This window comes from Mytilus californianus, unplaced genomic scaffold, assembly GCF_021869535.1.
Source record: "Mytilus californianus isolate M0D057914Y unplaced genomic scaffold, xbMytCali1.0.p SCAF_1, whole genome shotgun sequence".
Taxonomy (NCBI): Eukaryota; Metazoa; Mollusca; class Bivalvia; order Mytilida; family Mytilidae; genus Mytilus; species Mytilus californianus.
In genome coordinates this window covers 90,297,327-90,441,505 of record NW_026262581.1, presented here as the reverse complement: position 1 = coordinate 90,441,505, position 144,179 = coordinate 90,297,327, and the positions used below count along the sequence as shown (strand labels likewise).

Genomic DNA, 144,179 nt, shown 5'->3' with positions numbered 1-144,179 from the left:
TCACTTGGTATTTCACACTAAATATTTCATATAAAATTTCATTTAAATAGATTATTTAGGGGACATTTCTGATTTGATTTTATGCAACTTGGTACCAACAGCAGAATAATTATTTGTTTATTTTCATTTTCTTCTGAGATAAAAATAAATATTATTGTCTATTATAAACAATCTTGCTATATATTTATATTTCAACCAAATTAAACTGTAAAAAATAGTATATATGTGTTCACATCAGGAGAAAATAAAAACAACTGATGACAGAGCTATGACAAAACAAACAAATACTGTTTATATACAATTCAGCGTTTTTCAACACATTATTTGTAAAAATACAACCATAAATGCCTCCAATAAACGTGTTTTTATATGAAATATATAGCCCAAAAATGTAGGTGACGAAATCTTTTTGGCCATGTACTGTAGCGGCGTTTCCGCTTATAATAGAAGAAATCTCAATATTTTTTAAATACATCGTTTACCTTTCTATAAGATCTATATTTCTGTCTCTTGTGACAGCTCCACGTAACGTTAGTTCTGGAACAGACCAGGTGATGTCATCATCGGATGCCATTGTTTACGTTGTAAATACAGATGCAAGCGTTTTACGTGATTGAAGCGTTCAAGTAACCACTTATGGAACCGCAGCGCCGCCACGCGTGAAAAGTCGTGAATGATTCCTATTGTAAGTAAAACTTAAAAGAGTGTACTAACCTTTGAGCTGAATGGCATCTACTGATTTAATTTCACAGCTTTGTCAACCAAATCCAACTAATTTGAAACAACGGAAGTGACACTGCTGATATAAGTTCTCCTCAAATCTTATAGTGAATTAGATATTTACACAAGAGGCAAAAAGAAGTACTACTTTCTATGTAGTGTCAACAAAACATGTGAGACTGATTTATAGAAGCAAACTGTGTATTGTGTACTTGTCTTCAAATAAAATTGAGAATGGAAATGGGAAATGTGTCAAAGAGACAACAACCCGACCAAAGAGCAGAAAACAGCCCAAGGCCACCAATGGGTCTTCAACACAGCAAAGAAAATCCCACACCCGGAGGCGGGCTTCAGCCGGCCCCTAAACCAAAATGTGTACTAGTTCTGTGAAAATGGACGTCACACTAAAACACATGTACGAAACATATAAATGTACTACAATTTCAAAAAAATACAAGACTAACAAAGGCCAGAGGCTCCTGACTTGGGACAGGCGCAAAAATGCGGCGGGGTTAAACATGTTTTGTGAGATCTCAACCCTCCCCGATACCTCTAGCCAATGTAGAATAAACAAACACACAGCAATACACACAGTAAAACTCAGATTTAAAGAGTCCGATGTCAGAATAGGTAACAGAAGAAACTAAGGAAAATGACAATGATACATAAATTAACAAAGGACTACTAGCAGTTACTGACATCCCAGGTCCAAGCCTCAATTAAACTGATTGAAATATTATGTCTTAATCATATGAAAATCAAGTACAATCCCTCCCGTTAGGTATTTAGTATCATACCGTCATAAAACATATGAAAAGAACATAACCCGTATCATGCCAACAACTGATTTTAGAATTAATGTGTTTATTGCCGATGCAAAGACCATATGAGTGAATCAATATTAATTCCAAAATATACCATCTTTAATTACCTAACAACAGTATCGTAACTATATCCCTTCTGAATAAGTCTGTTTAAAGGTTTGGTAAGTTTTTGAGGTGAATGACGATATTTTTGTGCTGTGTATAGAATACTACCATAAAAGATGTGATGTGAAATACCTGAACTTATAAGATGTCTGCATGATGATTTATATTTACGAATGATGTCCTTGTACCGATGATAACATTTAGTAAATGTTTTGACTAGTTTGTGATATCGAAAACCCTGGTGTAATAATTTTTAGTAATACAGAGATTTCTTTCGTTAAAATCAAATGAGATGTTACATACACGAATCGAACAAGTTGAGATAAATAAACACGATAAGATGGTGACAAGGGAACCAAAATGGATAATTAACAATAGGAAATGAAAAATCATCTCTTTTATCGCAAATTTTGATATTAAGCTTTCCGTTAAAGATTTAGTTACCATTAAGTTGTCGCTTGATGTGTACATTTCAGTTCTCTGCAGTCTATGATTATGATAAATAACTCTCAGCATACAATTTAACTTGGATTGGACGGTCTTACGTTTTAACTTGTTGAATAGACTTCCTGAAAATCGTAATTTGTTACATGAAGAAACGCAGAAATACATATACTGTTTTATTCTATTGTTGGGGGACAACGCAAGTTATCATACTCACCGGCATGTACTATATTGTCTACTTAATAGTTATTATAACAATCTTAATATGTAAATAAAATTTATTCAATTAGGTTTGTTGATATATTATATAGTACACAATGATTCACTAGTCAAAGCTTTCGACCAATAAATCGACATATTACAAAGAACTAGGGTTGATAAATGCCAAAGAGCTAGGGCCAACTTGCACTGATCTTTTCACAGTACCACAGCTTGATGCGTTTCCTTCAAGGTTCTATAAACATTGTGGTTTATTTCTAAAGATATGTCAAGACTATCAATGCTTAAAGATAGATACAATATTCAAATATGACATACATGTGGTAAATTTGGAATATTTTAATCCGAAATATGCAAGGAGAGTACAAAACCAAAAACATCCTATATTGAGAACTTATGTTATATATTGCCTTTCAGATACAAATTAATTCGTTTTTGGTAAAATATGTACTATGATGCAATTTTAACAAAAAATATGTAAAATAAAGGCGAAAGATACCAAATGGACATTTAAATTCATTAGTCGAAAATTAACTGACAATACCATGGCTAAAAAAGAAAGACAGACATCAGTACACAAATCACAACATAGAAAACTGAAGACTGAGCAACACGAACCCGACAAAAAACTTGGTGTGTTCTCGGGTGCTCCGAAAGGGTACGCAGATTCTTCTTCACATATGGCACCAGTCGTGTTGCTCATGTTAGTACTAACCCGGTGATAAGTCTAATTCGGTAGGTTACATTCGGGGAAAAGGGGACGAGATTTTTGTACCGATAATTGGAACATATGAATCGTCGTCTGTGAAACAGGTATTCCATAACGGTCAGCCAACTCGTGATGGCGTCCGTAAAATTAAAGAATGGATGTTTTCAACTTCACCTCTTAGAACTCACAAGCCCTGGAATATCGTATCAACTTGGAGATATATACTACGTATTCAGGCGCTGCTGGAATGTTGCTACATAGAAATGAAAAGTTCACAATTGGGGAGCTGAGATCATCTCTTTTGTCGTAAAGTTTTGTTTTCAATTTCTAGGATGAAATTTGAAAAAAGGCAGGACAGGAGTTTTGAGTTAAAAAAATAGGCAGGATGAGCAACTTGGCAAAAAAAAAAAAGGCAGGATGACAATTTATGTAAAAAAAGTCAGGATAAACTAATAAAAAAAAAGGCAGGACCGACTAGAGTGAAAAATAAAAAGGCAGGACAGAGATTACAACTACAAAAAAAGGCAGGACAAAATTTTTCTTCCTAGCCCCCCCCCCCCCCCCCCCCATAAAAATCAAATGGTGGCTCCCTAATGTTCGGGTGTTTGGTAAAACGTTATATATCAATTGAAATAAACAATTAGTCTATTGTTCAGTGGTTGTCGTTTGTTGGTGTGATTCAAAGTTGTTTCTCGTTTCTTATATAGATCATGTATATTACCATCTTTGACAAATATATTTTTCGAGCTGTCAATCAACGAGGAAACAGCTGATTTGAGTTATCTCCCATGTCATTCAACCACCATTTCCGGATTGACAGATGTAAACATTGGGAAATCAAGTGTTCATGTGTTCCTAAGACAGGGATTCTTACACCAATCCTAAAGAAAGAAAAAGACAAAACATTACCATCTAGCTATAGAGGAATAACTGTGACTAAAACCTTTGCAAAAATATTACAAAGTATACTGAAGGATAGAGTTGACTCTGTATTTAATAACATACAAAACTCCTTGCAAAGAGGCTTTACAGAAGGAGTGTCATCACTATGCGCAGCTTTCCTCACATCAGAAGCAATCGAAGAAAGTAAGAAATTAAAGATACTGATGATTTTAATAACTCTTGGTGCAGAAAAAGCATTTGACAAACTAAACCATGAAATACTATTCAACAAGTTGTACCATTATGGAATAAAAGGAAAACTCTGGATACTACTGAGAAACTTGTATAAAGGCATGAGCAATAAGGTTAAATGGGAAGGTCAATGTACAGAAGATGTAATGGTGTTACAAGGAATTCAACAAGGTGCAAAACTATCTACAACGCTATATAAATGCTACAACAACGTCATACTGGATAGCATTTTAAAAAGTGGACTTGGAGCATGTATTAGTGATATACAAGTCCCTGCACCCACATGTGCCGATGACATTGCTGTCCTGGCAAATAGTACTGCAGACGCACAAGGAATATTAGACATAGTACAGCACCATACAAGCAGAGATCTAGTTAAAATCAATCCAACTAAATCTGAAGCTGTTTTATATAATGCAAAAGGCTCAAACATAACAACACTGCAATTCGAAGACGATGACATCAATATAACCAATGAAACCAAACATCTAGGTATCAAAAGAAACGAGCAAAACCGGGCAAATATCTCTGAAAGAATAAGAACCGGCAGGGCAACAATATACAGCCTTCTCGGAGCCGGTTTACATGTCAGAAGGGGATTCTCACTCATGGTCGCATACAAGCTATGGAGAACATATGCAGTACCAAGAAGCATCTACGGACTTGAGGTGATGAACTTACTTGCAAAAGAAAAGGATATGCTAGAACTGGCAGAGAGAAAAATCCTCCGACAAATTCAAGGGCTTCCAAATAATACAGCAAATATGGCTGTCTATACCCTGGTAGGAGCAGAACCTATCGCCTTCACATTAGACAAAAATCTACTTACCTTCTTCATAAATATTGTTCGAAATTCAGGAACCATAGAATGTGAAATTCTGCGTCGACAAGTAGCATTCTCAGACCAAAGAGGAAAAGACTTTATCAACAGAGTGGAAAAAACTCTATCAAAATACAATTTGAAATCTAGTAGTTACTACATAGAAAAACCACTTAAGAAAATCGAATGGAAAAGACTAGTAGGAATAAAGATCAAGGAATACTGGAAAAATGAATGTCATTATGAAAAAATGGAAAAAACATCACTTAAATACATAGAAATACAGAACAATCCATTAAATGAAGCACACAATATATGGAAAAGCGTAAAAACCAATAGTAAAGATGTAAAGGCAGGAGAAATAAAAGCAAGAATAAGTACTCAAACGTACATATTACAAGCCAAAAGAGCTAAGTTCGATCCGAAAGTTAACCCGATATGTACAATCTGTGAACAGGAAAATGAAGATCTAGAACATTTTATTCTACGCTGCAAAGAATTGGAGCAAATAAGATCTAAATATTGCTCAAAAATCGAACAGACAATGGATGAAATTGATACCTCAACATACAAGAAGATCATACAAGAAGGGAATTTACTGCAGCTCATAATGGACTGTACTAGCAAGGACATAAACTGTTACTCAACTGTGTATGAAAACATTGAAACTCTGGCTAGAAATATGTGCTACGAGATGCACATGCTGCGCAAAAAAAAGGATAAAAAACTTGAACACAAGTACAGTATAAGTATAAATAAACTTTTTTTAAAATAAAATAGTTCCCTACTTTACCATCTTACTATTTTATGACTTATTAGGACCTAAATTAAATAACATTTTTGGCAAAGTTTTAAGGTACCCAGTTACCTTTAAAGAATAATGATAAGATCCGAAATAAGGTAATTTTAAACTGTGAAGGAAAACTTATGTATATATGATGAATTGTTCTAAACCCCAACCCTTTTACATAAGTCTTATAAAATAACCTTCTCATTATAAAATTCTGATGTACGTATAGCATCTTTAACTAACAATTATAAGAAAGTTTAATTTAAGACCACTTAAATTCTAAATTCTTAGTTGTAAATATATCCAGTTCTTACTTAACTTATTCTTACACCTCAGCACATTATGAATATTATTTTTAAAATCTTATGATGACAATCCTATGAATTAGTTATAATATTAATTATTTAGTAATTATTATTGCCTAAATTCAGTCATCTGTACATAATTAAATGTTTCCTTATGTTCTAAGGTGTATATATACACCTGGAAAAAAGTATTGCAACACCTGATTTTTTTCCATTAGACAAATTTCAAACCTTACGTGTACCATTTTTTTTCTAAAATATGGTTAAATGTTCATAATTTTGGGGTGAATTGGGTCTTTTTAAAGCTGATAGACATGTTAAACACTTAAAAATTCAAATCTAATTATACAAAATTTTATTTTTAAAAAGACATCATTTTTTAGCACAAATGCACTGTTCACAACTATTGGTCTACGCGATTCCAATTCCATCGGACAACTTCGAGTTGATGTCAAACACACCCGGGCTACATGCTGGCCAGGGCAATGTCTCCACTGACTCGTCGTGAACATACGCTGTTACAGCCCGCGATCGATGCGGTCGTGCATTATCGTCCATGAAAATGGGCCTTGTCCTCAACGGGTGATTGTCAAAATGAGGCACTACACTTGCCTAAAGGATTTCCTGCTGGTATCTTTGCCCATTAAGGTTACCACGAACAGTTTTCAGGTCCAACTTGCAGTCATAAGACACGCATTCCCACACCATAACGGAACCTCCACCGAAAGCGACTGTATCAACAATGTTCCTTTCGGCATATGCGGTATTTGGCTGCCGCCAAACACGAACTCGGCCATCCGTGAAATGCAACAAAAATATGCTTTCGTCGGGCCAATGCACCCTTCTCCAAGATACCAAATTCCAGCGACGACGAGCTCGACACCACCGTAATCGTTCAGCTTTGTGTCTAGGCGTTAACAATGGCCTTTTCACGGGCCTTCGGGAACGGTATCCTGCCCTTTTGAGTCGATTTCTCAAAGTTCTTGAGGAGAGTGCACGATGTGGAAACCACTGTCTTTTCAATACTGTACTGTTAATGAAGGGGTTTCTTCGAATAACTCGGCTAAGAGCTCTGTTTTCACGATCGGAAGTTACTGAGGGTCTTCCAGATCTGGGAAGGTCCTTCACAGAATTGGTATTTTGATGTTTTCTTACAATTCTGCTGATGGTTGAATGGTGGTAGCCCACGTGTCGGGCAATCTGCCTTAACGACATTCCAGCTTCTCGCATGCCAATAATTTGCCATCTAACATCAGTAGAAAGTTCAGGAGGACCCATTTCATCAACTGTTGATAAGTTTTTCACAAACAAGCTAACATACAGCATACATTTTGACCCGTACCTTAAACTTGACTTTTGAAAGTTTTAAGTGACGACCACGCACGGACAGCTAATGGGGAAATGCATGGGCGAAAAACAATTTATTTAAGGTCAATAAGTAGGAAAGGTGTACTCTATCAGATACATAAAAATGAAAATAAAAAAATTGAAATTTCAGTTTTTTATTTCATTTTATATTTGGTGTTGCAATACTTTTTTCCAGGTGTATATAGTTGCTACAATTATACCCTATGGGTAGTGCTCCACAATTAATGGAGGAATATACAAGAAACTGTGAACAAGACAACTTGCACGAAGATGTCTTTGAAGAGCTAAAGAAATTTCGGAGCAGTAACATCTGGAACTTAATGTGTAGGTATTTGAATATCAACAGCCTTCGTTATAAAATTGAACCCAATCGCATTAAAGACTTACTACATCGAAATCTAGTAGATATTCTCTTTTTATCAGAAACTAAAATTGATGAATCTTTTCCCAATCTCAGTTTTGTGTCGATAATTTTACAATGTGGCGTGCTGATAGAAATCAACACGGTGGAGGTCTCATTGCATATGTCAGGTCTTATCTTGCAGCTGATAGAAAAATTCAACTAGAATTCTCAGATGTTGAATCAATTGGTATAAAGGTAGCAATTGGAAACAAAAAATGGTTCTTTTGTGGGATATATAAACCTCCTAGTATGTCAGATGACCATTTCAATTCAGACTGTACCAAAACTATAGACAAAATTATATCCAAATATGACGATTATATTTTTATTGGTTACTTTAATTATGACATGCTTAACTGTGAAAAGAGTGCAATGATAAGAGAAATCTGTGATATTTCTAATTTAAAGAATATCATTAAGAAAGCTACATGTTTTACGAAAATTGCTTAAGCAACCCTTTTAGATTTGATTAAAATGAATCATGACTGTGATTTTAAAAAGATATGTAATTTTGGTACTGGAATTAGTGATGTGCACAACTGTATATCGGTGCAGCTAAATTGTGATTTACCAAAAATTTTACCAAAAAAGAAGATATGCAGAAGTTTACGAATTTTGATGCTTCAAATTTTTTAAATGATTTAGAGAATCAGCTTTTTAATATATCTGAATTTGATAATGTAAATGCAGCATAATTTTATGATAATTTTAGTGAAAGTTTCATTGAGGTAGCTGACAAACATGCACCTTTGAAGGAAAGAAAAATATTTCCAAATCAGGTACCATATATGAATGCAGAGCTTAAAAGTGCCATTTATAAGAAAAAAATGTTGTATAATAAATTCAAAAATTCAGTGGTAGTAAGAACTGGGAAGTATAAAGGCGTCAACGCAACTATGTTACAAAACTAAAAAATAAATCTATTAACCAATATTTTGTGGATAGGTGTGCTGGAGGCCCGAAATCTAAGGACTTCTAGGCAAACAGTTAAAACTTTTCTTACAAACAAAGGTAATGTACACCAAAAGGAAACTGTCCTTTCTGAAAATAATGTTTTAATTACAAAACAAGAGGAGGACTGTGTGAGATATTTAATGACTATTTTGTAAATGTTGCAAAGAATATAGGAAGCAGTCAAATAAAGGTTGATGATGATTACCTGAGTATTTTGGGCATTAAAGATAATCTTCCAGATCTTGATCAAAACAGTTTTACCTTTTCCCCTATAGATCAAGACTTTGATGAGAAACGTATACGTAAAATTAATGTTAAAAAAGCCACTGGAATAGATTGTATTTCACCTAAATTACTACATTTTGCTAAACCTGCTATTGTAAAACCTCTTACAGATATTGATAATTTATCATTATCATCATCAACCTTCCCTGACCGTTAAGGAAGCTCAAGTTGCACCTATTCACAAAAAAGGGGTAAAAGTGTATAAGAAAAAGGAAATTATAGACCGGTAAGTGTATTACCGGCCATTTCTAAATTTTTTGAAAATGCCATAGAAGTACAATTAGTACAGTGCTTTGATAATATCTTCAATTCATTTTTGGCAGCTTTTAGATCAGGTTTTGGATGTCAGTCAGCTTTATTAAGAGTGATTGAAGATTGGAAATTATCCTTAGACCAAAATAAATACCTTGCAGCTATTCTTATGGACTTGTCAAAAGCTTTTGACTGTCTCCCCCATGACTTACTGCTACTGAAACTAAAAGCGTATATTCTCTTTAAATCCTGAGAAATGTCAATCTATCTCTCTTGGCAAAACAACACATGATAAAAAGATTGTGTTTGATTTGAATGGTATTTCTATATCATGTGAGGATAAGGTAAAACTACTTGGAGTTACAATTGATTTTAAATTAAACTTCAATTTACATATTTCAAACATTTGTAAAAAGGCTGAAAGGCAATTCAATGTTTTGGAAAGAATTGGGAAACACCTAAACAAACTGAGTAAACTTACAATTTATTACTCATTTATAATGTCAAACTTTAGTTACTGCCCTTTGACTTGGCATTTCTGTGGGGAACAAAATACCAGAAAAATAGAAAAAATACAAGAACGAGCGCTTCGCTTTATTTATGAAGACCATCAGAACTCATACGAAACACTCCTGCAGATTTCAAACCTTCCATCACTAAAAACTCGTAGAATGCGCTCGATTGCCTTGGAGACCTTTAAAATGATTAATAAAAAATGTCCATTATTTATTCAAGATCTAGTTGTTATAATTCATATAATTTCAGGTATGGGAACACTGCTGAGGTAACTAGACCTAGAACCTCAAGTTATGGTAAATGATCTTTTAGATTTGAGGCAGCACAAGTTTGGAACTCCCTTCCCAATGAGGCTAGAATTATGACCTCTTTTGACCAATTTAGGAATTACAGGTGGTCGAAAATGCAACTGCAGTTCATGCCGTTTCCATCCAGTGCTGTCTCATAGCTGAAATTTCTTTCTTTCTTTTTATTATAGCCTTTTGCTCTGCTTTTTATGCATTTATTATATATACCTGCTATTAAATGCCAGTGCTTAATAATTTATTTATATATTGATTTTATGCTTTTTAGTCTGTTAGTATTTTCATGAGAGATATTCAAGGGATTTGCTGGTTCCCCCATTCAATGCACATAGAGGAGCTTGCCGCATGAGCATTGACTCTGGAGGCTCAAAAATCAAAATTAATTTGCTTTCATTATATTTGCATGCTTTTTCATTTTTATTTATTAGTATTTGCATGATGCTGCATGGTTTTGTATGTGATAGTCGGTTAAAGAGCTCACCAGAGCTCATGTTTTGTCTGTTATTATGTATATATATGCTGACTCTAAATAAAATTTACTTACTTACTTTACTTACTTACTTACCGTTGGTTTTCCTGTTTGAATTGTTTTACACTAGTCATTGTGGGCCCTCTATAGCTTGCTGTTCTGTGTAAGCCAAGGTTTCGTGTTGAAAGTTGTACTTTGATTTATAATTGTTAACTTTTTATACATTGTGACTTGGATGGAGAGTTGTCTCATTGGCACTCATGCCACTTCTTATTTATAATTAAGAGGTTTCCCGAATGTAAAAACAAGAATTATAAAAGTTTTAGAGTTAACAATGTTTAAACAAACTTATACAAGAAATATATAACAACAAAAGTCGTTTATTGGTACGATTAAAACAAAGTCAACACAAAATTTTGGGGGAAACAAGTTCCATTTTAGGGAACCGACAATTCGTCACAATATACATGTCCAGAATTACTGAATTTTCATTGATCATTTCTCATTTATTGATATACTGTTTTATTTATGGAGATTATCCCACGTGTTTGTGCCTCAGAAAAATCTATAGATGTTGTGTTGACTTCAGAAAGAAGCTTCCCAAGAAGAATGAAAATCCGTCACCGTATTCATTCAACTTTGCATTCTATATAACCTACTTAACCTGCACTTGAAATAAAGGACAACACTGATAAGTTAAGTCTGCTTCATATCTTGGCTTACATCTAGTGATAGTATGTTGAACACTTATCTTAACTAAAATAGAGATTATTTCAATTTTTCCATTGTGAATTTTCATTTTTTGTATAGCAACATTTCAACAGCATCTTCATAATTATACTCTTATAAAGTACAAACATATTTTCAAGATGTTACGGTATTTCAGGGATTGCGTTTCCTATGATGATTTCTCCGATATAGGAATGCTCTTGCAAAGAAGCTGTGGAACTTTCTTTTCGAAAGTTTTACGGAAGCCTTCGTGATTTGGTTGATGTTGGTTGTTATGGAATATCTGTCACAGATGACCAAGGATTTAACGCACTCATCGAAGCCATAATCCTGTACTCTTTGCATCGATAATTACATCACCGGATGCTACTTATGTCCGAAATTTTCTACTTGTCTAACGTATGGAACGCCATAACTGCCTTATATTGATGATCAGCATTATATGCAGTGGTCACAACATTATATGCAGTGCTCACACCATTATATATAGTGCTCACACCATTATATGCAGTGCTCACAAAATTATATGCAGTGCTCACAACATTATACGCAGTGGTGCAAACATTATATGCAGTTATCGGGACATTATATGCAGTGTTCACAACATTATATGCAGTGGTCACAACATTATACGTTAATGCCAAGCAAACAAATTGAAACAGTTATTAAAGTCATGTTATCAGTAAGGCAGTATACAATACATGTATTTAAAACTGATTGAAATAAGGAAATTAAGGAGTATGATCAATTTACCACACATTTATTCCACACCAGGGCATTTTTAACTTATTTTGATGATCAGTTTCATCATATTCACAACTTAATATGTATATACTTTAAGTATTTAATAAATTGCTTCGCCGAGCGCAGCTGGATACGACCGTAGAGGTCCAACCCTGAACCGTTGGGACAAAAATGGACACAAATTAACATTCACGCTTGATACAGGTCTGAATTTGGATTGTAATTAAATATTTGACACATAATAGGTTTCTGACACAGATTAACTGTAGTCAAAGAACTTAGAATTGGTTATATAATTTGAATTTATACTTATTTTTTTGCTTTTGCACTACACTGTTGCGAATTGCCCCACCCCCCTCCCAAAAATAAAAAAAAATACCCCCCCTTTTTTTTGATTTTGTGCAATACACTATGCTGTTGCATATTGACCCCAACCCGAAAAAGAAAAGAAAAATGTATCCCCCACTTTTTTTTCAAAAAAAAATATATGAAGAAATTTTCTTTTTAATATCTGAAATCTGATATGGGAAATATAGATTCTACCACTGCATCGAGTGTGATACGATATTTATCCACTCGTGACAGTTAAATTTTCAAATTTAAAACGCGAGGCTCGCCGAGCGTTTTAAATATTTAAAATTTAACTAACGAGAGTGGATAAATATCGTATTACACGAGATTTGGTGGTGGAATCTGTTTTTCTAATGATTTTCTAACAATATGCAGGCAAAGTTATTCCTTCTTTTCGAATGATCTGCAAAAATATGTGTTCTTTCTATGTGACGTCATCAGACATGGTCGCCTTTTTTCATGCCGTCACAATAGGAAATTCAGAGGAAGCAAGAAAATTCGACGTCATAATCGGATTTTAACCAATGATGAACTGAGATCAAACACGTTGATTAAATTTTTTTATACAATGGGTGGAGAAAGGGATAAATTGACGAAGAATTAATGAAATATTTTTCTCAAACCGGTCAGGAAATGTGAAAATAGCACAAAAATTAGAGAAAAAAATTCTTTACACATAATTTTAAAGTAGTGTAAGGGAGGTCATCAAACATTATGTTTGGATTACCTCAATATATTTGGATTACATTCCTTACACTGGTTTCAAATTGTCTTAATTGGCCATTAACCAAGAAACCCTTGTTTTTCCCTCTTTTTTGCCTCTAATTCCTAAACGGTTTGAGTCATAACCCCTCCCCCAAGCCAATCCTAACCATCCCGTTGTGGTATGGAACCTTGTGGTATAATTTCAGAGAGATCCATACACTTAAACACAAGTTAATGTCTGGAAACTACAAAAATGTTTATTTGGGCCCCCTTTTTTTTTGGCCCCTAATTCCTAAACAGATGAGACCATAACCCCCAAAATCACTCCCAACCTTTCTTTAGTGGTTATGAACCTTGTGTTAAAATTTTATTGATTTCTATGTACTTATACAAAAGTTATTATCCGGAAACCATCTGTCTTCGGATGACGCTGACGACGACGACGAAAATTTTGCGGTCGTATTAAAACATATATATTTATACACATATATAATTGTGCATTTCTGATCATTTAACTCTTAATAAATATCTTCAGATTACTCGGGACTGCAATTTAGATATGTAATGACCCAGTATTTTTCAAGGAGAACCAAATATCTGTCAGAAGTATACTGTTCATTGTATTTTTTTTTATTAATATTGGTCAGCGATGTTATTCGAAATAGATTTTTACTTAAACATATACGATTTTCAATCTTATTTTAAAAGGCATGGCACAGCAATATTTAGTACAAAATAACTATTTTTAAGTATATAATTCGGACTATGCTATACATAATAAAAGTCAAATAAGTTTCGACAATTTTCCAATTTTACCCCGTGAGTGATCCATATACAGGAGAAAGAAGCCCCACAGAAACAATCAAGATCCATCGTCAAAAATAACTTTCCAGATAACGAAAAATATTCAGATATGAAATTTTCAACCTCTTACATTGATCCTAACATGGGATATGGAAAAAAAATTGTTAGCAAAAATAACAGAAATCCCAAGACTATAGACAAGCTTTTATGTGAGAAGAATTAGAACGCCAATAACAAAACTAGTAGTTCTCCATTAATATAATTATATTACAATTATATACTAGTACTGACATAATAACGAGTGTCGTTTTTTTTTGTGCTTCTGATATGGTTAAAAAATTTTTGTGCGGACCTTCAATAAAATCAAAGAAGTGCTCAGTAACAAATAGCATTCCTCTTTTATGTGTTGTTGCTATCATCTGGACCTTAACACAAATTATAATCAGAATTAACCAATCGTGCGTAAAATATAGGTCGAGGCGACCAACTTTTTTCAACGAGTTGCGGAGGGTATAATGTTTTTGACCCGTCCGTCCGTCTGTCCGTCTGTCCGTCAGTCCGTCAGTCCGTCAGTCCGTCAGTCCTGTTTCTTGTCATCGCAACTCCTCTCAAACCACACAACAGAATTTCACGAAACCTTTTCAGATAATAAGGACATACTATGTAGTTGTGCATATCGACAGGAAATTACGATTCAATTCTTTTTTTAGGAGTTACGCCCCTTTGAACTTATTTACTTTAATGTACTACTGCAACAGTTTGTCATCGCAACTCCTCTTAAACCACACAACATTATTTCATGAAACCTTTTCAGATAATAAGGACATACTACGTAGATGTGCATATCGACAGGAAATTACGATTCAATTTTTTTCCAGGAGTTACGCCCCTTTGAACTTATTTGCCCAATATAATACTGCAACCTTTTGTCATCGCAACTCCTCTCAAACCACACAACAGAATTTCATGAAACCTTTTCAGATAATAAGGACATACTACGTAGATGTGCATATCGACAGGAAATTACGATTCAATTTTTTTCCAGGAGTTACACCCCTTTGAACTTATTTGCCCAATATACTACTGTAACCTTTTGTCATCGCAACTCCTCTTAAACCACACAACAGAATTTCATGAAACCTTTTCAGAAAATAAGGACATACTACGTAGATGTGCATATCGACAGGAAATTACGATTCAATTTTTTTCCAGGAGTTACGCCCCTTTGAACTTATTTGCCCAAAATACTACTGCAACCTTTTGTCATCGCAACTCCTCTCAAACCACACAACAGAATTTCATGAAACTGTGTAGATAATAAGGACATACTATGTAGATGTGCATATTGACAGGAAATTATGATTCAATTTTTTTTTCTGATACAATTTTTTTTTCTTACACTTATTTTATTTCTCCAATGACAATGTGGGGACGTGGGGTATGTGAGCGCGCTCACTAAGGTTCTTTATTTAGGTCAAGATTACTCTTTTTTCATGGACAATCGTTACTATCCAATAATAGTAAATCATTCTTTTTTTAATCACAGTTTGTTTCAATCTTTACCTAAATGCAAAACTTAGATGCATGATATTTTTATTAGTTGTTAGTGGTTTTGAACTAGCTGTCAGTAACTGCGAGTACTCTCAGATCAGTACTTAGTGTCTTTTTGTTGTTGGGATATACAAGTACCCGGCCACGTCCATTCTGTTTGTATCCATCTGATGAGTTGAGTCTTTTTCAACTAATTTTCATAGTTCGTTCTTATGTTGTTCTGTTACACCACTGTCCCAGGTTAGAGGGAGGGTTGGGATGTTTGTTTTTCGTTCGTTTGTTTGTACATAAATTAGGCCGTTAGTTTTCTCGTTTGGAATGTTTTACGTTTATCATTTCAGGGCCTTCTATAGCTGACTATGCGGTATGGGCTTTGCTCATTGTTGAAGGCCGTACTGTGACCTATAGTTGTTAATTTCTGTGTCATTTGGTCTCTTGTGGAAAGTTGTTTCATTGGCAAGCATACCACTTTTTTTTATATATTAACCGTGCAGACTGACGAACAAACGTAGTAAACGTTTTATTCACCCCCACAAACTCAGTTTTCATAAGAGATGAAAACGTTAAACTGGGTCTTGAAAGGATAATTTTTTTTTTATGAAAGTTTATATCTCTATATAAGGCTGCTGCTTATATTTAGAAGATAAACTGCTTGGCGTGCTAAAAAGCTTGTAAAAATATTGGAATAATTGATGTAAAGTTATGTTAAACACCTACAATGAAATGCTTTAAACTGCATTTTCCATATCTGTTAGATACATATTCATGTAAAAATGCCAAATTCTGAAAATCGATGCCAAATAATGACTCTATCAAGACATATATAAGCTAGCGTAATATGGCACTTAGGTCTTATAGAAAGCTGACTATTTTATTTAAAATGTAATGAAGCTTTTTAAAACTGAGTACTGACTATAAAAAATTGAAAACAACACGTTTAATAATTTCAATGCGTCCGCACTGTAAAGTGGCCACTTGCTTAAGTTCTTCAGTAAGAAATGAACTCGAGGCATATATCATACAAATTTTCCTTCGATATTTCATTAACTAAAATTTTCATTATTTAACTTACATTATGCCATGCGTATTTCTAACGACGAATAGAACTAGTTCATTCGTTCACCTCTTAGTTTCATCTTTTCCTCAGAATGAACTTCCAATAAATTAATAAAATTATGTCTGTCCAATTGCAGACAATAGCAGACGTTATTTTTTTCTGATCGAATTGCCTTGATAACATGACTTCAACAACTGTTTCAATTTGTTTGCGGGGCACTATCAATTATGACTGTATTCGATAATTTCCGATAAAAAATTCCGAAGTTTACCGAATGAACCACCACCATCACATACATCAATCATTATCATCACCATCACTGATCATCACCTTCATCAACGAAAAACGTATAATGTTGTGACCACTTCATATAATGTTGTGACCACTGCATATAATGTCCCGACACCTGCATATAATGTTTGGACCACTGCGTATAATGTTGTGACCACTTCATATAATGTTGTGAGCACTGCATATAATGGTGTGACAACTGCATATAATGGTGTGAGTGTAAATGCTCTTTTGTTCCGACGTTGGAAAGTTCCGGGCGGAAAGAACCAACTAGCCGAAAAGTTCCGGAGGAACTTATTAACTAGTTACTTTGTTCTTCCTCTGGTTTAAAAGTTCCACCGGAACAAAGTGACTAGTTGAAAAGTTCCAACGGAACATATCAACTAGTTAGAAAGTTCCTTTTTGCCAAATTAGTCAAAAACGGAACTAACAAACTAGCCCAAAAGTTCCAACGGAACTTATCAACCAGGCAGAAAGTTCCATTTGGAGAATTGATGCAAAGTAAAAGCGAAACATATTATATTTGAACCTTTCAAAGGGAAACCAAGATACTGATTACAAAAGTCAAAAGAAACTTATCAACTAGCCACAAAGTTCCTCTTTGGCAAATAAGTCAATACCGGAACTAACAAACTAGCCCAAAAGTTCCAACGGAACTTATCAACCAGTCACAAAGTTCCATTTGGAGAATTGATGCAAATTAAAAGCGCAACATATTATCTTTGAACCTTTTCAAAGGGGAACAAAGATACTAGCCACAAAAGTCAAACGGAACTTATCAACTAGTCACAAAGTTCCTCTTTGTTAGGGTTAGGGTTAGGGTTAGGGTTAGGGTAAGGGTAAGGGTAAGGGTAAGGGTAAGGGTTATGGTTAGGGTTAGGGTTAGGGTTAGGGTTACGGTTATTGTTAACTATTAAACTAGCTACATTGTTCCGGGACTTTTCAACTAGCTACTTTTTTCCGGAACTTTTCGACTGCACTCGGAATAAAACAACTAGTTGGAAAGTTCCATCGGAACGAAATAACTAGTTGAAAAGTTCCGCCGGAACAAAGTAACTGACGGAACATAGTGGCTGTTACATAAGCACTGCATATAATGATGTGACCACTGCATATAATGCTGATCATCAACATAAGGCAGTCATGGCGTTCCATACTAACGACACACGAAACTGTGCTACTATTGGATCAGGAATCGAAAAGGTTATTAATCCGGAGCAACAGCCGGTTTAAGTTAGGTTCTTGTTGCTGAATCTTTTGTTGTCTTAGCAATGTTTTGTTTACTATAAAAATGAGGAGATGTGGTATGATTGCCAATGAGATAATTATCCACCAAAGTTCAAATGGATTGAATTTAATCAATTATAGGCAACCGTACGACCTTAAACAATGAGAAAAACCCATATCGTGTAGGAAAAATATTGTCTATTTACAAGATTAGATATAGACGATTTTTATGCAACTTTATGATTTTATTCTTCAAATTTCTTCTCTAGTCAAACTTAGGTAGAGGAGAGTATTGTGTAGCATTTTATTTTTGTCAATTACTTCCTTAACCAGGTAGAGTAATATAAGACATTCCAAAAGATTACAAAAACAAACAAAGATATCTATAATTTAATACTGACATTTCTGAATGTAGACCTGGTAATCCCATCTAACTGGCAATTTATTGAGTCCCAAATTTTAGTAAATTGATTCATGATTTGTAATTTTAGACCTTGATATTGTCCAAGACTGGAAAGGTGAGAAAATATTTCAATTGAAAAACTAAAACACTCGACGAATTATTTGTATAAAATATCATACTGATTTCATAGCGTATGTAAGTGGAGTCAATGAGAAAAGATTGATGGCAAATCTCTTTAATGTGAATTGGGATTGTAATGAATATCAGAAAATCACGTTAACATCATTTTATTTGATCGAACCTATCTAAAATGCAATCCATTTTCAATTTTTTATTTCAATCTTAAAAAAATACAATAAAATTCATATATGTATCCGATTAAAATTATCCGTTAACCTTAGATTAAATATGTATAAACATGGTGTGCTTTATAAATGTTCGTTTCTATTTGGTTAACCTTAATAAAGCGTGTATAGATTGAGAAATTTAGATGCAATAATTGCTTTCGATTCAGATTATTTGTAATAGCCATGGTGTAAGGAGGGGCGTAAAAGGGGGTATCTGCACGGAAGAACGCGAAATAAAATTGCCATTTCACGATAAACGAACAATTAAAAAATTTTTGCACGTTGATCTTTTTACCGATTTCACGAAACACGGTGAATAACGAACCTTTTTCACGGCTGCACGTGAAATAAAAACAAATTGCACGAAAATAACCCTTTACCACCCTCTGTAAGGGTTTTTAGTTACGACACGTGTATTGGAAAACCTTATTTTTAGGATCGCTTGAGACCAAAAGGTGCAGAAGTCAATATATATATAATTTGTCAGCATCAAAGTAAAAAGGAGTGTGAAAAATTTGTAATTGCGTTGTAATATATAAAATTGGCATTCATTATACTTCGTTTATTGATGAATATGTTATATTAGAAATTGTTTTTGGCAATGGTAAATTAACAACTGAAAGGTGAGACTGTAACTTAGTAAATATGATCATTTCCACCTAGACTGTTCAGCCTGCACTATGTCTAGAGCGATGGATAGAGCTTCAGTCTAGGTGGCCGAATGGTCTAGACCTGTGGACACAACGCAGACGGTGTTGTCTCGATATCCCAATAGCATGAGTTCGAATCCCGGCAAGGGAAGAACAAAAATTTGCTTCCGCAAATTTGCAGATTTAAAATTAATGTGCTGATATTTATATATATAAAGAAATCCATGTAATAATTGTAGGGTTCAGATAATGTTGCGAAGATTCGCCAGTTATCTTATGATGATGTAATGCTAATAAATATAATTCCTGTGCATGATAAATTTGATCGCTTAATTAATATTTGATTGCATTGGTTCAGACTATCCGATGTTGGGATGTACAAGTACCCGTCCACGTCTTCTCTGTGTTTTTGGTAAATGTATTTCTATTTGTATCCATCTGATGAGTTAAGCCTTTCTCAACTGATTTTTATAGTTTGTTCTTATGTTGTACTGTTACACCACTGTCCCAGGTTAGGGGAGGGTTGGCGCCTTCAAACTAGTTTAAACCCGCCACATTCTGTATGTGCCTGTCCCAAGTCAGGAACCTGTAATTCAGTGGTTGTCGTTTGTTGCTGAGTTACATATTTGTTTTTCGTTCATTAATTTGCACATAAATTAGGCCATTAATAGAAAAACAAAGGATATGGAGTATCCATCCATGATACAAAATAAGTTCATGCACAAAAAAAAAAAAAAAAAAAAAAAAAAAAAAACATAACAGCGCTTTTATTGCTGTTCATCATCTCAAAGTCACAGTGAGGCCTTCAACACGGAGCAAAAAAACTCTCACCCCACTGCAAGTTTAAGACGGCCCCTAGTTTTCTCGTTTGAATTGTTTTGCATTTTCGGGGCCTTTTATAGCTGACTTTGCAGTATGGGCTTTGTTCATTGTTGAAGACCGTACGGTGACATATAGTTGTTAATTTCTGTATCATTTTGTCTATTGTGGAGAGTTGTCTCATTGGCAATCATACCACATCTTCTTTTTATTTATACTTGTTTTAGGTACAAGTACCTGAAAACCATTATTTTTTTTAATAAGTGTAAATAAAGTAACCTGTCATATTAAACTGGAAGTAGCATTTTAAAACTGGAAGTAGTTAATTCATCTCCATTATTTAAGGGAAAAAGTACCTACATCTATGTATATTTGGAATAAGTGTGATATATCTGCTAACAATGGCACCTACTTTAAAACTGGAACCTATAATTTTTCACCAAATTTTCTTATTACATATGAATTTGGCTAAATTGAAAGACCTTCAATTGGTCACAGGACAGTTGGTTTTTAATTTATATGGAAGTTGTCAGATTTTCCTTCCATTATACAGTCACTTGTATATATAGACGCGATGTTGTTTGCAGTATAATAAAATTGGTATTTCAATCTTGCTAAAAAAGCTATTATATCTTTACTTCTCTTCCCCCTTTATTCATTTTAACCATATATATTAATTGTGATTTGCTTAAAGTTCATTGGCAAATATTTCATGCATATTCAGTAAATTCATTATATTTGCGCGTAACCATAATTCAAGAAATCATTTTTATATATATAGTACTTCAAAATACGAAATGTACATTGAAGTGTTCAAAGACTGTTTCAAACAGGTCCTTCACCTGTTTTTGGTGGTGTTATTCAAAATGACGTATTGGTATTTATCAGTGTTATCAGTTATGTTATTAACAAACTGTAGATAAACAGAAAAAAACAGATACCGTTATGTGATAACGGGATTAAATGTTCATCGACAAACTTCCTGGATGTTTTAATTCCTAAAGTGACTGATAAATGAAGAACGCAACAGCTTTTTGTATTTTGGCAATTCTGATAACGCTCTATTGTAGTCTTGTTGATGGGTAAGATATTAATTATTATCTATAAATATATATAACACAGAGTTAAACAACAGTGGGGATCTCAAAATAATGTAAATGTCATGATTTCTGTCACTGAGTTTAAACTGTGTGTTGACGATATTAAAACATCTGAAATGACGAAAAGGGGGATTGTTTTTTTTTTTCCAAACAACGGAAACACTTTGATTGTTGATATACAAGAAATTTGAAAATACAAGTAAAATCGCTTTGGATGGGATAATATTTCCGACTGTTTCAAGAGTACACGCAATTTCAGAAGAGAAAGTTTAAAAAAGAAACGAACAATACAAATTACTACGACTGATGCAAAGTGAAAACAAATGAAAAAAAAATTACCCGGAAGTGACTTATAAGCAAAATCTGGAGAAAAGAGGAAGGAAGTGGAGGTAAGGTGAACATGGAAGAGAGTATCCCTTATGCGCATCTAAAATGTCAGTTAATGAACAATGCTAAATTCTCGACAAAGTAGTTGGGAAGGGAATAGACGCATACGAATTGGAGTGAAAACATTTCTTTGGTCTGCAGCTTCATAATGTTAAGTTGTAGCGGGTAAACAATTGTGACATCTGCAGTGCAGCTACTTCCTGTTTGCCGACACTATGAAATTTTTCAGCACTCATTGTAAAAGGGAGATTTTTGTCAACCTTTTCTTGGCCTTCTATGGAATGGAATTAATTGGATTTGAACATTGATTATGATGAGTTGTAACGTGTAAGCAGTTTAGGAGTTTTTACGTCTGCAGTGCAGCAACTTCCTGTTTGCAAATAGTTTGAAATGTTACAACACTCATTGTACTAGGAAAATGTTGCTCAAAGTTTTCTTGGCTTCAATGAAGGGAAATGATCAGTTATACTTCAGTATACATGTTACCTCGATCAATTAAAGCAGCGAACAAGGTCAAAACTAGGTTTTGGTCTCATAAAGATATGAAACTATTATGGGGTTAAAGGACTTGTTTTTGCTGTCTTAATTATTGAAGTTTGAGTGATTGTACGAAAAAAGAAGATGAAAATACGATTGTCGGAAGAACTTGTTCTACCTGGAATTCAGGCAATTTCAACTGTCTATCTTTAAAGGTTTACCAGGAGGATATCTGAACTGACTTAAGGTTACTATCTAACTTTGAATCATTTTAGTTTCAATTTCCTCAATTACACGGAACTTTTCTTGACCACAATTATATAAATTTTTTTTAAAATGAAAATCTTTCCTTAAAGATATAAATTATACCATATCAGATGACATAATCTAATTATTCTGTAGCCAAATTAATGATAAACTTAAAAACATTTATTAACTGGTTTAAAAAAAATCTTACATGTGTAACAGAAATATCGAATGACGGCTTAAAAAGTTTAAAAAATAAATCTGCAGTTTTGAAATATAGTTCAGGTTAGAAGACATTTGAAGATTTCATGAAAAAAATACAAAAAAAAAGATTAATTTGATTTAGATCACATTCCAATTGTCGTAACCATGATCCTGTCCTCTGTTCCTCGGTTGTGACATCAATGAATGAGTCTTATCATCGGATTTGTCCTGGCACGAGCAACACGACGGGTGCCTCATGTAGAGCAGGAAATGCTTACATCTGAGTTTTCCCGCGGTATTTGACGGGGTTCATGTGGCTTAATCTTTAGTTTTTTTATGAGGTATTTTGTGAGTCTCTTTTCGTTTTTTCCCCTAATTTTGTCAGTCTCTCTTCGACTATGAGGTTTGATTCTCCCTTTGGCATCTTTTTTTTGTGGTGTTTTTATGGATTTGTTAGTTTTTTCGTCGTTCTTCGTTCTTTGCCATGGTGTTGTCAGTTTTTCTTCGACTTATTGGAATGAGCGCTACAAATAGCTATTGAAAATTAAACAAAAATGAACACAAAAGATACTTTACTACCTGTAACCTTGATATTAAAAGTTCAAATACAAATATTGATTTTTTTACGTGTGTTCGTGGTTAGATTTTAATTAATTAACGATTATAAATGGATTTTCCCATTTGAGTTTTTAAAAGTATCTAAAACTCATCTTTTTATGGATTTGTAATAATTGCATCAATAAATTTCTTCTCTTCCTTTGGTTTTGTGTTATTTTTTTTTTACCATTGTTTATTAAAAGAGTTGAACCGTATTTCGTATAAACTTTTGAAAATAAGAAGATGTGGTATTATTGCTTGTAATTTGGAATTTAGGTAGTACGTATATAGTTTTCGAAGGACAATTCTGCTTGTCAATTTGAAGTTCATGGAAAGAGGCTGCAAACCTTTTAAAAAATAAAGACAAACAAAGCAATAATGAATTTCAAAAGTATACTCTTTCATTATGTAAATTCAAGTAGTTGCAGATTTAGCTTTTTAATACTATAAGAATAAGAAGATGTGGTATGATTACCAATGAGACAACTCTCCACAAGAGACCAACTGACATAGAAATTAACAACAATACACTGTACGGCCTTCAACAATGAGCAAAGCCCATACCGCATACCCAGCTATAAAAGGCCCCAAAATGACAAATGTAAAACAATTCAAACGAGAAAACTAACGGCCTCATTTATGTACAAAACAATGAACGAAAAACAAATATGTTACACAGCAACAAACGACAACCAGAGAATTACAAGCTCCTGACTTGGGACAGGCATACACAGAATGTGGCAGGGTTAGCTGAAGGACGCCTCCGGGTGCGGGAGTTTCTCGCTGCATTGAAGACCCATTGGTGGCCTTCGGCTGTTGTCTGCTCTATGGTCGGGTTGTTGTCTGCTCTATGGTCGGGTTGTTGTCTGCTCTATGGTCGGGTTGTTGTCTCTTTGACACATTCCCCATTTCCATTCTCAATTTTATTAAACTCGTTTGAAGGCACCGACCCTCCTCAACCTGGGACAGTGGTGTAACAGTACAACATAAGAACAAACTATAAAAATCGGCTGAAAAAGACTTAACTCATTAGATGGATACAAATAGAAAATTAATACATCTAACAAAAACACAAAGTGGACGTGGACGGGCACTTATACATCAACACAACAGAAAGACACTAAGTACAGATCTTATAGTACTCGCATTTACTGACAGCTAGTTCAAAGCCAATAACTACTAATGAAAAAAAATCATGCATCTAAGACTAAAATACTACTAAGATACTAGTATATTACCGTTCAAAATAGCTTCGGGATACTGCATTTTCGTCATATTGTTGTATATTTTAATTGAATCCACACAATTAAAGAGTATAATAAACGTACAAGTTTTTGTACAAAATTTCAACATAAAAGAGTAGATAAAATTATGGATAAATTATAGATTAAAGAACCATACATTTTTACTGCGCATATTGTAACGATTTGAACATAGGAAAAGATCTTTTCGATCGCGATTCTATTTAAAATAATTGCCAAAACTTGTAGAAATATCATAGACATAAATATTTTTTGGACCTTTAGCGGATACGGGGAACGAAAACAAATATTTTTCCGTTTCAGGAGAACGGCTTTCCCGCAAGGAGCGTCCGTTTGGCTATGCAGGATGTATAAATAAGTAGCAACATCCAACCGGAATAAGGACATGAAATCGGATGCCTCATGGAGGAAGATTACAACGGTTTCGGCGCGCTAAAGATTCCTTGCAACAACAACGCGCTCAGGTGCCCGTATTTGGCATGTAACAAAATTTCTGACGCATTAAAACATGCCCTTATTTTCAAATTGCAGAATTAATCCGGATCTTCCTACTTTGCAGCACTTACCTTGCGGATTTGTTAACAATCTGTTATCGTCCTGAGATTTTGGCAATCTTTTAGTAATATTACTAAAAACTGCATGAGAGGGGCGTCCGTTACCAAAATCAAAATGCCATGGGAAGTAAATTTATACATGGTCCTTCGAATACAAATTAATTCATTTTTTTAGGCAGTTAAGCTGCCTTATGCTAGCACCCTAGATTTGTGTTCTTCCCAACGAATGCTGAAAAAAGTGCCATTGTTATAATCTAGCAGACTAATATGTTATTTATAACTAATTGGACATTTTTATTCATACTTTTAATACTGGAATACAAAATATATGACCAGAATAACCTTAAATGATCGTCGAACGACCCATAATATTTGAAGTTGCACATAGGAAATAGTGCTCAATAGAAATCCGTACGTAGTTTATTATCCCCTGTGCTTTTGGCTAAGATGTCCGAGAACAATTGTATGAAATATTTCATAGCCGAAAATCTGTAATTACAAGTCGTTTATATTTCCCAAATGGCAAAATGCGCAGGAATATTGTTCGTGTACACCAAATCTCTATGATAGAGGAAATAAAGTTATATATAGTAGTCTAAGTTGGCGGTAATTTTAACTTACACGAAACGTAAGTTCGTTTGATTCTGATGATATAAAGCCCGAGTAAAAGAAAATATTGTTATTCATGATATTCATTTAGTTTAAGAAGATTGCGATTATTTAATTGATTTCAATTAAATGTATGCACATTTAAATTCCTTTCTTTTATTAAATTATTCCGTTTATCACTGACCTATGGAAAGCCAACGGGGTCAAAATTCTTAATTCGTAAACTGTCAATTTGTAACTAGTAACTGTGTAATTTCAAAATTCTTAATTCGTAAATTGTTAATTTGTAACTTGTAACAATGAAATTTCAAAATTCCTAATTCGTAAATTGTCAATTTGTAACTTGTAACTGTGTAATTTCAAAATTCTTAATTCGTAAATTGTTAATTTGTAACTTGTAACAATGAAATTTCAAAATTCTTAATTCGTAAATTGTCAATTGGTAACTCGTTACTGTGTGATTTCAAAATTCTTATTGGTAAATTGTCAATTTGTAAATTGATGTTTTGTGACTTGAAACATGTCGATTCGGTAAATGTCGATTTGTTAAATGTCATCGTTGTATTATGCTAACGATCATTATGACGACAGATGGCGCTCGGTTTCTTTTTCTGTGTATAAGCCTCCTGTAAGTAGGAGCACCTCCATATGGAGTATATACCCTTAGTAACTTAAATCAATTATGTACAGCACATACAAATAAAAGAAAACAAATAGAAAAATAAAATTTTTATTTTTATATGGCATATATACAGGTTTTATTATGTTTTCTAAAGATGACAGGTGGCGTTTCGTTCGAGAACGGAAACTATATAAAAATACAACCCGAATAATTCCGTCCCTCCACGTAATCGATCTCTCCTACTTGCGAGGTTAATGAAGTAGTCGTAGATAAGCGGACTATAACGACTGAATAATTGGGGTAAATAGATATAAGGAGATGTGTTAATAAACCGTATGATTGCCAATGAGACAACTACCACCAAAGTTCAAATAAAGTCGATGTATGCAATTATAGGCAACGTACGGCCTTCAACAATGAGAAAAACCCATACCATATATAGTCGGCTATAAAAGGCTACATCATTACTGGAAAACCCAGGTAATAAACGGTTTCTATTAATCCTAAAATGCTTTTATCGGACCATTTTATTCTGACTGAGGGGGAAGGGCTGACAGATATATATATATTAATATACATGCCTACTAAACTTTTCTGGTCAAGAAGCTTAAGAATTGCCGCCACCTGATTTTTCGTTCTATAAAAATTTACAAAATGTGTTGCAAACAAAAAGACCGATATGGTGTTCTCCAAATATTCCCGATTCCCTCCCTCTCAACTCCTGCAGCAAGCCCCGTACTACCGGTGTTGACGAAACCATGTTGTTGTATTCCGCCTGGCTCTACTGTCGATCCCAGGCTACCCCCTCCTCACATCTCAAATCACTTTGTGTAGTTCTTGACCTGTTTTTCCACAATATTTATTGACTGATAATTGTCAAATTCCTTGGCAGCAATTGTTCTTTTTGGACGAGCCTTTTTTTAAATATTTGTCTGGTTCTATAGCAGGAACAAGCTCCTCAACCACCTCGTACAGAAATATCAGCTTCTGGCTTGAGCGTCTTGTCTGTATGTCTTGTAGTTTCAGTTTTGCGAGCGTGTTTGAGACGCAACCATCTTCTCTGGATTTGTAGTCTCCAGTTATAAATCTTGCAGCTTGTTGTTGTATTCTTTCAAGCTTGTTGATGTTCGTAGATGTGTTCGTATTGCTCCATACTCCATTGTTGACCTGATCAGTGAAATATATGCAGATTTCTTGCATTCTGGTGGGCAATATCTCAAATTCCTTATCAGGATTCCTAGTATTGATAAAATTGAGAATGGAAATGGGTTGAGTTTGCCTTCTTGGCTACGGTGGAAATATGAGTAGTCCATTTTAGGTCCTCGTTAAGTTTTCTGGTTACTTTAGACTTTATTACAAAATATTGCATATTCAATACAGTTTTAATATATAGTATACATTAACTAAGGGACTCATTCAAAATAATACTTCATTCAATTTGTTTTGCAAAGTACAAACATGATATTAAACATTTTTATCTTCATTACTCAAGAGCCAAATAGAAAAAGATTGTTCATCTATTTGCTTCTTGCATTAAAAAATCATTAGATAATTAAATTCTTTTCCAAAATTTTAACATTGAGATTATAATATTAAGGAATATTGGGTGTCAACCCATTTCTCCCATCATACCTTTTGCCCAAAATTTTCGGCCCAGAACAATATTAGTCAGAATTTTCCGGCTCAGTCTTATATTTCATGTATTTAGTCTAATTTTGACCTGGTCAAATATTAAGAAGACATTTCCTGCCAAGTGACAGTAATATATTTGCAAAGTTGATAAGGGAGCCCATTCCAGCGACACATCTGTATATACCTTGATAAAGGAAGTGACACACCCCCTCCCAGGTGTGGTGACCAGTACAGTAGACATACATGTTTATTCGAGGTCACCTCTATATAAAACCGATTCCCTGCATATATGCCATATAAAACAAACAATGTATTTATCTATTAGTTTTCTTTTATATGTATGTGCTGTACATAATTGATTTAAATTACTTAGGTATATACTCCATATGGAGGTGCTCCTACTTACAGGAGGCTTATATACCGAAGAAGAAACCGAGCGCCATCTGTCGTCATAATGATCGTTAGCATAATACAACGATGACATTTATCACATCGACATTTAACGAATCGACATGTTTCAAGTTACAAATCATCAATATACAAATTGACAATTTACCAATAAAGAATTTTGAAATCACACAGTTACAAGTTACAAATTGACAATTTACGAATTAAGAATTTTGAAATTTCACAGTAACAAGTTAAAAATTGACAATTTTATATATGAATTAAGAATTTTGAAATTACAAAGATACAAGTTACAAATTGACAATTAACGAATTAAGAATTTTAAAATTTCACAGTTGCAAGTTACAATTTGAGAATTTACGAATTAAGAATTTTGAAATTACAAAGATAAAACTAACAAATTAGTAATATACGAATTAAGAATTTTAAAATTTAACAGTTACAAGTTACAAATTGACAATTTACGAATTAAGAATTTTGACCCCGTTGGCTTTCCATACTGACCTTGTTGTTGTTATTTTATGAATAAAAAAGAACCGGAAATCGACGTAATCAACGTCGACCAATCAGGTCAATGTTTTAAGAAATGCGGCACAACTCGTCCCAGAGACAAGTCGGACCGAGTCCACTCGGACCGTCTAAGATGACAACTCGGACCGCTTGTCAGATTTACTTAGGGTTTCATAAAATATAAGACTAACATGTCTAGCGGAGCCATCCATCTTTTTTTGTGCATTGGGAACTATTTAGGGGTATTTTGAGGGGCATAAAGAAGGGAGGGGTTTACTGTAAAACCCTATGGGATTTTATTTTTTTGAAATTTTCAAATGACTATTACTCGAAAACAGTAAGTGATAGACACACGCGGTCTTTAGTAATGCGAACAGGACAATAAACAAATAAAATAAAATATAGGGTGAGTCCCTTGGGGTCATCCCACCCTCCTTCAATTTGAAAATGTGCTTTTATCTTGTAAACGGTCGCGATTCCCACCCTTAAACCATATATATACTTGTATGGGACAATAAAACAAATAAACGAAAATTTGGGGGAATTCCCGGCATCACCAAACCCCTTCTGTTTGAGAACTTGTAAACGGTCGAGATCCCCTCCCTAAACCATATATATATTCATGTATAGGACAATATAACAAATCAAATAAAATATAGGGGGAGTCCCTGGGGTCACCCCCTCCCCCCCTACCGTTTGAGAACTTGTAAACAGTCGAGATCCCCACCCATAAACCATAAATATATTCATGTATGGGACAATATAACAAATCAAATGAAATATAGGGGGAGTCCCTGAGGTCACCCCGACCCCTCCTGTTTAAGAACTTGTAAACGGTCGAGATACCCACTCCTAAACCATATTTATTCCTGTTCGTCATTTCAAAAAGATTTGAATGACACATAGGGTCAATCTCCTAGGCGTCACGTATGCATATCACTTTACTAGACCAAACCAATGTGTACTGGACTTTGCCCAATATCAGGCGACCATGGGAATGACGAATTATGGGAGCTTTGTTTGGGAGACTTCGTAACAGTATCCTGTTACAATTATTTCTTGTTTATTATAAAATTTTATTATGCAAAAAATGAGTCTAGGTTAATTGAATTTGCTTTAATTATTCTTTGAATTATTTCTGGGCCTATAAAAATTTTCATATATGGCTCATTTTAAAGAAAACATATAAATCTTTCAAGCAGTGTAAAGCCCAAGAATGTTTGACCATTTGTTTTATAATCAACTGTCATTTTATTCCAAACTTGGTATGGAGTGACATCATGGACTTGGGGTGAAGGTGGGGGTCATTTACATTTACTATGGGCAGGTTGGTGTAGTAGTAAACATTTGTATGATTTGTGTCTCATAACTTTTGTACTGTAGAACCCAAACTTTGTGTTCCTTCCAGGGAAGCAAGTCCATTCATACTATTACAAACTCGTACTACGTCAACTCAACTGGTACCAACGTTAACTACCAACTAGAACAACAGCAATCATTGCGAACTTGTACCAATGCAGACTCACCATTAAAAATAAACATTGATATATGCGTTGCTTTTGAAACCCTTGATAAAATATTAATTAATTTTCCTTAATAATCATTCATTTAATAAACATAAATGTACAATATACGAATTTTTAATGTTTGTTCTTTCAAATCTTGAAAAAAAAAATTGACGCAACACTGCCACAGTTTTCATAATTACGTTTGCCTTGGTTTTTGGTTAACTGCCTACAGCGCTTACAGTGCTTTGATTTAGAATTGTCCTTCGATGCAAAACTAAGCAAAACATTTAATATTTGCAATATTGTGTTTTGCAATGTGTAACGCTAAATTTAATTTCTATTAATTGTAAAATTGTTGCCATATTGTTTGATGATATCATGAATAAAATTGAGAATGGAAACGGGGAATGTGTCAAAGAGACAACAATCCAACAACCAAAGGTCACCAATGGGTCTTCAACCTAACGAGAAAATCCCGCACCCGGAGGCGGGCTTCAGCTGGCTTCTCAACAAAATGTGTAATAGTTCAGCGAAAATGGACGTCACACTAAACTCCGATTCGAATACTGGTAGGTATCAACATCTTTCACACTTTGACCTTGTGAGTGAGGTAAAAACAATCAACAACTTTTACTAAGCGCATTCAAAATCTGTTAAAATATTATTTTTTAAAAGAATGATCGCATCTTAAGAACTTCATCGATTCGGAAAATTACTTTGTAAAATATATACATTTTGTTGCCATTTATTGATTCAGTAATACAAAAGCCTATGAGTTCTTTGTCTTCATGATGTCTGATATATACATGTACAATATTTACAGGGGATGGTGTTCTAGAACTGTTACTCGTTACGAAAACAGGCGTGTTTGTTGTAGATGGGACTGGCATCACTGGTAAGTTATCTTTATGTTAACTGAATGCTACATTCATCTGGCAAATTTACAAAACAAACTGTGGTTAAAGATATAGTATATCAGTACATAATTATTCTAAATTAGAAATATCTCAAAAAATTATAACAAACATAAAAACTTTAAGTAGCAAAAATAGTCAGCAATACAGCATATACCCAAAACAAAACAATGGGCGAAACAATTGAATGAGTCCTTGTATTGTTGCCTTTTACGCATTTTTTTACTATTTTGGTGAACGATTTAGGCTCTGATGGGCCTCTTGTTGTATATTGAAAAGAAACGAATCCAAAAAGAGGGTTCAATGGGACATATAAGAGGAAATGATTTTTGTCTGACTTAAGAATTTTGTGGTATTTGGGTAGAAACGTAAAGTTAAGTCCCTTGTAGATGTGATCTACTCCTCTTTTTAGAAACATACATATTAATGCAAACTGAAAGAAGGTTTATTTATATTTATGTCCAATCTAGGTGGCCGAGTGGTCTAGAGCGATGGACACAGTGCAGGCGGTGTTTTCTCTATATCCCTATAGCATGAGTTCGAATCCCGGCGAGGGAAGAACAAAAATTTGCTTCCGCAAATTTGCAGATTTAACATTGTTGTACTGATATTTAAATATATATATATATGAAAAAACTTACTAGATAACTTAAGCAACAATTTCTTATATTTCTATTATGTTGTAGTTTTTCTTTTGCTGATATTCTTGTTTTTCTGGTAATTTTTACTATTCAAAGTTTCCTTTTGTCTATAGTTCAAGATTATTAACAACATGAATGTGTATCTATAAAGATATAAATATAAAGAAATGTGGTATGATTGCCAATGAGACAACTATCCACCAAATTCAAATGAAGTGGATGTGAGCAATTATAGGCAACTCTACGGCCTTCAACAATGAGAAAAACCCATACCGTATAGTCGGCTATAAAAATTCAATTCATACTGAACGTGTGTAGTAGGTGTACGTTGATGTGACCACAAACTATTCTAAACCCAAACATTTAACCTATTTTAAACTATAGTTTTAAGCTGACGGGACGGACGGACTAACAGATGGTGCACAGACCTAGAACATTTTACCCCGGTACTATCGTAGGCGAGGCAATAACATATATGATAATACGCGAAGTTTTTTTGAATTTGTATGAGGCTTAAGTTTGGTTTTTTTTAGTATTTTTTAAGTGATTTTTTTGTCATTTTGCATAGACCCTCACAATTAATAAAATGCTTGAGAATTGGTAGTAACTCTTCAGACTGTAACCAAAAATTAAAACAAAAAACAAAGTAAATATTGTTATTCCTATTGACTCTGTTGAATTCATTCTATTTTCTAAGTAATTGGTGGGAATGGAGAACTACTACAACATACGCAACTGAAAGGTACTGTTGTATTGGATGGACAGGGAATAATTGTAACACACGTGAGTGAATATTTTCACATACAATTATTATATATATGTGCAAATTTATTGTCACATACAAGATATGCAATTTTTTAAATTAAATGAATTAGAACGGTGTTTACCCAAGAATACCAGAACATTCTTTATAACAAGGAAACTACTGCATACATATGATGCACGCATATCTATAAAAAATATAAAATTTGACCAAATGGCGAACAAACTTTTTTACAATGAGACGTCACCAACATATAAAATTATGAATAGTTTTAGATTCGAAACAAAAAGCAGCATTCGTTACTACTGCCATTCACCTTAAATATATCGATTTCTAGTAATTGTAAAATGTTGAGTCAACTAGCGTCTATTAACTTCGTTTTGTTCAAGTGTCCGACAGACTAAAAGTTGTACAATCATGAGGAATTTTCGATCGACTGTATTGTTTTGTAAGTTAGGCACATCAATATGTGGGAACAATCGAAGTATTTTAAACGTACATGCACACAATAGATGTTAATCTTTTAGATTTAAAGATTAAATCAAATCGATATTTATCATCTAAATCTTATCGTAGATATTGAATCGTGTCCCATATTGAAAAAAAAATTCATCGAGGAAATATCTAGAGGACCTTAAATCAATTAGACATTTTCGAAAAGTCATCTTCACGGACACTTATACCGACACCGATACCTACACTGACTAAAAAAAATAGAGGGACCGTATCAAAATGGAAAAATACACTAAATGAATTTAACTTAACATTTATAACTATATTAACGAGGTAAATTATATTTAAAAATAAACGCATATATTTTCAATATGGCGACCCTGCAAATAGGATGGATATCCCATAGAAGAAAAAAAATTCCCCTCGTAAAACTTTGTTTGACTCAGCAGAGGTAGAAAAAAATATAATTCATTATTCGTTAGTTGGTTTTCTATAATTATTCGTTAGTTGGTTTTCTATAATTATTCGTTAGTTGGTTTTCTATAATTTTTTATTCAAAATCTGAGCTAGAAACACAAAGTGCTCTCATTAGTTTTTGAATTCTTTTAGTGGTGATTTGTGATATTCCAACTGTTTTCTTCTAATTGTCGAATTATACTGATTGATCTTTTTCAAGCAGTAAATTACATTCATGTAGTTTTTGGGGTAAAATAACCAAAATGGGTATTCATCTTATCAAAAGAGAAAATCGGGTACACCTTTTTACGTTCAAGCGTGTTTGGGTTGACTGTTTTGTCCTGAATACGTATAAAGCAAAAATATTGATACATCAGTCTCGCTTCAGATCCATTATTTTTTTTATAGATTTAGGCTACATTTTGATATAATAACATTACACAATCACGGTACCAAAACAGGAAATATATGGGTCAAGTGAAATACCTTTCAAATGTTTAAACTGGAAGTGTATTTCTCAGTTGTATTTTGTTTTACTTTCGTTCACTCATTTTTTAGTGAAAAATTTAGGCATATTAATTATTTTATTTATGAAATGTATAAAAAAAAAAAGTGGGACAAATGTTGTTCACCAACTCCTCCTTGGATTTATACAAAAAGTCCATGACTTTATAAGTGGATCTTAAAAATGCATAACTGAAAAAAACATTTTTGTGTGTGTAATCTATGTTAATTATTCTTCAAACTCTGCAAATGTTTAGTCTGCCCTTCCACATAATACTTAAATAAATTTTTTTTAATGTTTTTATTAACTTTCAAAATAACCAATGACAACCAACCAGACAATAGTTTTTAGTTGACAAAAGGCCTAAAAGTACATGAGATGCTTTATAGCTAATAGATACATTTGTTTTTTAAAACACAACTGTCATGTAAGGATCGTAATAATGCCAAGTGGATAAATTTATCGGTTTTCAAGATCTAAGTTGACAGCGCGGGTCATCCCTACAATGGCTTCCATTTTCACGATTGAAAAAAATATTCGGCGTTATTGAGAGATCATTTTGACGAAGTAGAATCCTGACTTTCTGTGGAAAATTCTATTAATTTACACAAAGCCTTCCCCTTTTTAAAAAAATATAATATGAAGATCGGTCAATTCTCAGCTTCTAAGTAGAGCCAATAAATCAACAAATCATTGAAAATATTTTTTTATACAGTATTTAAAGGGGCACTAGCTGCGAGATATATAAAAAATCTAATATATGATTTTTTTTTGTTCAACCATTAATGAAAGTGAAATAGTGAAATAATTATTCGATTTTAGCCGCCAGTATGGTTCAATTTTGTCAAAATAAGCTAAGAAACAGTGATGATGAATTATTCACTTGCAAGTGAATAATTCGACCTCATTGAATCCGTATTCATGTGAACTTCAATTTAACCCCTTAGCTAGAGATGGATAACACGTGAATTGTATTTGGAGGTCAACTCGATAGTTAATTAGATGGCGTCTAGACTACAATACACACGAAACGAAGCTACATGTTATCATGCTCATGTCCTGTTAACTGTTTATTTTAGACTTTTAATAGTTTGGATAAATGTTTTGCATTGTTATAAATCAAATATGAGAATTTGAGTCAAATCGGTGAACATGAATTTGACAGCTAGTGCCCCTTTAATTAAAGTGTAAATTATATATATATATATATTTTTTATAAATGCCTGTGCTCATTATACACCTTAAGATGACCCCACCTAAAAAGGTTACCTGTAGTCCTAGGCATAGGTGTAAGCGTCAGTGTCGATAAGTTTTCGAAAATGTCTAATATGAGGGCGTCTTAACACAACCATATTAAGCAATAATGTAGTGTCAATCTTTTTATATGTGTTAAACGTTCTTCAAGTTCCAGCAATATTCATCATTTCATGATATTGCAATTCATGATATTGAATCTGAAAACATATAAATTTAAAATTAGTTTAACAAGATTTCTTGACCATAGCGAGATGTCCAATGCCGATTACTAAGTCTCGCCTTCGAAATACGGCTTGGTCAAAACCAATGAAAATCAGAATTAAATAAAAAATAAATAAAATGGCTAAAGTATATTTTGTTATATATTTAGATATATATATTATATATGTGTAATTCAGTTTCATATGTGTATACGGAATTGTACAAGCGATGGCCGGAAACGCCTTTTTGTTTACTCTCTCTCTGGTAATAAATGCCGTTAGGGGAAAACCGTACTATTTATTCTGCCATAGGCGACAATACTAACATTTACTAAATTTACCACTTTTTATAATAAAACCCCGGATAAAACAGTTATGTGTGGTGTTAGTACTTTATTATTCTGTTTTTAAAAACTGAAGCCAAATAGTATCATGACCAACTTCCAACGGAGCTTGTTAATGTTATCTATGCCCACCGTCATTTTACACCTAATTACACCTTATATAAGAAAGCCAGATTTTGATTGGTTGATAGCCAGTGTATTTTTCGCAAATTCTAATATTTTTTCCTCATTTCAAACGAATTTGCCTGTTTTTCACCACTGCCGGGGAATTTGCCTCAAATACCTTGGTATTTGCCATTCTGGATATTCCTTTTTTACCCTCTCGAGAATTTTCCCGCCAAAATTTTTCGGATATGACGTTACATAAAAAAGCGAGCTAACGCGTATTAGTACATGTTTAATTCCCGTGGTTCTATGATAATATCCTCTTATCCTCAAAATTATGCATGAACATGTTAATGAATTAGTTTCAATCCAAATCTATTCGGTGTAATTAAACAGATATTTCATGTTATGGAGGGGTATTTGCGAAAAATACCAGTCTTGGGACCAAATTTCCCTCGCCTAGCGGCTCGGGAAATTTTACAGTCCCTTGACTGGTATTTTTCGCAAATACCCCTCCATAACATGATATATCTGTTCAAAATAAAGGTGACAGTAGTATACCGCTGTTCAAAAGTCATAAATCGATTGATAGAAAACAAATCCGGGTTACACACTAAAACCGAGTCTTGCCCGTGTGAGTAAACAAGTGCGTAATTTAGACCAGTCACTTCACCAAGCGCCTCTTTTGCGCACAATACCTGTTGTATTGTCTAATAGCAAGGCCAAATATTTAGCTAAAATTGTTGACTGGTCATCACATCCTGAAAATAAAATATTTTGGTGGTGGAAAAGTGGTGTGGACACTGAAACTCAGTTTACTTGGCTTAAAGAAAATTTAGAATCTAAAATTCACGAACTTTCCTCACGACATCTTACAATACACATTTGGCTAGGTACTTGTGACCGGACAGAAAAATCTGGAAAATTTATTCAGTTACGATCGGACAATAATGATCGAGTAAAACACATATGTGATACATACAAACAAATTTACAAGTTCCTTTCATATTACCCGACAATCAAACTTGTTTTTCTGGAGCTTCCCTACTATTCAATTTATTTGTGGAATTTATTTCAACAAAACCCTGAACCGGAGCTGTTTCGTGTGCAGGATACATTATTAGAATGCCAGGTTGCCGAGGTCAATAGATTTATTAGGGAAACAAATATTTTGCTTCGTGTTCATTCATCATATTTTAAATTGGACTTGCTTAAAGTCAGAAAACATCATGGCCGTCCGTCTGTATTTTCAAATAACTATGGCCTTTATATAGACGGTATTCACCCACATTCATATTTGGCACGTTTGTGGTGGATTCGAATTTTACTTAGGATAATTGAAGATTGCAAAAATAAAGATTTATTTTAATATGCATTGCCTGTATTTATTTTCATTTATGTAGAATTTGAGATTTATCTCATTTCTGCTCATCTACTTACAGCTGAGTGTACAGTGTATTTATTTTCATTTATGTAGAACTTGAGATTTATCTCATTTCTGCTCGTGTACTTACAGCTGAGTGTACAGTGTGTGAGGTTGTTCTCATTACTGATTTTTCCGTGTTGTATATATAACATTGTATTTTTATAGAGTAAATGTCGGCATCCGACAAAGAGTCTGTATTAACAGACGACTTTCTATTGTATAACCAAATAACAGACGACCTAGAACCCGATATTGGTTATTTATTGCAACATTCTCCACTACAATTAAATGATTCATTTATTTTGCCAAATATAGAGACACCAGCTACCCCTGCCTGGACACCATTTGATAAATTTCAAATTTCAGATTTTACCAATTCTAGAACGCCAAATACCTTAGTTAGACTTGAATTCGAAGTTCAAAATCACATATCAAATTTCAAACATTAATCTTTTCACGAAAAGGAAAAGTTAGCAAATTGTCGAAAATTTGGAGATACCTTAGGCTACATAAAAATGCATTTCAGTTTTTGAGTGAGTTCGAGTTTTATGCCGTGTTGCATCATATATTACCGGAAGAGGATGCTAGAAAAATTGCCGCTTTTCATTTGCACCTTTGTGGCCTAGCTCTAACTTGGTTCAATACTCTTCCAGCCGACAATAAGCAAATATGACAAACGTTTGAACAGGTTTACAAGAAGCAATATATATTAATGTTGATTTTCGAAGTCCAACTTTACTTCTTGAAGGTGAACTATTCGAAACATTGAAACTTTTAAAAGGGCAATCAATGGACGATGTTTACCACAATTTCTTGAAAAAGCAACAAGTTTGCACAAAAGTGATCACGAAATACTCATTACGTTTATAAAGGGGTTGCCTGATCAACTCGCCTTTTCTGTTCGGGCAGGTCACCATAGTGATAGCGCAAATTGCCTAGCAGCTGCCAAAATGGGCGAAGCTTACGGCTATCGAAAGGATGATGCACCGCTCGTAGCTGCTATTACTAAATCTGCCGATAACACATCCGTTGCGGTGAAAGATTTAAATTTTTTTAAAACTGATGTGGTTAGTGAATTACAAGGACAAATAAACAGTCTAACCTAAGCCGTGTCAAAATCGATTTTTCTCAGCAACTAGACTGTACTCGTGATGTAAAAGGAAACGATATTTTTTTCGTTCACGAAATCGAGATCGTCAAGTATCTAAATCTGACCGTGGATTGTGCCGTAAATGTCAAGCGCCTGGACACTTTGCACGTGCCTGCAATTAGAATGAACGGGGCAATATAGATTCCTATTTTATTTGTCATATTTGTGGAAAAACGGGCCATAAGAGTCCACAGTGTGTAAACTATTCGGGAAACCGGATGAACCCGGGGTTCACAGGGCAGGAACCCAGAGGCGGCAACTAAATACAATTTCTTTACATCAGTCTGCCCATGTTAACATTTGTAATAAACTGCGCTTGATTCTGACCATAAACATTACAGTAATTATTCAGAATCCACAGAATGTACAAGTGACGACGATTCAGCGTTTGTTTGTAAATTTTTATATATGCCTGTGCGAATTGCAAATCTGGAAATATCAGCATTGATTGATACAAGTAGCTCAATAGATGTCATGTCTTCGCAACGTTTTAATTCAATACCCGATTTCATGAAGTCCGAGTTTAGTGCTACAAATGAAAAAAATTACTTTAGCGAATAATCAAACAGTACAAATTTATGGAACTGCTAAGGTTAAGATTTCTGTGCCTCAGGGAAAACTCTGGATTTCTGTATATATTTTTAATAGAGCAAACATCGCATCCTTTAATTTTAGGAACGCATTACTTATTTTCCAAGAATATCGTTCCTGACTATAGTGATTGTTGCATAAAATCCAAACAGTTCAAAGTTTTTACTCAAAGTCCCGTTTCTATACCTCCGAATTCAGAAGTAATTATTTGGGGACACGTTTATGGAAAAGTGCAATACGGAATGCATGGTATATGTACTTCTAAAATATCTGAAGACCGAGTAGTCATATTATCAAAAGCTGTAGCGACAGTGAATCGAGAGAAACAAGTCCCTATTAAAGTATTGAAACTGTACATTTGAATAAAGGACAGATTTTAGCGGAGCTTGAACCATTTTCTAAGGATCATGTATGTATGCCTTTGAGTGAAAATAATGACACTCATTTTGTTCAAAATATTCAATTGTCGACTGAACCGGTGAATAAAGGTACTGAGATCGACTCTTAATTTATTTCTTATTTTAATATTCCCGAATACTTAACTAAAGTACAGAAATCGACTTTGATTGAATTTTTACATTCTCATAAAGGATTATTTGTAGCCGAGGAAAACCCTGACTTATGCTTTACTAATGTTGTCCAACACCAAATATATTTGAAGCCCGACTTTTAACCGAAACACCAACGTTCATATCGTTTAACTCCTGAAAAAAAGGATATTCTAAGACATCATTTAGATAAACTTTTGCGACAAGGAGTAATTGCACCGGTAGACGAAACTGAAGATGTCCCTATTACAAGTCCGGTTGTACTTGTGTCGAAAGGAACGAACCAAAAAGGCAAAGCAAATACGTCATCAAAAGAGACTAGTTTGTCAAAGTTTCGTTTTTGCTGCGACTCTAGGTATTTAAATTCCATGACAGCACTTTTCTTATTCAATTCCTGATTTACAAGATCTCACTGAATCGTTTTCAAATAAAACACCGAATTTTCTGACTTCAATAGATTTATCATCTGGATTTTTTCAGTTACCGATTTCAAAAGAAAGTCAACGTTACACAGCCTTTAATACCTGTTTTGGTACTTTTAGATTCTTAAGATTACCGATGGGACTGAGCTCATCTCCAGCATCTTTTCAACTGTTGATGGACAAAGTGCTTAAAGGATTGACTTTTAAATCATGTTTGTGCTATCTTGATGATATCCTTGTTGCATCCGAAACATTAGTTCAGCATATTGAAGATTTTCGGAACGTTTTTCAAAGACTTTCGAATGCAGGTTTATAGCTAGGACCCAAAAAGTGCACTTTTGCTCAGAACTCTTGTATATACTTGGGTCATAAAATTTCAAATAAAGGAATTGAGCCGCCACCGGACCGTGTTCAAGCCATCGTTGATTATCCTATACCAAAAATTGTCAAAGAGTTACGAACCCTCTGACTAGACGTTTAAAGAAATATGAACGTTTTAGCTGGACCGATGAACAACAACGTGCATTTCAGAATGTTAAATTACTCCTGCTGAATTCTCCTATTCTGGCCTTTCCAGACTTCAATTTACCTTTTAGACTTGCTGTAGACTCTTGTTGTAAGGGGATTGGTTACGTGCTATATCAGAAAATTAATGAAATTGATGAAGTTCGTGTTATACGATTCGGATCTAAGGCACTTAGTAAATGGCAGAAATCATATGGTCCAACAAAACTAGTTGGAATTACTTGGCATGGTTACAGCCGTTCCAGAATGTTCATTATACCTACGAACCAAGTCGTTTGTTATAGAATGCGACCACCAGGCGCTGAAACCGCTGTTTAGCAACGTACTGAAAGGCGCCATTTATGAGCGATGGATTGCTATTTTGCAGCAGTATACTTTTGAAATTCAATACGAGCCTGCAAGGGAAATGCAAGTTCCGGATGCCTTGTCCCGATGCACGCAAGAGACTAGTAAAAAATTTTAAAGCCAGGACGAGAAAGATCCGTACTTCCCATATGAACCGGAAAATACAGGACAAATTATTGTTCCAGGAGGTACAATGTATACAATTGACCCTTTATTATGTGACTCTGATACTAGCGACAGTAAAAATTTACAACTGAACAATATCTGTCTGCCTGCGCCAGTTCCGATGTACACCGTCGTTAATAGTCTTCCTCTCAATAATGTGATGTTACAGGCACAAAATGAATATGATGCCGACATTGAAGACATTAATAAACAGTATATACATGTATCAACGAAACATAAACCGAAAGAATCGGAACCTTTGGATATCAATAGTAAAGATAAACTGACCGATTTTGATTCAAAACATACTTAAATGTCGATTTCGGGTCAGTTGAACCAGTCAGACAGCGTATGTCAACAAATCACTCAAACCACTAATTTACTTAAATCGGATCAAATATTTGATCAAAGTACTGATAGTGCTACTTCTCAATGTGATGCAATATTTTTAAATCAAACCATTGAAAGTTCTCATATTCAAGATCCAGACAAAATATTTAATCAAAGCACTCCAAGTGATAATATACAGGATTCGGACAAAATATTTGAACAAAGTACTGACATTAATGATACGCATACTAGTTACAATGATACGAGTGACAATGAAATCACTAACAATTACACAAAAAAAACGAGACTCTGTTACTGGTATTGATAGTGATTCAAATGTAAATATTTTGACATCGATTGACATTTTTCGGGAAAAGGGATTTAGTGTCGATTCAATACATGAATTGCAGCGCAATGACGCATTCTGCAGACCGTTGATTCAATATCTTGAAAGAAACTAACTACCAAAGCTGCAAAAAGAAGCGCGCAGACTTCTTTTATTAATACCAAATTTTCACTCGATCAATGAAATATTATTTCATAGTTACACGAAATAGGAAATCAGTCCCGTTCAAAAACAATGAATAATTTTTAGCTAGTTGTTTCCAAAATTTCACTAAAAACAATAATTGAATTACATCATGATTCAACGTTAGACGGACATTGCGGTATACAAAATACTCTTGATTTGATCCAAGAACAGTACTATTTTCCGAATTTGAGTGAAAAAGTAACTGATTATATTCGATCATGTCATGAATGTCAAAGCAGGAAAAATACCACACTAAAAACAAAAGCTGTTATTACATCATTTCCTACGCCGTGTGCACCATTTGAAGTTTGGGAAATGGACCTTCAATATGGACCCGTCCCTGTGTCTTTTTTTTTTTACTGCAATTGACTTATTTAGTAAATACATGTTTTCAGAACCGATACACTGATCCGTTAACAGTCGGAAATGCTCTTTGTAAGTTAGTCACGCAATTTGGAGTTTGTCATAAGTGATCACGGATCGGAATTTTAATGGTAAATGTTTCAGAGAAGTTTGTCATTTATTGGATATTATTCAGGAATATACCCTCAGCTTCGCTCATCACTGTTTGGGAGCTTGTGAGAGACCTCACAGAACTTTGTCTGAAAGACTAACAACGTTTCTTGTAAAAGGAAAACCATGGGAGGACGTATTACCGGGAATAGTATTTTCGATGAACAATACTCCAAACCAAAGTGTTCGATTTTCGCCATTTGAAATAGTGTATGGAAAAAGACAACAATTTCCGTTGTCTTTGCATATTGAGAATTTATCAGATAATATTTCCGACGCTGATAATACACGCAAATCAGACAATATTTTATTTGTTCAAAATAATAAAGCCATGTCACGCCCAAAGCGAACTAAGAAATTACCAGCTAGGTTCAAGGATCAGAATGTTATTAATTTTAGTGAAATTGACGTGTCTAGCGAATCAACGTCTGCAAGTCAATTAAAAGTTAAAAGATTTCTAGCACTTTAAATTATAAACGGAAATAGATCGTATCTTGCTCATATAGTTGGTGAACGCTATGTGGTTTCAGGAAAATCAGCTTGGACCGAAAGCAAAGGCCAAATTGAAATCTAGACCTCCGCCACTAGATTAAACATATTTTCTTTATTCAGTAGGTTGTTTTATGTTAACATATCATCATGGAAATAGTGTCCAAACATCATCTTCATTTAATTAGCGTCCACGCTTTATACTCGTACATGTGCAATACAACTTTATATATATATTGACAAGTTACTATTTGTCTGTGAGATTTTTCTCAAGACTATTTTATAAAGTAGCTATGTACAACGTGAAATTCATCTTAATTTGGAATATCTACTCACATATAAGGAATTCCTCAGGATCTGTGTGATTTATCTCGTGTTATTATTAGTGCTGTCGGTATCTTATTCTTCAATAAGTAGCTCAGTGTGTTCATTAAGACTTATTTGTGAGATTTATCTCATAGTAAGATATCCGGCAAACTGCAACTTCCGTCTTACGAGTACATGTTATTGGCAGTGTCAGTAAATAAAGACCAGAGAACAAAAACAACAAAGACATATATGGACATTTATTGTGTGTTCCTTAAGTATTTTTTGTATTATTATGCATTGGTTTTTTTATTATTTCGGCATCACTTACATTTTGACTACTTAATATGATTATTGAAATATCGTATTTGGTATTTTGTATTGACTATTAATAACACGAATAATTTTGTTTGATTAACATGTTGTTTTTTTTTTGTAATGAAGCTTTAATTAGAGTTTGAAGGCAGTTAGCCTAAATTGGTTTTGAAAGACAAATTTATTGAACATAATACATGTAGTTAGAATATGTACGTGGTTATATCAAATTTTGTTTCTTTTCCATTTTGAATTTAGGATTTATGTAAGTGTATTTGAATGTCATTTGTCATAACAATGTATGTTCGAAGTTGCAAGGATTAGTTAAAAACAGAATCGTATTGACAAGACTTTGTAAAGAAAACCACACTTTATTTTAAGAAATAAACATTGTTTTTCTATAGTGTTGACTGTTAATGAAACACGTTTAATAACCCACAAAACATGGAAACTGGAATAGTAAGGCATAGATAACCAAATGAGATTGTATGAATATTTGTCAGTGACTTTTATACGTTAATCACAAATAACCTAGGTAGTATTGCTGTGAGTGGTTAATGAGAATTTCCGAGTGCGTGAGAGTATTATGAGATGGTCTTATATTGTATATGTGTGTGTGAGACTGTTTGAATGTGTGTATATTTCATCCCTTTTAGCATTTATCTACAAAATAAGAGTAAGGTCTCTGGTGATTTCATAGTATTTTGTATGATATTTACTGTCACGTTTATGACAAGCAAGATACTTTCTATGCATGTAGTACTCCGCAATGTGTTACAAGAGGATTATTCCACAAAAGTTATCCATACCAGTTACTTGTTCGTTTAGATATATTGAAAGTTAGAGAATCTTTATATCATATGAAAGTTAGAAAGATATATTGGTAATATTGATCATGTAGTTTTATTTGATTGTGCTGTGAATTCCACAAATGCAAAAATTCATTGGAAATTTTCTTTCTGCCGGGGGATGTTATATATTTAGATATATATATATTATATATGTGTATTTCAGTTTCATATGTTTATACGGAATTGAACAAGTGATGTCCGGAAACTCCTTTTTGTTTACTCTCTCTCTCTCTCTCTGGTAATAAATGTCGTTAACTTAAGACGTGTTTTCTATGTGCTAGTTCCCAAACTAAAAACTAAAGTTAAAAGACGAGGCCCATATCGTCACAATTTGGCTAAACAGGCTTAGTATTTGTATTTAGTATTTGTAAATGTGGTGTTAGCCCTGTATAACCATAGGTTATCCGATATACATTTGTCGCAAAGTTGTTGATATTAAGACGTATATAATAAAATGATATTGATGTCCATGCGTGGCTACTTTTATCGTTCTTTTTCGACGGTCAAAAACAGCTGTCATGCAAGGTATTCCATTTTAATGTCACAGTAGATACAATCTTAGATGAAGGAATTACTCGACAAACAAAGACTAATTTAACTAAAGACAGTTGGCGAGTGGTGTTGCCACAATGCCACATAAGCACTAATAGAAGAACAAAATCTTGTTACCGCAAATTTGCAGATCTTGAAATGGTTTGGGACAAAGTTGACAATATTTTGTTTTTGTAATTCGTTGTGTTAGTCCTGTATATCGCTACGTTAAAGGATGGAGAGTTTGTCGTAAAGTTGTCACAAAGTAGAGAAAACTCACAAATGACATGATTTATACTTTAATTAAGTATTATTCATACTTACATATGTATCAGACGTAATCAAATGATATTGATGTGATTGCATGATGCTAATAAAATTAACTGTACCAGTTTTACTGCATCAGATGCTTAGTGTTGTCATCCTTTACGGCAGAGAAAAATAGCAGTCTGCAAGATATCCATCTACATGACACAATACATCATGTACTACCAGTATGTCAAAACCCTAGATGAGGCAGACGGGAAAGAATTATTCGACAATTGAAAGCTATATTCATTTATAGTCTAGGTGACCGAGTGGTCTAAGGAAGTTTACACAGTGCAGGAGGTGTTGCCGCGATTTCGCAACAGCAAAATCGTTCAAATCGTGCTGGTGGAGGTAAAACAAATACTATTGCGTAGATCTAACAGGGTAAAGTAATTTGCAATGATACGAAATTTTTGCAAAAAGAAACAACAATATATGTGTATAATATGCATGTTTATATGTTACGGTGTACATCTTATATCAATCAATATATTTTTAAACATCTTTCGACTTGTATAATTTGTTTCATCATCTTCATCCTCCTCGTCATCATCTAGTATATCAATCTACTGCCCAAGAGGAATTTGAAGTGCATACGTTTGTTTGTTACTCTGCATTATCTATTTTCCTTTCGTCCTAGCTGTGACAAATTTTAATTTGGAGCATATTTTACGAAAACCGCTACCTTTATTTGCAAAATTTCCATAAACATTTTATTTTCCAGCGATATGTGATCCAGCTTGTGCTAATGGAGGCACTTGTATTAATCCAAACCAATGCAAGTGTCGTGTTGAAAACACAGGGCGATTTTGTAAACAAAGTAAGTATACATTTACAAAATAATTTACACCTTTATAACAAGAAAGGACAGCCATATGGATTAACTATGATAATCTGTAAATAGCTAGATTTATTAGTGGGATATAGTTATACCTAAATAAACAAAAATCATGAGAAACCAACCAGGATCCTAAATTTGGATGAACACGTCGATATTATATGTAATGTCAGGAGGAAAAATAATGTTCCGTCTTATAACTTGTTCGGAATCAGTCCGTGAAATATATAAAGTAATTTAAAAAAAAATCAAAATGGGTAAGATAATTTATAAGTCATGTCTTTTTTGGATGTCCATGACGTTAAAACACTAAATCCCTGTGATGTGTTTTAGTTGATTTTAGTCTCTGATGCATGATTTTTTATTATTAATTGTGTTTGGCTTTTAACTAGCTTTCAGTAGCTGCGAGTACTCTCAAATCGTACTTTCGTCTTAATTTGACTTGTTGATACAATTTATAATGTTTTTTTGTTATTTAATGTTTACTTATTCAGTGTTATATCTAGTCTCACTATTTTAATATATACCACCTTTGATAAGTGTTTAGTATGACGATAAATTTTCACTTTTGTTCTCGTACTAGGATTTTGTAAAAATTATTTCCGTACTCCATGTATACCTTACAACTAAATTATTTTTATTTACCTGTGAACGTTATTTTATTTGGCGGCATTTAGTCCAAGGTTTTAATTGTCTTTCTGATACTGTTTTACATCTAACCCCCTTGTTTTATTTATTTTGTATTTACATTGTGTCATAGTTCAAATTTATTCGTTCAGCATATGTTCATTTTTTTTTGTTACTATGTCTTTTGATTGAGTTAAGCCATTTCAATCGATATTTTATAGTGTGTCTTTCTATGTTGTGATGTTACACTATTGTTTCAGGTAGGGTAAAGGTTTGAGCCTATTAAAACGTTTAAACCCGCTGCATTTGTTTGCACCGGTACCTGTCCTAAGTCAGGAACCTGATGTTCAGTGGTTGTCGTTTGTTGATGTGGTTCATAAGTGTTTCTCGTTTCTCGTTTTTTATATAGATAAGATCGTTGGTTTTCCTGTTTGAATGGTTTTAACACTAGTCATTTTTGGGGCCCTTTATAGCTTGCTGTTCGGTGTGATCCAAGGCTCCGTGTTGAAAGCCGTACTATGACCTATAATGGTTTACTTTTACAAATTGTGACTTGGATGGAGAGTTGTCTCATTGGCACTCATACCACATCTTCTTATATCTATTGATTATTTACGACTAATTATTATTCAGTTAAATAAATACAAAAAATGCAAAAAAATGGAGATTTTAGATATTGAAACTCTTTTTGACAGAAAAAACTTATTAATGTCTGTATCTTTTTGATATTTTCGTATTGTGATTGAGAAGTTGAAGCCTGATCTAACAAGTTTCGATTGTTTAAATTTTGTCATATTCTTCTATAAAATAAAATAATCATAAAAGTTTGCTTTTATTTGAATTATGCATCTCAGTTCAGAAGTAATACATAAAGTCTGATCAAACATTTTTTAATCTTTTATAAGTTTTATTAAACTCTTAAACGAGCTCAACAAATCAAAAGCTATTTTCGATTGAATTGAGTGTTCAATACTAAAATGAGATGTGATATGTTTGCCAATGAGGCAACTTACCATTAAAGACCATAGGACATACAGTAGATGTGACATATTCCAGGTTACCAGAGCACGTTTATTTGTTTGCATTATAACCAAAGATGGTACTCTGAAAGAATAAAATGTTGTATGGCTCCTGATTTGGTGATACATTGGTGGAATTTATTTTTCATCAAAAGCTTTTCCATTTAGGTTAAAAAAAATCGTAAAATTAAATTTTTGTTTTACAAAGTGTTCCAAAAATATATTCAATTTATGTACGAAGGAGCCATTAAAAAATTGCCTTTCCCATTTAGCGAAAAAAAATAGACGTTTTTCTTTCAACAGCATTTGGAGTCAACTTTTGCCGCAGGAACATATACAATTTTTTTGGCTGTAATACAACGCTAACATATCAGGAATCAGGAACTACTACCCATTTTTTTGTACTTTGTGTATTCTCCAAGAAATGAAATATGGAACATCACTGGTTCAATATGGAAAACGCATTCCGAATAGTTGCGCTCTTGTAAGGTCACAGTACGGTTTTTAAAACTGAACAAAACCTTTACCATATCGTAAGCTATAAAAGGCTCCGGGATGACGAAATGTGAAATAAATCAAAAAGAAAACTTGTTCAAATGATAGCACGAACTATAATGAAATCTAAATATATTAAGGGCATATACGATACAGTTTTGATTCCATAGAGGCAAGAATTTGCATGCATGCTATTTTTTACCTGATAAATTCAAATATGTAATATCATGAAAAAACAAACCTTCATGTTCCACTTTTAGAGATAAATACCGAATGCCCTCCGTGGATATCTAATTGGTGATGTTATTCCACCTGTTACACTGATATCTGTTTTGCCTCTTTTAATGATGATTCCACATGCAACCTAATCCGTTTGTATGTCGAAAAATAATAGTAGATGTACAAACTGCAAAATCAATCTATAATTAGCACTGGGTCATATTATAGATTCGAAAACATAAAACGGAGAGTTGGTTTGATCGCGTGAAGGAAAATTAGTTAACAGAAACATTTTTCGATTGGCAAGAAAAAAAAATGACACGATACTCTACAACATCATCTCTTATTCTTTAGAACAAAAAGTTTGATAATATCACCAACAGTCAAAGAAAAGAAACCATGAGTGGTACAGTACTCATAAGCATTTGGCAATTTATTCTAAACTTTCATTTTCAGGTACATGTTCACATAAAAAACCATGCTTTCCTGGAAGATGCGACGAAACATCTATGACTAAATGTAGCTGCATAAATGGTTTCACTGGCCCAACATGCTTAACCAGTAAGTACAAATTTTCAGAGTTTTGCTGGTGTGCTGGTTGACGCAGGAACAAAGTGAAACTTTACAAATTGGTAGTTTTGAAGCCTTTCTTTAATATTTCCATATATCACTCTGAGCCAAATAATTGGAAATGACAAAAATGTATACAACTATAAGCAGCTGTAAATTTAAATATGATGGTATGAATAAAAGAAAATATTTGTGGAAAAATGGCATACTGAAAACATCTATACCTACATGATCCGTTATACTATTCAATGGTTTTATAACAATATATGACACTCCTAAGAACATCATATTCACCTTAGAAAGTAGTACCAGCCTACAGCAACGTAACGGACGATATTAAAAAAAACGTTTCAACCCTATTCACTCAGCGAAATCATTGTCAATTATAGTGTTTGATATAAAATAAGAACATGTGATATAATTGCCAATGAGAGAGTCCAAATGAAGCGAATTTATGCAACTATAGGCATGATATGTCAGCGTTCAGCATTCAAAATGAGCAAAACACATACCCTATAGTCAGCTACAAGAAGGCACTGATAGGACAAATACGCGAAACAATTCAAACTACAAAAAAACATGGCCTGATTTATAACAAAACAAGAAACGAAAAACACCAATTAGGACAAACAGGAACCAACGACAACCACTAATTTACAGACTCCTGACTTTGGAAAGGCACATATATATATATAAAATTGTTATACTCTAAGAAAGTGCCACAAATTTCAAATATATTTCTTTCAGTAATATAATTGTGTCTAAAATATTTGAATACATTTGTTGTAAGTTCGAAACCGTTAGTGTGAAATCTCTAGAAAATATAAGTTTGTTTGATCATTCTAAGGTAAATGTTTTTTTTTAAATACAATTTAATATATGTAACTGCCTTTGTTGTTGACTTTCAACATAAATTGCGTAGTTGAGATGGATATTTCTTAAGTAAATCATTTGATAGAATAATATTTTTACCAATATATAATAAAAAGAGCATAGCATGACATTTTTCATATAAGATGTATTATTATGTATTAACAGCAGAACTTGTGATTTGAGTCGTTCTTCCTAATAAACTCGATTCACCAATTTAACGTCTGCTTGTTAGTAAAATAAGTAGACCTTGATGAAAACAGTTTCATATTTTGAATCAATCCAGACACGTGAATGTTGTAGATAGTCGCAGATTGAAAATTTAAAAAAATAAAACTAAAATCGTTTGAAGTCATGTTTGCATTACATAATTTAAGCTTACTTTGTAAAATGCCTGAATTTTGAGTCAATTGATAAAATGCTTGAATTTTGAGTCAATTTATTAAATGCCTAACCTTGACAAAAATTATTCAAAATGACTAAAAATAGTTGAGATACATGTCAGACCAAAAACCCATTTCACTATGGCAGAAGGGCAATTTTTTCTTGCAATAGAACAAAGATTTACAAGCACATGTTTAGGGAATCTATTTTCAAAACAGAAGTGTGTTTTATTGAGCCGAGTATATGAAAATATTTTGATTGACCGATTGCTGTTACTTCAAAAATTTGTAGCAAATATGTCTTGCATAATTAGGACTTGATCTGATCAGGATAATGGACAGGAATTTTAACGGTCAAGGAAAAGATTGTATTTTGAATAGGGACAGAAATGATGTCTTTTAATACGCCACCCACTAACCCTCCAAAAGATCTTAGCATACATATAGCGTGATGATCCCTATATGATACACCAGATTTAAAGTCCCAATTCGGAAAGAATGACAATGTATGCATTCTGCACAGCCAAACAAATTCCTATTTCTAGCATGAGTTTTACTGGCGGATTGGTTAAGTGTCATTATAACCCAGTCGGTACTTGGGATGGAAATGTTTTTAACAAAATTTCCCATGTATTTACCATGTTAGTCAACATAATCATGCTAATATTATTTTGAATCTTTTGGGAATACAGTAAATAGATAAAGATATTTATTTTTGTGCTGTTTGCAAAAACAGATGTTTAAGAATATTAAGTGTTTGTGAGGTTGAGCGCTATAAAACCAGGTTCAATCCACCATTTTCTACATAAGAAAATGTCCGTACCAAGTCAGGAATATGACAGTTGTTGTCCATTCGTTTGATGTGTTTGTGCTTTTGATTTTGCCATTTGATTAGGGACTTTCCGTTTTGAATTTTCCTTGAAGTTCAGTATTTTGTGATTTAACTTTTTATATATAAAAAGAGTATTGACAGAGCTGAATTTGTGATGGTTTTACCAAATGTGGTTGTAGTGCTAGTAGTTAGACCCGGTTTAACGCCAAACGATGTCTCTGCAAACAAAATCAGGACAAATGTGTAAATGATCAAAACATTACATAAATTTTACAAGTATTTGTTGAGTTCAGTGCCTTTTGGAATTGTAAATAATTAATTCAGTGGAATTTATTTGTAATTGTTAAAACTATCAAAAATAACTACTCTTTCGTTCAATATTTGCATTCACTCAGTTTTTGTGAACATTTCATTTTAGATATTTTCTAAAATGCATGAAAAAACGGTCGATATGTAATGCATAAATTTAGAAAGGCATGTAACTTATAATATATATATCTCCTCTAAGTTGTCACTCACAACACTGCACAAAGAGCATTCCCTACAGCCAGGCTATAAGAATAAAGCGAAATTGCTCCACCAATGATACTGTGAAAAAGCGATTACAAGAGCTTCGCAGTCACCTAAAAAATACAGAAGGGACTACAAAAGAAAAGATGTTGATAGAGGTTTCTCTCGTGCTAACAACATCAGCCGAGATGAACTCCTAAAATATGAAGAGAAAAGGTCAACAAAAGAGTCCCGTTTGTGCCGACTTACCATCCTAAATTTGACAAATTATCACATATTATCCACGAAAATTGGAAAGAAATCGAAAACATTCGAAATTATACACGATCTTTCCCGAGCCACCAGTAGTGGCTTTACGTAGTCCCAAAAGACTTTAAGACTTGCTGGCGAGAGCCGATTTATCCTCTAAACCAGTATGTTGGTGAGTCAAAACAGCCATTTCCCAAACGTATGAACGGCCATCGTAGTGCCTATGAATATAAGCCAGACCTTCCTCTCAGTCGACATGTGAGATCCCCTAACCACACTAAGACAGATTTCAATCGACTGACTACTACCAACATTGACCACAACACTGCTTGGTCTAGGGAGATTATTTTCTCGGGAAAAATTTTGATAAGAAAATTCAAAACGTTGACACCAAATGGGATCAATGAAAAGGTGTAGTTCTAATCGCGCAGTGCTATTTATTTGGTGTGTATAACTAAGCAGTCTCTGTTGGATCTGTTTTATTTTCGTCAACTCTGAAATTTTAGATTAATATCAGTTCAAATCGCACAGTACTAACCATTTGGGATGCATGAATAAGCAGCTCTGTTGTTATTACTTTACCTTCGTGATCTTTCAAATTTTAGAATTATACCAATTTAAATCTAACAATGCTATTCATTTCAGATGTACAAATACGCAGCCACTGTTGAAATTACTTAACCTTCGTCAACTTCGAAAATTTAGAATTATACCAGTTAAATTCGAACAGTGCTATTCATTGAGGATGTATGTCTAAGCTGTTTCTGTTGTAATAACTTAACTTTCATACCCTGTGAAATTTTAGAATTGTACCAGCTCATATCGCATATTGCTATTCTTTTATAATGATTATCTATGCTGTGAACACTTAACCGGTTAAAATCGAACAGTACCATTCATTTTGAATGTTTAAATACTCAGCTTCTGTTGTATTCAATTATCCTTCGGCCACTTTTAAATTTTAGAATTATACCAGTTCAAATCGAACAGTGCTATTCATTTTTCTAAAAAACTTTCGTCCCCTGTGACATTTTAGAATTGTACCAGCTCAAATCTCATATTACTATTCTTTTGTAATGCATATCTATGCAGTCTCTGTTGTAAATACTTAATCTGCGTCAACTTTGAAATTTTAGAATAATACAAGCGTGGGTCGGTTTTTAATCTGTAATACTTTCAAGATTGTTTTAGTAATATCAGATTAAATTTATACAATTCATTTTAAATCATATTGATGAAGGATATCTGTAATCTGACATATTTATTTATACTTGTATTTGATGTTTCCCTTTGTAATATTGGTGTTGTTTGTACTCTTTTTTAGGCTTATATATATATAGAATTATACATGGCAAAATCCGTATCGCATGCTGTATTACCACGAGAAACCAATATCAGTCCCGCGGGCCGAAGGTCCCGAGGGCTGATATTGGTCGAGCAGTGATACAGCATGCGATACGGATTTTGTCATGTGTTATTCTGTTTATCATATACTTAAATAAAATCAGATTAATGTGATATACTTTTTTTTTTAAATCGTCCGAATATATAACAAACAAAAGAACATAAGGATTTTCCTGAATTTTTCAGCTGACTAAGTTTTTTTTATAGACTTCCTTATTTGCTTAATATCCACATAGTAATGTCCCCTACAATCTTATTACGTGCTCAATAAAGAGCTATGAAACTGGCAAATAATATACTTTAAGACCATGTATTTAAAAGTATCCACTAACAATAGTGTCAACTGTTCCCTCCTGTAGAATACAACCCACCTTCCCAATATTTGTTGTTTTAAGTTTAATCATTATACTACAATCTGAACTCATTTGTATACATAAATATGGACAACAATGTCACCAAGTATCATCTATTCAAAGATTATTAACAGAAAAACAGGGGATCCCTATATACACAGTCATTGGACAAAAGTGAGTTCCCACTAAAAACTTATTGTATCTATTTTATAAAAATCGCTTATAAAGTTACTGGGTAATATTTCTTTTGAAAAATATCGATTTTAGTTGAAATGATATGACATTTCTTGAGTGGGAACTCACTTTTTTCCTATGCCAGGAAATACAGCAACTGGACGTCATAGGTCAAACGTTGACGTCATTTGATTTATGACGTCATGCCAGGTATGCGATACGGATTTAGCTATGCGATACGGGGTATGCGATACGGGTTTAGCTATGCAATACGGGGTATGCAATACAGGGTAGGTGATACAGACTGGAAAAAAGAACTTTTATTAGATATACAAAATTGCTGTATTTTGAACTGAATATATGATAAATATACATATATGTAAGTTATACAGAATTTTTATGACTGATTTGTTAAAAAAAAACTTTTGTAACACGTTTGATTTCCAAACGTTCAACTATAAATTCTTAGAAAATTGCAATGTGGATTTATTTGAAATCACTTTGAAAAAAACCTTAATTGATACTTCCGATTTCGATTCGGTTGGTACCTGGTTTTATATCTTATTGTTGTTAGTCCTTTTGATAATTTCAGGTTGATGGCAGAATTTTCAAGTTTGTAATCTCTGTTTAATCGGATTTGTTTTCTCTCAATCGATTTATGACTTTTGAACAGCGGTGTACTACTGTTGCCTTTATTAACAACAACCCTCCTTTTATTCTTTTTATAAAAAATATCAAACTTTTTGCCTTGCTCTTGAAATATCAATGACCATATTTCTTGTACAGATAAAATAAGCTGGTTCTAAATAAATACTGTTACCTAATAAACAGTTTGCCTTTGTTGTAGAAGAAGAAATCATCTTTCTTTTATGTTCTTATATATGAACATTAATATGCATTGTAATTTTATTGTTATCATACATGTAAAGTTCTAAATTCATGTGACTTTGAAGCTGCTTCTATTCAATACGCAACAATATATCAACGTCCATTTACTTGATACCGATTCTTTAACTTTGTTTGTATTGCATTTAATAATAAAATTGAGAGGGAAGTTTGTTTCCAGAATGATATCATAATTTTGTTTGCGTTTTTGCGCAAAACATTTGTTAAACATGAAAATGAATATTTTAGAAGTCTTTCCAACTGGAAATAAATTATATGCTTGAAAATGACAAAGTTCATTAGTTATTTAAAAAAGGAATGCATCGTTTTAGCATTCATTTTTTAACCTGCAGTAACTGATCTGTTTTATGTTTTTTTCAGTGATGTCATCTCAACAACCACATATGACTCATGCGTCAACGACCATGAAATATATACCAAGGACTGGAAAATTTAAAAACCAGTTAATGTACTGGTTTATGTCAGATGCTTCGGAACCAAACACAACAAAGCCGGATCATCGATGGATACATTTCAAAGAATTCAACGAACTAGAATTTTTAGTTGAAGCCATGTACGTTCCACCAAACATACCTAACCGGCCATATTATCTCATAGATTATAAGTTTGGCATTATATCTGGAAACGTCAGAGCTATAGTTTCAAAAGTTCCAAGACCAGGTATAGTATACATGTATATTCAAATTTATATATTGGCAGTATTTTGTTTGCCGATAATCAATAAAGATAATGGTTGTCTAACATATTTTTAAAACCGAAATGATTCAAAAAATTTGAAACCGACCAGCCGATAAAACTCTTATCATATTTATTTTTTATGCAATAGATACCTAAATAATGACAGCCGATGTATTTAGAATAAAACGCTTGTCAATATGTCCGTTCGTATCTCATATATGCAGCAACTTAATGGGGTTCTGTTTAAATCGTCCATCTCCTTATATATTCTATGTGATTTGATTGAAAAAGAAAAAAAATGGTTTATTTCGCTATAAAGGCATACATTTGCGTCTCATTCTAAATAACACAAATAATTTTAATGAAAACTGTAATATTTAGTTTGAGACATAATGGAATTGTACACTTTTTAACTAATTTATGTAAAAATTATGTTTTAGGTTTCTAATAGCAAAGCAATGTTTTGTATATTTTAAGATAGCTACTTCTATAATAGTAGAATATAGTCACAAGGTTGGTGTATGCTTCAAAAGGCAAAGGATAGTAAAAAGTCGAATTACTACAGCAGAAATGTCAAATCAAAATGCCAGTATAGTCAACTACTAAGTAGGGAAAACGATCCTAAAGAGAGTAATCTATTTCCAAGATGTCCTTATTTTCAATAGTATAACAATGTTCGATAACTCCCGAAAGAATGGTCAAATCAAAATCCCGGTATTTTTTCAACAACTACACATAATCACTCGTAATCCTACCATAAAAGAAAGTCTCAGAGGAGTTATGTTCACTAAGTATCATGGTGTTACTTTAGTTTCACAACATTGTCAGGGTCACATATATCCTGGAAGAACTACCAAAATCAAATGACTGTATAGTATGGTCAACTGTCAAAATGTCACAGAAATAGTACGCTAACAAGGTTTGGCTAGCCACAAAACCAGGTTCAACCCACCATTTTTGTTCTTAAAATGTCCTGTACCAAGTCAGGAAAATGGCCATTGTTATATTATAGTGCGTTTCTGTGAGTGTTACATTTTAATGTTGTGTTTCTGTTGTGTCGTAGTTATCCTCTTATATTTGATGTGTTTCCCTCAGTTTTAGTTTGAAACCCAGATTTGTTTTTTTCTCAATCGATTTATGAATTTCGAACAGCGGTATACTACTGTTGCCTTTATTCATTGAGTTCCATAATAGAAAAGAAAGGATATGGTGTATTATTCGTGGCACAAAATCATTCCGGTAAGTAAGAAAAGCAAAAGCAAAGACCAGCGGTTTCATTGATCGTCTTCATCTCAAAGATACAATGAGGCCTTTACATCGAAAAAAAAACCTATCATCTCATTTCCCCTAACTACCGTAAATATTGTCAAATGAAAATTACGATATAATATGGTCAAGAGAATGTTATGACAATTAATCACAAGTACAAAAATTTTGTATGAAGTGCGGAAACAAATTTTTATCATATATTTATTGCTCTTGACAGGTAAAAAAACAGATATCGCCTTCAATCACACTTATCCTCTTGAGGGTGTTAAATCCATGAACCCTGAACCTAATGTGGCTGTACTAAATCATACTGACAAAAGCTTCGCTATCAATATAGAACATGGAGACAAGTAGGTGATGTTTTTCATATTTGAAATTAGTTCTCATGAATTTATTGATGCCAATACTTGTAAAGTTTTAACGATAATCGAAAAACGAATAAATATAATCATTAAGCTTAGTAGAACAGCATTATAGTTTAATGAGCTTCTTATTTAAAAACCTGAATTTATAAATGACAATGTAATTTTTCCTAAATCTTAATAAGACTAAACCTATAACTTAGTATTCTTTTCCCAGTGTTATAACATAAATGATTGTTTTGTTTGAAGCCTTACAATAACAGCAACAGTCAATAGTGGTGGATACTCAAAATTAAAGGACGTAAACACAGGTGCATACTATACTACTTCAACATATGTAGGACAAGAATCAAAGAAAGTCATGGTTTTTCATTTTGACTTTGAACCAGCAAACCATTGTTCAGAAAAAAAGAACAAATGCTCCTACGAACCTATAAATATAGGCCCGGATATTACAAAGGTATGCATGTTAAATAAAGTAACAAAAAACGTACCAAAACTTATTACCAATACTCCAGCGTTAAGATAAACCAAAATAGACGAAATATAAAGTAAAAACCGTGCAAGGAATCTTAACGCCGAGTTTTAGATATCCTACATATTTAAAGAATTACAATTAAGACAACAAAAATCAAAGCATTTGGGTAGGGAGACTATGCATTACTAATGTTCAACAAGTATGGCATTGTTTTCTGTAATTTTCTTTCCGAATTTTTCATACTTTTGACGAAGAACGGTAAAAAGGCGCTGTTCCTTTGCTTTCATTATTTCATATGCGGATATTTTGTGTCATCAACAACATATCACTACTCTTTCCTATAATAAGTAAAAATACTTTGATTCTCGTTCTATGTTATGTTCGTGAAAGTGCTTCCTCGTGCTCGAGATCAATGCTCTAATTCATTATAACATTACTCTGTGATTATAAGACTTTTGAAAAACTGAAATTTCCTAAGGTCAATTGAATTTTATATTTACCGAAACAATAAACAGTATTTTTTTATTCCATATTCTGAGATTTTTTTTTATTAAAAGGCAATAATTTGTGATTGATTGTTACATTAATCATTTTACAATAACTATATGTGTAAAAGAACTTGACTTTTAGAGCGATGAACATCAATTTCATTTTGGTGAATGTGCTATTTTATTAAAAAATCCAATTATTAAAGAGAAACCTACTGAAATAATACCAATATGGAGTTATTACAGTTATGTCGTATTTGTTATTATTCCTAATCTGGTTTTTGTGCACCTTCATCGTCTTGCTCACGATTAGTTTCTCAATGTGCCTGTCCCCAAGTCAGGAACCTGTAACACAATGGTTATCGTTGGATGCTGTCTGTCATATTTGTTTGTTTATTATTCTAAACTAATCAGGTTTTCCTGTTTAAATTGTTTCACATTTTCTAATATCGTGGCCTTTTGTAGTTGAATGTACAGTATGGTTTTCCTCATTGTAGAAGGCATTATGGTGAACTGCAGTTGCAAACATTCATGTCTTTTGAGCTCTGGCGAATAGCTGTCTCATTTGAATTCATACTACATTTTCATAATTTGATTTGATTTATTGAAATTGTTGTTCTGTCAATCCAAATTATTTGCCCGATCCGAACATACATTATTGCCAGGTAACCTAACATAAAGCTTGATGTGCCCTGTGGTTATCTAGATGTTGGCATTGTTTCAGTATTTTACAGTGAGAGTGTTGAGCAACATTGGCATTATTTGTTAATTTCTTTGTCAGTTATAATTTACCTAAAATTTTTGGTACTATTAGGCCGATCGAGTTCAAGCATAATATTCCGCAAAAACCGATGAAAGGGACCGCCATGAACTTGAAATGGGTTGAGGATGATCTTCATGTTGAAGACCTTATTGTGACTTTGAAGTAAATAACAGCAATAAAAGCGCTCTTCGTTTGCTTTTTATATGTGCGTCTAATGATCTGAGTCATATATATTCAATTAGAGTTGAAATAATATAGCATGTTAATCAAAAGTTTATATCCCTGCTTGCAAACTTTGTTTGGTTGTTTGCAATGGTTGTTTGCAACGGGAGACGGAGTAACAGTCTGTTCACTATATACAAAGGTTTGATTGGTCAATGAATATCAAAATTGTTCCCATTTAGGCACTTGAAATATAGAAAGAAGCATGGGCTAAAGGGGGTACCGGAAAGGTAAATTTAAATAATTTTGAAATTTTGAAATGGATTAAAAGCGTAAAGCATAAGTTTATACAAACAAACCAAGTTTGTATTCTGTTGTCTCGTATTGTAATATTTTTCTGTAGTCTCATATTTTTATTTTTTCTCCAGTCTAATGTTGTATATTATTGAGTCTCATAAAGTGAAATATTGTATCTGTACTTTTAGTGTGAGGTTGTCTAATTCTTGTATAGTTGTTAGAGTGGTCTGCAAATACTCCTTGTTAATGCCTCTAGTGTCAGTGATCAAAACATTCCAAGTCACCAGTGGAAGGATTACTAAATTTCTAGAGACACATTTTTATTTACCTTTTCCAAAGATCAAGGTAGGTATATGCAAGCCTTCCATTGATAAGATGAAGTGTTTAATGATCACATCAACCTATATTTTAACTGATGTAACTTTTCTGTTTGTATTGATGAGCAAGTCCTGATAACCCACAATTATTTAAAGTAAAACTCTTCTTATAGAGCAAATCTCAATTAAAGTCCCGATCTCATCCTTGTAATTGAGCAAATACCAACTCCGAAAAACTATACCAAATGTCACAAAAGGGGTATCTGTGTGTAAAACAAAAAAATAGTCTCAGCAAAATCAAACTGGCTTAAAGCAGAAAAATATTTTAGAATGAATAATAATTTTATTATAAAAATCAATTAATCAATCTGGTTTTGGCCCTAGGGAAACACTCAGCATACAAGACAATTTTTTGAGTTCCTGCCTGAGCAAGTCAGCTTGCAACCTCCAGTGTGAGGAAGAACCTGCCTGCCCGACAATACGCCAGCGTAAAGCGTCTCATCTGAGGCCGGGGAATGTGAAGCGAGGGTTCTCCACTTTGGTGATGAGACTAGGCGTCTCATCTGCAGTATCAAACTGGCGCTGGAATAAATTTGATAAAATTTGTCCCCGAAATGCTTTGGGATGAATGAAATTTTAGAAAGAACCAGTGATAAAATTCCATCAAGGTCCAAAAACTCAGATGGAAACAGCTGAGTGCCCCCAAGGATTTAGGATTAAGATTTATTCACCTTCAATAAAGTCATGAGAAAAATAAAAAAAAATAAAATTACAATGAAAATATATGTACGTACATGGTATATATATATGTGTAGATCTACATCCTAATTTACAATTATGTAACTAAAAGTAGTCAGTATTAAAACATTATAATGCTTTAAATTAATATTTCCTAACAATTCTTGTGCATAATTAATTGAAGTAGATGACACTCTTATATACCTGCAGTAACTATCAGAGGACCAGCGTCCTAGTATTTTTACCAAATGGTCACATGATAATACTATAAAATTATATTCAATATTCAAAGTTCTAACATGAGAATGCTATAAAAAGATATTCAGTAATTCAATGATGAGATTACTATAAAAATGAATATCAGTAATCAAAAGATGAGAATGCTATAAAAATTATTATCAGTAATTCAATGCTGAGAAAGGTAAAATATGATATTCAATAATTCAATGATGAGAATGCAATAAAAATTATTATCAGTATTTCAATGAGATGAGAATGCTATAAAAATGGTATTCAATATCAAAGTTTTTGAACTGAGAGCTACACTAGATTGATTCATATAGATTTTGAACATCATGAGAGATGCATTCAGTATTGTAATTCAGAGAGCAAGAAACTGCCTGTACAACAATATGCCAGTTTGGGAATGTGGAGCGAGGGGTCTCCACAAGGGGGTGAGACTTGGTGTCTTATCTGTAGCTGTTTGTGTGCTAGGTCTGTATGGGGGATATCCCATGTGCTAGTAGATTAGCCAAGGTCTATCATAACTGGTACTGAAATACAGGCATGTTAATGATATAAAACTATATTTAGTATTCAAATATGATAAATTTTCCTTAAAAAGATTTTGAAGAAAATACCAATGTTCAGTTATGCAGTTAATAAATAATTCTTTCGAATGCCTGAAGCTCTCATCATTGAATACTAGTACATGTTATATGCAGTTATATATTTAATAATTCTTTCGATGTGTTTGTCTAAAGTTCAAAGTACACAGCTATAAAGAACTGTTAGATTCTGGGGTGGTATTGACTGTTTGTATATACTGCTGTCTCCAATGTGAACATTGGGTGTGTAAATATAAAAATTTTGAAATGCATGTATACTCTACGGTAAACATCACTGTATTCCCAAATATAAATCTCTTTAACATATTAGGTTTCAACAGTAAATCTCCACTGTGTATAGAGCAATAATACCTATGTACATACTGTCTCTGCTATTGTAAAAAGTGGTAAAAATACCTGTCTAAAACATAATAGAATCTCTATAATATCGTTAAAGTAATAGGCAAAATGTACGGTTCCTTGGTTCTTGGGTTTGCCATATTTTAAATGCAAAGTAGTCTATTTAAAAAGTGTAAATTGTCAGATTCTACGGACTCAAGTATGCTTGAAATAGCAAAGTCCCAAGTAAGTTACAATTTGGTTTGAAATCAAATACTTCTGGACACGTTCGGCACTGATGAGGCTGTAGTGCTGCCTTGTAGTCAATATGCTAAAACTGTGTATCCTACATGCTCTGTTTGAATAGTTAGAGAAATAATGTTCACACAGATAACAAATCTGAACATACTCTTTGGTCCATGTCGAAATACAGAGGCTCTAGTATCAAAATATGGTAGTCATGTCTGTTGTAATCCTGTTTACACATGAGAAATTCTGAACTTGAGAAATGTGAGACTAGTTGCTGATTGTGCTTTAAACCACAGATGAAAGATGAAATATTGTAAAGATTATCCAACTGGTGATACTATAGTTAGCATACTGCAAATGTTCATGAGAATATATACATGTAGGAAATGACTGAGCTCCAGTTGAACAAAAGTAAAGTTAAATAATAAGGTTCCATTGACATATAATTCCAGCTGTAGCCACATCTTAGGTAAAATGAAGAACTTGATAGTGTCTAATGTCTTTGATTCTAAATCTGATGAACCTAATGTGCATACAGGAGGTGCAATCTGTCTCCATTCCTCAGTGTTTAGATATGCAAATAAAGAAAGGAAGAAAAGTGTCAGTATTAGGCGATATCAAATGCTGTATTTATGTTAAACTATAAATATATATAAAATTTATACCGGTATGTAAAACAAACAGTTACTGTTTATCCATTTAGAATCATTTGAAATCTGATATAAGGATGTAGTTAAGTGAAATTAAAAAGATCTGGAGTTTAAAATTTATACTATAAACCAGAACTCACTAGTTAAGGGGGAGAAAAAAAAATTTATATAAAACATTGCATTATTTGGGTCTCAAATCGTAAGAAAAGAAATCTTAGATCTGTTTAAATTTGGTAAGTAACCTTTTATGACCTATTGAAGTTTTATATACTAAGAAAGTAGGTGATATGAGGAAAACGTCTGTTAAATGTATTTAAAATATCCATATTATACACTTGATGCAAAGACTAGGAGTATTCAGCATATACAAAATATACTATTCTATGTGATTGTCAGAATTCTGAATTGAAAGAAAAAAGAAAAAAAATATATTAAAATTACTTCGCTCATTATGGCAGCTAGGGCCCTTTAATTTCTTTATCTTAGCTATCTTTAAATCATGAAAATACTTAATATTCTGCATAGATGGGGTATGTTATGAGGACAACAAACAAAAATCTTATAAGAGAGACAAAAATAAAAAAATAAATAAAATAAAACACTTTCATTCCAACATAGATGATGAAAAGAATCCATACTTAAGTATTTCATGAGGCTGTTTTCTGAATATGCATGTTAAGATATATATTAATCCACAAAACTAGTCCCCCCAATCCTCCCTGTATTATGTTCCTTATTCTATTTTGTTAAATCTAGTCTCTAGTTTGCCGTAGGTTTATAATTTTCGAAGAAAATCCCCAGCACAATACATTTGTATATAAGAAATAAAAGTTCAATACAAAATACTTGCCTAGAATAGTTGTATAGAAGGTAAGGCCGCATAAGGACTCGATGGAATGATGGAAATCTCTGTATGGTCACAAATACATATGGATCTGATGATGTTAGATTCTGCTCTTTCACAGAATAATCTCCGACATAGTTATCAATGTTATAAACTCCACAAGTATAATACACACAATGCAATGCTGCTTTATGTAAGTCATCCAAATTCAGATATATCCAAAATAAAAATGTGAACATACATGTACTACACACGTTTTTAAACATTGAAAACTCAGCTGTGTATAGGTTAATAAGATCCGAAGGTGAAAACAAAACAAAGTTCATGTACAAAGTATTACAAATCAGTATGGATGCGGTTCAGTAATTAATGCAGCCACATTGTGAAAAATGAAGTCCAGTTATAAAGTTGAAATAATAATAAATTAAATAATAGCACTGTAAAACTATATCAACTAGTCAAGGCTGCTATGAACCAAGAAAGTGATTATACAAAGACCATGCATATGGCTTTACATACAGATAGGGTACATCAATCATTCAGTGGGAGGAATCTGGCCTCACTGACCTTTAGATAATATACTAATTGTTGTGTAATTGATTTTTTATAAGATCTGGTATCATAATCTGCATTTCCTCACCAACAGAGATTATTTATGACATGTATTTGATTAAGAAAGGATTAGTGTGCCTCCTAGTGAGATTCCAGTTGTAACTTCAAAGTGTCAAATGCCAGGGAAATTAACCTCAAGATATAACAAGTGGTCTGTGTATGTTAATTAAATGTATCCAGAATGTCAGCATCTTTATTATCACATTAATAATTAAGTGTAAGCTGGAATGGCTGTTTGTATAAACAGTACTTATATTACATATAAGTACAATACAGTTTTGATATCATATTTTAATTCAAACTATAATGTTGACATGAAATATTATTTCTTGTTACTTATTACATAGACATAAAATACATATGTCTCTGCTAATTACGTGACATTTTGCAGTTGAAACTACTGTATATATTCTACAAGAAAAAAACAACTTCAGATCACTTTGTTGAAAACTGTTTGAGAAATCAGTGGCTCGCAATGCAGTAAGGGTCGATGCAGAAGTAATAATAAAGGGAATCTGAACACCAAAACTATAAAGGCACTCTTCGACAATTACAATAATTGTATATTTACTTACTTTTATTTAAGATAAAAAAAAAATATTAAAATTCATATACTTATTTGCTTAGAGCATTAAAATTTGACAATAATGCAACAAGAAATGAAACCAAATTCCTGCCACATTATTTATCATTTGATATACAAGTATCCATCTAGCAAATTAATGGTTCTCAATCCCATTTTTTATGACGATCTAATTCTTTAAATATTGCGTTGAGAAATGAAATCTAGAGTATTTCGTCCAAAAAGAAGCGAGAAATCCGAAACCAGTTCAAACTTTAAAAATAATTTGCCGACAGCAGTTTATATTTTTTGGGGTGTGGGGCGTGTAGCATTTTTATGGGTAGAAAGAATGAAGGTGAAACAGTGATCAATTCAAATTTAGTTTTTATGATTCTACAAAAATAAAAAACCAAAAATAACTAAAAAAAAAACAGAAAAAGAACCACACACAACTTAAACAAAATAATCAATGCTCATGCAGTAATATCTCTTTTATCTTTTCGTGTTAGTTGTATTGATAATATAAAAAATAAAAGTATTTATATTAAACATGATGACAGAGACATATAATTATGTTTCAATAATAAAAACAAAGTAATTGTGTGCAGAAAACTTTTCATTATTATATCAAATAAAAACAGTCAAACCATCAAATCTTGCTTTACTGTAAAAATTGTATTATTATTAAGTTGTTTTCAAAATTGGTTCACATTTAACTAACTATTCTTTTTTCTGTGTACCCTTTAAGTGCCTGACTGGAAACAATATTATATCCATTGTCTAATCAAATCTTTTTATATATTATAGTAAACAAACTGTTACTCCGCCTACCCATTGAATTTAGGTGTCAATCTTAATTACAATGTCTGAGTAAAAACAACCAAACAAAGTTTGAAAGCAAGGCATTTAAACTCTTGAATAACATTCTCTATTATTTCAACTCTAAAATGTTAATTTATTTTGTCCTAAGACTGGATTGGAATATGCACAAAATCTCAATATTATGTAAACTTTATTTATCTAAAGAATAATTTAAAGTTAGAGAACATTATCTCGAGCATTACATCGCACAGACTTGATTTTGTAGGTAAAAGCTGGAACTTTAGTTACCTTGATTGCTAACTTAACCATAAAATCATTATTCACTATAAGGTCCTACTTTCTGTAGGAGGGGTCAATAGTTAGGCAGAGAATCACTGAAATAAGTAGGGACAGTAAGTAAACATTGTGAAAATGAGTTTAAAACTCTATTACCAATCTTTTAAAAAGTAGTGTAAATTTTATATCTATATATTCAGCAACCAATTCTAGGTGTGCTTAATTTGTCGATTGTATTGCTGTCATTTACATACATATACGTTATTTACATGTGAAGTCCTATACCAATACATATATTGTTTTAATAAAACAAAAATATTGTCATAAATCGCGAGATATTTGTGACAAAATTAACTGATGCTTCAGCAATAGTTTATCAACATTTAATCAATTACCCAACGATATACTTTTCATGCGATTATTAAAAATATTAATTTACAGACAAGCTGTCCAGAAGTAACTATGAACTTCTTTACTAATTTACTCCCTGTCAGTTTGAGATTAAAAAAGTTAAGAGACAGAAAAATAGTCCTACAAATCATTATATCTATATCTAATGAGAAAGACAATAATTTAGGTGTATATAAACTCTGAGAGATTTTCAATTACCAAATTATCCCACTTTTCTTTGAAAGAAGAAAATGTGATCAAATAATATTAGAGTTTGAAGGTATAAAAAGTAGAATAGTAAAAATACCGAACTGAAGGAAAATTGAAAACAGAAAGTCCCTTAACAAATGGCAAAATCAAAAGTTCAAACACATCAAACGAATGGAAAAACAACTGCTACATCCATAAATTGGTACAGACATTTCCTTATGTTGAAAACGGTGGATTCTAATAGATAATTTTCTTTCCTATTTAACTAAACAAAAGGTTCACAACTGTGCATGGCACATGTATCAGTATCTTTGACTAGTTACTTATTTCAGGTGTAAGGAAAAAGATTAAAAAATGATAAAATATGTTGTATAGACACAGATAACAAATCAATTATTCTCGTGTGGGGAATACATCACAAGTCCTTTTAATAACAACACTGCCTATCCACTTTCATAAAAAGTTCAAAAGATCTGTTTTTCTTTAATTTTTGTAATTAATCGATTTTTTATATTCTATCAAATACTTTAAAAAAGGAAAGGTCATTTGCATTGTTGCAAGTTATGCCATGTTAAAACTAGCACGAAACATACAAATAAATAATAAAGAAGAATAAAAAATCGATAAAGGCGTCAATTAGAAGATATATATTCTCTTAAGTACTGTTTATATTTTTTCAGCAAAAACTTCAAATATCATGGGATGGATGGAAAGATGAACTAGCGGGAATCTTTAGATATAATTGGGAAATACATCATCTGAGAGCTGATGCTCTCGGAAATTTGATCGAAGCCTCACCAATGGAACCTTTTTACTCAAAAACCATGTTCAAGGAAGAATATAAGCCAATTATTTACACTCCACCTGAACCTGGAATGTATTCCATAATTCTGGATGTAGCAGATAAGGCAAATAACTCAAGGTTCGCACGACAGTTCGTGCTGTATGATCCTGTGTCCAATATAACAACCGACGAAACATTTAAGCTATACGTTTCAAGTGCCGAACGGGAAACTCATTACAACTGGCAGTCTAATATACAAAACCAGATGCTAAATGGTCCATCTCTGAGTGTTTCTTGGAAAGGACATTTCAGAAACAAGTTTCACGAAGATAATCAGTTGTTGAATTCTATTAACTCATTCCATGTAACAGCAATGGATGGGATGTACCTTAAAAATGTAGATAACAAACTAGACGATGTGAGCGGAAACAGAACCCGGAAAGCGATTCCTAATATACATGGAATTGTATTGTTTGAGATTGCATCTGCTGTTGACTCCCAGGGTGGAAAGACAATTACAGAGATACCAACGGCAATTAGCAGTTGGAAAAATGTAGACAACTTTTTACATGAAAATCAAACAATAGATGTTACACTAAGTGATGGAGATACCGTGCGCATCTGGGTACGATCAAAAGACATCATGGGAAATATCAAAGTAGATAGCACTGTAGTTCATATTGACACTACTCCACCAACAATAACTACAGTTGATTTAGATCCAAATGTCAACAATACAAAATTTGATTTTGCAAGCAGGTAAACAATCTTTTTAAGTTTGAATTGTAGTTTGTCTTTGTTTAGTTTAGTTTAGAATATGAACGACACTGACTCATTATGATGACAAGGGGTTAAGACTGAAGTACAACTTACTGTTCCGGTCCAATTTGTCTACTTAACTAAAGCTTATTCTATTTTATTTTCTACCCAGGAATAGATTACCTTTGCTGTATTTGGCAAAACCTTTCGGAATGTTTGGTCCTCAATGCTCTTTAACTTTGTAATTTATTTGGCTTTTTAAAGCTTTTGATTCGAGCGTCACTGATGTGTCTTTTGTAGACGGAACGCACACCTGGCGTACAAAATTTAAATCCTAGTATCTATGATGAGTTTAATCATTACTGCTTCCGAAATACGAACTAGTAATCATAAGATTTGCCATGTATGGTTTTAGTTTGCAGTTCAGTTTAATTAAATTTAATTTCTACGATTAATAATACAAAGTTTTCTATTCTATTAATGCATTAACAAAAATTTGTTTAAAACCTTTGAAAGTAGAAATAATATTTACAGTTTCATTATTAAATGGTTTATTGGTTGGTTGGTTGGTTGTAAATTATATACAAGTCCTTATTTTATGTCCGATGAAAAATATTAAATGCGTAGTAAAGACGACCAAAGGCCTGCACACATTTAAACTTAAGTTTCTCAAAAAAGGTAGATTTCTATCCAATACAAAGACAATTAAAATAATAATGTAATGTATATACATTCATTACATAAGTTAATAATATTTACAAAATCTTATTCATATTTGTGAATAAAGATTTTTTCAGTAGGATATTTCCGATATGATATTTATTTGATTTAGTTTCATTATTTTACGGATATGGTATATTTTCAATAAAGAGAACAAAAACTGAAGTAGGTTTGTTTTACCGAATTGAACAGATTTAAGGAAATCCCTTTAAGATCATACAAAGCAACGTTCTAAGCGATTGATGCAGTCCATCCAATCATGAGATTTGCAAAGAAATCACCAAACCTAAATAAGCATTTTAACCTATTTTGGTACCCTATTCAAATATTGCATATATTTCCAAGTCAAGTAAAACTGGTGGGAAGGGAGCTGTAATAAAGAAGCAAAAACAGGAAAATTTCTATAAAGAATTTAAATTGCTTGTTTTCAATTATAAAAAAAAAAAACAATTAAATATATTTTGAGCAAGTTATGGGACTAATTACATGAACATTGTATAAACATTTTTCAGGAAATTATGGACATATTCATTTTTACATTTCAATATAAAAAAGTTGGCACATTATCCTTACGATTGAAAATAAACCAGACATAGGTATTCCTATGTCATACAGTATATAATGGTTTTCCCCCGATATTCGAAGGAGAATATTACCAAAAGATTACCACGACGGTTATGAAGATATGGTAGTAGAATGGTGGGAATAAACGTTAAAAAGATACTTTTCCAAATTTTTGCAATTGGTGAATTCAAAGTTACCCCTACCAATCATGACTACAGTTTCTTACATAATTTTAAACATAAAATAACCTTCAAGATGATATTTTTTTTACATTTTTCGATCTTGTTCTAGGGTAGTTATCAGTACCAATGATGAAGAAAGTGGAATCGATAAAATTGAATGGAGAATTAAAGATAAAAAAACTGGCAAAGATTTTGAAAGTGGTAAATTAAGTGGAAATAAAACAAATGTACGTATGAGAATCATTAATGGTATTTATTCAGGACTGACAAAATGAAAGTGAAAAAGGCTTCGATTTATTGACAAAATTTAAGTTAATAAGAGGATTTAGGAATGTCCATTTGTTTTATTTCTTTAGACTCTGGACGATTTAGAGCTTTATTTAAAGTTTAATACATATATATTTGATATACTCCTATTTATTTATAAGGTGGTCTTTTGACCGATAGATGTTTAGTTACTCGCGTCGATCAGTTGCTGATTTCATAGATAAATACCCCAAATCGTCTTTGAATCATTGAACAAAACTTATTAAATCCACAAATCTTCTTTGGAAGTCAGGAATATGATAGTTGTTTTCCATTTGATTAGTTGGTTCAAGGTGATATAGTCAAGAATTTGGATTTTTCAGGTTTAATGGACTTCCCTTTTTTTTTAAATCTACCTTCGAATTCGATATTTTTGTTAATAATTTTTTTTCTGATACTGCAATTAAAGTCGTTGAACTATTCATTATTTCATATTAACCATAATTTAGTTTTTAAGCCCCCATTATATTTTATTTCATTTGAAGTATAAATCATGACTGTATCACTTTTAGTTACAAGTCGATTTCTTAGATAAACAACAGAAAATTTCTATTTGCATACCATTATGAATAGTATAGATAGAAATGTTTTGTATTTTGATTAACTATAATTCTACAAATTTTATTGAAACATTGTAAACAAATTGGTCACTTGAATCATAATACACAGTTTTAGATACGTAGTTAAAACCCACTTGGAATTAAAATCTGTAATTTATGCATAATGGGATAAGCCCGTCTTTGCATTTGTGTTGGGTCAATGAAACTTCTTGGAATACTCATTTTCTGATCTATTAATCTTCACATTCACAGATGAAAGAGAGGCGAAAGATACCAAAAGGAAATTCAATGGTACTCCTTCGTTCTGTTTTTTTTCCCTTCATTAGTCAAGTGAATATAGTGTTACAATGAAGTGAAATCCCAAAATGTACTGCCTGATAGGTATTTATTATCTTTATTTATACGTTTTGGTGAATTAAAATTCTACGTTATAAATGTATCTTTAGAAAATAGAAATAATATAAAAATTCTTTTTTCCAATGATCGCCGTTATTACTCCTGCAGAATAACGCAGTATGCTTATACATTTCAGGAAAAACTTGGAAATTTTAGCACATGTATACCAATGGGTGATTGTTATTTTTACAAGCATACAATTGACATTAATAACTGCTGGATGGTTGTTCCGAAAGCAAATTTGTCAAGTCAAAATTTAACACTTGAGGTGGACGTGTTTAATATGGCAATGAAATCATCAACTAAAAGGATACAGGTAAAATTCTTTTAGAAGAATGGTATATCAAGTGGAAATGAGATATATAGGTCTATAAGTTCATTCCTCTTCCTTTATTATGTTTAAAGAATTAAAATGTTGTGTATGGATGTTTATGAAACACGATTATTTGAACTACATTTATTTTTAGTTCTTTTATTTGAATCATTTCAATACTGAGAATAATGGCTGCTGGGCGGATGGTCCTCTAAGTAAATGATAATTCACTATAGCGATACAAACCAATAGGTACAAAAAACTGTTCAGAAGGTTTTCGTGAGAGCACGTGTTTCTGCTTTAAAGTACTTTCTAAGGTCAATTGTTTTGAGAGAGTTGCAACTTCAGTATTAATACAATTATGTTATATTTATGTTTAATGTGAAAATAAGAGAGCCAATGTAAAGTTGTAATTTGGTGATGTACTGAATCAACTTTCGGTTTAATAGTTGAGGAATAGAATAAAAGGTAAGAACGAGCTAGCCCTCCTATGGATATGGAACAGATGTTCTTGTGTACGGTTGAACAGAAAATTCCCAGCTGATCCATAAGAAATATAAAAGCTACATTTATATTCCGATGCAGTTCAACGAGATCTAAATACATATAAAACAATTTACCCCATATCTTTAAAACGGAAATGTTAACAACAAAAAATGTAATTGTTAAGCAAAATTCTGTGAACAGATTGTTAGAATTCTCAATTTAAAGGGAAATATACCCTAGTACTAGTATTTTGCCATTAAGAATATTTGTCTTTTAAAACCATTTCGTAAGGTGCAGGTAATATGAGGCTTGAAAAAGTGTGGAAATTTATTATTGGTGTATGTATTGTTATTCATTCAAATTTGACTCTGAAAATCTTTTAATAAATAAAGGCAACAGTAGTATACCTCTGTTCGAAATTCATAAATCGATTGAGAAAAAACAAATCCGGGTTACAAACTATAACCTTGCCCTTCCATCACAAGATTGGTCCCCTATGATTATGAAAGTGCCAAATGACAAAATGTTCTGAAATTTTAGAACAGTGTCGTGGACCAAAAATACAGGTCAGATACGATTTTGTTTGATTGACATTTCCGTTGAAGATATATACCTTTAGTTACAAATGAATTGATTTTATTCTGCTTCCGGTTAATAATGAGTATACCGCTTAACTAGATCTTTTGGAACTTAAACACAACGTCATCGATCATAAAATATAGATGAATGTTCAATTCTGATGGTTTATATGTTTACAGTTTGAAATTTATACCCATTAGTTACCGTTAAAGATTGGATTTCTTCTGTTTCCAGAAGATAATGAAAACACCGTTTGACCAAATTGTTGTAAACGTTAACACGATGTCATGTATCATCATAAAAAACCCAGGTCCAGAACGATTTGGATGACGTTGACAATTACTATTTAACCTCATGCTCATAATAAATGACATGCAAAATTGGTATGTCTCGGTTTCAAGATAAATATTAATTTACCACTTGACCAAATATTATGAAATAGTCCAAACGGCAAGGATCCTTAAAAACAAGTCAAATTCGATTTTTAGAGTTTTCAGCAGAACTATTGCAGTTAATTTGATACATTTTTTTTTATTGTAACAGTATTGAATATAAAAAAGCGTTAATTATCAAAAGAAACTAATTGTTGCTCTAGAATGTACCTTAAATATATTTTGAAATGTATAATTCTTATCTTTGCTTTTAATTTGAATTCATATATACATATTTCTGATTTTTATACAGATTTCTAATTTAATGCAGTTTCATGGAATGGAAAGTTGTAAGTATACATTAAACTTTCTTTTTTATAATTAATAAAAAAAAATCACGATCTACTGACCTACTTTATATGCATAAAGATAATGTCACTAAAATTACTTGCATTATCAACCAGATGTTCTTGGTATAACTAAGACTAAAACACAAACGCAGTGTGTGTCATATCATCATATCTACATGTCAGTGTGTATCTCAGGGACCAATTTTGTCAAAGATCCAGTTTTATTTATATGTACATTTAACTTGTTGCTTGGTTTAATAACCGTCTTTGTTTTTTTATGTTGTGTTTTTGTATATCGTTGTTTTGTTCTTTGATACTTTTTAGTTTTTTTCCGGCGTCAGTTTGTTTTCGACCGAGAAGTTTGAATGTCCCTTTGGTATCTTTAAGCCTTTAGGTTTTATTTGCGAAATTGTACATAAACAGTTACAGATATATTGCGACATAATTCAGTTATGGATGTAACACGTCTTCTGATTGGCTGTAAGTTTTTTGTCTATCAAGTCAAAGAAATACTTTTTTTGTGAACGTGACGTCATCAACGCTTTTTGCATGATTTACTCCTTAAAAACGAAACTTAGAATTAAATTATAAGGAATGACTGTAATATTTTTTCTTTCTATTCTTTACTTTTAACATCAATAAATTTGACTAATAGGATAATTTTAAATTGAAAAACACAATAGTGTAACCAATAAATTCATCATAGATACCAGGATTTAATGTTTGTATTTGCGCCGGGCGCGCGTGTCGTCTACAAAAGACTCATCAGTAAAGCTCGAGTTAAAAGGCCAAAAAAGTACAAAGTTGAAGAGCATTGAGGACTAAAAATTCCTAAAAGTTTTGCCAATACAGCTAAGGTAATCTGTTCCTGAGGTAGAAAAGCCTTAGAATTTCAAATATTCAAAGTTTTGTAAACAGTTAATTTATAATTATGACCATATCAATGATAATTTATATCAACACAGATGTGCAATAGTATCATGCATATATATCTTATATATTTTGATAGTCTGCATTAGTGCAGTTTTCAGTCATACCATAGACATATTGTCATACTTTAACGATAAATGAATGTCATATTGCAAACAAGAAGTCTATCCGTGCAACCGTTATAGTTATAACAAATTACTCAGCTATACTGTATTCATTGAAAAAATGATTTGATAATTTGTTTTGAATTTCAAAATGTTGCGTTTCGCCGTGGTGCGAATTTCGATGTATCGAGAGTAGTCACTTTCATTTATAATTTTATAATTTTATTTATACATTGAGTGTCAATATCTTATTCTGGATTTGATTTACCCTGCACACCAAAGTGCAAAAATTCTCGTTACATTTCAACATCTTTCTGTTAAGCAACTGTTAATCCACCGTTCCTAGTTTTTCATACGTTTGAACAGTTCACAGCGTTATTGTACTTGTATGTACATCTTATGACGTTATTACAAAACTAATAAAAACAAGTTTTTGGTTAAAAAAACATTTCAATTGTCTGCATTATTTCTTAGTGAGAAGTCATGTTATATAAATTTTGAAAACATTATTCATCAAGTATAGAAAACAGAAGATGGTATCTAAGGGATTGATTTAAACAACGCATAACACTTGAACCTACTTCTAAAATACAATGTATCAACGGAATAAATTTCAGTAAAGTTGTTTTTTATTTATCATTTAGTGTATAAAGGGAAAAAATAATGATACAAATAACATTTCAAAAACATCTAAATTGCATCGCTTTCATTTTGCAGAAAATTAAAAAAAAAGACCTCGACAAAAGAGCACATTAATTTAGAATAAAGGAGATGTGGTGTGATACCAATGAGACAACTATCCACTTGTTACCAAAGAACGGAAGAAGTTTACAACTACAGGGCCCAGATGGTCTGCAGAAAATGATCGAAATCCATACCGTAAAATAATTAATAAAATGCCCCGGCGCGAAAAATCGGATGAAAAAAAAGCCAATTACCAGACTTGTGCTAAAATAATAAACAAAATCTAAATATGGCAGACAGCACCTAACTTGAATCTATAGTTCATAGGCTGCTGACTTGGGACAGGAACAGATATGAACTATTGTGTTCACCCAGCTTTGAAATTTGATTTACGTTTTCTTCTCAATATTTTCAGATGCAGGACCAATAAACTTAAGAGTGGATAAGATATATTCTAATGGAGTAAAACTTAAATGGACTAAAGGGAAAAGTTGCTACGACATACAAGGCATACGTGTTACATTTTTTAATAATTCAGGACAGCAAGAAACCAGGAATATAAGTAAGGACGCTGATTGGTATGACATGATTGGTTTGGACACCAATACCAACTTTACCATCAAGTTTGTGACAATTTATGCAGAGGACTCCAGTGATCCAGTTTATATTAGTTTTGTACCAGGTTTGTTGAAAAAAATATTTAGATAATTGTTATACTTTTTACCATAAAGTTGAATGTGTATGAAAGAAATGTGTGCGTTATTAAAAGGAAAACAATTAAATTATTTTCAAATCTAGTAAATATATTACATTGTTTGTGTTTCTTTCATTTTATTGACTATTTGAAATAAATTAACATGCTATTTAGGCGTATATTTCGGCGGAAATCATCTCGTTAATGTAAGAAGCAATACACTTTCGAATCTATATGAAAAATGTAGTACAGGTAAACCAAAAAAAAAAAATGTCTATATATATTTACAATATTAAGAAACTAAAGTATTTGTACAACAAATGACGACGAACGCCACAAACCTACACCGGACGCTTAAAATGCCATTCTTTTTTTTCTTTTATAACGTGACTGATTTCCTTATGGACATCACTATATTTGTAAGTAATTATCAACACATTTGTTTTTGTCTAGCTGTGCTATCCCAGTCATTTTCAATTTCTTATTTGTAGATATTTAGATATTTTTTTGTTCTTTGTCATGATTTAAAGTTGTCATTAGTACATGTCAAAATGCTCTGTAAACAAATTCTATTAGCTATCCGGTCTATCATTGAGGCCTGTTCCACGTCAGGAATATGACAGTTGTTTTCCATTCGTTTGATGTGGTTAAGCTTTTGATTTTGCCTTATGATAAGGGACTTTCCGGTTTGAATTTTCCTTGCAGACGGTAATTTTATAACTGTAGCTTTTATGTCATGAACATAACTGTGAAAGCCTTGATTTGTTTTGTGTTGACAAAATACTTGCTAGTTTTTAATTTTTTATTTAACAAAAACAAAGCTGTTATCCATTCAATTGGAGTGTGTTTTTTTCTAGTAACCAAAGGCGCTCACTTTAATTTATTATTTAGTATAAAGCTTATCTACATTTATATTTGATATTCAAACATATCAATGAAATCCTTTGTGTGTGTTGCTTGATTGTTAAAAAATGACTCTGATAGTTTTGCAGTTAAGGAATATTGCGTGTGAAAGAGCTGTCTACAGATTTATTTTATCAATGTCCTGTTTCTTTTACTGATGTCTCTTGTGGAACGTTGTCTCATTTGCAATCTCACCACATCTTCTTATTTATATCCTTACTCTGATCTGTTCGAATTAAGTTCTTTATTTTGGTGTAATGTGACAACTACATAAACGTACATTTTGAACGTAAAATTATCAAACAATAAAAGGGAAACATACTTGTTAAGATACAAAATGTAAAAATAATACTCTCTGATGATATGATTTTAAGAATATAAATGTTAACAAAAAAGTTAAACGTTTCAAATACTTATTTAATGTTCTTTGTTATGGTTTATATGTCTATACTTGTTATATGTTTGGTTTTGTTGTTTTTTTGTTGTTTTCTATTTTGTGTTTTGTAGACGGGTTTTTTTGCCCTGGCGTTGTCAGTTTGTCTTCGACTGATGAGTTTGAATGTCCAATTGGTAGTTTGCGCCTTTCTATCATAGTTGTGATAAGGTATTAAGGTACAAATAATATGGGTCCTTCTATTATTGTATGTATTGTATTATACTATAAATTATTCTATTGATTTTATTTGATCAATCAAGAACCAAATAGAAATATGATCAAAATTCTTTACAGTTTCGAGTTATTGCGATATCGTCAGGTTTTTTTATACGATTTAGAATTTTTGTTTTGAATGCTTCTTTTTGCTCGATTCCTTGTAAGCCTTTTTCATGTTGGGTTTATCTAGGTGAACAGTTCTTATCGTTGGAGGATGCAATGTCGTCCACATAAGACCCTTTAAAACATTCTGACATCAAACATTTAGCTGAAAATTCCTAACGGTTTTTCAAATACGGCTGAAGCTAAGACGATCTATGCCTAATGGTAGTCAAAACATTAATGTTTCTCGAATATTTAAATATTCGATAAAATGTACATTTACAGAAAATGACCATCTTTATATTTCACGTCAACATAAAACTCCTGACTACTGGTATGGCAAAATAATCGGTGACGAAGTATTCATCAGCTTTGAAAGCAGTTGCAGAAAGAGTGTGCGATAACAATATCCGGTGCAATGCTTAGCGTGAATTCTTTCATAACTGAAATACAAAAAAAATATCAAAGAAGCATTTTGATTTTGTTTCAAAATTATTAATAACGAAAAGACGATAATCCTAAATTTTAAGATACAATGTTAACATAATATCTTTTAAGTACTATTTTTTTTTAAATTTTGTTTCAATTTTATTCGAAATTGTTGTCTAAGTATTTTAAAATATTATTGAAAATGTGTTAATAAAAGGACAGCAGCTGTCACAAAACCCTAGTCTAACATATAATTTCCCTATGGTTTGTCCAATTAGTGTTTATTTTTACGTTTTATAGATAAAATTGTAACGATTTCAATATATTCATAAATACAACGAGGGGTGGTGTTCTCGAAGCTATCTTAGGATTAGGACATGTCCTAAGACCATCTTATGAAACGTCTTTGTCCTAAGTCGTGTTCGTAAAGCTCTCTTAACTTAGAATATATTGCATTTTTCGTCCTAACTTTAGGACACCTAATTAGGTGTCTTAAGATCAGCCTATCTTCATCCTTACTTAATAAAGTTTGGATTTCGCTTTTTGCTCATTATTTTACGTGAAGATGAACATGAAATGAAACGCACCATCGGTTATTAACTCGTGTATAAAGAAATTGTGCATGATTTTAATTCTTGAATTTCATGTTTCACGATACGATGACACTGCAAATTGAATTCTCACTTCAAAACAAATTGTTTTCCAGTTTAAATTACAATTCTTTTTAATATAATTTCATAATTACATTTGAAATCATGCATTTAATTATATACATGTACTTATAAAATTCGTATACTCATATTAATTGGTTTCGTCATTAATAAATTTTTTATCAAAAAATTACTTTAACGATTTAAAATTTCGCACTTGATATGTTTAGGACGTCCTAACATAAGATGCGTCTGAGATAGCTTCGAGACACAACTTAAGAGTGTTTAAAGCTGATCCTGAGTCCAACCTAAAATTGGTCTTAGGATGTGTCATAGAAGGAATCTTAGGATAGTTTCGAGAACACCACCCCAGATTTATCAAAATGCAATTGTATCAAAAAGCAGAGCTTCTATTTGATTAGAAATTTTAGTAATGCAGAAGGTAGCGTAGGGATATCATCATTGCTTTTGGCAAAAAATAAAACAATACAAAAAAAAAAAAACACACACAAAAAGACACAAAGCTTCCTACCTCATCTAAGTCTTTGAGGATTTGTCAACCTTTTAGAAATATTTTATTAGAAAATTCCTCAACAAGTTTCTCATAGGTAGTAAGACCACTAGATATATATATATGTATATCATGTAAACATTTTCATACATATATGCGGTACATTTATTCATTTCATTTTATTTAATTAATGAAGACTAAATCATCATTACTATCAGTGGAATCCATTGCAACGTAACGTCTGTGACAAACATTCCTGTACCTACTTGCTTGAATATAATGTTTTAATGTATATGTTTATCTGAGCGTCACTGGTTAGTCTTGTGTGGACGAGACGCACGTCTGGCGTATTGAATTTTAAGCCTAGTACCTTCTGCTAGCTATTATTCGTGTGTTTCTTTGTCCTATATGTTCTCCTATTTATTTGTATTGTGGTCCTGTCATGTGATGTTGTCGTTTTGGTGTTGTATTTGACGTTGCCATAAAAGCGGGAGGTTTGGCATGCCACAAAACCAGGTTTAACCCACCATTTTTTTTTCTTAAAATGTCCTGTACCAAGTCAGGAAAATGGCCATTGTTATATTATAGTTCGTTTCTGTGTGTGTTACATTTTAATGTTGTGTTTTTGTTGTGTCGTTGTTCTCCTCTTATGTTTGATGCGTTTCCCTCGGTTTTGGTTTGTAACCCAGATTTGTTTTTATCTCTATCGATTTATGAATTTCGAACAGCGGTATACTACTGTTGCCTTTATTTGTGTACAAGATGTAAGTTTGTACAAAATATAATTTGTACAGGGTTTTTGTACAAGTTATAAGTTTTTTGACAAAAACCGTTTTGCACCAGGTGATAAAAGTTTATCTCCTAAAATGTATCAGTTTACTGTCTTTAATTCAAATTCTCCTTATACCAAAATCATATCCATAAAAAATCTTGTTGTGTTCTTATAATATTTTTTTGTATCAATGTTCAGTATTAAACTGTCTCATGTAGTGATGGAAATATGAGAAAAATATACGAATCAAAAGACTGTGTGCTTGCATCATCCATTTGTGTTAAACACTGATAACTTTTACAAAAAATCTGTACAAATTATAATTTGTACAGCATTACAATTTGTACACAACACATATATATTCATATGATGGCATTAGCACAAAAAAGCACTGCATGTATAGCACGAGTCGTTTTTAATTTTGTACATCACATGAGTTATATTCATAAGATTTATATCGCCGTACAATATTATTTAATTATATTATATTAATGAACTGAAATATATTTGACAACTGACATTTTTTTTAACAAGAACTAGGGATTTTTATTACTTAGAAATTGACAATGACGGTGGTTTGAGACCAATACTTTACGACCAAATAGAGTATTACAGCTTTCCAGTTATGAACTTCAAATTGTTTTTTGCAATATCCCAGCATCGGATAAGTATGTAGAGTATTTCTCCCCTCATGCATTTTTCGATAGAAGGTTGCTCCTTACAGGAGGTTATAAAACCAAGGGTCTAATTGGCAAAGTGAGGTTATCCCTTCGAAAAATTAACAGATGCCTTAGATGCTTTGGTTAACCGTTATAAATTATAATTGTCATAGATGAAGGAACACGGATTTGTTTCAATTGTCTTAACCACAATAACCGTCATTATTTTTTCGATTTTGAAACCACTAATGAGTAATCATTAATAACTACAGAACAGTCGCTACTGTGACTGAGATCAACCTCGCTGTTTGATGAAGTTTGTGCTTCTCAGTGGTTTGTTTTCTATGTAGTGTATTGGATACTATTTTTAGGCTTTTCGTCGTTTTCACTGTTATGCAATGGTTTTGTCGGTTTCTCCGTGACTTGTGAATTTGGATTGTTCATTTGGTCTCACGAGACTTTTTTAAAGCGAATTCACAATGTGTCAAGTGCTCTTTTTAAAAACAAAAGAAAACAAGTTTATATTCCTAACCGTAAACTCTGAGGAATTCTGAAGAACATGGAATAAGAATACTTTATTTTTGGGTAATTTTCATTTTAATATCAACTTTGTTGTTCAGAATTAAAAGTAAAAATCGTTATACAATGTAACAAATTTCCTCTATTACTATTTACACAATTATATGTGTAGTTTGCAGTATATAAATATATCATGTTGAAATTTTCATGCATCTTCTTCATTACATTTTCATCTTATGAAATTTGCATGAATTCTTCTATTTGGTTTTCATGTTTATATCAAAATTATGTTGATATTAAAATAGTTGAATCGCTGAAACGATGCAACCTTAATTAGTGTGAGACTTAACGTAGTCAATAAAGACAAATAAAAAATAGAAGGTTCCAAGTCAATTACACTGTTCAAGGTGTAAAGCACATATTGATACTTTAATGAAACTTGTTTCACCTCAATATTCCAGCTCAAAGTGAGGATCAAAGTTCAAATGCTGCAGTGATCGGAGGAACTATCGGCGGTTGTGAGTACCTTTAAAAATAGAGGATAAAACACCGCGGGTCTTACAACGAGCAGAGGAACAAATAAGTTTCGTTGTTAAATTTGCAAAGTGCTTTGTTCTACTTTTATATTCAAATTAAAATATTTTACTTGAATATTGGAATAAGTTTATCATGGACATATAGGAAATTATCATTTAGACAAATAAATAAATTTAAACCATAAGTATCAACCATACGAAGAGGGGAGATTAATCGGGCTTTTTCAACCGCTTCATAGTGTCTGTACCATACCGATTTGCAAATGATAATGGAATAATCATTTTTAGATTACAGTTTTGTTCATTATAACTTATTTCAGTACTGTTTCTCCTGTTAGTAATAGTCATTATAATAGTAGTATTATGGAGAACTGGACGAATTTGTGAACCACGCAAAGAGCAGCAAGGGAACGATAAAGCATATGCATATTCGTTTGGTTTGCCAGACAAAAATCAAGTTAATAAAGTGACAGAATACAATGTAAGTGTTTATACTGAGAATTTAACCTTGATATAACTTAATTCAGCATAAATCAAATTGGTATCTTGGACATGGATTTTATCTGTCTAAATGTTAATGAATGTGCCGGTTCTTATAGAATAAATATTGAGTAAAAGTATATTTACATATTTTCCACAGTTTGTCGTTTAAAGAAGTAAGGAAATACACATTTTCGAAATGTAAGCAAATCTGTTTATTTCTATCATATTTGTAAGCTTCACGTTTATGTCTATATAGATGTGTATATTAGATAAATGCTGATACAATATATTTATGAATATATTTGTGTTATTTAACAGAATAAAACGTATACGACTGATGATGGAATGGAAGATATTTACCTGTATGGGGGAATGAAAATTAATAACCCTACATGGCTTATACAACACACAAAAATAGTCCTTGAAGATAAAATAAACAGCGGTAGATTTGCTGATATCTTCAAAGCCAGATATGACACAAAACAGAATGACATGACAACTGTTGTGGCCAAAACATTACAAGGTAACTGCAGAAACAGACTCTTTTCGTGCTCAAAGATACAGAGAGAATTTACAAAGGATGCAATAAAAAATCATATAATTTCAATAAAAACAGATAAAACCATGGTCAATAAAAGAAAACCGACGAAAAGACAATGCTAACGAAACAAAACAAGTAAATTTAAAGATTGAGCAACACAAACCACACGACAAACAGGGGTGAACCTTTGTGCTGCAGAAGGGTAACACTTCATGCTCAAATGAGGAATATCGTAAATTTCTTTATGAGTTTTTGAACAGCGGTATACTACTGTTGCCTTTATCTTCGTGATACACAGGAGGGAAAAGGTGTTATTTTAATGAATATTATAATTACAATGAATTCATAAAAACACAAAGTTGTCATAAAGTTTAATTCGTTTATCTTTTTAAAAATAATGTTTTGTTTACCTTTCACACAACAGTTATACTAATTTGTATATAAACCGTACACATTTTAACAAGAATTTACAGTATAAATCATATTTTGCAAATTTTTGATATTCCTGATTAACAAAAAGAATGCTGCACACATTTGTAAAATCAACAAAAGCTATACAAATTCTATTTCTACATAAATTTTTATCATATAAAGGGTACACTAAATGTTATAGGGATTCACTTTAGATCATGCAAAGCAAAAATATCCGAACAAAAATAAATTAAACCAGCTCCATCGTCATTTTAGTGTTAATACATATATATAAACATTAAAGAGCTCATCAAAACCCTTCACCTAACTTGTTTATCCATACTTTTAAATGAGAAACTAGAAAACTTTTTTAAACCTTTCATCCAATCAATAAAAATATAAATGTTTACCCTTTCTATATGACTTAGCTATAATGCGTTCAGAGCAAGGTTCGTTTTTTTACTAATACGGAGTCATCATAAAACTAACAAAGCTAATGAAATGTTACTTCCACCAGTACTTCGTATCATTGAAAGTTCATTTAGATTTTTCTAATTGATTTGGCTTTTTAACTGTTCTGATATTGCCAATGGTGAATCTTATATAGTTAAAACGCGCGTCTGATTTACTAAATTACTAGCCTGGTATATTAGCTTAGTTTGTAGATCAAAGTAAAATAACAAAAAAACCGAACTCCGAGGAAAATTCTAAACGGAAAATCCCTAAGCAAATGGCAAACTCAAAAGCTCAAACACATCAAACGAATGGACAACAGTCATATTTCTGACTTGGTAAGGCATTTTCTGACTCTTCGGTTGGATAACGTTTCGTCACCTACCTAGACATGTACTATCATTTGTGCAGTTATTTATTTTACTTTTTATATTGATATTTAAATCGTTTGAAATGTCATGGTTTTTCTGCGCCTATCATAGATTTGGCTTAACCTTTTGGAAATATTTTTTTCAATGCTCGTTAACATTGCTATTTATTTAGTCATCCATCTGTTTTGATTCGGGCGTCACTGATGAGTCTCAAATAAACGAAACGTGCGTATGACGTACTAAAACTTTAGCCTGATATCTTTGATTAGTTTTTACAGATAAACAAATTCGAATTTGATGGATCATAACCGTGGTTTATTTTTCTTTTGTCTAATTTTGATAAAATAAGTCTAATCTAATGACGAATAATTATAAAAAAAAAGTTTTACATGACAGAAATTTTTCACCATTCTTAAAAAATTTAAAGTCTTTGATTTGTAATAATAAGAAAATATATATCTCATCTCTCTCTGTTGAAATTTTGTATTGTCATTTTCACTGATGCGACAACAGATAAAAACATCAATCAGAAATTCAACTGATATGGTTCATATTTTGCTCTAACCTTTCCGTTTCAAACCAAAAGGATTTAAGTTTTCACGTCTAAACTTTTGTTGAATATCGTATGCAATAAAGAGTTTTCCAGAAACACGTATTGTACATAAGGAAATCATAATAATATGGTAAAAGCACGCATTAAGGTAAAATTTAAAAAGTAATTTATTCTTTAATTTTTAATAATCAATGTATGAATAACGACATTATTCGGGTAGATTTTGTAAGTTTCAACACTTCTGTAGCTTTAACATATGTTTAGATAATGATGAAAAACAAATTTGCTAAAAGCAGAAAATATTGATTTACAAAACAACTTTCTGTAGTCGTTGTCCCGATGTTACTGATAAAGCCAGCGGTCTAAAAGCATGGGTAGGAAGCAACCATCCCGTGAAACAGAATTTATGAATTTATCCTTAATTGTTTTCGCAAAATTCTTTAATATCGACTTTCATATATTCAAATAATTACTGATTTACTATTTTGATCTGAAACAATTTGACTTATAGGTAGTAAAAATTGAGACTCACTCAAATTAAATAAAATACGAAATGCTTAATGAGTTCAAACTGAATAACTCAATTTTGTATTCTTCAGGATGTTCGCTACTATGTTTCAAAATAACAAGCTTTATAAAACGTTACTAAAAAAGCAGAAAAAAATGCAAGGTCCGTGTGCTTGTTTTTGAGATATAACCCATTGAAAATTGGGCGGGGAATGATTCTCTCTAGATTTTTTCTACATTTAACATTGACACCTTTTTTCTTTTAAAAACTATGAAAATAACAAGGATTTTAATAGATTTTTCAAAAATGGCTTTTTTTTAACTATATGTTATAAAGCGAAAGAAAAGAAAAGTTGGGGTCAGCGGACAAAACATGTAATGGCACTACATAGACAAAACCAGATGATTCCAAATATTTGACAAAAAGTCAAAAACAAGACAAGCGAACATCCTTAAAAGAATAGAAAATCATTCAAATCTACACGTATTTTTTTTAAGCAAACTACAATGACGACAATAATCTGGTAATGATGGCGAAAATTAACTTCTTTGCAACAAAAGTTGGAAAACATCGCAACGTTCTTGGATTCATTGGAGCTGTTACTGATAACACTCATCGTAAGTCGCATTTCAACAAATTACAATATACAACATTATGTTCCTATAAGTACAAATGTCAAATTAAAAGAACAAAATATAGAGAAACGCAGAATGCAACAAACAATCGTTATGTATTTGACAGTCTGTACTTAACAGCTTCTTCGTTTGTATTAGGTGTGGATTTTCAAATATCTCTACATCGAGCATCACTGAAGAGGCAACCGGATGTAATAATAAAATTTGTAGAGTGACTGTTATTTCTTCTCCTAAACCATAAAATATCAGAAACTTTAGTGTATAACTCATTTTTTATGTGTACCTCTAAGATAGTTTTTGTTATCTTTGGCAAAATTCTACAAAATTGGGACAGGGTTTAGAATGGCACATGGGGTATTGATATTTGAGTTGTTCTGTATTTATTTGTCGATCTGAATGATTTATAAGATTTTTTATGGAAAAATTTGTCCCTCTTCGATTTAACAGAATAAAAAAAAATTCCCAGTAAATTCTCTTATTTCTATTTATAATCAATTCATTTTTTATATGATGAACTCTAGAAAAATATAGCAAGTTCATATATTTTTTTCTGGATTATTATTACTTTTCTTATCTAATTTCTTCGTGTAAAAACTGTTGGAACCTTGTTGTTTTGAAACTCACTATCGAGTTTCCCTCACACTGACATCAGTTGAGTCGTTAGTCCAGGTAGAGATAGACAGAATATAAGATTAAAACAATTAAAATCCTTGAAGCCCTAAACGAAATAGGACCATGTACCTCGATGGGGGAAGCTAGCATAAACGTGTTATACGAATCCATATCCATATTAGTATTTATGAATTCTTAGATTTTAAAATATAATTACTCTGTTATTTTTTCTTCTAAAATTGTCTTTTATTGAGCAATTGTTTAAATTGATCACACGAGATTTGACATACTAATTAATTTTAGCCTTTTTGTTGCTATTGTTATTGATAACATTGTCTATTAGTTTTCTAGAGTAATACCATTTTATTTATAGTGTGTATGCATAAAAAATAAATGCATTTGATCCCGGTGTAAATGAACCATTCTATTTAAAACATGTCAATTTCATTTTTACATGCGAGTTGTCATTACAATATCAAAAATGGTCTTTACGTCATACATCGTCATGCATCTATTTAAGGTTGTTACACATGTTGTGCGCACTCAAATCGTATCATACGTTTTTACATTATTCAATATTCGAGTGATTTACTGGCGCGGTGCAATGAAATTGACACTTGAACAAGTGTTTATTTTCAAACAGGGATTTAGTGCACGTACTCACACTGCATTAATGTCTCTAACTAAAATAGAATAACAAAGGACACCTGTATTTTAAACTACCATCACGCTGCCAAACTTGATTTCTTTAAAAAAAAAAAAAAACGTACACTTTCTTGATTGTTGAACTTTATATAGATTTTCTTATACTTTTAAATGCATTCCATTGCTTGATTCTGTCTCTTGAAATTTAGCGTGCACTTTATTTCACTATTTAGAAGGTTGCGAACATTAATCAAAACAATATTTTATGCATTTCATGTAAAACCATAAGAATACGTTCGTGTACTATCCAATACCACAAAAGTTTTGTGTATGTTAATTTTTGTACTTCACAGTTGGACCTTATATGGTATTGGAGTATTGCGAAGAAGGAAATCTAAGAGACTGGCTTTTAAAAAAGAAGGATAAAATAGGAGATGAAATGATAGAACAATTATTTCAGATTGTTTTTGGGGTAGCAACCGGAATGGAATACTTGGCTTCAAAACAGGTAGTCAATATGAATTGCAAAGAAACCTTTAAACAGAAATATAGCATTTGTCATCTAAACTAACTTTTTTCTAATCGCAAGGACACGAAAGAAAATGCTTTGCATCATTTGACTATTTTGCATTGTATTGAACGTTATTTGTCGTCATTGGTGGTTGAAACCAAAACTAAGTAATGCGAAACTTTTAAAAATTGAAACGGATTTTACCCAAATCAACGCGTAAGGAGGTCTACAAACCCGGAAGAAACTCCAGTGTAACTAGATGATATGGCACGAATTTGATCCTTTATATGTCTTTTTTCTCTTCAACTGAAATATCGAAGTTAAAAAAACGTTTACTAAAACTCTTCAAATATACCAGTCTTATAATATGGTATGTCAGACGAACATTTCGTCTGCATCAACTCATCAGTGGCGATCGAATCAGAACAATACGAAAGCCAAATCAAATACGAAGTTGAAAAGCATTAAAACCGAAAATCTCGAAAATGCCAAATATGACTAGGGCAATCTATGTCAAGGGTAATAAAAACCTTAATGATTCGAATAATTTAAATTTTATGACCAGTAAAATTACAGAAAATGAACTTATCAATGATATTTCATGTCAACATAAAATTGCTGACTACTGTGATGGTAATACCCTTGGTGACGAAACGTCCACCACCAGTGGCATCGACCCAGTGGTTGTTAAAACTCATCAAAGAAAACAAGCTTATAATTGGTACGCCAGACGCGCGTTACTTAGACAGTACCACATACAATCCACTATGTGCGTTCATAATCAATGTATAGTGACAGGAACTAAATATTTGCATTTAATTTTTCTTTTTAAATTAACTGATATTTTCATAATACTATACTCCTGTTTGAACAGTAATTGTGGGTATTTAGTTAGAAATCACATTGATAAGAAATATATATCGTAACAAAAACTTTCTGTCTAGTTCGGATGGAGGAGAGGTTTCAAATGAACTTGTATTTTACTCTTGTAAACTCAATTATGGGTTCCTTTTTCATCGACATTCACCAAACATATTGAATTCATGGTTAATAAATGTAAATTTGAAAAAAAAACCAATTTGACCTTGGGTTGGGTACAGTGGTGTATTCACAATATCTTTAAAAAAAATATTAAAGCAATATCTCCCTTTATCTTATGGGTTTATTTGTTCTCTCTTATATGGTCTTATGTATTTACCTGTTTTGTTGACATCAAAGTATAAGTATCGTTTTCTCTAAAGAAATGATTCTGTGTTACATTTTGTAAGTTGGAAGATGTATAGAATACTAAAAGTTCAGTTTTGAGGAATAATGTAATAGAAAATTAAAAGATACTGGAATTAATTTGATGCTCTGTTTGCGCATTTTTCATATTTAGTACTCAGCAGTGGTGCACAAAACCAAATATTGGTAAGCCGACATATCAAATGTTGACAAGCAATAAACCAAATATTGTTTAGCCGAAAACATCAAATGATTAGCAATTAACGAAATATTGTTTAGCCGAAAATTTCAAACGTAGCCGAGCTATAAACCCAAAACAATGTCGAATAAAACTATCAAAAATCATTGTCATAAACAATTTAGAATTGTACATTATTTCATAAAAATAAATTCAAATTCAATATAAGAATAAGTTTCTTATTATTTAAGCTAAACAAATCCTTAGAGACTTCAATTTGTATACTATATACTTTAGAGTACATTTAATGCTATAAAACATTTGAATTACATATAAAAAGGGATAACAGCAATCGGAATAAGAAAATGCTCTCTACAATAGAGTAGATCGACCACCAAAATTCCAAAAACTAGTCATACAAAGACAAACAAGAACAAATAACATATGGTCTAGATTGTCTGACTTCGTATTAAATTATAAGCCTTATATCTTTGATAACTATATATTCGTACAGACAAGCAATTTGACGAGGTTAATAAATAAAGGCAATAGTAGTATACCGCTATTCAAAACTCATAAATCGATTAAGAGAAAAGTTTCAGGAATATGTAATAACAACTATCACACACATGACAAACCTACACAGTGCATCTAGCAGGAGAGTTACAGATAACCTGAACAAGGAAATAAAAAACGGAACATATTTCTAAAAATCAGAACAACACAGTTTTTCGAAGTCTCATCATAAAATTTTATTGAAATTGGCAGTGTTTGTAAAAGAGAGACAAAATATGCCAAAGGAACATTCAAATTCACATGTCGAAAATAAAATGACAACGACATGTTAGAAAACGAAAAAGACCAAAAGACATACAACATTAAACAGAACATTACACAGCAAATGAAAGACTCAGCAACATGAACCCAAAGATATCAGGGGCGAAGATGCCCGGAATTATTTAAAATTATCCAACAAACGGAAGAAAGAACCAGTATAATTGAATTAGTGAGTTTATCACCCTTGTAGCTCATGCTGTTGAACGATTAAAAAAATATTCAGAAAATGTTCACATGATTATGTTTAATCTGAAGAATTGATATTGCAAACAGTGTTAACTGCCTGATCTAGTAATACATGAACATTTTATGTCATTTCTGATTAGATTGTTCATCGAAGATTGGCGGCAAGGAACATTTTACTTCCTTTTACATTGATACCGAAGATTTCTGGATTTGGGCCTACACCAAATGATGAAACAAAAGATAAGAATGATATAACAAAGGTAATTTTTCTCACGTTATACAAACGTTTTTTGCATTAATAACATTAGTTACATAGTGCATTTATTAGTTTTTCAACCAAAAAAAAAATACAAAACAAGAAGTGCTTTCAACCTTATCAATTTTGTCATCGATTTTCTGATTGCTATGTACTTTTGTTTTAAATTTAATTGCACCTCAAAGCTAACTTCTTGTGAATCTCATAAAAACATATATGCACTTTTGAATAAACAAGTTTTTTCTTAATTTTAATACAAGTACAGGTATGTTTGTAACTCAACACACAACAATTGAAATAACAAATTTAAATCAGATGAGTTGTTTAAATATTCTAAATTTCATCTGGTTATTTTTACAAATGAATTCAGTATACGATTTTACTCGTTTTTATAATATAAGTCTCACACAAAATGTTTTTGCTATGCAACAATATTTATTTGGAAAGTCTCATTAAACAACATGTAATTCACAGAAAATCCGGGAATCCACACATATACCACATCATTCACGAAAATGGAGATTTTTGAAAAAAAACACAAATTCATTCTCTCCATTGGTATCAACTTATAAATAGACGATGAAAATCACCCGCCTTTATACTGGATACTTTATAGACTTCCCAAAAACCCTTTTAACTCGATATGTAGCCGGTTTGTGTAGATGTTCGAGGAAACATTTTCTTAAGTTCTTACTTCCATTCGTTCTTCATATAGCCTTCAGACATATTGTGTTCAGGTATATTCAACCAGTGGGGTTAATCAGATGTGGATTCCTAAAAGTTCTTCAGACTGACTTTAATATCTAAATTACAATCTTTAAAATTTGTTTATTTTTCTACGCTCTACAATACTATTTTCCGTGATAAATTGAAAGATCTACTAAACTTTCTTTCTAACCGTGTTTTTCTACAGAAATAGAAACTGTATATACATCACTCTTGCTTTAGATCATGATAAGTCTTTCTGTGTGAAGAACCATACTGATTCCAACACAGATACACTGAAGATGAAAACATCCAAATGATTAACTTCTTGATCGACCATATATTTTTGGGTTTGGCGGACTGATATTTCTACATTCCAATGGTTACTAAAGTGTTCACTGACTTGTTTTTGTACTCATATGAATCCAGAATTCATACTAGACTATTTCAAAGAAAAGCAACAAAAAAAAAACATCTTGCAAAGTTCTTTAATTAGACTTTCAGTAATATTGATGATTTCCTTTCACTCTAAAACGAACATGTCCGTGAACGCTTAAATCTCATATATCCCATTGAACTTGAGATGAAGGAACAAAGATACTAATAGAAGGTCTGCTTCATATCTTAATTGTTTCCTTCATATTTCTTATCAGATACATACTCTCTGCGTTATTGTATGGCGTTTACATGTCGAATGAACCAAAGATACAAGCGTGTGTTTACAAATCTATCTTACAGGAGAGAGTACCAGTAAAATGGATGGCACCAGAGTGTACTTTGTCTACAGTAAATGCAACCACAAAGAGTGACGTTTGGTCCTATGGAATTGTTATGTGGGAAATTCTAAGTTTAGGTATAAAAAAGTTTAATTCCAATTTAAATCTAATTCCTACGTTTTGTTATGCAAATAGAAATACTTTAATAATAAAGTCTTGATATATTACGTAAGAAGTGCTGTTACTGTATTTTTACATTAAGACCAAGTCTGATTTATAAATAGCAGTACATGTTTCGTTATAAAAGAGTACAAAGTAAAATCACAAAAATACTGAACTCCGAGGAAAATTCAAAAAGGAAAGTCCCTATTCAAATGACAAAATCAAAAGCTCAAACACATCACACGAATGTATACCAACTGCCATATTCCTGACTTGGTACAGGCATTTTCGTATGTAGAAAATGGTGGATTGAACCTGGTTTTATAGCTAGCTAAACCTCTCACTTGTATGACAGTCGCATCAAATTCCGTTATATTGACAAAGATGCATGAACAAAACAAACAGACACAATAGGTAAAAATGTAAAAAATTGGGGTACAGCAGTCAAGACTGTGTTATCATCTTAATCACTATAAAAACAAACAAATGTAACAAAGAAGCATAAAAAGGCATACATCAAATTTAACAACCTCATTTTACTTTTTTGTTATACGATTTTTTTTATATATGTAAAATCCACCAATGAAGGATTGAAAAATTTTAAGTACTGGGACCGAATCCTTACCCTGACAGACACATGGTTAGATTAACATTAACTTTGACGTATAATCGTTTAATACAATAATTTTGTCGTTCAATGTATAACGGGATGCATCAGTACATAGTCACGTCAAATGGATATCACAAAAAACAGACTTAACAGTAAAAGAAATTTCTTGTATTATTATTTGGTATGCCAAACGTGCGTTTCGTTTACATAAAACTCAGCAAATCAGTTGGAAGACAAAATCAGAAATGAAGTTGAAGAGTCCTGAAAACAAAAAATCCGAAGCTATTCACTTTCATTTCTTATGAATAAATTTTATGCATATGTGACTTCTAAAGTAATCAGTTATATTCATATGCGACTTTGCAGAATATCATAGTCTAATTTAGATATATTTTTTTGTTATTTGTTTATTTTCATTCTTTAAGAAGATTTGATTATCTTTATGAATTAACTTAATACTAGATGTGCAATTTATGTAATTATTCAGGCGAAACTCCATACGGAGGAATTTCAAGCCGAAATGTTCCAGACAGAATACAGAATGGACACAGACTTGCACGACCTGAGTATAGCACAGATACGTACGTACCTATAATAATAGTTGTTTTTTGTTATCTATAAATTAACTTATGCAATCGAAAGATCAGCATAATATATCTCCATTTTTTTATTTACTGGATTGCATCAAAAATTAATTCCAAATTTATCAAGTGCAGTATTTTTGTTATAACATTTTGTATGTCGATGAATGATAAAATTACAGGAATTAATAAAAAGTAATATTTCACATCCAATTGATGATAACTTTATCAATGAATCAAACAAGTGAAAAAAATTTCCTTTAAAATATTGCTTTGTTTATGGACTAGTTATAAAATCTTATTTGAAATTGAATAATAAAGAATTTATATCATATGTTAAATTTTTTTCAACAAGAATATGTGTTGTAGGGAAAACATATGCCCCAGTATTACATTTTCATGTTCAGTGAACCACGAAATTTGGGAATAACCCGTTATAAGGCATACATAAAAAAAAATGTATATCACAATGTGTACTAAGTTTTGATACGTTGGGAGCACGAATTACCTTTAACCAATAATTAAACTTACTGCTCCAATTCTATCATAGGCAGTTATAGCAATTTTAAATACTTTTGATCCATTGATTTTCGTGAGAACCAATTTTCGTGGATTGTGACAAAAAAAATGTTGTGTGGATATCTGATTTTATAGTTTTGGCATAGTCTGACACTCCTCAAACATATGGCACTTCGTTGAACATCTAAATTGTGGTTTACCTATACCATGAAAATTGGTATCCCACAAATATTGATAAATTCACTTTATTTTAATATAATAAAAATACCGTGCAGCACAACATGTTGTTGTGAAGACATTTTTAGACGAAAGTGCAAAGGATAAGATATGATAAAAATTCTTTTTGGCCCCTTGAATTCGAAAATCAAAACGTTTTATAAATCAACCAAATAAAATCCGTCATGAGTTCATTAAACATTAGATGACCATAAAATTTATTTAGTGTCTATTTCACTCGTTCTTCCTCATAATGCTGTAAGAACAGTTTTTAAACGATCGAAAAAGCCATTTTACCGGGTTTGTACTAACATGAGCAACACGACGGGTGCCACATGTGGAGCAGGATCTTCCTACCCTTCTGGAGCATCTGAGATCACCCCCAGTTTTTGGTGGGGTTCGTGTTGCTCAGTCTTTAGTTTTCTATGTTGTGTTTTGTGTACTATTATTTGTCTGTTGGTCTTTTTCTTTTTTAGCCATGGCGTTGTCAGTTTATTTTCGACTTATGAGTTTGAATGTCCCTCTGGTATCATTCGCCTCTCTTTTGAGATCTTGTCATTAACATATTAACAGGAACAAAGGTTTTACCCAAATTATGATATTTTGCTACAAAATGTAATTTATAAACATATCAAACCTTTTTTCATATCAATAAGATTTACATACTATTAGTTTGAATGTCTTGAATTATATTAATATTTTTGTATTTTCAGGGGTCAAATAATGGCTCTGATCAAACCTTCTCCTTGATATGTTTTTGAAAATATATTGAAGGATGTTGCTAACCAAAATGAGCAAAGGTTTTACCCTAAAAGATATTTTGATACAAAATGTACATTATAAACACATCAAGTCTTTGCTCATATCTATCTTTTACTATGAGTAAATTTGCCACTTTTCGCCAAATATGACAATTTCAACATGTCAATGACGTCATAGTGACAACACGAATACCGTTTTTGCACTAAAGTGCACAGATTGTATTAATCTGTTCATGAATATTGCATGTTATATTCATCAAAGAGTTTTAAATAGTCATTGAAGGTTGCTTTCGTTAATTGAAATAGCAATGCTTAGTATTGTTTGTATTAGAATAATTATTGTGTGTAGGCCTGTCAACTAAAATCTATGACAAACATTATAATTTAAACTTTCCAATTGTCAACTTCCCATTTCTCAGCAGTTCATGCGATTACCTCAGTTTTTGTGTTGCCTTGATTTGTCTCTTCCTAATCGGATTTGAACATAATTAAACTACTGTCGCCTTAATATAATACCGATAAAAGCAGCTTTTGGTAATTGTTTAGTGCATGTTATTCAATTGATCATTTGTTAAATTGATTCCTCAAGATGATAAGGGGAACGTTGAGTAGTCAGATAGAAAAAATCAAATCCCACAATGTTAAAACGTTTATAGTAAAATCAAGGGTTGTGTAATTATATTTTGGTCTTAAATTGTTTTGTTTCTTGTGTTTGTGATTATTTTTTAAAAGATTTTGGTGATATCTACAGATCATTGATAGTATTTGTTAAGTTTATTTCCATAAATTGTCTAGACCCGTGACGATAAAGAGATTTACAAACAGTCACATGTTGTGTATGCAAGATTTCGTTTGACTTTATTTTTGTAACCTTAATTTGTGTTGTTCGGAATATTAGTATTTATCAGAACTCGAAAAAAACTAACATTATTCTTACTCTTTTAGACACTACAAAATAATGAAAAAATGTTGGAGCCTTAAACCAGAAGATCGTCCCGTATTTAAAAGCATTGTAAAGGAATTCGACAGCACATTCCGGACAAGCCCATCTGATGATTATTATTATGAAATGCAGAAATGAACAACGACGTTCGTGATAACACAGATGTAGCTTCCTTCAATAATGCTGTAGAAAAATTTCTTTTTGATTCTTAACCATTTGTTTGATACCTTCTCAGTTGTAATGACGAACATGTTTGAATTTTTAATTTTTTTAGCATCTTTTTGTGACGTAGCAATATGTTAAAATATTGTCATAATATGCTTTACAGTAACTCGCTGATTTGTAAGTTTTGTTTGCCAGGATTTGTGTACGAGTGGTAGTTTTTTGTTGTTGCTTAAATTAAAGATTTTTAGTTGATAACTTCTTGAATCTTTGAATTTAAAATACCTTTGAAGCAACAGTAGAAGCAGTACCACAGGAAACAGTATGAGATGTAAATATGACAGCCAATATTAGGTAGGATGGGTCAATATATCAACTGCAAAAAATCCGTGTTTTTAATAATTTTCAGTATGTAAAAGGACCCCTGCATTAAAAATTCCAGATAAGTCCCATATAGACGATATGATGTGAAACATACAAACTGACCACTTAACAATACATCATTCATTGATTGGTAATTCAAGCTTCTTTACAAATGCTGTCAATGTTCTTCACATATGAAAAAAAAATAAACATATGAAAAAAAGTCTCCCTACATATCTTGTTTACTGTTTGAATATCATATAATGTTACCAGTTTGACTTCGAGCAGACAAAAAGCGTTTAAAGTGGTAGATACTTCTTAAGATATTATTAATATAGAATGCATATTATATCTCTAACAATGTACCGGTTATATTATAACAACATTCACACATACATGCATACTCGGAACTTTTATTACATTTTTTAAAGTTTTTTGACAGACGAAAAACATTCAACATTAGAGTTTCGTGTTTATTTGACACAGATACTCCAAAATATTTTAGTTTAGACAAATTAAACAGTGAAATATTCGTTTCTATAACTGGATTTGATATGGTTTTATAGATCCTCAGAGATGCAAAAAAGAAACGGAATGAGTCATCCGCCTTTGACTTTTATCTATTTTTTTCTTACATCATATGAAGTTTATAATTTATCGTATTAGATTTTCATATATATAGAACTCGAGAATGAATCATTTAATGCTGATATCAATTGTTGTTTTCGCAAAAAGTTTACCGCTAATAATAAAAAAATTACAATATTTTAACTGACATCATTATCCTGTACCAGGCTGTATTAAATTTCTTGTCAAGATAAAACTATTATTTTCTAGGAGTCATTGACGTTTTAGCATTTGGTTATAATATACCAGAACTCTGTTTATTTAGTTTCTCTACATTCCCATGTTTGTTTAAACCTGAACTTAGTGTATGTTTAGACCAGTTTACTATCAACAAATATATGTCATAAAATAAATGTATGTATACATTACCGATTTCCCTGCGCACTGGAACAAGCCAGACACACTGGAGAAAAAAAAACTTGGGAAATTTATAAACAAAAACGCCTATACAGAACGGTCATATTTTTTTCTTGGATGGACTTGTTTATCCGTTTTTCCTTTGTTCATTTGTTGTCTATCTTCATTCGACTAATGGCGTTCAATGCTCTTTATTTTTATTTTTTTATTACAATTCTTGTCTTAGGAATAAGTACTGTCAAAGTCAACAACTTATAAAAAACATTTATTGGATTTGGTGCATTCGAAGCTCATTTCAAGACTTCACAATCAGGAACTCTCATACACAAACACTTGAAAGACAAGGATGTATGAATACTTAAATGCGTGATGACCTATATAACCAAAATGTAGCTAAATAGAATAGCCAAACTTATGTATGGTTCATTTTGCCTGAGGGAGTTGGCACCATAGTTTCATTAAAAAATTTATAATTTATTAACAGGAAATTAAAGAAAGAGATGGTATAGATCATGTCAATACCGAAGCACTAATTATTATGCTAATGATAGACCCAGGGACAAACAATCCAAAAAAAAAATGTACAGACCAAGTGCTTGAAAATAAACGTTAAGTACAGGAAAGCACATCCAACTAAGTAAGACATCACGTGACTTTGGTGACGTAGCGAGTCGCCATTTTGTGTCATTTTGTCACATATAAAATGCGTAGGTGCTTCAATAAAGTTCAATTTTCTCATTAATCTGACCTGTTTTCTAACTTTTGCAACTATATCCTTAGTATTCGAACATAGTTCTGACAGTTTAATTTTTTATTAAATTACGTCCCTGGAGATTCGTAAAAATCGTACTTTTCCTCGTCATTTCCCCGTTGACTCAATGGTAAATCTAGCGACCCCATGTCTACTTGCACATCAAATTCACAAATTCCGTAAATAAAAGTAATACTTTGCAACTCGATTGAGAATATCAGAACATATATCTGGCAAAATATTCTACTTCAAACAGTTTAAATCGAGGGCAAATTACGTCCAACATCGATTTAAAAAAGTGATTTTTTTCGGGATTTTTCAGAATGGCGGATAGGTTTGGAAGTGTCGCATGTATTCTTAAACATCTTGCTTTTTTCATGCAGAATTTGTGCTGTTTCTGTTTTTTTCTTCGTTGATATTCTGGTATGTTTGATTTCTAAATTTCTTGATAATAATAAATTATTTCAAGTAAAAAAATAGTTACCACTGAAATTTATAAGAAAATTTTTTTTTAAAGATTTTTATCACTTTTTTCTGTATAATTTATCTTTATATATATATATAAAAAAAAATATTCTTTTTAGAAAAAAACATTTGCGTCTCGAGAGAAAAAACATGCACAACAATGGATAAATGTTCTGTACCTATTAAAGTTAATGTCCCTTTAAAGTTTCTATGACCAATATATGACCAATATACGAACAGGTTAACTCAGATTTAAGTTATAATGTTTCGGAACAACAAAATTGTCAGGTAATGTAAAGGAATCGTGTCAAACCAAAAGCCATCAGGTGACATAAACATCCTGTGTACACATGTGTTTCCAAAGTTTAGTTTTAGTGATATACACAAGTTTTCTAAATGTACAAATATATTATTCTCTTTCCCGTGTACACTACCGAAGAAATGTATATCATAAAGAACTTTAAGAAAATGTGAACATTATGAAAAATTCTTCGATAAGTTGATTTTTGATTAAGAAAATAACCAAATATTAATGTTTCACGATAATTGTTTAAAAAAATTCAAATTTTATATTTAATAGATTTTTTTTTATTTCATAGAACATTAAACGATACTTCATTGCATATGATTTTTGTCATTTATTTTTTTAATTCAATGTATTAAGCAAAATCCAGGCATTAAAAAAAAAATCAATACTGAAATTTTAACTTGTGTAAAAAATATGTCATTGCATACATTTCAACATTGTATATCCCGCCAATATTTATCGACAGAGTTATCGATCCTGAATAGGACTGATATAGTTGGGTATGGAATACATCACAGCTGTGCTGAAACAATTGTTATCCTTTTATTAATAATAAATTTATTATAGATACCAGGATTAAAATTGTGTACGTCAGACGTTTCGTCTACAAAAGACGCTCGAATCAAAAACGTATAAAAGGCCAAATAACGTTCGAAGTTGAAGAGCTTCGAGGACCCAAATTCCAAAAGGTTTTGCTAAATACAGCTGAGGTAATCTATTCTTGGGGTAGAAAATCCTTAGTATTTCGAAAATCTCAGAGTTTTATTTACAGTAAATTTATAATTATGACCATTTGAATGATAATTCATGTCAACACAGCCTACTGAGCTGGTGATACCCTTTGAGAGAGGAAACCTCCACCATCAGTGGCATCTGTTACCGGCATAGATAACAAGAAGAAGTAGAAACTTAGTTATGCAACGTTTTTATTGATACAGCTCTCATTATAAATATACATTTAATATTTATATATATTATTTATACTCTCTTTGACAAAAAAAAAAATCAAAATTTTGCACAATATTATCTTTAGACCTCCATTTACAGGCTTGTTAAAATTGAAACTAGCATAAAACATACAACATGATAAAATGAATACATAAAAAGATATGAAGGAAAATCACAGTAAGTATTGTAATAAAGTTTGATAAATCTTGAACATAAGTATATTTTAATTGTTCCTTTACTTATGTCTTCAAACACACACACACAAATGCATAATAAAAATAACACAGGGACATGTATTGACTACATTTCAGAAAAATCAAAAACATTTATAAGCTGCCATACAACTGCATGTATGAGAGTCAATGTCCTTTTAAATCACTTTTTAGTTTTTACCTGATCATAAAGTTTTGACGACTAGCAGCATCCGAAATATCAATGGGAAGCTATGAGTATTTATTTATAGGTGGCACGGTAGTATTTGCATTCCGGAATTAAGGTTGCACTTTTGTGTACCCTACTTAAGTCAATGTATCTGAACAGTGTGATTGGACAAAAAATACAGTACATATCAACTGAACATACTTTCCCAAACTGAGGGATGAACCAGGTGTAGAAAAATATAAAATAAATTTACATACAGGTGAAAATGAATTTTTGAGAATTTTTGAGAATTTTGTATTCACTGCATGATAAAAGACCTAAAAGCACTAGTGGCCTTAGGGTTTTAAAGATAGCAAAAAAAGTAAACGGTCATGATACATATTCAAATTCATTTCTGAATATTATAATGAAAGTACATCAGTTAACTGTGTATGTAGAATTTTGGGCAGTGTTAGAAAGTGGTGATAATTTTAAAAAGGCTATCATTACAATGTATCCCTATGGGCCAGGAAATACTACCGTGCCACATATAAACACATCTAATTATAAAACTTTTGAATATGATAAAATATAAAGTCACGGACGGATGATTAGTTGGATGATGCCTAATATTCCTTTCTTCATATACAAAAATCAGTAAACTTAACATTTTAAGTTAAAATGTTCTAAATAAAATATGCCAGCCATCTGGAGGTCAACATACGTTCTAAACAGCTGTGGGTAAACTAAGCAGAGACTAACGAAGATCTGTGATAAACTCCAAATAAAAAAAAAGACAAAACACCCACCACCAAAATGTGACAAACGACAACAACCGAAAAAACCCAACTTAGAACAAAAGGAATGCAAGAGAATGATGTTAAATCTGCTTATAATATTTGATACACATTAAAGTAGAAATTATTTCCGAAACTAAACTTCATTAATCTACCCATTTTGTTCGTAAAACGTTATATTCCAAAGGAACGTATTCTGGATAAATTTCAATAGATAAATTATCTTGAAAGTAATCAAAATTGTTAGCATATGACAATGTAAAATATGGTATTGTAAAAATTCCATGCCCTTGAAAATCTAAGAAAGAAAACGCAACAATCTTTCCTTTTTTCGATAGCAAAAATAACAGATTCTAATCCATATACAGCGTAGTAACATTAACAGTACCTTGAGTGGGGGTATAATAACGTTTAAAGTGATAGATAATCTGGCACCTGGATATCTGTATGAATTTATGCTTTTCAGTTTACTTCAAAGTTGAACAAAACTCTGTTCGCAATTAATATTTTAGAGATTATGGTCAATAATGTAGATATGAATTCATACAAATGTAAAATGTGTAACATATAAATATTTAAGTCTAAAATGCGAAAGGTTAGCTCCCAGGTAAAGAGCTACAGAAACAATTTATTAAACTGTTACATATAATGAGGCATAATTTGTCTATTTTTATCAACATGATATGATTTCTTTCTAAATGATACACAAATATAAGGTGAACATGAACAATATGTTTCAGTCCAATACTGTCAGGTAAAGGTCATGACATGAAATATAAACACTCTAGACATTTTTACTGGCAGAAAACTAAGTACTTTGCCAAATTAAATTTCAAACAATTTCATTGTAGAACGTGTACACTCACATTTCAGCTGATGTGGCATCATTCACTCATTGTTGAATGTCATGCGATGACCTACATTTGTTTGCATTCTTTTCCTATTGTCTTTAGTGGGTAGTTGTCTAATTTGAAACTAGAAGCTTGATAGATTTGTATGATTTCATTAAAATTCTTAATCACATTTTGTCATCCTTTTAAAAGATGTTAATTATCCAAGTTCAAGTGATTTCTTACCATCTAGATACCATGACAGTCAAAACACGATTTTTCGGGAATTACACTCATACTGATATACTATTATTTTGTCTGCGGAATCTGACGAAATTACGGCAAAAGTAAGTATTTAATGTGATATTTAAAATAGCATTTTTTATTTAGCATTTAGCATTTCCTTTCAAACAGCATGGCTTATCATGATACATTTGTATATAACGCAATTTGCATGCAAATAATCTAAAATCCGCGGAAGTTCTGTTCAAGTTTGGTAAAAAGAAGGTTTATGAATCTAATAAATGTTTTAAAAACTTTAACTGCAGACTGTACGTAATGTTAACTGGAATAAAACTAAGTCCATTTATAAGTAATATACGGAAAAACAGGGAATAAATTTTTACAAAATTTCCTTCTAGATACTATCTTATGATTATAAACAAGCTTCTGTCCAAGTTTGGTACCAATCTAGGATAGTTTAAGAAAGTTATTAAAATTTGAAAAACTTTAACCACAGAGTGAGTGTAATGTTAACTGGCAGAAAAACTAAGTCCATTTATGAGTAAAATACGGATAAACAGGATATTTGTTTTACAAAATTTACTTCTGGATACTATCTTATGATCATAAACAAGCTTCTGTCCAAGTTTGGTTGAAATGCAGGATAGTTTAAGAAAGTTATTAAAATTTCAAAAACTTTAACCACAGAGTGAATATTTGTGGACGCCGCCGACGACGACGACGACGCCGACGGAATGTAGGATCGCTATGTCTCGCTTTTGCGACAAAAGTCGCAGGCTCGACAAAAATGTAGAAGTAGTAGCCATCAATATATTAAAAAAATAACCACTAAGATGCTTTTCTTGTTTGTGTGTTTGAGAGTGTTGAAAGACGTAAATGTCTTTCTGTACTGTTATATTTACGCTTGAATTCAATTGACTATAGCGTCAAGATTTCTGTTCATAAGCCTATGAAATTCCAGCATTTTGAAAATACAACACACTTTAATAGTTTCTTATCCTCCCCTATGATGTTTTAAGGACATGTTAATTTCAAATGAATGTCTAATTTATTTCGTAAATGTTATCATATTTTAGCAAAATACCTTCAACTTTCACGGGAATTATTAGTCGGAAAAAAGAAGACATGGTGTAGTCGCTTTCTTGGTACCTTAATTTTTAAAATAACAAAGTGTTATAAATTTATCGAACACCAGATGTTCTATTCACGTAAGATAAGTCTGAAAAATCAGAAGATGTGTATACGTAAATGAAATAGCACTTCAATGACACAAAAAGAACAAAATATATCTTGTGCTCCACATACGATCTTCAACAACAGACAAGTGCTTATATATGTTATAACATATGATACAGAAGTGAAAATCTTAATCGAATTCAGTCTTATGTAATGTAACTTACACTTAAAAAAATGAAATCAAAACGAACCCACAAAGGATAAAAAAAATGAAGATATAACTAATATAAAAATCAACAAAAAGGTACATACATGTACAGAATATGATAGTCATTTCAACAAAGTACTCAACTATACTGGTAATGTAAAGTAAAAAAAGACAAAAAGTATATCATCAAATTTTTGTAGTTCCAGAATGCAAGCTAAAAATACTAAAATTGACGATTAAGAATTCATATAATACTACACGCCAACAAAAGTGGCTGTACATCTGACAATATTTCTTACATGTACAACAAAGTCATTAACAATGCAGGAAGGCAATATGCTATGCATCTGTAAAGTATAATAATACAGAAATTAAAAAAGAAACATTTTTATTTTGTTTCGAACAATGGATAAGTTAATTTGTTACAGATATCAGTCATAACAACTCTGCTTTTTATCTAACATATTAGCTTGCCACTAACAATGTAAAAGTTGTTGATATAAGGAAAACACCAAGGCTTCCCAATTACCACCAATTGTAATTGTAGATAGTTCAGATAATATTTAGATACTAGCAACATCCTTGCTCAATTTTTGGTAAAGAAGTTGATGTCTGTCAACTATTTTAGGCATCGCTATTTTTTCTTAAATGATATTAACTCAAATCGAGCCGTTATTTCTCACTATGGATTTAATCAGATTTTTATCATCGCGGGGCATGTTTTAGGTTACTATACAGCTTGAATTTTGATCTTCGTTGAGACCTTACGGTAACCTGTAAATGTTCACATCCTTGTCTTATCGTATTTTTTGTGTGGATGTCCAAATATCAACCATACAAAATCTCCTTTTTTAATACATTCAGTCCACAAAAAAAAGATATGGTTAGGATGTTACAATAACAGCACTTTGACATTTTCACTAAAAGTCGTCGGACTATAACTACCTACTCATTGATCAAGCATAATTGTGAAATGTTTTAAAATTTGTTTTAGTTTCTATCACACATCATCCTTTCGATTAAGCAATTTTCGAAGGTGGCAACAGATGAGTTTCTTGTTTTTTTTTCAAATTTTGTAAATAATAGTTTTATTAAATTCATGATGACCATGTGGCCCTTAGTTAGTTGTATGGTTTAGCTTTGAAAAGATCAACTGGGCTAGCGGTTCTTTCTGTCCATGCAATCGATAGGTCACTTGTGTCTTTTCTATACTGCAGTGGAAAACCTGTTGAACTTGGTGGACAGTTTTCGTTTTGTATACCTGCCTGTACGAATATACTATGATCACTATGATTACTATTTCGTCGTCGTTGTCTGTAAAATAAATATCCCAACAAAGAATGAGTAAAACAAATGTAGCAAATAAAACAGAATACAGTTATAAATTCAAAACATATCTAAATATAATATTAATGAATAATCTATCTTTCCTCATATACATCCGTTTGATTTCATGGCTGAATTACGCTATTTGGACGTTTTAGGAAAATTTCATATTTCTAAACATACATGTAAGATACATAAAGCTTCAGCAGTTATGATAAATATGTCATTTTATTTTCAAGAATGGTCAGGTATAACTTCAATTAATACCTGTAATATGAAAATGTTTACCCTGATATATTTTGCATCGTATTTTATATTCAGAGAGTAAATACCTGAAATTTTAAGTAAAACTTACTTATCTTTATTCTTTTTATATTTCATCAAGACAAGCAATGACACGATTGTCACGAAAACAACTATTGATATGATAACAGCTATGATGGCAATCAGACGAGTACTTGACTTTGATTCTGTAACAAAGAAAAGGAAATATTATTTAGTATTTTCTTTTTATATTTCATTTCACTGAATAACTAAAGTTAAATCAAGGAATGTATAACCAAAACTAAAGAAGAAGAACATATTAACAAAAAAAGACGGATAGGGCAAATAAATGTGAAATAAACCTGAAACTCTCCTGGATATATGTCCTCTCTTTAACCTTATTAAAAAACATTAGGTTCATTAACGTTTACTTTTTTAATGACTTATTGAAAAAAATTAAAATTCGATTAGAAATAAAAATAAATTATGCTATGGTACCCTCATTTTTAGCTGATGAGAATGACAGAAAACTTAAATATTCCTTAAAGATCTTCTGTACACTACATAGTTCCTGCAAAGTCAAATTTATATGTTGTGTAATTTGACAGGTGTATAAATTTTGTGCATTCTTGATATTTTTTAAAAGGTCATAGATTGTAGTTTCAGAGGAAACTAAATCTAAAAATTTGACTAACCAGGTCCATATAAGTATATGATGGTTTTGTCATTTAACCTGATCAAAATGAAATTACAGTATTATCGGTGCCTTATTCTGACAAGATAGTAGGTCATATAATGCCCTAATATGCCCTATTCATTAAAGATCTTCTGCACACTACATAGTTTCTGCAAAGTCATATTAACATTTTGTGTAATTTGACAGGTGTACAAATTTTGTGCATTCTTGTTACATACAAAGTCTAAAGATCTTTTGGGTCACCAATTTTTGAAGTGTTCTACATAGTCCTTAGCATGTTTCAATTTCCAAAAATATACCTATTTTTCACATTCCAAATTTTCGAGCACACTGGTCTGCTCTTGTCACATGAAAATTCAATATAGAAATATTGTCTTTTCATGAATATAACAATATAAAAGTCTGTCTGTGCAGGTTAAACAAGTTAAACTGCAAGCTACTGCTCACTGATGATACCCCCGCCCAAATATGTCGGTAAACAGGAAGTTGTTGAGTGATGTAATGTAGTTCCTGAGATAAATGCGACGAAAATTTTCAACTACTTGGATGTCATGTGTAGAATGATGTAAGTGTTCGGTAAACAGGAAGTTGTTGAGTAATGAATCTGAAAACGCATCACACGGTATAACTGACTTATATAAACCCTGAAACCAAATTTCAGAAATCCTTATGGTGTAGTTCCTGAGAAAAATGCGACGAAAAATATTCATGGGCCGGACGGACGGACGGACGGACGAACAGACAGAGGTAAAACAGTATACCCCCACTTATTTAAAGCGGGGGTATAAAAATTAAAGATAAATATTCTTATAAAGTAGGCATCTTTTTACTATTGTTTATACAATTTTAAGAAAAGGTCGTCTCGATTTTTGTACATGTATTTGCGGTCTTCTCGATCTATTCACATTTTCCCTGGCTTTCTCTGATCTAGCTGCATATATATACGGATAATTAGCATGTTCCAGAGAGGTATACAGCCATTAAAAAAATAAATTGAGGTTGGTACGCCTGGAATTTATTCGCATAGCAACATTTTAAACCAATTTTACACCAAGCTCCTTTAGTCTGCTGTACTCGTCGTTTTCTATTTAAGGAGGGAAAGGATAACATTACATGGAAGTTTGTTTTTTATTTCAACTTTTCAAGTTTCTTGAGAAAAGATTAAAGTGTAAAAAGTGAGGGGCCAAGGAAACAAAGTGATGACAGTAGATAAATTGTCGCTTTTTCCCAAACATGATAAGCTTAACAACCACACATGCAACTCTAGTTATCATTACTTACGACAATTAATGTTTATATAACAACGATGAATAATTAAATGCAGAATTGGTAAGAACGTTACTTACCTTTATCATCATGGGTTCCAGGATCTAAAGTACAGGTTTCCTATGAAAATAACATACTATTAAAATATGTTTTATTTCTGTGTAAATTTAGAAGGTTACCTAAACAGCTTAAAATGTTGAAGCAGACTTCAGAATTACAGGTAAAAAATGTAAAAAAAAACAAACTAAGACACACAACTTAATACATACTGAATGTAACATCGATAATAATAAGAAGGTTTAATCTTCGACACATAATCTCTAAGGAATGACATGATATAATTTAATTATAGTCTTTTAAGGTGATAATTTATCTTTCATAAAGATCAATGAATTCTGTTGATAAACTGCAATAATCTAACCTTAATACTTCAATATCAAGAAGGATTTTTAACATGATTTTCCCAATTTGATTTATCTTCCCTATCCAATACTCATTGTATTTATGTATAACAAGTCGACACTTACCGATCTGACACAAGTCGATGTTGAGACATTACAAGTAAAACAGTCTTCGTCGAATATAATAACTGTGACCGAGTCCCCGTAATTAATTTGATCATATGACAGATATATATCATATCCTTCTGCACCATCGTTTGTCGATCGCCGTTTCCGTGATGACTCCGGGAATTCGCAGGAAATCATATTGTCAAATGAAAAAACAGCTGTTTTGATATGTGTACTCCCAGATAGCTGTTTCCCGTCTTCAGCAATCTTTAAATAGTAATATAACTCGGTTAATATAATGCAATACATTATGATTCATGAAAATATCAAATATAATTAATTGTATAATAAGAAAATGAAACTTTATAAATTTCATGCGTCCGAGGCGCATTTCCCTTCTTCATGATGCTCAAAGCCGAATATTTGAAAGCCAAGGATGCATAAGAACTATAAACACAACAATCAGTGTTGATATTCATACCCTCTCTTAATTTTTCTAATCTTTTGCAGGTCAATAAAGCATATGCCATTTATTCTTTTAATAGATTTCAAGAAAATTATGAAAATACAACTTCTATTATTTGCTTGTCATGGAATTTTAAATATAAATGAGTTTTGCATGATTTAAAATGTGGGTCTCTTTTTATTTTCAAGTAGTAAACAGAGGAAGAAAAACCAAAAGTTGAAGAAAAACTGACAACACCATGGTAAAAAAATCCTCAATGCACAAAATATTGTATAGAAAGCATGAGCGTCACGTTTCCAAACAAAATTCAGTTCTATAGAATCAGCAGTTCCTGCTCCGCCGGTCACACGCTCGCGTTATCTATATTCAAATTTATTCAGAAATAGTCGGTCATAGGATTCGTGTCTTTTTTTTAACCCGAAGACAATATCAATTTCCTAAAATTATTGCACAATGAAAATTATTTTACCCTATAACCTGATCAAATATGAAAAAAGAAAAAGGAAAATTCTGTGTGTTTAACTTCAGTGGAATATATTCTATGCAAATAAATACGATAACATGTTAACGTTTTATGCATATGACAAGGTGAAACGACTCGCTGAATCTGATTTTTGGCGTATTATTTCACAAAATTACATACCGCAGGAGGACATTGTACCCCAGGAACATTATTCTGACTCTGAGTCGACCAATGTTTGCTCATACTCCTAAATGTCACGTGCTTATCGGATGAGCAATAAATACCAATTTTCATTTCTTAGTTTCACCAACCTGAGGGTCTAACCCACGACCTAAAGCACTCGAGGTGCGCATGCTATCACAAAAAACACCGATGCGATTATTAAATATCGAAGTTATAAATGAAAAGTAAGGACGGATGCAACGTTGAATATACTATATTTATCCCTATAAATCCCTATTGTCCAGGTGGTGGTGTTGTAGAGAGTCCTTCAATGAATTTACTTCACCTAACTTTAAGTTATTGGATTCATTTGAATAAACTCGTTAAAGACAACAGGTCTGTAATTAGATTTAGTATGTTAGACATGTGTTTCGTCTACATCATATTGATAAATTGATTTCAGTTAAGATAATTGAAAAAAAGTAAAATATATAACGAATTTGAAAATCTCAAAACCTCAATTTTCAAAAAGTTGCGCCAAATCTGGCTTCTATGTCTGCGGGAAGAACAATCTTAGTGTTTTAAACGAATGATGTTTACATTTTATGAGCATGAAATTTACAAAAATCTCCGCATCATAATACAGTCAAACCTGTATTAAGCAGTCACTCCTGGGAAGTATTAAAAGTGACCGCTCAAGAGAGATGACCTTTTAAATGAGGTTCAGAAAAAAATCTGATTCCGACATCGCCTATGGTCGGGATCTCGGCAAATTGTTTTAGTTTTTTCAATCCGTAGAGTTATGGTTCTTTCGTCAGTGAAATAAAAAATGACGGATTCCGGCTGTAATTTGAAGAAAACATTCAAAATATATTAATATTCGTGGAGAAATAAGTCGGTGATACGGTTTTCAGTGGTAACGGAAAGGAGAAGAACACAAGGAATTCACGAATTCACCTCCTATTGCACAATCTCGGTTGCTAACGGGTTCCGATTTCCATTTTGAATTTGATACTGAACATATATTTTTCACCACGATTGTTTCGGTAATTAGAAAACTAAACTGACCGTTGTTAAGCGTTGAAATGAAGATTTCGTGCTAGAAATAGGTGACCGCTGAGTTGAGCTGAATCATATAGAGACAACGTTTAGGAGGGTCTAAAAGTGACCGTTAGAGGCAGGTGACCGCTGACACGAGGTGAGCGTTGAGGCAGGTTTGACTGCATTTCATGTTCACAAAGGAGCACTGATAATCCAGTACTCAAGACGCGTGTTTCGTCTTCATAAGATAATACAAATTTGCAGGTAAAAAATAGATAAATTCCTTTCAATAGAAAATATATAATAACTCAAGATTTAACTTACAGTGAAATGTTGAAATTTGCAATAAACTACAGGTATATGAAATACTCCAAAAATGTTTGTCTTTTTGCATGATCTTGACTTAGTTCGACATAATCCACCGTCGGGTACAGTTAGCTCCTGTGGTGCTTCAGAGATTGAGATCGAACAATCAGTTCCAATATAACCATCATAACAAACACATTCGGCTGTAATATACATTGCAAAACGCATCAGGACAATTACTCAAGTTAATCAAATTTCACTTGAAATATAATTATACAGTTAGTCATAACCTGTACTGCTTCAGAGTTTGATGTAGAAAAATCGGACCAACAAAAAAAAACCAACCATCATCAACATTCTTTATGCTGTAAAAACACATCAAGACAATTCTCAAATAAATCACATTTCTCATTACAACCAATTAAACCGTGCACGTTGCTACGAAATGTTATTTAACAGTAGATTTATAGATTTGAATCGATAGCATAATAGAAAGATTTGAAAGAATAAAAAAAGGACGGTTTTTCTATTATCAATACAAATATAAGAGACATCAGCCTTTTGTTTTCTATGTTGTGTTTTGTGTACTGTTGTTTGTCTGTTTTGTCTTTTTCGTTTTTAGCCATGGCGTTGTCAGTTTATTATCACAAAACACAACATAAAAACTAAAGACTGAGCAACACGAACCCCACCAAAAACTACGGGTGACCTCATGTGTCCCGGAAGGGTAAACAGATCCTGCTCCACATGTGGCACCAGTCATATTGCTCATTTTAGTACAGTCAAGAAAAACAGTTTTGTCTTTTTCGTTTTTAGCCATGGCGTTGTCAGTTTATTTTCACAAAACACAACATAAAAAATTAAAGACTGAGCAACACGAACCCCACCAAAAACTACGGGTGACCCCATGTGTCCCGGAAAGGTAAGCAGATCCTGCTCCAGATGTGGCACCAGTCATATTGCCTATGTTAGTACAATCAAGAAAAAAAGTACTGTGTTTGTAGAATTATCAGGGTCACTTAGGAAACTAACGATAGGAAATGCTGTTTTACTGCCGATGCTTAATTTTTTTATAATCTGGGATGCGTTCAGAAAAATTATAAACTTTGTATTTTTTTTGGTCTTATTCAAATTACATTAAGAGTTACCTATGGGCAATAATGAGTCTCTCATTCAATCAATACGAGAGATGATTATACACAACTAGTAAATGTTGTAAATGTCGAGTAAAATTTAGTTTTCTATCAGACTTCTCCGTATTATAAACATATCATTGTTAAGTTCATTTGCTCTTTTTTACCTTAGTTCGTGACCTAATCATGATAATTATATTTGTTATTTCTTAAAATTTAATGTACTTACTTCTATTACAGTGACCATGGTTACTACAGTTAGAAGGACATAACAGATTTTGTATCATTTGAAGAACTGAATTTCCATCACTTCCAGAGCTACTTGTGAAGAGACTTTCGTTCCTGTTTATTTCAAATTTACAATCATCCTCCATTAACCAGATGGTATATCGAAGGAATTCTGTACTGCCTGCGATCTGAAAATATATAATAAATTCATAAAAATTATGGAAATTACGAATGTACAAATTTTTCGAAAAATCAATTATAGTGGTTACCGGTACATATGGTGCATATTTGTTTTCTATTAAAGCGCATATGAGGTTTCTTTTACAAATTGAGGAATTCTTAATATTCAGATTCAAGATGAATATTACATAATATCAATATATCTGTACTTCAATTTGATAATTTACGTTATCCATTTTATCTTGTTAAAGTCAAATTTTTCCTAATTTGATTGTTTAGGTTCCCTCTTTTGTCTTCTCCTGACTAAACAACATAAATATCAGCAAACAATCTTTATCAAATTAAGAAAATTATTTTGGCAAATCAGATATTTCGGCTTAGAGTAACAATTCTGAAAGTGTACCATCATGGAAAATATTCAATATCTTTTTTTGAAAAAAATTTGGGATTGTAAACCATTTCCCCTCACAGTAACAATACAAACGTCAGCTTGTTGTTAACAAAACATCCATACTATTCCTATTGACATGGTTTGAATGCTGCATTTTGATTGTTTATATTCAATTTATAAACAGGCAATGTATGAGAACTAAGGTTGCAAATCCATAAGAAAAAGTTAATCTTGGAAAGATTTTTTTTATTTTGTATCTCCTAAGCGTTTTACACTTTTGGGATCCATAACGTTCTGTTTCGAGGGTATCTAATGGCGGGCGGATATATCAGAAACATTCGTTGATCACACTTTAATCAAGTAATACGTTTATTTGAAAGCAACGGATGATACAGATTTGGTGTATGTTGAATCAGTGAGTTCAGACGAAAAGATTGTAAAATGATGATTTCCTTGTAAAAATTGTAAGAAGCAATAGAGGACATTTATGATATCGTTCTAACAATACCAAGAAAAAAACTTATCACAGAAGCAACTAATCTAATTGCGGAAGCTAAATCTACCACCCAATGCCGGAAAATCGAATAACAATAAGTTGCTAACATTTATAACGCACTTAGATTTCAAGAGACTAAACTAGAAAAAAAACTGTTACTTTATCCTCTTGATCAAAATTGTGGTGACATATGAAGAAACCACGAAATTCATTTCGCAATGAAACAACTGAATTCATTCATACCTTAACGTCTATTACACATGATTCTATGTAATCTGATAAAACTAAATGGCCATACATCTGACATAAGGCAAGAGCAGGCATCTCTGAAAGTCCATTGGTACACTCTTGCCTTGCTGATTCTTCTGACCATCCATTTCTCCATACAGGATCCTGAATATGATATACTTAATTAAAAATCACTAGGTCGTCATAAGATAACAATGATATCAAATAACAGATATTACGTATGACTTGTGCAGAAGAAATATGTACTTCTGAATATATATCAACAAAGCAAACATCTGCAACGGAAAAATATAATATATTCGAAGCCAAATTTACAAATCTTTATAAATACCCCCACAACGACTACAAAAGCCCAAAAGGATTTTGAAAACCGAAAAAAGTTCACTTTTATAACGCGTTAAAAAGATTACTTATACCTAAATTTTTTCGGAAGGAGTCATCTGCAATTATGGATCAATTGTCTTGGTTTTTTAAAAATATATTTACCATGTGTTTACGCAATTAACTTTTGTTTAGCATAATTAATTTTTAACATACATTTTCTCTCAACTTGTCAAACGGCATTTGTCATAGAAATGTAAACTTAATTATGTAAAATCAAAAAATCAAAATTTGTTTCACTGCCCTTTCGGACAAATCTGGCTTACAATCGAACGTCTTGCACCAAATACTGTAACTGTTGTTTTCGGGGTTTAGATATCCTGAATCTTAGCTTCAGTTTGCATAACCCTATATGATGAATGACCCTAATGAAGTTTTCGTGACCATGTCTTGCATGCAGTTTCTTTTAAAATTGTTTATTAAATAGAAATTTTTAAACTAAATTCTACCTCGTGTAATTTTACTCGTGCAAACGTCAGTCGTGCAAACGAAATTTGAGTGCAATCATTTTTTTAATTAGTGAATGATATAAATTATGTCAATCAAAGAAACTCGGATGTTAGGCAAATTTGTCTGAAATGGCACTGAAAACACTGACATTTCTTGCCCTCTCACGATTATACATAAGTTTGTTTTAAATCTTATTTGAAGATATTTTCGTTTGGAATAAACATGATAAAGATAATAAACTGTTAACACAGAGATACGTCTCGCCTTTTTGTTTTTTTAATAGTAAAATGCAAATGTTGAAATTAAAATAGCAATACCATAACATGTTATTAATGCAAACTATTCAAAGTTAATAAACCATGACTGAAGGTACAGGGCCAATCAATCTCGATGGAAATGAAATGTACCAATGCTTATACAGTACAACTGCATACCAAATATCATTGACCTACCACTAGTGGTTCCCTATAAACTGGCCTAATCACAAACTAATAAATGTTAACTAAGCAAAAGTTTCAAAGTCAATAGACCATTGCTGAGTGGGCGGGGCCGAATAATCTCCATGGAAATGAGATGTCCTAATGATAATAAACTGCATACCAAATACAATTGAACTACCACTAGGGGATCCCCATAAACTGACCTAATCACAAACTTATACATTGATGACGCCGCCGCCGACGTTGTCGGCATCAGCATACTTATTTCTCGCTTTTTGACTCCGTCAAGGCGAGACAAAAAGTGTCCAGATGAATGTTACAGTCGAATATTCGAGATAATGCAACACGTGTTGACGACCATTGTCGTTCAACGTTAGACTTTTGTTCCAAGTGACGAAGTTGAAATCAGCCCTTCAAAAAATTTAACGGACACCATCACGAGTTGGTTGACCGTTAAGGAATATATGTTACTCAGATGACGATGGATATGTGACAATCATTGTAACCACAATCCCGTCCTCCTTTTCCCTGAATGTGAACATCCGAATCAGACTTATCACCGGGTTTGCACTTATATGAGCAATACGACGGATGCACCATGTGGAGCAGGATCTGCTTACCCTTCCATAGTACATGAGATCACATCCGGTTTTTGGTGGGATTCGTGTTGTACAGTCTTTTGTTTTCTATAGATATAGGAAGATGTGGTATGAGTGCCAATGAGACAACTCTCCATCCAAGTAACAATTTATAAAAGTAAACCATTATAGGTCAAGGTACGGCCTTCAACACGGAGCCTTGGCTCACACCGAACAGCAAACTATAAAGGGCCCCAAAAATTACTAGTGTAAAACCATTCAAACGGGAATGTTCTGTTTTGTATACTAATTTTGTCTTTTGGTCTTTTTTTTTGCCATGAGGTTTTCGACTTTGAGTTTGAATGACCCTTTGGTATCTTTTGTCTCTCTTTTTCTAGTCAGCGATATATATCTTAGTTTTGGTTTGTTAACTTGAATTGTAATTTCTTAATCGATTTGTGAGATATTAACATTGGTAAATACTGTCCCCTTATTTAGTAAGTGTGGTTATGTAACAAAGAGATTTCGTCAAAAATAATTTACGAACATGTTTGCGATAACATCATCTTCGTTTATCATTCTGTCCTGCTGACCATACAGAATAGGAAACAGAGGTATTTAATTTAATTACGTTAATAAACAGAACCATCGTTAAACTTTTCTACTCAAGATAAACGGTCATGCTTGTTAATAAAAAAAAGAAATGAAGATAATTATGTTTTATGGGATAGCTAGAATTAATCTCTTGTCGTTGTTTTATGAATTACACACCTAATTATGTCCTCCGACAAATACTATCATTAATAGTACAAGTCTTGTTTGGAATATTTGATGATTATATATTATTGTTAGTCTCTTGACTGATTCTGCTTCTGCAACTAAACTCGACTAATTGCAATTCATACTTTTACATACAGTATGAACACTGAACTCAGATATGTATAACTATTATGTGATCACTAAATAAACATTGTAGGAGGAAGGTATTTTTGAGTAAGTTAAGCAACAAACTTTGGATGTACATAAATTAGGTCATACCCAACTATATCAGTCCTATTCAGGACCGATAACTCTGTCGATAAATATTGTCGGGTATACAATGTTGTTGAAATCAGAGCAATTGTCTATATGTCTCTGTTGAAATGTATACAATAACAAATTTTTTTACACAAGTTTAACTTTATATCGATTTATTGAATGCCTGGATTTTGCTTAAAATATTGAATTAAAAAAATAGATAATAAAATCATATTCAATGAAATCTCGTTTAATTTTTTACGAAATAATACAAAATCCATTTAAATTAAAATTTGAATCAAAATATTTCTTTAAAATAATTATAGAAACATAAATATTAGTTTGATTATCTTTTAAAGCAAAAATTATTTTTTTAAAGATTTTTTTTTATAATATTCATATTTTCTTAAAGTTTATTATGATACATACTTCTTCTGGTTTGACACGGGGAAGAGAAGATATTTATTTGTACAGTTATGAAAACTTTTGTTTATCACAAAATTTACACTCTGGTAATACATGTATACACAGGATGTTTAATGTCACCTGGTTGCTTTTGGTTTGCACGTCTACCTGACAATATATTGTTATGTAACATTACATCCAAAGTCAGAGTTCACCTGTTCGTCAAGTGATGGGATTTTGAAGGTATGGAATATTTATCTATAATAATTGTTAGGATTTTTTTCTCTCTTGGGACGTAAATATTTTTTTGTTCTAAAAGGAATGTATAAATATATTTCTAAAGAAAGATAAATTATACAGAAAACAGGAAAAAAACCTTTTAAAAAAAGAAGAGAAAAAATTTTATTATAAATTTTATTTTTAACTATTTCCTGGTAACAGTATATCCTGGATATCTGTCAAAATAAAATGTTCCCGTGTCACACTTAAAATAATTTTTTTTTATCAAGAAATTTTGAAATCAATCATATCGAAATATCACCAAAGAAAATAACAGAAACATCAGAGATTCTACATGAAAAATTAAATTTAATCAAGGAAAGTGTTACTATACAAATCCTCGATTTGATGCAACATTTCCATATACATCATCCGCCATTTTGAAAAATCCTGAAATATTCACTTTTTTAATTCTATTTTTGACAGAAATTGCCCAGAAATTAAACTGTTTTAAATAGTATTTTTCGCCAGATTTATGTTTGAATATACTTAATCGATTTGCAAAGTTTTATATTTATTAACGGAATTTCTTTATTTTTTATACAAGTAGACATGGGTATCGGTACATTTAGCATTGAGTCAACGGAGAAATAACGAGAAAAAGTACATGTTTTTACGATTCTCCAGTGACAGAATTTAATCAAAAATTAAACTGTTAGGACCAACATTGTTTGATAGATTAAGGCTTGATTTGCAAAAGTTAGAAAACGGGTCGGGTTAATGAGAAAACTTAACTTTATTGAAGCACCTATGCATTTTATATGGGGCAATATAATACAAAATGGCGGCTAGTATACGTCACAAAAGTCACGTGATGTCTGACTTAGTTGGATATATTTCAGTGTGTGTGTGTGTATCGAAATATTTCGACAAAAAACAAATAAAAAAGACAATTATATCAGCCGATGTATTTTAGTGATATGACAAATTATGTGCTGGAAAAAAAGTCCTTGAATAATCTTTCAAATTTGAAAATTTGTAAGACACAACGGAGAAAAACCAAGGATTATCCAAAATATGTAGAAAATAAGCCTTATTTGGTTCTACTAGCTGTTTAAGCTTTTGCTCGATTTTTAAGGATCGAAATTCGTCCTTAATATTTTGGTTTCAAGCTTCACGGAATAGTGAATTGAAATTAACCATAAATGTTATTTTAATACATCCATTTAACACAAAGCTAAATCATACAACTTTCGAAAGCATATCATCTGTACTATCTTTTTTCCCCAGTCGTAAACTATTCGTATGTTTCAATTTCCGTCAAATCAAGATCAGATGTCAAAAACGGTCAATTTGTTTTCAAGAAGTTAGCACAATACCATATACTGTATTCGGAATAACAGAATAAAGTATAAAAACAAAGAAAAATTTTAGTAACATCAAAGCGCCATATGATTTCACAATGTTGTCACATAATTCGAATATTTAATATTGTTTCTATTTATACAATGTACTTACTGGTGGTAAATAATCTGGATTGTAATTTGCATCATATGTCAGTGTGTTCTCTTCCACTATATCATCACTATCTAAAGCATTTTTTTTTACGATTTTTTTATCATGAAGTGCCATATCTAAAGTGTCTCGTTTTCGCCTAGTTGTATGACATTCTTGGTACAACCTGTCTGCTATTGGTGTTCGTGTGTTTTTGCATTGTATCATTGGCGTTGTTAGATTACACTGAACACTCGTAAAATCGTTAATATCGTCGGTATGACCGGCTTCACTGGCGCATATACAATATTCTTTTAAAAACAAATCTTCTGAAGAAAACCTTGGAAACGGTGAAAATAATTCCTCATCAGAATTTTGAGCGACTCTGGAAGAATTAAATAAGTTGGTTATAAAAAATTGAAATGTTGAAATGAGTTAGAAAAAAGTAAACTAACAAAAAAACGAACTCCAAGGAAAATTCAAAAACATAAAGTCCTTCATCAAATGGCAAAATCAAAAGCTCAAACACATCAAACAAATAGAAAACAACTGTCATATTCCTGACTTGGTACAGGCATTTCCTTATGTAGAAAATGGTGGATTAAACCTGTTTTTATAGCTAGCAATTTTGACTTCATAAATCAAAGGCTAAATAAACTGCACTTACATAACAATCTGCTTTTTTTCTACAACTAATCATGTAATTAATATTTAAAAGAAGATAATACTAGAATAGTTTCAACTAAGCTTTATAAAAAATACTTAAATTAAAAAACTTTGCTAAAAACCAATCACAGATGAGAAAATATGTTTTTCATTCAAAATACTAACGACATCAGAATAACCTTCGTCTAAAATGAAATGTCTATAAAATCGGTATAAACAATTTGTTTTTCTAATCGAGGGGTTTGCGTACTGTATATAGATGTATTTAAGTATTTTTGCTATATTTAAAATCTCTTGTTGTATATAGGCTATGAAGCTTCGTGGCTTAAGCGCTGAACATATAATTAAAATCAACACAAAAATCCGTTTTTTGCCTTTATTGGAATAATTTAATGAAGAATTTTTCATGAAGTTTAAAAGAGTGCAAATCTTTGATTTTAAGATTGATAAGTGTTATCAAATTCAATCTGTGTCCTTCGGTGTTGCCTCCGTCCTTCTAACTATATAACGTGGGAAGCTTTAATTAAAAGTACATGCGAGATTGTCACCATAATAAAAAGACAAAATACATATTAATTGATGCATACAATCATATATCAGGGAAAAAAAAGACAGAAGGATTAAGGTTTACATAGTGAAAAAACATTAAAACCAAATGGAAACATAACACAACTGAATTTTGAACAAAATGACAAAGTACATGATTGTTTGAATTTTTAATGACTTGGAAGTATTAATTCAGTGCGTCATGTTTGTTTTTCGTTAACTGTTTTTTTTTTTATATAAATCAGGCCGTCGGTTTTCTCGTTCGAATTAATATTGTTTCACATTTTGTCAAGTCGAGGCCTTTTATAGGTACCTATGTGGTATGGGTTTTGCTTATTGTTGAAGGTCGTATGTCATTTGGACTCTGGTGGATAGTTGTCTCGTTGTGAGCACACCAGATCTTCTTATTTACCATCAAATATTTGATCAATTTTACTTTAAATATAAAATAATGCCTAGAATAGATTGTTACCACGAGGCTGTTTCACAAATATGAAAATACTTTTCATCGAAACTTGGTGCGTGGTCTACTAAAAAATAGGGAGACATAACAACCGATAGAACACCAGAGTAGGTGTTTTACATAATGCTCGTCGTTTATAAAAGAGAAAGATGACACCAAGGGGGCATTCAAGAATCATAATTCCAATAAAAAAGACAATAACATGGCCACAAATTAAAAGAAACTTGACAAGATATTGATTTCAGTATGTATAACATGACCACATATGATTTACTTCGAGTAACAATAGGTACTTTTTTATGTACCATTTAAGTATTATATATATTGTATGCATATTAAATATGGTTACATACCGCCATGAATTTACAAAATCTGTAGTTGATGATATTGAAGTATTTGATCCTCTTGGTACCAGATCGTCTGATGAATCTTTTGTTTGGCTTACAAATCCACAGATACCCTCACTTTGTTCAATATCTAATGCAGAAGGTTTGAGTGTAATTGTTGGAATCCAGCTACCACTCACGTGAATACTAATTTCTGTGCCTATGGGGAGCGTGACCTTTTACAAACATAGAATTTATTGATTAATGGAATAACATGAATGAATTTGTTGATTTAGTAAAAAAACAAGGTTATTGTTCAAGATAATTTTACGAATCACAATCTAATGCGGTTTTACTATTTTTTCACTGTTTTGTCGGGTTTTATTATTTGGAAAACTAAAACTACAAATTGAAAGGATGAATATATGATAAATCCAAAACTTAGCAACAGTCACTCAACCAATCATTGTATGCCTGCTTTTTCATTCTCCAAAACCTAAATCTCTTTATTTCAAAATTTGTTTTTTAATTCTTAATTATTTCTACTACTGTTTGTGTAAAAACTTAAATTTTTAGGAATTCTTTAACAATGAATAAGCAATGATTAACATAATGACGAAAAAATATATAGGTATTGCTATACAGTTGTTACGGTCCAACATACTGTCAATATTTAGATTTTGGTAATGCACAAGGTCATATTTTTTCTCGGATGTCATAACATTAAATCCATTAGATGTGTACAGATTAATATTTCAGTCTGGGAAGCATGATTTATTAGTAGTTGTTATTTGCCTGAATTTGGCAATAGTGGTTTACCGATGTTCAAATCTTATAAATGGATTTGGAAGATAAACATCAAGGTAACAAACAAAAACTGAGGGAATTGCATTAACTACTAATGGAGCAAGACCGACTGCGTTCACAAGGTAAGCGTTTCCTGCTATGCATGCGTCACCCACCATGCGAATGAACGCTAAAACAAAATTTCATAAGTTGGGAATAAGAAACAATTGGAAAAACTACACATCGTACGACTTTTTTGTTTCTTGTATCAACGAATTTAAGACCGAGAAAACATGTAGCTAGTGAGTTGAGAAACCTATTCGTGATGATGACCGTAAAACTTATGTAGAGTCGATTATTCAGTCTTCCTTCCTAATAACTTTGTTGAAGGAGGTTTTTATGCTAGGAGCACACTCCTGTTACTGTGACTTGACTGTTAGTGTTGCTCTCCACCTAATGCAACTTATTCAAAGTTCTGACCAAATTGCAATTGTTTTATAAAACCAAACTGTTCAACTGGTCAGAAATTTGAACAAACTGCTGTAGAAAACCACAGTCAAGTCGTGAAAGTGCAAGGTGATAAAATAAAGCATACTTACAATCCTATCAGACTTTAATTCCACTTCAATGTTATTATGAAAAATCAGTCTAACAGTTTGTATAGAAATTTTATTGTTATTGTCATACTAAAGGTGATGGATAGAAATTTTGAATTGCTATAAAAATGTCCAGACTAAGCTTTCATACAATTTTTCTTTCGAAAAGTCTTTTATATTCAAAAGAATCAGACATCATTTGAATTAAAACATCTTATATTCAGTAAAATATATGTGAAATTACAATACGTTGTTTATAAGTTTTCATGGGAGATAACCTAAAACATTATTCTTTTGAATATAGAAGACTTTTCGAAAGAAAAATTGATTATCTCCCATGGAAACTTCCTAACAACGTATTGTAATTTTGTAAATTGTAAGACCTCATTGACAGTCAGAGAGAATCACGAGCATGTAAAATGCCAAAATAATAGTATCCAGAGAATGTATGACCATAAATGTTCATAAGTGTATAGCAATAATATTTTGTTGTATTCAAATTCATTGATAACAATTTTAATATTTATACCGACAAAAACAATACTCGAAGATATATTTCCAGTTTTAAACCAGTTACCTTTTAGAATAGAATTATTTAAACAATACTTTACATATATCCTCAACAATTCTTTTATGTAATACATTATCACGTGGCGTGCAATAACTGTGTCTATTTGCAAGTGCAAGGAATGAAGAAAAAACTTTATTATTAATCAAAATTGTGCGATGAATACTCCGAGACACTTTATTTATACATGAATTATCTCCCATCAAAATTGCACCAATGTCGTATGTAAACAAAATACCAACGTCAAGGTTTGGTAATTCGTCGAGTGCCGAAGAATCCAGGTTTGGAAATTCATCGTGTACTTTAATTTTTTTGTTATATATATGTTGAAATCTTAGACACAAAATAATTCTCTGACGTAAGTGTTTGACAATCTTTCGTGTGTGCCTACTACAGTAAGACCCGTTCTTCTTAACAATGTATCTCTAAGTTCATGATAATAAAATCATTCTAGCCCTTAAAAGTGTTCAATTTCCATTATTGCCAACCCTGAACAAATACTTCCATGTTGGATGAGCGCTTAGGAAATAACCTTTACGGATTGACAATTTTTTTCTGGAATGTTTTATATTCACTTTTTTACGGGCCATGATTGTATATTGTTGATTTATTTTATATCAGTTCTTGTTTGAAAAATATACACACTTTTTAACCTGACCAATTGTTTGAGAGTGATTCTTGTACAGATTGACTATTAATTACACATTGAATAAAAATAATCTGAACAAACCTTATAACCATTTGACGTTTTTTCAATGACCATGTGTTTATTATCACAAACGGCATATGAAATACTTGGATAATATCTTCCTGATGCATAAAACTCTGTTGCGATAACATCACACGTACGGATTACAAATAGAGAGTCGTGACTTCGAACTGCAATTCCACAGTTGCAGGATCCTCTCGCGCAGCTTGTTGTTAAAGTGTGTACCTGAAATATTTTGTTTCATTAACTGTTTCATGTTGAAATATATTGTTATTAGCCAATCAAATCATCCTTTGGTCAGTGAAGACATTTATTTGGATCTGATTATATTTAATATTTTTATCACCTGAAATCAATGGAACCTATTCAATCAAACCTAAATGATGACATAAGTTATCAAATTTCCATGTTTACCCAAATTTTAAAACTCCGTTCCCTTTCCGTTTGACGTAGACGTATATCCTCATCCTCAAAAAAAGTTGTAATTGAAAACTCATCCATTGTGAAATGTCTCGAGAGACTTATTTTTGCAGCAGTGCTCTTGTTTTTATGTCGTTTCAATAAACTAGATTTTATACTTAGTGAGAAATTTATCAGATGATACCGCTAATAAAAGGTTTCTTTTCTGCTGAAAGAGAAAATGGACAGACGATGAGGAATAATGCAAGAAAAGCCCTACTCTAGCCCTTTGAATACTAATGTGTACGATCTATAAATGGAAGTAAAGATAAACTAGACATTTTGTTGTCTGTCTATTATTTGTTTTAAACAAGAATATGGGTCCGTAAGAAACCGTGCTTACTTACACTATCGGGGTGAAATCGTGACATATAATTTGATAAGTTCTTCTTCAAAGCGTCATTGTATACTACTTTAACCTGGTACGGGACGGACGTACGGACATACCAGTAAAATAATTTCACCTACATGTACTACCGTAGGCGACCTTAAAAATGCAACAGCTTCAAACGAGGTTTTCCTCCGATTGGAATATACATATGGGTAAGATACTCATCTTACGAAAAATACTGTGGTCCATGTAGTTTTCAAATGTTGTCTGCAGCCGAAACAAATCAAAATTAATCTTCTTCCGTATGCATATTAGGACAAATAAAATATACGCGATTGTTACGACATATCTAAATAGTGATATAAAAACTAAAGGCTCTAAAGAGCCTGTGTCGCTCAACTTGGTCTATGTGCATATTCAACAAAGGACACACTCCAACATTGTAGACGAGAATAGAATTCATGACAAGTATCTCTGTTTTGTTAACGTTGATCTTGTATTGCTGAGCATTTAGACTATTTAGTTTCTCTCTATCTTCTTTAGTTTTTACTCAAAACACAAAAGAGGGTAAAAAAATCCTCATTTAAGGGCAATCGCTCCTATTAAGAGTGACAGTCTACTAACTATATCGGCAAAATTTGACTTGTAAGTACGTACATCTTGCTTTACTGATAATTTTTGTGATTTATAGTGTCTATTTATCTATTATAATTTTAATCATATAAGGCAAAACGCAAAGAAAAAAAATTGGTTAAAGTCGTCATAAAAGGGCAATAACTCTAATAAGAAGTCAACTGACGATTTCAACCATGGGATTTAGTTTAAGAACTTGTCTTGCTGATCATTTTTGCAATTCAAAGTTTCTCTCTATCTATTTTAGTGTTCAAGATAATAGGCAAACATGGAAAAAATGGTAAAATTTGTCATTTAAGGGCAATAACTCCTATAAGAAGTCGTCTGGCTGTTTTGAAGTATATGAAAAATTGGTATAGCTTAATATTCTGGACATTTTTGCTCATGTCAGATTTTTCTCCAGTTGTAACGGTTTTCATAATAATAGACAAAACTTGCATTTTACCCCTATGTTCTATTTTTAGCCATGTCGGCCATCTTGGTTGGCAAGCGGGGTCATCGGACATATTTTTTGAACTAGAAACCTTAATGATGATTGTGGCCAAGTTTTTCTAAATTTGGCTCAGTAGTTTCAGAGGAGAAGATTTTTGTAAAAGTTAACAGACGACGACGGACAACGGACGCCAAGTGATGAGAAAAGCTCACTTGGCCTTTTAGGCCAGGTGAGCTAAAAATGAGAATATTTGGTAAGCTGACCGAGTTTTATCTAATCTTTATCTGTAGTTCATTATCGCTCAGCGAGGTCATGCTAAAATAAGGCAAAGAGAGAATGCACTCAATTGTAATTGTCGACAACACGTTCGTAAATTGTCAAAACATTGCAACATAGCTAATGCTTCGCGGAGTGACTTTTGATATGTCATTCCCAAACAGAGAATCTCATAGTTTAAAAGTCCAATCACTTTGAGACAGTTGTTAAGTTTATCGATTTTTGTCATTTCTATTTTTCTGTAAAAAACTCCATTTGCATGTCTGAATACAAACACCTCCCATTTTTATACTTATTTCATAAAGTAAAAGAATTTAAAGAAAGCTAATCTTAATAAAAACAAGCAAACAATTATATTGTATCATGAAAAATGTAATAATTATGTATTATGTTTTGATTTAGATAAAACAAATATAATTTTCAAAAAGGCCGACGAGCCCGTGTTTTCCTGCATTAACTATTGATGTGTACTCACCCAATAGGGATACTTTTTATGTCTGTACAAAATAAATTCCCCTGAGCCATAATGCCAGAATCTGTGGCCATCAGCAGTTCGATATATCGGGTCATTCCATGTACCACAGGTGCGAGATGTCACCGCAGAGTCATGATCAGACACTACCACCTAAATCAAAGGGAGTATAGTAAATGATTTCAAATATATGCAGACCATCAAATACCATGTTTTGTCTGAGTCGAACTGCCTTTATATATGTACTCAATACTTGTATGTTGAATTTGTAGTGTTATAACTCAAACAATAATTGATTGACCTCAAGAGCTCTATACAATAAAGCCCATTTTGCATTTCATTCAATAGTTTCAAGTCATTTGGCTTATATTACTAACTATCTGAGATTTCAAAGTTAGGTAGCGACAGTTATTCAAAATAAATGTACTGCAAAGCATGACGGACTTGATATGCTCCCTTCGGAGATCATAAATGACAAAAGGGTTGATTTGGGTCTATACTTCTATACCATTGTCCAACCGGTCGTTCACGAATCACTAGCATGTTCGCGTGAGTAGGTTGAGCTCAGCGTAATACTGAGTAGTCTGCATTATCAAAGCGCTTTAGGAAAGGAATATTTGCTGAACAATCGGACGTAAAAAATTGATTGACGCGAGTCTTCTTTAAAAAAAAATGTGGAATGAAGACTTTCAAGAATTCAAGACATTTTATCTACTGTTCTTGCTATACATGATAGATACATTGAGATTATTTTTACAATATAGTATGTTTTGAAATTGACATTCTATATAATAAAAAGAATGATGTTGTGTTTAGCATTGGTTACAAAGTGCACTCCATTTCGGGTCATGCATTATTTATTCAACATTGGCTACTAATTGCAAATAGCAGGAGTCGAGTTCTTTATATTAAGCCTTGGTTACTATTTTTGCATAGTAAGAACAAAAAATAATAGAGATATGGTCGTGTTTAGGTGTTTTTTTATTCAAATTTATTAAACCTTAGTATGGGTTTTTTTTTTGTATAAAAAAGAATAAAATATTTGTACTATTTCATTTAACAATCAATTGCCAGTCGATGGTTTCAAAGTTTATTAACCACCAGTCAATAGTTTCAAAGGCTAATTAACCGGTAAATTGATTTGAATTTCCTAAATTTGTTCATACTTCTTTTTCATTGGGCAAAAGGACGTCATTGAATATTTGCGTTGCTTGGCCTAGGCTTTTTTTTTTTGCATGGTTAGGTAAAATACTTAGATAACTGATAAATGCAAGCGTCTGTCGTTGTCATTTTCTAGTATTTTTTCAAATAAATAAATTACTAAGCAGGAAAACGTTTAAAATAAGAAGAAAATCTACATGAAAAATGGCATTTTTATAGAAATAAAACATAACAAATGTATGACATAGATCTGTCGTCGCCTTCTTCATCCGTGAATACTTTGATAATATATTATAAGTTACCGGTAATCATATGCCTTGTCATTTTAACATAAGGATCCCTGCTATTGATTACTGTAAATTTGATACTAATAAATATCACAAGGAAAAAATGTCTTGTCATAATCATATGTGCATGTATAAGTGATTATTTTTTTTCAGATAGTATACTAGTATTTGGATTTTTTAGATAGTGTTTTCCGGTATAATACATGTTTTGTAAAACACTTAATGACTGGTTATGAGGATTATATCAAGTTTGTTGTCTCTTTGATACCAACTACTGTGCTCGCTTTCGTCTCGTGAAATATTTAATATCTCAGGAACAACAAACTTGCTTTTATCAATTAGTCAATAAGTGTATCATATTACCTGAATATCTGGTATATTAACTGTGTTCCAAACACCTGAGAGATCTGTTACGCTGTTTGCTCCTGTTTTAATTCGAATGTTTCCCGTCCTATCAAATGAATTGTAAACATTGTCAACGTATCCAGTAACATTTAAATAAACAGGATCGTTCCAGCTCGTCGTGGAAAATGTTACCCCACAATCCTGTGTTTCAAAGGCTAATGACTGCGGTTCGATGTTTGTTGTGCATGTTTCCTCTGGATTATTTTGATATTCTGGCTGCGATACTTTCAGAGTGTGAGTGCACTGTTTCTTGATAACATCCGATGATCCAATGCAGCCGACGGGAACTGAGGACCTAAATGGAATTGCTATTTCTTGTCCTTCTTCTATCTGATAATTGTAACTTTCAGGCTGAAACATATTTAAATATGCTATTTTTCACATTGTAAAATATTTTTTAAAATGATTTTTTATAGCAAGGGTTGGTAATGATAAGTTTGGATAAAAAAGACTGAAACTTTGTAGAGTTTTTAAATGAGGGATTGGTTCGTTAGATAATATATATTTCTTTTTCTTTTTAAGAACACCCCGTTAGTCCCTTGATAGCGTGCTCTTCTCGAATGTGAGAGGTCTTGGGTTCGATCACAAGCCATATCGAAAAAAAACTTAAAACTTGGTATATGCTGCTTTCCCCGCTGACCATTCGGTATTTAGGAATAAAAAAATAAATTGTCAGGTTAGGGTGACATGTCTTCCTATGGACTGTGATCTTGTGAACTACCACCTGAAAAATCCGGTTTTTGAGACAATTTTGCATATACAGGAAATAATTTCAGACCCGTGCTTAATGCACGTTTGGTGTCTTATTCTTATATACTGAGTGCCAATAATAATGCAACCTATGTATGTATTAGGTATAAGTTAATAAAAATTGGAACTGGCAGATCTTCTTAATTAGAAATCGACTCTGCTAAAATTTGAAGTACATTGTATAATATTACTACAGAACATTTCCAGCTATTTTCAGGGCTTTTTCAATTGTCTTAATTTAACATATTAAACGGTAAAAAATTCTTAAAATTTCTAAAAATTTCAAAAAATTTCTGAAAAAAAATTGATTTAAGCCTTTGGATGATATTCCTTCATAATGGGACCTAATGTATAACAAAGGTTATCAAACAGGAAATGGAGATTACAGATTTTCATTTGGTCCTGTCTAATCACAATTGGCTGAACATTTTTTTTCAAAAGAGTTTTGATTTTGAATCCTATGGGATTTATTCCAAAAGGGACTTGGAATTGTGCACTCAGTATATTGTTTAAAAGAGAGAGGTATGTTGTTGAGAGAGATGGAGAGAGAGAGAAGTTAGAATAAAACCTAACCTACATAATAAGGTAAATAAACATTTTTAAAGAAATGATTTTAGTGTGTAAATATGTTTAGAATTAGGGTTCTGTAGAAGGAGTAACTTTACTTTCGTATACAATTACAAAGCTTTATGAGTGCCTTTGTTTTTTTTTTAAATGAAACAGTGTGTTAGATTTTAAAACATTTTGTCTGAGTACTAGTTCATTTTGTATGAACCTTCTCCTTTCATCTTTTTAAGTCAGGAAAACGAAAATATAGCCATAGCCGTCTCCGATATCTTCATTATTACATATAAAACACCTTTGTTCATTTCAGTCAATATTATACCACCTCCCCTTTTTTTATTGCCAGTGCATGATTCGAAGTTCGGAATTTACAAAGTGTATATTTATCTAAGTCATTGCTAGTATTGAAAATTTTTAGGATTGTTCTATAAACACGAATTCCAAATTTGTTTAAACTGGTCATTTTTTTTTTAAATCAAGTGTGTTACATATCAAGGCATGGTGTAGTACTTTTTACTGCACGCGTCCCAATAATAAGAATTCTTGTAATATTTGATAGATGTTTAATAGAGCATGGAAAAACGAACCATATAAATTACTAGTAGTTAAATCTCACCGTGAGAACAACAATACAAAATCTGTATGCCTAGCTTTTTTTTTTATCTAATTGTTATTTCAATTAAACTCTTAAACTTGGTATTTTTTTTATCATCATTTTATTTGACAAAATTGCAAATTTTAGCACGAATTGCTTCAAGCAATACACAAAACTTAAAAGAGCCTACAGATAAAGTCAAAACCATTTACAATAGAAAGTTATGATTGAAGTGAAATCCTATGATATTGGCAAGACAACGTTAACATTAAAAAACTCGAGTAACATATTCAAGAGATAGAAAAACTAATTAAAGACTGTCACATTTTCAGATTTAAAACATATGACAATGAATATAATTATGTAAAAGTTAATTCTCCCCGGAAGTAAAAGTTGTCCCCCAGACGCCTAGATAATCAAGTCCATGACCATAATTTTAGCAGCCTGCAAAATATTCATGACATGACTTGCGTTCGGTAAGTGTAGTAAGAAAAAAGTAAAATAACAAAAATACCGAACTCTAAGGAAAATTCAAAACAAAAAGTCCCTTATAAAATGGCAAGGTCAAAAGATCCAACACATCGAACGAATGGAAAACAATTGTCATATTCCTGACTTGCTACAGACATTTCCTTGTTTAGAAAATTGTGGATTACCGCTAGCTAGCTAAACCTCTCACTTGTATGACAGTTGCATAAAATTCCTTTATATTGACAACAATGTGTGAACAAAACAAACAGACAAAATAGGTAAAAAAAGTCAAAAATTGGGCTACAGCAGTCATCAGTGTGTTATAATCCTAATCACTATAAAAACAAACAACTATGTCAACAAAGAAAAACAAAATGGCATATAGACAGAGCATATATGCAAAAATGAAAGAAAAGAATACAAAAAATGACCATAGCACAATGACACAATGGCGGGATGCATACATGTAAATACCGAGCCACACCAAAAGGATATTACCACAATGGAATAAACTGTGAAGGTTAATAATATACCAAAACAAATAAAAGAACACTATAACACGTAATTAAGACGAATAACTTTATAAAGTTGATACGGTATATTTATCAACAAGGTCTTGGTAACGTCCGATGAACTTTTTTTAGAAAAAGGACGAGACGTTCTTTGACATAACACTGGTTCATCATTTTTCTACTCAAACACTGCTGACGTTTTATAAAGTCTAAGTAGCTGCTGCAAGCTCTTGAATACCGAATGAGTTGGGAAATGTATATGCAGATGATGAAGTTGGTACATTGCTGCTTAGGTGGGGGAAATTGATAATTTCAAAATTAAAATCGTCTCGTTTGTCATAGGGTCTTGTACTGAGATGACCGCTTTTTTCGAATTCAGTGCATAAGTCTAAAAATGAAACGGAGAAAGCCGTGTCTGTTGTTTCTTTAATTTCTAGTTCTTGAGGATATATTAATGGAACCCAATCAGAAAACTTTGGATTGTTAATGGAAAGAACATCATCAGTATATCTGAATGTGAAATTAACTGATCCGACTCATATGTAGACAAGAAGAGGCCGGCAACGAGAGGCGCACAGTTCGTTCCCAGTTCCCATAGGAATGCCGACAATTTGTTGAAAAAGTCTACCTCCAAATTCAGCAAATATGTTGTCAATGAAAAACTCGAGCACACTGATGATCACATGTTCCTCGGTGAAGCATGTTTTACCTTTTTATTCATTATTAACAAAATATGCCGTATGGTATCTCAAAGCAATAGATTTATAGCTTATGCTACCATTTTTATATAGAAAAGAATTGTGGATTATTTCTTTTAGAGGATTTTTCCATTTGACTTGGGGAATGGTGGTATAATGTGTTGAAAAATCAAAGGTTTTGATAGAATTGATTTCAGAGAAAGATTGAGATTTAAGATTATTCAGAAGTTCTTTAGGGTTTTTTAGAATCAACATATGGTTAATACCACTACGCGAGTAATCAGTTACACAGTTTCTGAAGACCCGCTTTTACTGCGGACTGTCAATGTAATGGACAATTCCTTTGTAGAACATGCAGATGAGCCGGCAAAGTACCGTTGTTTGTACGGAATTTTATGAAGCTTAGATATCCAATACAAACAAGGTAATTCCTCAGATATGCTGTTCAATGTAATGTTCATTGAAGCCATGAAGGACTTATGATTCGCCAAAATCTCATCCTTGCCCAATTTTAATGATAATGTTTTTGTATGAGGGATTACCTGAGTGCTCATTTATTCCTTATTCTTTTACAAGACACTCGTAATAGTACGATTAACATACAAAAACAATATTATTTGAAGCTTTGTTCGCAGGAAAAACAACATATTTATCGTGAAGAGATGATAAACATTTCACAGCTACTTCGTCTCTGAATTTGGACTTTGGTCGATCATTTACACAGTTTTTCAGCTTTTGGATTCGACGTTTTATCAGAGAATAGCTGATAGCTTTAATTCATTCTGACAAAGTGCCCAAATTGATTTCTTCTTGTTTAGCCCATGCTGTATCGATTATTATAATACAAAACGTTTTCTGTTTATAAATGCTATTTCCATCATTAAATGGGTGTCTTCCTCGAGGTTCGCGTTTACTTAACAATAATAAGAATAGAACGGTTACGTAAAACCGAGTAACACCAATATTTTTTTCTGTGAATTAAGAAAAGAATCTCAATTGGAAAAGCTAGCTTATTTTATTTAAACAAAAACAAAAAATAAAATCTGCACACATGCTTCTCGTGACCGGTAAAGACACATTCCATATTGAATACAACAGAGTTCTTTTTAAATTAACATGCTGAAGGGATTTTTTTTTTATTAAATTACTGTTTACAGAACTATACAGTATTTATACCTCAAACTCAAAATTACTACAAGTCTTATATGGGCCTTTTTAAAAAAAATGTCCATTTTTGACAACCGGAAAAGGAAAAACAAAATGTTGAGAAATAAGTGATTTCATTGTACATTTCAATACTTTAACATCAGTATAAACTAAATACAAAATATGCAACCTTAAACTGAACGGTAAGTTTGACAACAACTCTGTAAAAGTGAACATGGTGTACCAAAAGTTCCCCTTCGCAACGATGTTTTAAGGCTCTACCATGTTAAAAGATTAGTATTCAAAGGTATGTTTTTCTTCAAGAATCTGTTAAAATAAATGATTGTATACGGTTTAACTATTTGATTTGCAATTATAACTACTAGAAAATATTACAAGCCGTTTTTTTAAAGATTCACAAATGTCCACTGCGAACCTATATATGTCCCCCATGAAACGCTCTGTGTCCACTACGCAACGGATTGTGTCCACTTCGAAACGAAATGTTGGGTAGCGGACCGTTGCGCAGTGGACGTATTTACATATTAGCAGCCATTGTTGTTACACGCGGTCTCTCAGATACATGTTTTTATGATTATTGTGTTACATTTTATTTCATAAACTCCACACGTTTTTTTGTGATTTGAGGTCAACATTTCTTACAAAAAGACGTTGCAAAGTGGACAAGTAAAAAAGAACGATATCAATTGATCTTGCCAATTGATTAAATGCAGACGAACTATATCATCAGCATCCAAAGATAACAGTCATTTTATTAAATGAGGTTGTATTAGTGGCAAGTAAAAGGAAAGACTACAATCTAAATAAAAGAATTATTATAATTTTGCCAACTGTTTGTTGTCGTTGCGAAGTGGACATTTTTTCATGGACGCCACTTAAAAAGTAACTAGCACAAATCTATTTGAACTTATATAAATATTTGAATACTTTTAGTAATGTTCAGATGTAGCTCTATGACAAAACATTGAAAAAGGAGCAAAAAAGATTGGTAAATTGTATGAAATTTTGAAAATTTGAATAAACTTTCAAATGTGGATAGGGCGTTTTTGCTGTTTTTGAGCTTTTTGGTCTGATATTTTTAGAGAGTCCCTACCACAAGGCAGACAAAAAGTGTTTTCGTTGTCTTTAATAAGTACAATTTATAGACTGAGACAAAAACAAATATATATATATATATATATAATTTTATCACAGTTTAAGCCCTGGACAGAGAAAGTGGACATTTTTTTAAAACGCCCATATAGGACCGAGTTCTACCATATTTAACAGATCAGACAAAAGAGAAGTATTACACTTGTGAAAATAACATAAACACGAAAACTCTCATGATTATTTCAGCTTCACTCTAATGGTTTTTACTGCCATGTATAACACGAGGGTGAAAATACCAGAACAGGATCTACTTGTCCCTCTATGTACCTTAGTTTGATAATTTTGCTCAGTTTTGATTTTTCTGTATTATGTTTACCAGAATTGTGTTTATTTTGGGGATGGTGTCTCTCCATTTACAAATTATGGTTTTTGCCTAGATATCTTCGCTTCTTGTATAGTTGCTTTTTTAAGAAAAGGGGTTTAAATTTGCACTGCTTTAGCTCAAAGTAGTTTACCTTTACACCGGCTTCAAATAGCTCACTATAAAAATATGGCCCTGGAACAGAGTTTGCATCCAGTCTTGCACGAACAGCACATTTTACCTACAAAAGAATAATAGCCAAAATCTCATAACTATGTCCAATTGGTTCTCTAGCACATTTAAATAGTCAGTAAACTCATTTACAAGATCTTATGACAGGCACAGGAACATATGGCGATGTAATAATTATTGTAAGCAGCCGCCCCCTTTCTTTCGGCCAAAAAATATTTTTATGGGAAAACTTACAATCAAAAAAAAAAAGTACATACATCACTGAATTCTGTATACCATTAATAGCTGCATAGAAGACAACAAAAACACATGTGCATGGAAAATTCTACAAAGTCAAACCGTACAAAAGAATGCTTACTGACGCCAATTTTATAGTAAGTCTATTCGTGTATGGAGTGAAATGAAGTCTCAAGTTTGTTCTCCATATTAAGGAGTGAAACAACCAACCAATTTATTCACAGTCTTACTAAACTCGGAACGATAAATAACTTAATGCTCTGCATAAACATAACCTTCCCCTAACCCTTTGACAATTGTGAAACAGCACAAAACATTAACAAAATGTAAAAATCGGTTTAAAATGACCTATCTCATTAAATTAACACGACTAATGTCTTAGATTGCGGACGCATATTATTCCGAGAATGAAACCATTAAAGATAAAAACATCTAACCAAATATCAATATCTACAATTATATACTTATTCATAAACAAACTTCATTGGAAATCTCACAATATGTGCGTGATTGGGTAGACTAGAGACGATAAAGAGGTTGATGTATCAGATTCTTGCCTAGTGTTGCAGACCGTACTAATGAGTCGATTAGTTGCGGTCTCCTAGGTGTATACCCCGTTTTTTTATATATATATATATAAGTACACAATTATCAAGGCGACATGAATCACCTTCATACTGATTCTTGTATCCATAATACGTGTATCTCAAAAGAGTATACGTGTTTAAAAACGCTATTGACGAATTTATTAGTGTTGCATCTTACTAAAATCACTCGAGTAAAAGGGTATTTTGAAATGATTTTATCTGTACACTGTTTGAGCATATTTCTTTACGTTTATATTTTACATACCACCATATTTATTTGATAGTTCCCCACCCAGTCGTTTGGACGCAACAAAGCTTGACCGATGTTAGAGAACTCAAGCCGTCTGTGTGTAACTACAGACTGGTCATTTATAAACCAATACACATCATAAACATAATTTTGTCCAGAAACTTCAGCAAACGAGCATTTAAACACTGGCTCTAAGCTAGGTCCTAGAGCAGGATTCAAGATAGCACCTTCCGCTAATTCTGCTTGAACAAGCGATACAAATGTTTCAGGTGGTACGTCAGCTGAAAATATGAAAATAATAAAATACTTTGAGGTTTATTTTGAATAATAAATCATTGTGTCCTTTAAACCCAGAAAGCCACTAACTTTTTATACTTCATCTGCAAAACCCTTCCTTTTCTTATTGAAAACAAATTAGCAAATCACAAAATCCTTGACACACAACTTTTCTGGGCACCACCTCCCGTAAACACACACAACCAAAAGCCTCTTGCATCGCAACTTTTTTTAAATAGCAAAAACCTCTGATGAGATATTAGCATTATGGATATGGGGTTTTTGTAAATAATAATTAGGACACAAACAATTGGTGATGAAATATGGAGATATACTTACATGTAATAAGCGGACAGTTTTTTTTAACGACTTTTGTATTACATTCAAGTTATCACAAAGCAACTTAAGTACAGTGCCAATTTTTGAGATATAATTGAACTAACAGAATAATATTTAAAAACCATGTATGACTGAACTAATTATAAACGTAAATGATATTGTTAATCGTTACTTCAGTAATTTGAGACGATTGTGATATGTTCTGACATTTGAATAGTGTACATTTCCGAAATTTTACTGTATTGTATATATATTATTTGTACGTCTTAAATTCAGTCCATATTTATATCGTTTCTACAGAAAAACTGTTAGCCTTCTATACATGTATACTATTTATCGCGTATAACTGTTTTAAAAAGAGACCTCCATAAAAGTTAATATCAGAACAATTTATTTATTTTTAATTTCGGTTATGTTTCTCTAGTTAATTCAAAAAAAAGGTCAAGACTCTCAAAAACATTTCTAAAAACCTTTAATTAGCATTTAAAATGGTAGGTCAAATCCAGTGAAACTTTGATGGTATGTTCCCTCTCATGTAACAATGGGAAATCTGCCATTAAAATTTTGGAAATGGTCACCGTTACCATGGAAACAGCAAAAAATGTCAAAAATTTCAAAATGCTCAAAACTCATTGAAACTTAATATGAATGTTAACTGGCAAGTGCAGACGAGATTTTTGACTTTGGATTTTTCAAAATGGCCACTGTTACCATGGAAACAGCAAAAATGTGTAAAATTTCAAAATGCTCCAAATGTCCTGAAATTTTACAGAAAGATGTATAGCCACACATATATGTGCATTCACTGTTAAAAATTTTGGAAATGGCTGCCTCTTAGTGGCAATGGGGGAAGGGTGGCATCCGCTATTGCTTGGAATATCAATTCTAGCTAGATATTTGCTGTTTGTATGACGTTCAAGAGCGATACGAACACATTAATTTCTTTCATTATAGACATTTTTTTCTACTGATGTTCTACATGTTGTGGAATTTACGAAAATATTTACACCATAATTAGAATAACTTAGTTATTTTTGTGATCATGCACTAATTACAAAAAGGTGTTTGAATGATTGACATGATTGAAATGAAACCCTAAGAATTGATTATATTATAAAACTCGTAAGCTGAAACTCGGAAATCTGAATGTACGTACCTCACAGAACTCATTAGTTTTCTATTTTAACCGCGATTATTACAGTTTTCTTCTATGAATGCTATGGCTTCTATCGTAATAGAGAGGCGAAAGATACCAAAGGGACATTCAAACTCATAGGTCAAAAATAAACTGACAACGCCATGGCAAAAAAGAGAAAAAGACCAAAATACAAACCACATTACACAAAACAGGTGTCCACAAGGGTAAGCAGATCCTGCCCCACATGTGGCATCCGTCGTGTTGCTAATGTAAGTACAAAACCGGTGATAATTCTAATTCGGAAGGTCATATTCGGGGATAAGAGGACGGAATTGAGATAACGACAATTGGAACATATCCATCCATATTCCATAACGGGCAACCAACTCGTAATGGCGTCCGTAAAATTAACGAAGGGGTGATCCCAACTTCACAACTAGAAACTCTTGATTTAATAACTTCCTTATGAGCAGCAAAACTCTATCAAGCAAATTATGATAGGAAATTCAAGCCCTGAAATATCGTAAACTTTACAAAAGTGTTGTTATTTTCTTCATTCAATTCCTTAGAATTGCCCTTTTTAATTTTATGTAATATTTGCAATCTGTTGTTGTGAGGATAAACCTATTTAGTTTCAAAGAGAAATGCAAACCAAAATCAAAGAAATAAGGTGTAAAATCCAAAGGAATTTTAAAAGGATAATAGCATTAATGAATATATATCATCGTCTTTTAATAAAATAAATGAGATATATGCACTTTTTTACTTTATTTTTGTAACAGTTATTATGACTGAGACAAAGCTTACATGTATGATACTCTTTTTTAGGAGAATTTTTAAGAAAAATGGTGATTGCAGACAGGACCTAACAACCCTATATTGCAATTACTTTACTGTCTTATATTGGATTTTTGTGACTAAGTATTGTACCCCAATTTTTGACGTTTTTACTTATTATGTCTGTTTGATTTGCTCACACATAGTTGTCAATATAATGGAATTCAATGCGACTGTCATACAAGTGAGAGGTTTAGCTAGCTTTAAAATCAGGTTTAATCCACCATTTTCTACATAAGGAAATGCCTGTACCAAGTCAGGAATATGACAGTGTTTTCAAATCGTTAGATGTGTTTGAGCTTTTGATTTTGCCATTTTACAAAGGAATTTCGGTATTGAATTTCCCTTGGAGTTCGGTATTTTTGTTATTTTACTTTTTTCCAACCTCAAATACAATATTGGTTTACGTTTCAGAATCCTTGGATTATAAAAATTAGGATTCATTTTGAAAATTACACTTTTAAGTTACAGATTTAAAACTGTGAATATAAAGACTCAAAGTTTCTTTAATTTGTTTAAGACTATTTAAATTTACTATGATTTTAGTATTATTTAACGATACTTTCCTCTTATCCAATTTTCTTCTATGTCAGTTCACAAAAACTCATCATAGATACCAGGATTGAAATTGTGTACGCCAGACTCGCGTTTTGTCTACAAAGACTCATCATAGATACCAGGATTGAAATTGTGTACTCCAAACTCGCGTTTTGTCTACAAAGACTCACCAACGACTCTCGAATCAAAGTACGAAGTTGTAGAGCATTGAATGACAGAATGGCTGTCTTTGATTGTCGAAATAATTGGTTATAGTGCGACTTTAATGAAATAGGCGACGAGTACCACTATATTTTAATTTGTAACTTTATAAGTTCTTAAAGAATCAAATTGTTACCAAAATATTGTCAGAAAAATACTCAGTGATTTTCAACAACTGATAACTTTGTATTAGAAAGCCTTTCAAGATTTATTTAACTTGTATTATCAAACTTCTTCCAGCTTGTTTTGTTTAAGTTGTGTCTATTATGCAACTTAAATACTTTCCTTGCTGCAAACAAGAATTGTATTTAAACATGATCCTTCGGTTGAAATGTAAAGACTAATTCGTTGTCAAAATTTATACTGTTTACTAAAGTGGACTTTTGTGTGATACGGCAAAACTATGTTCTATTGTTTCGGCCAATGTATAGAAAGTTCAGTCTTAGCAAATAAATAATGATAAACAATAAGGTAAAAACAAAACATGCATTAACTTACATGAACACCCAGGTGAATATCCTGTTTCGGAATACTCTCCATCGGGGCATTCCACCTCTGTCCCTAAATGTAAATTAGTAGATATGTTATAAGCGTCAATGAAACATCGACCAATCACGAAAATGAACATATTCGACAGGAACTTGCAAACACAGTAAATATTTGGGTAGAGACATGTTCATGCATGCGGCACTTTTTTGTTGTTTTTTTTATTTTTTCAAATATTAATATTTTGACAAACAAAATACTAGTAATTCATTTAGAATATAACTGCATTACATTTTAAAACATAAATTTTACTGTCGCAAATTGGGTTTAACTAGTAACGCTCTGTGTATGCTTCGGAATAAAATATACTTTGATGACAAAAACTTGATTTGCGGATAAAAATGTGACTGCTTTGTTCAGCTTTAAAGAAGATGCATAACAATGCAATCCCGGATTAAATATAAATTAAAAACAAGGGCAGAAGATATAAAAATAGCGGCTTCTTTTAGTTACACACATATCTACCATATATATTTCCTTATTAAAATATATGATGTCGTCAAATTGAATTAGTTTTTTTCTCTTCAGCCCGCCATAAATCAGTCAGCATAAGAGTTTTTTTTTATAATTTTCATAATATCTATACTAAATAGTATGGTCACACAATTTTCCATAGTAGGTATTCTTCATTAAATGGTCATATGTGGATTTGAATGTTGGAGAAGTATACATACTTCCTCCAGTACTTCAAGTTACTTACTCCGATGCATACAAATAAGCACACGTGTGTACTTCCTCCAGTACTTCAAGTTACTTACTCCGATGCATACAAATAAGCACATGTGTGTGGTGAAGTAGTATGTACGGACCTCACATTTTGGGGATATTCTTTTTTAAGAGATAAAATGTTCGTAAGTAAAAAGTAAAAAGTTTGAATGTGATATTACTCTTGTTGACAGTTGATTCTTGAAAACTCGTCTACATTTAGAACAATAGACTCACTTAAATGAAATGGTTTAAAAGAAGACAATTATAATAAAATGTATAGATTATCTACTCTAATGTAAAAAAAACATGTTCAACTTTGTTTTATCACCAGATGAAAAGTTTGATTTTTTTTGTATCTTACCAAAACAATATGCCGATTTTGTAAGCTGGCTGCTTAGTAAATTGTAAACAAGAAAATCACCAGGACACCTTCTGATGTCGATATTCCAGGTGGACTGACACACATTCGTTAAAGTTTGAATGCATACAGATTGTGACACTTCAGAGTTTACATCTGTTGGTAGGGTACCTAAAAGAAATGAATCCTCTAAAACTGTCAAGTTATGTAATAGTAAATTTTCTTTATCAAGAGGTATTTGTTTTCTTTCTGATATAAGAAATTCTTGATTGCTACCGTCTTTTTGAATTTGCCTGTATGTTCCTTAATCACCCTTGTCTAATTCTGTTTATAAATTCTGATCAATTCCAAAATAGTAAAAATTATTCGATATAACTTACTAATATTATAGTTTGTTTGAGGTTGAAAAAATTATATATACCCTTAATCATGCATTGTTTATAGAAGCATATGTTCTCTTTCTAAAGTATTATATAATGTACATACCATTTAACCATATTGGGTACCACGAGCCACATCTGAATGTCCCAGGCGCTGCAGTAGGAATTTCTTCTCCAGCAACACTTACAATTCTGTACCATCCAGGATCAAGTCTGTCATCACTTATTGCTATGTCATTATCCAAGTCAAGAGTATACCCTGCAGACCTTTTAACATTGTCTAAAGTTGAATAACTTGCACATGGATCTGTAATTAGATTTTTAAGGACATACATGTACATTTTTTAAACCTAACAAAGGAGGATCAATGTAGATGAAGTTGTACAGGACAGAAGGGCATACGATACAGTTTTTATCTCACGGTGAATTTTTGACGAAAATTTGCATACATGCTATTTTTTACCTAGTCAATTCGAATATGTGATGAAAAATATACCTGCATGTGCTACTTTGAGGGATAAATGGGGTAGAAATTTTGGACATTAACTCAAAATTTCGATTTCTTGGACATTTTCTAATTTTTGAACAGACATACCTAACTTTTTTGTTTCAAAAGATAATCACAAGCGGGTTTTTGTAAAATATTTGAAATATCATCTTGTTACATAAATATACTCTAATATAGATTAGACCGTTGGTTTTCCCGTTTGAATGGTTTTACACTAGTAATTTTGGGGGCCCTTTATAGCTTACTTTTCGGTGTGAGCCAAGGCTCCGTGTTGAAGACCGTACTGTGACCTATAATGGTTTACTTTTATAAATTTTGACTTGGATGGAGAGTTGTCTCATTGGCACTCATACCACATCTTCTTATATCTATCTAAGTTTGTGTAAAATTTCTCAGGAAATAATTCATTTTTATGATTTTGGAAAAAAACTGGAATATTTTGCAGTATATTTATTCATTTTGAAAAAAAATTCATCGCTGATTTCTTTATAAAAATTGGTACAAATAATCGTCATACAAAATCAAGCCAAATGTCATTTTAAAAAAGAGGGGTCCATGTACTCGTTTTCAAGCTAATGATTAAAATCATTTCGTCAACGTAGCGTAGCAAGGAAGACGTTACCACTGTTTCGGAGACCCAAACTCCGAAATAGTGGTAACTTCTTCCTTCCTTCTAATTTCGGGTTAAATTTTGACCGAAAAAATTTGAAAGTCAAATTTTTTCGGTCAAAATGTAGCCCGAAATTGGTCAAATAGTTTCAGGAATTTTTTTCAATAAATGTAAAACAGACTATGAAAATATCCAAAATGTTATGTTATGTGACGACAAGAAGCTTTTCGGATATTCCAAAATGAGACAACAGCTGTTTACCGATGTTCTTAACTAGTTAACCCATTAAAAGACTCAAGATTAATATCGCATTATGATAGTTTAAATTATATTCTACATACCGGTCTGGGCAAACGTAATATCAATTTGTATAAAAACTAAGAAAAAATATACTGTGCACATGTACATTTTCCGTTAGCAATACAAACATTCAGTCTTTATAATAAGTTAAAAGTCTACGCAATGCTAGTTGAACACCAAATTCTGGATTTTCCAAAGTTTAAGACCAATAAGAATTAACTTCCTGGTAAAGTTTTTAAAACTGATTCATTCATTAATATAGCATTAAAACGTTTCTTTTTTTTTTTGTAACATAATTGATATTCAAATGTTGTTTCATATAGATATAATTGAATGAGAACCATAATGGTAAAAACAGTATAAAAAATACGAAATAAAACTCCATAATGGACAGCTCTGTTATTTACACTAAACCAATAGACATAATTTGTTATTTAAAGCGATTCAGATGGTGCGCATACAAGAGACAAGAGACTATGGCAAGCAGTGTTACTATTTATTCTAACTTCAAGATATCTAATTAACTTTATAAGATAACTCATATAGTTGTTAAGATATCGTATATAGTTTATAAGATATCTTAAATAGTTTATAAGATATCTTATATAGCTTATAATATATCTTATATAGTTTATAAGATATCTTATATAGTTGTATGTTAAGATATATTATAAAGTATATAAGATATATTACAAAGTATATAAGATATCTTACAAAGTATATAATATATCTTCTAAAGTTTATAAGATATCTTCTAAAAGTATATAAGATATCTTATAAAGTTTATTAGTATATATTGTCATAAAAGAAAAGATAAACAACAACACCATATGTTGTATAAATTAAAAATATGTATTCTCTATCCAAGCAACTTTTGTCTTGCAATCTTATTCTGCAATGTATCAAACTATTTTAGCTGTGTCTATTTAATATGTTGTATATCTTCTGCCTATATATTATATTATGCATACAATGTGTATAACTTACTATTATGTTCATGTGCAAATTAAAAGAAGTTCATTATAAAAAAAAATCTCTTATAAAGACTAATTTATATAAGATGTATTATATATTATATGAGATATCTAATATATTATATGAGATATCTTATATATTATATGAGATATCTAATTTTAATATATGAGATATCTTATATATTATATGAGATATCTTATATATTATATGAGATATCTAATATTTTATATGAGATATCTTGAATTTTGAATAAATAGTAAATCGGCTTGCAATAAGAGACACTTATGTCACAGTTTCAAGTGACTAGAAATAATTGTGTTATTTATATGGTGGTAAACACATGTATTTGTACTTCTGAAAAAAAGGAAAAGATGAACACAATAAATAATTTGACTCCGAGGTGAGCATTCGTTAATTTATAAAATAAATTAAACCTTAATTCCATTTGCTTAAGAAAAAGTTCACTGATGTGTTTTACTTTCATTGTCAACTCCTAAACTCTTTATTTTTAATACCATGATAATTGACCAAATCAATTTGACCATTGTCATTAAAATTGAAATAAAAATGCAACCAGTTTTCTATCAGTTGAGAAATACTTTCACGTTTCCGTCGGTTGATAACTATATATGGAAATTCCAATGCCAAATTACATCATGAGTATAAGAATAGTTTAGTTTCATTAATTTTTCTTTGCATGTGCATGTATTTTCCGTTACATAATGATTATTGATAATAGGATCTTCATGACAAAACATGAATTTACATTTAAGTTATGAAAAATATAATTTAAGAATTCTCTTGAATAATATTTCGGAGAACTAGCACACGAAGGACGACCAACAAGGAAGTCATAGATAGTTCATTGCGTACTTGTATTTTTAAATGTCCATGGCCACATATATATCTATATTGAAAAGTCATATGAACTAGTTTAAAGAGGGGGCATTGTACGAAGTACATGAAACAACACAACAAAAATGCAGAAAATTAATCAGTTGTAAAAATACATTTTTTTATTTCATTCATCGTTTCGTGGTATCTATAATTTGATTCCAGATGATACATTTGTTTTTTATAATTTGTTTTTTTAAATAGTTAAGAACGTACTATGATCTAATGAGAAGAAGTCAAAATTTAATAGCTTACAAAGTACTTTCAGTAAATAGTTAAGCCAGTTACTTAAAAGTTGAGGAATACCATAGTGACCAGAAAAAATTCAAATAATCAGAAATTCCAGAGAAAGGGCAATATAAACAATATTCGGCTAAATTTTCCATATAACTTTTTCTCCGGATTTACCCTTCAAGTTTTAATATATTTTACATTTTTCAAATTTGTTAAAACACATAGCGCACAATTAAACAAATACAAACAATATAAAAAAAAACTATTTCCTACTTAGACAAAAATTGTCTGCTGTCAGATCAGGGAAAAAAGGGTCAACAAAAAACTTCACGTACAAAATAAAAATCATGACATTGAACTCTACAAACTATACATAATATAACAATATGCATAGAAAACTGGTGCTTATTCATATAACCTAAAATATAACCGCCTAGAGTGGAATGGTATACAAATCTATGTGTGTCCTAATTAACTTTTACATTTACATTTCATTTATGCAGAATTTTACATATCGCATTGATTAACATCAGTTAAATTTTGAAAAGTCCCAAGAGTCATCAATATTAATAGGTTTGTGATGCAATAAGCATTTAAATCGACTACATTACATAGATCATTTCATTATGATTAAAAAAAAACCAGATAATCCATTTACAACTTACTAAGTACGAACGTGTCTGATATGGTATGATGAACGTTGAAAAGGTGTCCTATAAATTTAGAGTTTCAAAAAAATAAATTTTGACTCATTCAATCATATGGTAATCATTATTACATGAATAATGAAAGAAAGTGAATTTTACTATCAAGTAAAATTATAGTAAAATCATTTTTACATGGTCATAATCGACTTGTCCTTACGAAGCACCATATGTCAATTTTGCATGGAAAATAGTTGAAGAAATATCTAAATGAACTGTTAAAAAGAAGTCATTGAACCCTCTTTCTTTTTTTTATCTAAATTTATATTGGTAATAAAATTTGTTTTCATCATATCAAAATTTCTTAAATTTATCAAAATTTTTAGGTATTTAATGTGGTCTTGCTCCTTTTCATACGATTTAAGAACAGTAAGTTCGTAAGAAAAGGAACAAGAACTATTTCACATCGAGTAGAAATTGTAATATATTTTGTTTCTGAAATAATAATTTTAAAAACAGTAAGAAGAAAGTAAAAAGGTCCATGCCCCAAAATTCGTGGTTTCACTTACGGACTAAACGGTCGACAGAATAAGGGCGCTTTAAAAGGCAAGATATTACAGATACAGTAAGATTAAGGATTATTAAAAATGAGAATGGGAACGGGGAATGTGTCAAAGAGACAACAACCCGACCAAAGAGCAGAAGACAGTCCAAGGCCACCAATGGGTCTTCAACACAGCGAGAAAATCACGCACCCGGAGGCTCCTAAACAAAATGTGTACTAGTTCATAGAAAATGGACGTCAAACTAAACTCCGAAACATATAAATGAACCGAAATTTAAAAAAAACAAACATACAAGACTAACAATGGCCAGAGGTTCCTGACTTGGGACAGGTACAAACATGCGGCGGGGTCAAACATGTTTTGTGAGATCTCAACCCTCCCCCTATACCACAAGACAATGTAGAATAAACAAACACACATTCGGAGAATGAGCTATGTGTTTTTTTGGAAGGAATTTAGAATTTATTCGAAAAATACCTAAATGTATATGATCTCAATACTCATATGGTCCGAACCGTTATAAACCAAACGAGTATAATACTCATATGGTTCACGAAACAGATTGAGACTGGTAGCGTCGACAAATCAATTTCATACTGTTTTGGTGCCATTGAACATGTAGCTGTACATTAGGTTAAAAATTGTTTTTATACAAAACACTATAAAATTAATTCTGATTTATAAATTTTGGACATTTGTTCTCATTTGAGATACTTGTGTTTTTTTACCTGAATATCAAATAAAAAGTAAAAGGTGAAATTTATTTAGGAATCGATATTAGCTAAATACAAGTACAGTTTAAAAATATGTACCTTCGAAAATATGAATTAAACAAATACGGTAAAGGTAAAATCCACTCTCAAGTTAATATCCTTCCAAGGATAACACATGAAAGCGTTTCCGCTTATATTCAACGTGGTCATTAAAGTGTATATCGCTTTTATTAAAAAAAATAGAAATTAAAAGAAGGCATGCATTACTTTAATTTAAGTCAAAAATAAACATACAAATTTACTTATTTTTCAGGTATTGCTTTACTTCAATTTTGAATGCGTCCTGGTCATGTATTGATTTTTTATATCATTTAGAATAAGGAGATGCGGTATGATGGAAATGAGACAACTATCCACAAAAACAAACACATGACAAGGATGCGAAGGTCACATTTTTTTTTATCATTTCAACAATTTTATATCTTGTGGGCTCTATTCAATGTGCATTGTATTCATTAACGTTGATTTGAATATTCGGTACTGACATCTTCTGTTTCTTTATAATGTATACTCAGACAGTCAACTCTTTACTTAAGTATAATATTGTTTTATAAAAAAAAATGATACAAACTAAAAACGATGTTTCTCCTCGTTTATAATTTCAAATACTGAATAAATTTTGTATATACATGTAATTAAGGAGATACAATATATGACATGATTTTCAATG

General features: G+C 32.0%; 2 protein-coding genes and 1 long non-coding RNA gene across 3 annotated transcripts in view; 1 reads left to right on the top strand and 2 right to left on the bottom strand.

Annotated features, from left to right (window-relative positions):
• LOC127714319 (uncharacterized) overlaps positions 1 to 679 on the bottom strand; it is a 3,679-nt gene extending 3,000 nt beyond the window's left edge. Inside the window, exon 1 of the long non-coding RNA XR_007987688.1 lies at positions 483 to 679. This is a non-coding gene — a long non-coding RNA (uncharacterized LOC127714319). The remainder of the gene's footprint in view (positions 1 to 482) is intronic.
• Positions 680 to 45,328: 44,649 nt separating this feature from the next.
• LOC127738317 (uncharacterized) lies at positions 45,329 to 94,736 on the top strand. Its single transcript, XM_052249521.1, has 12 exons — positions 45,329 to 45,335; positions 46,127 to 46,222; positions 47,128 to 47,132; positions 66,865 to 67,727; positions 69,303 to 69,420; positions 81,501 to 81,705; positions 84,517 to 84,636; positions 86,265 to 86,419; positions 88,988 to 89,107; positions 90,547 to 90,661; positions 91,784 to 91,877; positions 94,319 to 94,736. Exons 1-12 carry the CDS (start codon positions 45,329 to 45,331, stop codon positions 94,452 to 94,454), a joined length of 2,034 nt encoding a protein of 677 aa, XP_052105481.1. The 3' UTR covers positions 94,455 to 94,736.
• Positions 94,737 to 98,257: 3,521 nt separating this feature from the next.
• LOC127709569 (uncharacterized) lies at positions 98,258 to 139,551 on the bottom strand. The gene is made up of 18 exons (XM_052215177.1): positions 139,465 to 139,551; positions 138,112 to 138,312; positions 137,629 to 137,796; positions 136,512 to 136,574; positions 132,680 to 132,945; positions 131,553 to 131,639; positions 125,147 to 125,539; positions 123,339 to 123,488; positions 120,753 to 120,956; positions 118,100 to 118,308; positions 116,096 to 116,456; positions 111,082 to 111,231; positions 109,773 to 109,959; positions 108,429 to 108,613; positions 105,991 to 106,239; positions 105,544 to 105,583; positions 103,592 to 103,706; positions 98,258 to 103,224 (listed from the first exon to the last, which is right to left on the bottom strand). Exons 1-18 carry the CDS (start codon positions 139,529 to 139,531, stop codon positions 103,032 to 103,034), a joined length of 3,288 nt encoding a protein of 1,095 aa, XP_052071137.1. The 5' UTR covers positions 139,532 to 139,551; the 3' UTR covers positions 98,258 to 103,031.
• Between the last annotated feature and the right edge of the window lie 4,628 nt (positions 139,552 to 144,179).

Excerpts from the sequence above, each read along its gene's own strand:
- LOC127738317 (XM_052249521.1), top strand. Across the intron at positions 84,637-86,264 it reads TGTTACTGATAACACTCATC|TTGGACCTTATATGGTATTG; the intron begins GTAAGTCGCATT and ends TGTACTTCACAG. Across the intron at positions 86,420-88,987 it reads AATACTTGGCTTCAAAACAG|ATTGTTCATCGAAGATTGGC; the intron begins GTAGTCAATATG and ends ATTTCTGATTAG.
- LOC127709569 (XM_052215177.1), bottom strand. The coding sequence starts at position 139,531 with ATGTACATGTGCACAGTATATTTTTTCTTAGTTTTTATACAAATTGAT. Across the intron at positions 105,584-105,990 it reads CATCGACTTGTGTCAGATCG|GAAACCTGTACTTTAGATCC; the intron begins GTAAGTGTCGAC and ends TTATTTTCATAG. Across the intron at positions 103,707-105,543 it reads TGGAACCCATGATGATAAAG|AATCAAAGTCAAGTACTCGT; the intron begins GTAAGTAACGTT and ends TCTTTGTTACAG.